Below are 144,179 nucleotides of genomic sequence, written 5' to 3'. Positions count from 1 at the left end.
TTGGAGGGGTTGGAGGGGTTGGAGGGGTTGGAGGGGTTGGAGGGGTTGGAGGGGTTGGAGGGGTTGGAGGGGTTGGAGGGGTTGGAGGGGTTGGAGGGGTTGGAGGGGTTGGAGGGGTTGGAGGGGTTGGAGGGGTTGGAGGGGTTGGAGGGGTTGGAGGGGTTGGAGGGGTTGGAGGGGTTGGAGGGGTTGGAGAGTTGGAGAGTTGGAGAGTTGGAGAGTTGGAGAGTTGGAGAGTTGGAGAGTTGGAGAGTTGGAGAGTTGGAGAGTTGGAGAGTTGGAGAGTTGGAGAGTTGGAGAGTTGGAGAGTTGGAGAGTTGGAGAGTTGGAGAGTTGGAGAGTTGGAGAGTTGGAGAGTTGGAGAGTTGGAGAGTTGGAGAGTTGGAGAGTTGGAGAGTTGGAGAGTTGGAAGAGTTGGAAGAGTTGGAAGAGTTGGAAGAGTTGGAAGAGTTGGAAGAGTTGGAAGAGTTGAAAGAGTTGAAAGAGTTGAAAGAGTTGAAAGAGTTGAAAGAGTTGGAGAGTTGGAGAGTTGGAGAGTTGGAGAGTTGGAGAGTTGGAGAGTTGGAGAGTTGGAGAGTTGGAGAGTTGGAGAGTTGGAGAGTTGGAGAGCTGGAGAGCTGGAGAGCTGGAGAGCTGGAGAGCTGGAGAGCTGGAGAGCTGGAGAGCTGGAGAGCTGGAGAGCTGGAGAGCTGGAGAGCTGGAGAGCTGGAGAGCTGGAGAGCTGGAGAGCTGGAGAGCTGGAGAGCTGGAGAGCTGGAGAGCTGGAGAGCTGGAGAGCTGGAGAGCTGGAGAGCTGGAGAGCTGGAGAGCTGGAGAGCTGGAGAGCTGGAGAGCTGGAGACCTGGAGACCTGGAGACCTGGAGAGTTGAAGACCTGGAGACCTGGAGACCTGGAGACTTGGAGACTTGGAGAGAGTCGGGGGTCGAGAGTCGGGGCTGGCGAGTCGGGGCTGGCGAGTCGAGGGTTGCGAGTCGAGGGTTGCGAGTCGAGGGTTGCGAATCGAGGGTTGCGAATCGAGGGTTGCGAATCGAGGGTTGCGAGTCGAGGGTTGCGAGTCGAGGGTTGCGAGTCGAGGGTTGCGAGTCGAGGGTTGCGAGTCGAGGGTTGCGAGTCGAGGGTTGCGAGTCGAGGGTTGCGAGTCGAGGGTTGCGAGTCGAGGGTTGGAGACTTGGAGACTTGGAGACTTCGGGACTTGGGGACTTGGGGACTTGGGGACTTGGGGACTTGGGGACTTGGGGACTTGGGGACTTGGGGACTTGGGGACTTGGGGACTTGGGGACTTGGGGACTTGGGGACTTGGGGACTTGGGGACTTGGGGACTTGGGGACTTGGAGACTTGGAGACTTGGAGACTTGGAGAGCTGGAGAGCTGGAGAGCTGGAGAGCTGGAGAGCTGGAGAGCTGGAGAGCTGGAGAGCTGGAGAGCTGGAGAGCTGGAGAGCTGGAGAGCTGGAGAGCTGGAGAGCTGGAGAGCTGGAGAGCTGGAGAGCTGGAGAGCTGGAGAGCTGGAGAGCTGGAGAGCTGGAGAGCTGGAGAGCTGGAGAGCTGGAGAGCTGGAGAGCTGGAGAGCTGGAGAGCTGGAGAGCTGGAGAGCTGGAGAGCTGGAGAGCTGGAGAGCTGGAGAGCTGGAGAGCTGGAGAGCTGGAGAGTTGGAGAGTTGGAGAGTTGGAGAGGTTGGAGAGGTTGGAGAGGTTGGAGAGGTTGGAGAGGTTGGAGAGGTTGGAGAGGTTGGAGAGGTTGGAGAGGTTGGAGAGGTTGGAGAGGTTGGAGAGGTTGGAGAGGTTGGAGAGGTTGGAGAGGTTGGAGAGGTTGGAGAGGTTGGAGAGGTTGGAGAGGTTGGAGAGGTTGGAGAGGTTGGAGAGGTTGGAGAGGTTGGAGAGGTTGGAGAGGTTGGAGAGTTGGAGAGTTGGAGAGTTGGAGAGTTGGAGAGTTGGAGAGTTGGAGAGTTGGAGAGTTGGAGAGTTGGAGAGTTGGAGAGTTGGAGAGTTGGAGAGTTGGAGAGTTGGAGAGTTGGAGAGTTGGAGAGTTGGAGAGTTGGAGAGTTGGAGAGTTGGAGAGGTTGGAGAGTTGGAGAGGTTGGAGAGGTTGGAGAGGTTGGAGAGGTTGGAGAGGTTGGAGAGGTTGGAGAGGTTGGAGAGGTTGGAGAGGTTGGAGAGGTTGGAGAGGTTGGAGAGGTTGGAGAGGTTGGAGAGGTTGGAGAGGTTGGAGAGGTTGGAGAGGATGGAGAGGTTGGAGAGTTTGGAGAGTTTGGAGAGTTTGGAGAGGTTGGAGGGGTTGGAGGGGTTGGAGGGGTTGGAGGGGTTGGAGGGTCTGGAGGGGTTGGAGGGGTTGGAGGGGTTGGAGGGGTTGGAGGGGTTGGAGGGGTTGGAGGGGTTGGAGGGGTTGGAGGGGTTGGAGGGGTTGGAGGGGTTGGAGGGGTTGGAGAGGTTGGAGAGGTTGGAGAGGTTGGAGAGGTTGGAGAGGTTGGAGAGGTTGGAGAGGTTGGAGAGGTTGGAGAGGTTGGAGAGGTTGGAGAGTTGGGAGTTGGAGGTCTCTACTTTTGAGAGTTGGGAGTTGGAGGTCTCTACTTTTGAGAGTTGGGAGTTGGAGGTTGAGAGTTGGAGGTTGAGAGTTGGAGGTTGGGAGTTGGAGGTTGGGCGTTGGAGGTTTGGAGTTGGAGGTTTGGAGTTGGAGGTTGGGAGTTGGAGGTTTGGAGTTGGAGGTTGGGAGTTGGAGGTTGGGAGTTGGAGGTTGCGAGTTGGAGGTTGGGAGTTGGAGGTCTCTACTTTTGAGAGTTGGGAGTTGGAGGTCTCTACTTTTGAGAGTTGGGAGTTGGAGGTCTCTACTTTTGAGAGTTGGGAGTTGGAGGTCTCTACTTTTGAGAGTTGGGAGTTGGAGGTCTCTACTTTTGAGAGTTGGGAGTTGGAGGTCTCTACTTTTGAGAGTTGGGAGTTGGAGGTCTCTACTTTTGAGAGTTGGGAGTTGGAGATCTGGGATGTGGCTTGTAGTCAGGCACCCTCTGGGATGTGGCTTGTAGTCAGGCACCCTCTGGGATGGGGCTTGTAGTCAGGCACCCTCTGGGATGGGGCTTGTAGTCAGGCAGTCCTCTGGGATGTAGCTCGTAGCCAGACACCCTCTGGGATGTTGTCAGCAGCAGGTAGCACCACATCCCCAGCAGAACTGCAGACTCCTGAAATATAAACCAATCGAGTCAAATCAACCAGTGAGTTGGAGGTTTGGAGTTGGAGGTTGGGAGTTGGAGGTCTCTACTTTTGAGAGTTGGGAGTTGGAGGTCTCTACTTTTGAGAGTTGGGAGTTGGAGGTCTCTACTTTTGAGAGTTGGGAGTTGGAGGTCTCTACTTTTGAGAGTTGGGAGTTGGAGGTCTCTACTTTTGAGAGTTGGGAGTTGGAGGTCTCTACTTTTGAGAGTTGGGAGTTGGAGATCTGGGATGTGGCTTGTAGTCAGGCACCCTCTGGGATGTGGCTTGTAGTCAGGCACCCTCTGGGATGGGGCTTGTAGTCAGTCACCCTCTGGGATGGGGCTTGTAGTCAGGCAGTCCTCTGGGATGTAGCTCGTAGCCAGACACCCTCTGGGATGTTGTCAGCAGCAGGTAGCACCACATCCCCAGCAGAACTGCAGACTCCTGAAATATAAACCAATCGAGTCAAATCAACCAGTGAGTTGGAGGTTTGGAGTTGGAGGTTGGGAGTTGGAGGTCTCTACTTTTGAGAGTTGGGAGTTGGAGGTCTCTACTTTTGAGAGTTGGGAGTTGGAGGTCTCTACTTTTGAGAGTTGGGAGTTGGAGGTCTCTACTTTTGAGAGTTGGGAGTTGGAGGTCTCTACTTTTGAGAGTTGGGAGTTGGAGGTCTCTACTTTTGAGAGTTGGGAGTTGGAGGTCTCTACTTTTGAGAGTTGGGAGTTGGAGGTCTCTACTTTTGAGAGTTGGGAGTTGGAGGTCTCTACTTTTGAGAGTTGGGAGTTGGAGATCTGGGATGTGGCTTGTAGTCAGGCACCCTCTGGGATGTGGCTTGTAGTCAGGCACCCTCTGGGATGGGGCTTGTAGTCAGGAGAGGTTGGAGAGGTTGGAGAGGTTGGAGAGGTTGGAGAGGTTGGAGAGGTTGGAGAGGTTGGAGAGGTTGGAGAGGTTGGAGAGGTTGGAGAGGTTGGAGAGGTTGGAGAGGTTGGAGAGGTTGGAGAGGTTGGAGAGGTTGGAGAGGTTGGAGAGGTTGGAGAGGTTGGAGAGGTTGGAGAGGTTGGAGAGGTTGGAGAGGTTGGAGAGGTTGGAGAGGTTGGAGAGGTTGGAGAGGTTGGAGAGGTTGGAGAGGTTGGAGAGTTGGAGAGTTGGAGAGTTGGAGAGTTGGAGAGTTGGAGAGTTGGAGAGTTGGAGAGTTGGAGAGTTGGAGAGTTGGAGAGTTGGAGGGTTGGAGGGTTGGAGGGTTGGAGGGTTGGAGGGTTGGAGGGTTGGAGGGTTGGAGGGTTGGAGGGTTGGAGGGTTGGAGGGTTGGAGGGTTGGAGGGGTTGGAGGGGTTGGAGGGGTTGGAGGGGTTGGAGGGGTTGGAGGGGTTGGAGGGGTTGGAGGGGTTGGAGAGTTGGAGAGTTGGAGAGTTGGAGAGTTGGAGAGTTGGAGAGTTGGAGAGTAGGAGAGTTGGAGAGTTGGAGAGTTGGAGAGTTGGAGAGTTGGAGAGTTGGAGAGTTGGAGAGTTGGAGAGTTGGAGAGTTGGAGAGTTGGAGAGTTGGAGAGTTGGAGAGTTGGAGAGTTGGAGAGTTGGAGAGTTGGAGAGTTGGAGAGTTGGAGAGTTGGAGAGTTGGAGAGTTGGAGAGTTGGAGAGTTGGAGAGTTGGAGAGTTGGAGAGTTGGAGAGTTGGAGAGTTGGAGAGTTGGAGAGTTGGAGAGTTGGAGAGTTGGAGAGTTGGAGAGTTGGAGAGTTGGAGAGTTGGAGAGTTGGAAGAGTTGGAAGAGTTGGAAGAGTTGGGAGAGTTGGAGAGTTGGAGAGTTGGAGAGCTGGAGAGCTGGAGAGCTGGAGAGCTGGAGAGCTGGAGAGCTGGAGAGCTGGAGAGCTGGAGAGCTGGAGAGCTGGAGAGCTGGAGAGCTGGAGAGCTGGAGAGCTGGAGAGCTGGAGAGCTGGAGAGCTGGAGAGCTGGAGAGCTGGAGAGCTGGAGAGCTGGAGAGCTGGAGAGCTGGAGAGCTGGAGAGCTGGAGAGCTGGAGAGCTGGAGAGCTGGAGAGCTGGAGAGCTGGAGAGCTGGAGAGCTGGAGAGCTGGAGAGCTGGAGAGCTGGAGACCTGGAGACCTGGAGACCTGGAGAGTTGAAGACCTGGAGACCTGGAGACCTGGAGACTTGGAGACTTGGAGAGAGTCGGGGGTCGAGAGTCGGGGGTCGCGAGTCGGGGCTGGCGAGTCGAGGGTTGCGAGTCGAGGGTTGCGAGTCGAGGGTTGCGAATCGAGGGTTGCGAATCGAGGGTTGCGAATCGAGGGTTGCGAGTCGAGGGTTGCGAGTCGAGGGTTGCGAGTCGAGGGTTGCGAGTCGAGGGTTGCGAGTCGAGGGTTGCGAGTCGAGGGTTGCGAGTCGAGGGTTGCGAGTCGAGGGTTGCGAGTCGAGGGTTGCGAGTCGAGGGTTGGAGACTTGGAGACTTGGGGACTTGGGGACTTGGGGACTTGGGGACTTGGGGACTTGGGGACTTGGGGACTTGGGGACTTGGGGACTTGGGGACTTGGGGACTTGGGGACTTGGGGACTTGGGGACTTGGGGACTTGGGGACTTGGGGACTTGGGGACTTGGGGACTTGGAGACTTGGAGACTTGGAGACTTGGAGAGCTGGAGAGCTGGAGAGCTGGAGAGCTGGAGAGCTGGAGAGCTGGAGAGCTGGAGAGCTGGAGAGCTGGAGAGCTGGAGAGCTGGAGAGCTGGAGAGCTGGAGAGCTGGAGAGCTGGAGAGCTGGAGAGGCTGGAGAGGCTGGAGAGGTTGGAGAGGTTGGAGAGGTTGGAGAGGTTGGAGAGTTGGAGAGTTGGAGAGTTGGAGAGTTGGAGAGTTGGAGAGTTGGAGAGTTGGAGAGTTGGAGAGTTGGAGAGTTGGAGAGTTGGAGAGTTGGAGAGTTGGAGAGTTGGAGAGGTTGGAGAGGTTGGAGAGGTTGGAGGGGTTGGAGGGGTTGGAGGGGTTGGAGGGGTTGGAGGGGTTGGAGGGGTTGGAGGGGTTGGAGGGGTTGGAGGGGTTGGAGGGGTTGGAGGGGTTGGAGGGGTTGGAGGGGTTGGAGGGGTTGGAGGGGTTGGAGGGGTTGGAGGGGTTGGAGGGGTTGGAGGGGTTGGAGGGGTTGGAGGGGTTGGAGGGGTTGGAGGGGTTGGAGGGGTTGGAGGGGTTGGAGGGGTTGGAGGGGTTGGAGGGGTTGGAGGGGTTGGAGGGGTTGGAGGGGTTGGAGGGGTTGGAGAGGTTGGAGAGGTTGGAGAGGTTGGAGAGGTTGGAGAGGTTGGAGAGGTTGGAGAGGTTGGACAGTTGGGAGTTGGAGAGTTGGGAGTTGGAGGTCTCTACTTTTGAGAGTTGGGAGTTGGAGGTTGAGAGTTGGAGGTTGAGAGTTGGAGGTTGGGAGTTGGAGGTTGGGCGTTGGAGGTTTGGAGTTGGAGGTTTGGAGTTGGAGGTTGGGAGTTGGAGGTTTGGAGTTGGAGGTTGGGAGTTGGAGGTTGGGAGTTGGAGGTTGCGAGTTGGAGGTTGGGAGTTGGAGGTCTCTACTTTTGAGAGTTGGGAGTTGGAGGTCTCTACTTTTGAGAGTTGGGAGTTGGAGGTCTCTACTTTTGAGAGTTGGGAGTTGGAGGTCTCTACTTTTGAGAGTTGGGAGTTGGAGGTCTCTACTTTTGAGAGTTGGGAGTTGGAGGTCTCTACTTTTGAGAGTTGGGAGTTGGAGATCTGGGATGTGGCTTGTAGTCAGGCACCCTCTGGGATGTGGCTTGTAGTCAGGCACCCTCTGGGATGGGGCTTGTAGTCAGGCACCCTCTGGGATGGGGCTTGTAGTCAGGCAGTCCTCTGGGATGTAGCTCGTAGCCAGACACCCTCTGGGATGTTGTCAGCAGCAGGTAGCACCACATCCCCAGCAGAACTGCAGACTCCTGAAATATAAACCAATCGAGTCAAATCAACCAGTGAGTTGGAGGTTTGGAGTTGGAGGTTGGGAGTTGGAGGTCTCTACTTTTGAGAGTTGGGAGTTGGAGGTCTCTACTTTTGAGAGTTGGGAGTTGGAGGTCTCTACTTTTGAGAGTTGGGAGTTGGAGGTCTCTACTTTTGAGAGTTGGGAGTTGGAGGTCTCTACTTTTGAGAGTTGGGAGTTGGAGGTCTCTACTTTTGAGAGTTGGGAGTTGGAGATCTGGGATGTGGCTTGTAGTCAGGCACCCTCTGGGATGTGGCTTGTAGTCAGGCACCCTCTGTCAGCAGCAGGTAGCACCACATCCCCAGCAGAACTGCAGACTCCTGAAATATAAACCAATCGAGTCAAATCAACCAGTGTAACACTGCATGTCTCTATGTGGGTCTGTACTTGAGCCCTTTTGATTAACTATGATCAGAATTTGGAAATTTACCTATGTTTGGTGCGCTTCAATCACATGGAATGATGTCCTTTAGGCAGGCACCCTTGTTGCGAGTTGCGAGTTGCGAGTTGCGAGTTGCGAGTTGCGAGTTGCGAGTTGCGAGTTGCGAGTTGCGAGTTGCGAGTTGCGAGTTGCGAGTTGCGAGTTGCGAGTTGCGAGTTGCGAGTTGCGAGTTGCGAGTTGCGAGTTGCGAGTTGCGAGTTGCGAGTTGCGTGTTGCGAGTTGCGAGTTGCGAGTTGCGAGTTGCGAGTTGCGAGTTGCGAGTTGCGAGTTGCGAGTTGCGAGTTGCGAGTTGCGAGTTGCGAGTTGCGAGTTGCGAGTTGCGAGTTGCGAGTTGCGAGTTGCGAGTTGCGAGTTGCGAGTTGCGAGTTGCGAGTTGCGAGTTGCGAGTTGCGAGTTGCGAGTTGCGGGTTAATAGTTAGGGGTTAATAGTTAGGGGTTAATAGTTAGGGGTTAATAGTTAGGGGTTAATAGTTAGGGGTTAATAGTTAGGGGTTAATAGTTAGGGGTTAATAGTAAGGAGATAATAGTTTGGAGTTAGGAGTAAGGAGTTAGGAGTTAACACAATTTTAACACTATAGACCCTTTTGCAATAACTGTTGAATCAGATGCGTGCTGGCTTAGCTAGGGATCAAACACGATCCCTAACCAGGCCAGCATGCACCCCAGCCAATAGGTATAATGTGATAACATACATAGAAATGGTAGTTTCTTGATACATTCTTCCTGACCTGATTCCAATCTTCTTCTTGAGTGCAGATCCGACACAAAAAATGATAATGCTTGATTTCCCATCAAACAAGCAAGCATCTTGGTAGTTCGACCACATCTGCAAAAAAAGTAGGAGAAGTGAGAACTTACATTGAATGGGCCAGATGTGGTTATTTTTACAATTACACCATCATGGAGACATGTTCCCGCAAGTTTACCATTATTTATAGTTTATTCCTATTTTCTGTTATGTGATAATTTCCACATAAAACCAAGAGTTATGAAAATAAAAGCTGGACAAGTCTTTTTTTAAGTACTTATTTAATGTTAAGGTAACATTTGTTTTCATGATTTCTTTTGTTGAAAATCAGATACATTTGCAAGGTTATTCATAGCCCTGGTAGGACGTCAGTCAATGCCACTGCACTGACGTCCTGGGTATAAAGGTTCTTTACAATGTGAACACAAATTAGTTTTCATTATTTTTTAACTGAATCGAGAAGTTGGAATTCCAATCATTTATTCTTAGTGTCCCTTAGTACATTTTTAAGTTGCGCCGTAACAAAATTGCAGCTTGCGCAAATTAAAAAAAGACTGTCACATCTCCAGCCGCCACGAGAGGGCGGTAGTGATCAATGCAAGAAAGTGTTTACAAGCAAGTCCATTCTCGACATGCGTATTGAAAATGTCAAATTTAAATTTTCTTTTCTCAAAAACTTAACACCAAAGAAGAAATTTCAAAAATGTTTAACAATGCGGGCTTGGATTTCCGACTACAAGGAGCATGTGAGTAAAAGATCAGCTTTCTGAGTTAAAGCCATTAGACACTTTCGGTACAGAAAAAAAATAAAAGTTCACAGATTTACAAATAACTTTACAGAAGGTAATGTGAAAGACTTCTCTTGAAATATTATTCCGTGAAATGCTTTACTTTTTGAGAAAACATTGTAACAATATCAATTCTCGATATTGAGAATTACGGATTTATTTTAAAACCCATGTCATGACACGGCAAAACGTGCGGAAACAAGGGTGGGTTTTCCCGTTATCTTCTCCCGACTCCAATGACCAATTGAGCCTAAATTTTCACAGGTTTGTTACTTTATAATATATAAGTTGTGATACACGAAGTGTGGGCCTTGGACAATACTGTTTACCGAAAGTGTCCAATGGCTTTAAGTAAAAATGTTTTTAAAAGATTTTTGAAATTTTTTCGCAATGGTACGGGACCTTTATACCCTGAACTCCGTCGCGTTGCCTGCAACGGAGGAGTCCAACCTGGGCTAGGTTATTCACAATGCTTTCAATTTGTGTCTCCTATTTTAACAAAATGGTGCTGTCTTCCACCAAAATGCAAACTGGTCATAAAAAAGTCAAGTTTTCTATCAAAGGAGACCATGGAGGAAGAACATTTCTAGTCATAGCTCTTTATCAGTTTATGATGCAGTGGGGAGCACTGATAGCCCAAGTAATAACAAAAATTAAAAATTACCCTTTCTTGGTGCATTTTGGAACTGCGTCATCAGTTACCGGCGTCCTTAGACTCCTTACCAGCTCACATGGCGACTGCACTAAATTGGTCGTCGACATAAGTGGTCTCTTTGTAATAAGAAACACACACAGCAGCATATAGACGAACAATAACTCGGTTGTAATCATGATTGTTCCCACAAGTTTACTGTTCATACCTACACTTATAGTTTCTCTCAATATTCTCCACACCATGCAAAGCTTCAAGCACCATTTAATAACTCGGTCATCCATGGTATTCTCAAAACTGTGGCGCGAAGATCGCCACCTAGCCTGTAAATAGAAAACCTTTGACACACACACACCAAGCTCGTATTTTTCTCACATGTTCTGAAAAATGTAGTCTAGGTGCAAGACGATGCGGCTGGGCGGGACGTTTACAAGAGGTGAACAACAATGTGTTGACGTTGAGGGGGCTATTTTAAAATGGCGACGTCCATGGCAGACAGAACCGCTGGTGAGTTTTTACGTTTTGTTTCCGATATTTTCATCGTGATGAAAGTTATTCTTTTGTAGAGGTTGGTGGGATGTAATAAGGAGTTGTTTGTGTTCACAATAGCCGTGTGTAAAATAGAACGGGTTGTTTTATTTTGATATAAATCATTATTTGAAAATTAAAGTTCTCTCACTCGTTGACATCTCCGATCTCGTGGCACCGCATGTATGATGTAGTCGATGTGGACGGCCGGACTCGATCAAGCGAGCGAGTGTGGGGGAGTTGATGGGGGCGGCCGGGCCGCATGCACGCATATAAAAATATATATATATATAAACAAATAAAAAAATAAAAATAGTGTTTGCAAGTTCAGTCAGTTATTTTATCAACACTGAATTAGAGTGTTGATAATGATACTCTAATAGTAAGAATAAGATGCTACCAGGATAGTTTATTATAACATAATTTCCGTTGTAAATTATTATATTTATTAATATTATTGTCATCAAATATATTTAAGTTTAAATATTGTCAGGGAACTATGGCAAGCTATAACTAACAATTTGTAATGATGTTGAAGAATTTATTGTTTCTATTTTTTTCTATTCATGTGTGAAGTAAGCCTTTAAAGATAGTTCCATTTTCTCAAACAGGGAAGAGCAAAGCTTCACAAGACCATCTTCTGGAGATCCCTCAGGGATGGGAAGAGCCAAAGTTTACAGCAGAAGACAATCCAAATGGTGTACTGGAGGAAAGCTCATTCGCTACGCTGTTCCCAAAATACAGGGAGAAATATCTCAGAGAATGCTGGTCGCTGGTTGAAAAAGCCCTGAAAGATTATGTGAGCACAAAATCTATTAGGGAAAATAGTTGCTATCCCAGTCACAGGCCTGTACTATATGCTTCGTTTTAAAAAGGCGAGGGCACCAAGTCATTTTCGCCCTTGGTAAAGGGCACCCTATGAGGAAATTGTAAATTTGTACTACAGCATTTCAAGGGCACAAAGGCAATGACCAGGGGCATGGAGGCAATCGCCTTCGTTGCCACCGTGAAGTATCAGGCCTGCAGTCACCATTATTTCCAAATTCATAGGCCTCCTTTGGCACAAAAAGTAGCTAATCACAATCAAATCAGCAGCAGTGACTATTAGAGATTTCAAAAAATAATTAATGGCCAAACGTTTTGACCCTAGCAAAGTAGTCTTTCTTGAAGGCTTAATGGTGGTATTTCGACCTTTCGACCTTAGCAGGGTCTTTCTCGAAGGCTAAATGGTTGTTGTTTTCTTCAAGAAAGACTTTGCTAGGGTTGAAACACCGGAACAACGTCAAATGTTTGTGTTTATACCATAGGGTCCTTTTGGTTGATAAGCAGGTTTCAACAGCTTCTCAACTGTTTAATTTGTGTCTTTTCCTCGCAGCATCTCAAAGCTTCTTTAGATTTCATCGAGGGAAGCATGTCCGTTACGCCATATGCAAGACATGGGACCCCTTTATACTCATCAAGGCACGGGACATGATCAAACTTCTCGCTCGCAGCGTTCCTTATGAACAGGTAGGTTCATGCTCTCACCATATTTGTCTTGTACCCTGTGTGCAATGGTGACATTAGCCATAAAATCTTGGCATTCTTAAAAGGGACTGGACTAATTTGCTCTTTTAGCCTCGGTTTGGTTACATTGATTTTTGTGAGAGAACGCAAGATGGTCGCACGAGCAAAGTAAAAACCCAAAAGTTTTTGTTGTTGCCACATTTCAAATGTCTGTACGTTCCTGAAGAAGTATCATAGTATATATCTCAAGGAGAAATGGGATGGGAAAGATACTTTGTGAAAACGAAAATAGTTCTTGCATTTTTTCCTCAGGCTGTTCGGGTGTTAGAAGACGGCATTTCAGCCGAGGTCATCAAAATCGGTCGCATGGTACGCAACCAAGAGAGATTCGTCAAACGCCGACAGCGTCTGATTGGCCCAAATGGCTCAACACTCAAAGCCGTTGAGCTACTGACCAAGTGTTACATCATGGTTCAGGGGAACACAGTGTCTGCGGTAGGTCTGTATAAAGGACTCAGAGACGTGTATAAGATCGTCATAGACACTATGAAAAATGTTCATCCAGTTTACAACATCAAGGTAATTAGATTTTCTTTAGGTGTAGATCTTTTCTTCCACGGTGAAAAAAACGCCCCTTGGTGTCTCACCCGGTGTTTAAAACCAGGTGAGCAACCGGATGTTCTGGCCCAACTTCAAGCTGTTCCCTTTTGGGCTGTTACTGTTGAGTCCACAACTGTGGCTTCCCTCCAGGAACCAGGCGGGTTTACCAGTGGAAAGAAGTATCTCTTAATTTTAAAATCTGGAATAACGAATATAGTTTGTTTTTATCCTCAAACCAATGTGTGTCAAGCACTGTATAATACTTTCCTTAATTTTTTGAACCCCACAGATTTACATTAAACTTACAGGGTTTGAAGATAATGATAGTGGAAAGCTTCCCTTCAAATATTACTAGCTAAGGTTGTGTAGTTTTTGAGAAATGAGTAAAACAAGTCACAAAATAGTTTTGGTCTCATGAGACCAAAATTATTTTAACATGTAAAATCCTCTTAACCAGTTATGATATTATACCAAAACCATAGCATAACTGGTTAATACGTTTTTACATGCTATAGCTGAGACAACAACTATTACTTTTACTCATTTCTCAAAAACTACAGCACCTCAGTACGTAAAATTTCAAGGGAAGCTTTCCACTATGATAATTTTCAAACTGTGTAAGTTTAATGTAAATCTGTGGACATTGTGTTTTTTGTTAGGAATAAGTACATATATACCCTTTAAAGGCAGTGAACACTATTAGTCATTACTCACAATAATTGTTATCATAAAAACTGACTTGGTAACAAGAAATGGAGACCTGTTGAAAGTATAAAACATTGTGAGAAACGGCTCCCTCTAAAGTAACCTTGTTTCGACAAAGATGTAATTTTCCACGAATTTGATTTCGAGACCTCAGAATTAGATTTTGAGGTCTTGAAATCAAGCGTCTGAAAGCACACAACTTGGTGTGACAAGGGTGTTTTTCTTTCATTATTATCTCGCAACAACTTGGACGACTAATTGAGCTCAAATTTTCACAGGTTTGTTATTTTATACATATGTTGAGATGCACCAAGTGAGAAGACTGGTCTTTGACAATTACCAATAGTGTCCAGTGTCTTTAAGTTAATAATAATAAATTAGCATATTGTAAGTTGCAGTTTCCTGTAAACATTCAAAGGTGCTGGTCTAGTAGATTTTAAGTTTAAAGTACTGTCAAATTTCGTCCTGGTATGTTATTGTCCATTTAGGTAGCTAATTTGTTTTACTTTCTACCAAAGTCTTGTTATTGTTTGTATTTTATCTGTGATTTATTTGTATATTATGTAAGAAATTATTATTTCCAGTGTGAACACATTGATGGGGATAATCTAAAAGTACTTTTAGTGTTTTATATTTTGTTGTTGTTTTTCTGTGCCCTTATCTGCCAAGTGTCGTCGTTTAGTATTTTATCTTTGATGTGTTTTTATACAATGTTATGATCAGCTGTGTTGATCAGCTGTGTTGGATGGGTTCACCATCATTAAATGTGGTTTAAAAACAGTAATAATAAATACATAGATATTTTGGGACCTCTTTATTAAGATTATTTCTCATTAAAATTTGAAGAAACGAAGAAAATAAAACAGAAACTAAGATTTGAAACTTTGTTTTCTTTGCAGGTGAAACATGCTGAAGCCGAAACAAAACGCAAGGAGAAACGAAACCAGTCGTTTGTCCCACCCAAGGAACCCTCGGTGACAAAACCCAAGACACATCCCAAAGCAGACACCCAGATTGATATGAAGGCACTGAAAGCTAAGATCAAGAAATCACAGGTATATGATCTTTCATTGATTTTCTGATCTACCACGAGTTCTTACAAGAAGTAAACTTCTGTATAAAATATTGATGCTTAACGTATAGGATTATGAATTGCACAAAACAATCGATTGTGATACAGTAACTAGAGGACAATACATGTACATGTACTTATACTTTTCTTCCGTCATTGTGTTCTTATCCATTTGTTGTTTTTTTATATTCCAGAAAACACCATTTCGAAAGCCAGAGGAAGTGCCTAAACCGAAGTCAACGAGGCCGGAAAGAAAAACAAAGAAAGGGGTGAAGAGGAAGCAGAAACCGTAATTTTCGACCTCCCCCCCCCCCCCCTCGCCACCCAAAACATCATCCCCCCAAACATATTGTCAGAGCCCTGTTCCGTCAAACCTCAAAAACAAAACTTGCTCCTCGAATAAATGAAACTTGGTATGAATTCACACAATAATATACTATCAAGTGAATATAAATACTTTAAAAAAGGTAAAACTGTCTGATTCGTTTTATCAGATTGAATTACTTTAGAAAGTTACCTCCGCGGCAGTTTTGCCAAAGACTAGCCTTCACAGTTGGTGTATCTCAACATATGCAGAAAATAAAAACCTGTGAACATTTGAGCTCATCGGTCATCGAACTTGCGAAATAATAATGAAAGAAAAAAAGCACCCTTGTCACACGAAGTTGTGTGTGTTTAGATGGTTGATTTCATGCCCTCAAGTTCTAAATCTGAGGTCTCCAAATTCGTGGAAAACTACTTCTTTCTCAAAAACTATGGCACTTCAGAGGGAGCCGTTTCTCACAATGTTTCATACCAGCCACCTCTCCCCATTACTCGTCACCAAGAAGGGTTTTATGCTAATCATTATTTTGAGTAATTACCAATAGTGTCCACTGCCCTTAATGTCCCCTTGATCCAAGAGAAAGTCACACGGCCGATTTTCTACCCCAGGAAGTTCCTAAAGGCAAGATTCTTTTTCAGAACTATAAAGTCTCCTGAGGTATGAGGAAATACAAAACAAGCAATACACAACATTGTGGCTGATTTAAATATTCTTGTTTCTTTATTTAAATAAAACTCCAACATAAAATATTGGTAAATGGTAAAATTAATATAATATATTTATAAGTTTCAATAAGCCGATGGTATACTACAACATAGTTAGTTAAAACTTTAGTGTTACGTAAAAGAAAGGGATGGATTCTTTAGAACCATCACTCATTGTTTCCTTAATTTAGTTTAGATAACAAAAAGACACACAAGGACAAAAAAGCGCGGGAAACTTTCCAAGTCCAACTTCTTATCCAATTGCCATTTTACCCATTGACGCCAAATGCAAAATCTCGTTTGAGTAAAATAGGATGGGGCCTACTAATTTGTTTTAATAACAAAAAATAAATGTGGAACTTTCACCAAAAGTGCAAACAAATTGTGGAACTTTGTTATAGTTGCTTGGTTTGTTGTGAAGAGTGAATATCAAGATATTATGTGTAAATTTAAGTGATATTGGACCCCTTAAAGAAACTGGACATCTTTGATTATTGTGAAAATTTGAACTGAATTGGTCGTCGAAGTAGCAACATAATTAAAGAAAAATCACTGCTGTTACACGAACTCTTGTGCTTTCAGATGCTTGATTTTGAGATATTAAAATCAAATTGTGAGTCCCGAAATAATTTGTTTGCCCATATTTTAGTGGGACATTACTTCTTTCTTGTTACTTCAGAGGGAGCCATTTCTCACAATGTTTTAAACTATTAACAGCTCTCCGTTAACAAGAAGTTTCTGTGCTAACAGTGATTACCAATAGTGTCCAGTGCCTTTGGGGTCAACCTATTTTTGCAAGTGACTACCTCATCCAAACTCGCTATTGAAAGTACAATCAATTTGTTCCATATAAAGGCTTTGTACTAGATATTTTAGTACTTTATACAATGTAACGAATGGTGGATTGCAGAATGAAACTATGGTTCTATTCTGGTTTTTCATTTAAAGATCACCAAGTGGTACTTTTTATTAAACATAGCATACAACATAAGCTGACATAATAAGATACTAAAAGCTTTAAGCTCAATACTCTACAGATAGTCTGAAACAGCAATAACATTTTATAAACCTCCCCCGGCATGGATAGCATACAAACACCAATTGTAAAACTATAAACAAGTTCAGGAAACAAATAAATGCAAAAAATCAATAAATAAATAAATAAAAACAATAATGCTGAAGAATACCGATACTGATAATGCATTGCAGGCCAATTTCATGTAGCTGCTTAAACAGAAAATTTTGCTTAACATTTCCTTGTCTACTGAGCAAATTTAAGCAGGATACAAGTAAAAGATGGACCATGTGACAGGGTTACTGGCTAGTATAGTCTGGTAAGCAGAAATGTGTCTGTGCTTGTCAAAAATTGCTTTATGAAATTGGGCACTGATGTTAATGCAATTGTACAAGTACATGCATGGTTTGTTAATACAATCACAGACAGTACACATCTTAAAATAAAACGAAACAAAACATTAAAGGCACTGAACATGTTTGGTAGTAAGAATTGTCAAAAAAACAATATTCTTACTCCGTGTATCCCAACATATGCATTAAAGAAACAAGCCTGTGGAAATTTGGACTCAACTGTTCATTGCAGTTGGAAGAAACTGATAAAAGAAAAAAACACCCTTGTTGTATAAAATAGTGTGCTTCTGGCCAGATTTTGTTATATATTATTTTAGTGAGAAATTATCTCTTTCTCAAAAACTACGAAACCTTAGCGGGAGTCGTTTCTAACAATGTTTTATACTATCAACAGCTCTCCGTTGCTCGTTACCAAGTAATGTTTTATGCTAATATATTTTGAGTAATTACCAAATGTGTACAGTGCCTTTATAACAGTAAGATAACTTTATTCCTTGTTATAAGTTTTGCTTTTTATACAAACCCTACTATCCCATATAACATCATATAATTTTTTTAAATTTGTTGTTGTATTCATTCCCTTATATGGAAAGGGTTTGCTTTGTGCATGGCATCCTGTCACCTAATTTGATAAAGGCAATAACAAGTCCACGGTGCTAATTCATTTAGGGGTTAGCACCTATTAATGCACAAAATTAATGTTACACGGAGTAGTGTGCTTTCAGATGCTTGATTTCGAGACCTTAAATTCTAAATCTGAGATCTTGAAACGAAACTCGTGAAAAATTACTTCTTTCTCGGAAACTACGTCACTTCAGAGGGAGCCGTTTCTCACAATGTTTGATACTATCAACCTCTCCCCATTGCACGTTACCAAGTGAGGTTTTATGCTGATAATTATTTTAAGTCACTACCAATAGTGTCCACTGCCTTTAAGCAGGCCTGGAGCCTATGCTGTTTGGCTACTCACACTAATGCTCAAACGTTGACAAAATTGCACCTCCCCCCTTGAAACAGGTGGAGGGCACAAACTCAAATGTTTCCTGTGTCTATGACCATCTTTATCTTGAAACTCAAGTATTGCACTGTATAAAGACCAAACCCTGTGTCCCGTCAATGGCATCAATCATAATGTTTGAGCATTCGTGTGAGAAGCCAACTAGCAAAGGGTCCAGGCCCGTTTATAGGCACGGGAAAATTCTGCATTTTAGATGCTCTGTGGTGCAATCTTTGGTCAATTTTGAGGGGGGACATTTGATATAGTGTCCCCCACCCTTGTAAAAAATTGTGTCATCCTTAGCCCCCAGGATTAATGCCCATGGCGAGACACAGGGTTGGTCTTACACAGTGCAATACTTGGGCTTCATGATTACGGTGGTCAAAAAGATGGGGGGGGGGGACATTTGATATTGTGGCCCCCCTCCCCTTGTCACACCCCCACCCCCACCTATTTGATGCCCACCACCATTAGTAGAATTTGAAACTTTGTATGGTGGAATTATAACTATAAGAACATTTTGCGATAACACCATGTGAGTCTCTTTATGAGTAGTGTTGGTTCGGAAAAGAACTATTGGTTAAAGTCTCATGTTTCTATTAATATACGCTGATCATCTACAGGAGAAAAATCATAAGAAAGACTGTACTTACTGTTTGTCTAGACGTTACTGATCGTCGAAAGTACTTCTGTAGGGTTCTCTACGCAACCTAAAATAAACGACAAATATTAGACAAATCACTAGGCATAGTTAATTTTTTACAGTATTACATTTGAGAACCACCAGTTCCTTAAAAGCTCAGATATGCCTAGTTCATTTTGATGGGTCATAATAAATAATTTGCAGAAAATAATTAACTATTTGTCTTTTTAACGACAAAAAAGGCACTTGTGTTTTAACCCATCAAAGTCTTTTGTGAAAAAAAATTACACACAAATTTCACAAGTACCTACATGTGAGGTGAAACTAAACATGGATTGGAAATCACTAACAAGGCAATTATTTTTTTAGAAACCTCTTTCATCAGTGAAAAGGGTACAAAAGAATTTAGGCATTGCATGGTGAGGTATCAATATATATTTGGTTTGCGGTAACACCATGTGTGTTTCTACTTGCCAGGTAGAGTTTGTTCTTAGAGAACTGTCTTTCTTTATTCTACTACCACAAAGAGTAGATTATCTGATTTTTGGGAAACTTGTTCTGAAAAGAACTGTCCTGCTTTGTAACTATACCCGAGCGGAAGGTAAAGAAAATTGGCTGGGACAACTACTTTAGCTTTATAGGATCATAATTAACTGCACTACCGCGGAGTCAGTCTCTTGACGATGACTAGAGCAAGCTAGTCAAAACGTTGAAACCAATTCAAGAACTGGATAGTGATTTGGTTCCCTATTGGGCAATCCCTATAGGCTTCTGCTTGCTTTTTGTTGAATGTCTCTAATTATTTTACTAATAATGTAAAAATTATACATTTCTACTTATTGTTGCTGTGTGTTTTGAAGTTTAAAGCCTAAGTGAATAAATAAATAAACAAATAAATAAATTACTTGATGGATTGGAATTGGACTAAAATTAAGAAAATGGACAAAGCTTTATGGAAAGATTTCTCCAAACTGTAATTACCTGTGGAGCTCCTGGTTGTCTCTTCGTCTTTTATCCATATGCTTCAAGTCCTCTGCATTCTTCTCACTCAGCCTCTTCCTTGATTTAACCTCTTCCCTGCAAACAGTCAATCAAAACAAACAAAGCTCGGTAAATAACACCAAACTCACACCAAACTCACACCTTAACTCATGTTAATCCGGCATGGGTACGCCCATCGTCTTCTTGATACTCCAAGGGTTTATGAAGACGCACCAAAAATTCAATCCATACTCAGTGATACCGCCTCTTGAAATACATAATTCTAAAAACTCCCCCTTTCTGGAGCTCCGGCCCTGGCCCCACGCGTCGACCTGGTATTCTTTTAAAACGTAAGAGCCCATAATTTAATAACAACAAGTTACTAGTAGTAGTACAGTAATTTCGCTGCATTGGCCAGAAACCCCCCCCCCCCTCCCCCTGGGTTAAACAACAGAGGAACCGCAGTTTAAATGACCAGATAGAGAAAGGACCAATAACACTATAATTAATACCAGTATCAGCCGCCAGACTTGAGATTTGCTGAATTGGGCCCGCCAGACACATCCCCCCCCCCCTCCTGGGTTGAACATCTGAGGAACCACCTAAAACCAAGTTGAAATGACCAATGATGACACTATTCCCAATACCAGTATCAGCCGCCTGACAAAAGTTTTGCTGCATCCATGGGCCCGCCAGACACCCCCCCCCTACTTAAGTAAACATCAGAGGAACCAACTCAAACAAAGTTGAAATGACCAATGACACTATTCCCCAAACCAGTATCAGCTGCCAGACAAGGGTTTTGCTGCATTGGGCCCGCCAGACTCCTCCCCTCCCAACCCTTGGGTTAAACATCGGAGGAACCACATAAACCAAGTTGAAATTACCAATAACACCATTCCCTATACAAATTTGGGGGGGGGGGGAGCAGAGCGTCTGCCAGGCCAAATGCAGCAAAACTTTGTCTGGCGGGTGACACTTTGTTTTTGGAAAAGTGTTTTTGGTCATTTCCACTTGGTTGCAGGTGGTTCCTCCGATATTAAGTCAAAGGGGCGGAGGAGCGGGATGTCTGCAGGCCTAAGCAATTTGTCTAGCGGTTGATACATGTGGATGTAAAGGGTTTTAAACCAGAAAGGGCTTTCAACCTTTTTCAGTTGCTCAGATCTCTTGGTATTATCTCCTTTCATAAATTTTGAACAAAATGTTGCATAAACCTAGAGTTTTCAAAGTAGCAGAGTATAGCTTTTGCTCTTTTCAGATATCCAAAAATTTAATGAAAAATGACAAGGGCCGACAGACAACTCATTTTGCTTTAATGCATCATTGTACAAACTTAACAGCCCAATAAAACTTCTGTCCAGAAATTAATCACAGAAGATGTTCAACTGCCTCACTGGCTGATGACCATTATGCAATACAAGACCTACCATTGGATCTAGTTGTGGTATTGGAAGTCTGTTTTTCAGCTGAAGTGCCGGGCGGAAAATGTCAGTACTGGGCAGGCCCGCCCACCGTGGCTACAACACTGATGATAATAATAAATCACTCTTGTAGAGCGTATTCCGTCAAAGACAGATCCCAATGCGCTGTACAGGCATGATAACAAACATACAAAGAAAACTAATTAAACTACATTAATATATACAACTATAGGCAAAGGAAAGTACACCAATGTGAGATAGCTGGCAGGATATTGAAAAAGTCACTGAGTGAGCAGATGAGTTTTAAGTGATTTCTTGAATAGATCCAGTGGGTGAGCATTTCTAATATGTATTGGAAGCCGGTTCCAGAGTTCGGGAGCTGTGTATGAAAATGATCTCTGGCCATATGTGACAGTGTTGACAGTTCTACGTAGTAAAATGGTTGCAGCGTTTGATCTTAGAGTACGAGAAGGTTCCTTGATGCAAATGAGTTCACGTAGGTAGTTTGGTGCTTGGCTATTGAGGGCTTTGAACGTTAAAAGCATGAGTTTGTAGATGATGCGTTTTTTCACAGTCAGCCAATGCAGGTCTTGTAGAATGGGCGTTATATGATCACTCTTCTTGCTCAAGGTAACTAACCAGGCTGCAGCGTTTTGTTGGCGTTGGAGTTTGTGTATTTGGAAGTCCGAAAGACCATGCAAAAGACTGTTGCATGTGTCAAGCTTTGAAGAAACGAAAGCATGTACCAGCTTCTCAGTACAATTTCTGTCAAGGTATTTGCGGATACGACCGATATTTCTGATGGCGAGTGAAGCTGAACGACAAATATTATTGACATGGGGTATCATGGAGAGGTTTTGGTCAATGATAACACCGAGATCTTTTGCTTGGACAACAGTGTCCACGACAGAATCACCAACAACGATGGATTTAATAGGTGTGGTGTCTGTGTAACGGGATGATAGATGGATTACCTCTGTCTTGCTGTCATTCAAACAGAGCTTGTTCTCTGCAGTCCATTTCTTGATTTCTGTAATGCCAATGAAGGTAAGTATTACGGTTCCAACATCAAGAGTACTGTACTGTAAACAAAAAAAGTGAAAGCAGATGAGAAAATAGATGGCAGCAGACATACCGGGTAAATTTCCATTGTTGACGTAGTTCTGAACATGCGCATAATTCTGAGAACAATGGATTTACCCGGTAAGTCTGCTGCCCTCTATCGTCCCAGAAAGTCTCCCATTGGGAAGAAGTTGTTAATTCTTCACTTACCTTCATCCATTGTTGAAATGAACGAGCTTTACCACTTATGTCTTTACCTCTTCCACAGAATAGAAGAAGCAGGCGTGGGTAAACAAAGCACACATCACATATCCGTACGTAGACAACGAAACACATAGGGCATCTAGGCCTAGCTAGTGTCAATTGTTAATATTATTTTTTTATAGCAATACAGCATGTACACAAAACAATGAGATCAACTGGATTATTATTAGGCCCAAAGAGAAGAAATACAGTACTAGTAACCTTAATAATCAACAACTTTGATGATTAAGTACTCCGGAACTTCTGTTACTACGGTAAAACACTACCATATCGTAACTGGTAAATAACAAACTTTCCCATGCACGCAGCAGACCATCAATGATCGATCATCACTGATCACGAGCCCCATACTTATACCAATATCCCATCTTTAGAGATAACAAAATAAGAAAAGTCCTACTCACTTTTATACTGCACGCACGGGCGAGAATTAGGTGGTTGATGGATGAAGAATAATCTGTGATTTTTAAGGCGATTTCGTGAAATTATTGGAGAACATTGATGAAGAACAATTGGCGATTTATATTTGAATCATAATTAAATTAGCCAGCCAATAGAGGGCGCTATCAAAGTTCAATTTGCATGACTTTTTCCAATATTATTTTTGTGCAGAAATCCAGCATTCTATTTATTTGGTCGCTATTATTATACAGCATTTTTCATAATATGAGCAGTGGAATGTATTGCCTGCCGGGAAATAGACTGGAACGTAGGACTAATTTTATTATGCCTGGAAGCACAAAAACTTGCTAAGCACAGCAAAATAGCTGAAAGGCAGTGGACACTATATTGGTAATTACTCAAAATAATTATTAGCATAAAACCTTACTTGGTAATGAGTAATGGGGAGAGGTTCGTAGTGTAAAACATTGTAAGAAACGGCTCCCTCTGAAGTGGGTAGTTTTCGAGAAAGAAGTGATTTTCCACGAATTTGATTTCGAGACCTCAAGTTTAGAATTTGAGGTCCCGAAATCAAGCATCTGAAAGCACACAACTTTGTGTGACAAGGGTATTTTTTTCTTTCATAGTTATCTCGCAACTCCGACGACCAATCGAGCTCAAATTTCACAGGTTTGTTATTCTATGCATATGTTGAGATACAGCAAGTGGGAAGACAGGTCTTTTGACAATTATCAATAGTGTCCAATGGCTTTAACAGAAACTGGCCACCCCATGACGAAGTCATACAATGGGCTAGTTTCATAAAGCTGTTAAAGGCACTATTTGTAATTACTAAAAAAGATGATTTTTTAGCATATACCCCCCGGAAAGTAGACAATCGGACGTGAAATGAAAGTACAAAAAATAATTACTCACTAATAAGACTCCAGGAGCACCAAAGTGCGCTCACTTTAGGCAGAATTGCCCCCAAATTAACAAATTCTCGAGACTAAAGATTTGCATAAAAACGAATATTAATCAAAAATACGTTTACTTCACGTCCGATTTTTGCAAAATTCTTGTTGTTCGCACCATGACTAGAACTACGTACCCAAAGTACCCCCTTGCCAAAATGTAGTGTCTGGTCAAATATTTAACAACAAAACGTTACTGCGGATGTCAACATACATCCAGCCCCGGGGGTCACGAAGTACACAGTGGCTCTCTAAAAAAGCTAAAGACAGATAATAAACGCTATTCTACACGACTGAAGCAGAAACCCATGACGTTGGTAAATATCTAGTTCAATACAAGCAGTGAGTGCTATCTTAATAACAAAATCGACAAATCTCATACTTATTACAAACAGAAAATAGGTTAATGTCTTTGCCGATTAGGTACATAGACATAATCGTTCCATATTTTCGATGGAATCTCAATAACACTCACACCTTTTGAAAAGCAACGTTCACAACTAATATTTTTATTGTATATTTCTATATTTCAGATTTGCAAATTAGAGAAGGCAAAGTCAATTTTGAACAGATGCTACTCATCTGCTTTTCATTGAGCTGATATAGACAGGGAAATATTTTAGTGCTTTCTTCAACTGCATTGCCCCGGCATACCGTGCGTATCTAAAGCTTATTAGTTGTCATTTTCAAGAATGGTTAATTCAGTCGGCACAAACGCCTGCAATTGTATGTCTGAGCTAAATTACATTTTTCGTGCATATGATGAGTAATTTTGATCTACCATGACCGATCCAACTCGCCCTTTCCCTCGTGGCCCCGGGGCTGGATGTATCTCACCATGAACTTTACGTCCACAGTACTCTATGTGTTGTAAAATATTTATCTGTAAACTGAAACTTGGTAAAGTGGTCATTTGGGTACGTACTTGAAGTCATGGCAAGCAAGTAGAAAGTTTGACGTGAAATAAACGTTTTAAAAATAATTATTCACACTGTGCAGAACTGCCCCCGAATTTGCAATTTCTCGCGTCTAAAGATTTGCATAAACACGAATAATAATTATTCTAAAACGTTTACTTAACGTCCTGCAAAATTCTGTTTCTTCAAACCATGACACCAACTACGTACCCAAAATACCACCTTGCCAAAATTCGCATCTTGACAAATATTTTACAACAAAAACGATACTGCGGATGTTAACATACATCCAACCCCGGGGGCCACTAAGTACAAAGTGGCTCTCTAAAGAAGCTAAAGACAGATGAAAAACGGTTGTATACACGACGAAAGGAATTGGTGGAATCTTGCTACATTTAGTGCTTTGTATTCTCCGCTACTTTTCTTTGTCTCAGTTTCCATAACAATATTTTTTGAAGTTTTATCGAAGTGTCAGTTAAATCAGCGTAGTATACATACGTGCTTCACAATGTAGAAGGTTTAAACACTGTCTTGCGAGAAATTAGTTGATCAATACACACTGCGAAATGTTTGTAAATACTCAACAAGTGTGCACAAAGTCACTGTAATACCAAAAAGGTTAATCAAAGAGCAATAACAGCAAAGTGGACAGTGAACTTGGCTAATGGAACACAGCATCAACGTTAATTAAGGCAATCAAAAAGTAACAGTTTAAAAGGTACATGTTCTTAAAATAAAGTGCACAACAAATAATTAAATGTATGTACTCACCAAGTCCCTGCGCTCCTTGACAAAACACATCACCCATTAGAAGTGATAGAATTGCCCTTTATAATCATGGGGAGCCCAGGGCTACATTCAGCGACCGACTGTACTCTCGCGGTACCGTTGTGCGACTTGCTGAGCCCCGCGGCCATGTTGTTGGAGATTGGTCTATTCACTCTCTATTCACTCTCGTCTCGTTGTTTCCTTCTTCAAAAATCAGAAGATAGTTTTTGAGCTATGAATAAAGTACTTTATTAATATCAATATAAACTGCGCCAATAAAGTATCTAAACACTTACAAATGGTCAGATTTATCGGAACCTGAAATAGTATACAACATTTAAGAGTCAGTTCAGGTAAATAATTGACATAGTTGCTCACGGTCAAAAAATGATTTTTTTTTTTACTTTGTGGGTGAAAGGGCCTTGGGGTGCAAGTAAACAAAATTGCATTTTCAATTCATTTTCAAGCCCGTTGCCATTACGGCTCATTTTGTTTTTTGGCCATTTTAGGCCGATTTTGGGGTCTGAAAAACTGGTTTTTAGCTCATATTTACAACTCCACCCCACCAAAATGCAAAATTATTTCAAAAAACCTTATATATCACTACAAAGTATCATCCTTGGCCTTCCTTGAGAAAAAAATTATTGCTTTAAATATCACCCTTGTGCTATTTTTGCATCATGCGTTACAGTATGTTTTTGGAACTTGCAAAATCGAAATTTTTACCCTATTTTTGGACCCCAAAATGTCAACTTGCCAGGGGTCTCAGAAAATTTTCCTTTCGGCTGTAATTAGGGCCAACATTGGTCTTTCCATATCTGGTGTCAAAAACTTGGGCAATTGTATCCTGTTGTGACAGTACTGCCTCAAAACTAGACTTTTTTCCAAAAAAACGTGAAAAATGCCTTTTTAAGGGTCTTTTCACATAATATCGACATACGTGTCCATGGTAAAAAAAAAGGAATCTTTTTCTTATACTTTGTGGATGGTAGGGACTTGGGGTCCAAATAAACAGCATTTACATTTCAAATCATAATATAACACGTTGCCATGGTAACAGTTCATTTGTGTTTAGGCCACTTTAGGCCGATTTTGGGGTCTGAAAAACTTTTTTTTTTAGTTAATAATTTACAACTCCACCCCACCAAAAAACAAAAATATTTCATAAAACCTTTTACGTCACTACAAAGTATAATCCTTGGCTTTACTTGAGACAAAAAAAATATTGCTATTGGTGAGCACAGGACATGGTGAGCACCGGAAATCAGAGAAACAGAGCGCCCGCTAGCGTTCGTTCATTACAAGCGTGTACAGTTTTTGCCGTGCATAATCGGAACGTTGGTTGTGTGTGACCACGCAACACCAATGGTCTAGGAACCTAGACTAGTATGTGTATGGAATCCGGATCATCTCGTACCCAAGTCAACTCGTACCCAAGTCAACTCGTACCCAAGTCAACTCGTACCCAAGTCAACTCGTACCCAAGTCAACTTGTACCCGAGTCAACTCGTACCTGAGTCAACTCGTACCCAAGTCAACTCGCACCCAAATAAATGTTTTAAATTGTTTTTACTCTACTCGTACTGATAAATATTGTAGTTTAATTTATTTATTTATATTGTTAATCATACATTTAGCTATTCATTGCTGCAATGATTTTTTTTTTCTTGGGTTTTTTTCATGTTGCAGTTTTTTTTTTACTTAGGCCCTACGGTGGGTGGGGAAAATTAATCAGAGAACTTTTTTTAATATAGGCTTGTTAGAATGAATTTTTGGGTTTTTTTTATTCGGAAAAAGATAATAAGAACTTACGCAAAGTGTTTTGGTTGGAAAAAGTGGAACAGTAAATTTGTTAAAATGTACTTGTTATCGGAAAACGATAATCAGAACATAACGCAAATGAATGAATTGAATGAATCCGATCTTACCATGAAATTTTCTTTTCGGAACACTTTAACAGGAAAAACACCAAGGTAAACATGAAGGGTTGCGTTTTACATAGTATATTTTTTCATTGAAAATAATTGGTCTCATATGAACATTGAGGTCGAAATATTTATACCTCCTTGATAACGAAGAACTAGTGTGCATCTGATACGGCGACCCTTCAACATGGGAATTTAAAAGAAACCACAATGGATATCTGAATGAATATCCAAGCGGAAAAAGGCAGAAATGAGATTAACAAACATTATTAAAAACGAAATTCGTGAGATTATTATTAATAAAAGTGAGCTCCATATGATGGTAGAACATCATTTTTATTTCCTATCGCTTACAAAATCACGTCGCACGGAAATTCTCCGTTTCGGCATACAACGTACGTTGTAGGTTCGAGTTGACTTAGGTACGAGTTGACCTGGGTACGAGTTGACCTAGGTACGAGTTGACTTTGGTACGAGTTGACTTGGGTACAATATTTTGGGTGCGAGTTGACTTGGGTACGAGTTGACCTGTTTCGTGTGTATGGTACGGTGTATGCTGGTACTCAGTTATTTTTGCATTGGCTTAACACAGCGACGTGAAGAGTACCAGTTATATAGTGAGTAGAGTAGAGAAGAATCCTACTCGTACATGTACCATAGGAAATCTCTTCGCATATCTTGCACCAACTGATTAAGCGGACTCTAACATTTTAATTATGAGGGAGAATTTAAACTTTTCTTAATAAGTAATACATACAAAATTTGCATATGGATTTTTAATTGATATACTAAGGGAACTTTTAAAGATGAAACAGTGTTAAATACCTACGTAAAAATAAAAAATAAAAAACGGTTAAAAATTAAAACAGTGTAAATAATACATATTTTAAATTCATTTTACCTTGATACAAAATGGTACATTCTTCCCGTCCCAACATGTCAACAAGCTTGTCAAGAGGGGATGCTAAGCAAGCAAAACAACATTATGCCCTCATCAGTGTTCTAAAATACGAATAGTTTATCTGCCATTTTGCAAAAGGAATGCTTGTACTGGCTTCTCTCTTCGTGATGGATCACTTGTTAAGATTAATCTGACATTAAGTGCACTGCTCGTAACACCGTTTCAATTTCTGCCGATCTTATTGTTGTGTACCGACCGACTGTTTTCTCCGGCACGTCGTCACTGGACAAGGTTGGCGCGGTTGTTGAGGTCTCATCATCGGTAGGCAGCTGGGGTTGCGCACCCATCCATCTCGATGATCATGCACACTAGAGTTGATCTTCACGAAGCAGGTAACCAGTGTTACTGTACAGATATTTGGTTAAATTTACTAATTGAGTAATTGCTGGTAGTTGCGATGATCGTTACTGGTAAATACCTCAGACAGTTTTGCTATTCCAGACAGCAGAGCGCATCACGTGGGTGTGTATAAACCTTTGTTTATGACCGGTAAAAAGTGTTAATTCATGGGTGTGACACGCGACCGTGCACCTGTCCTTATATAAGACAGTTTCTTCATTCCTATTGTATTGCTATTGGTCGAGAGCAACGGCTGAAACAGTTGTGCCACATCACGCGATACGCGCACAGCATTCCCTTATAAGGAGTTGTTTACCAGAAGGTGGCAGAGGGCTTTACCATTTCGTAGCTGGAGGGGTGTTGTGTTGTAAGAAATCATTTAACAATTATAATTTGTGCATTTATTTTACTTTTTGACAAAAAAGTGGTGATTTTTTGACCGAAAAGGTACTTATGAATGGGAATCAAAGTGTGTTGAATCGGTTTTTAACTAGTGGTTTAAACCCGCCGAGGCCTGGTTCTTTATAATTTACCTCGACTTAGTCGAACAAGGCCTAGTTGGGATTAAACCACTAGTGGAAAACCTCTTCACCACACATTGATCCCCTTATTTGTAAAATGTTTCTATCATTTGTTTTGTGATGTTCATTGTATGGTCTATGGAATAATCACATCACATTCACAGTGAATGTGATGTGATGGACTATTCCATACATTTCAAGTTCAGTGTTTATCAGTTATTATAGACAAACTGATAGATGCAGACGGAAACCAGTCAATTGGCCCCCACCAAAGTCACCCACTACAAAGTCGCCCACTTGTCCAAAGTCCAATGCCCCCATACAACGACGCCCCCCCTTTACATACCCCCCCCCCCTGCAGACGGAAACCAGTCAATTGGCCCCCACCAAAGTTGCCCACTAGTACAATGTCGCCCCCTTCACAGAGAGCCCCCCCCCCCCCTACAACATCCCCCCCCCCTTTCACAGAGCCCCCCAGAGCACAAGACTAGCTATGTAGATCCAGCTGGACTGGGGCACTGAACTGCTTTTAAAAGAATTTACATTTGTGGTGTTTATACAATGTTGTCAACAGGAGTAAAGGCCCGGTCACACAGGCCCCGATAACGAGAACCAAAATGAGAACGATAAAAATGCACGCTCGCGATTGGTTGAATTGCTCCAAGCAGAATACGCCCACGCTCATTCAACCAATCGAGGGCGTGCATTTTTATCGTTATCGTTTTCGTTCTCGTTATCGGGGCCTGTGTGACCGGGCCTTAACTGCTTGTTTCCTACCTGTGGCCATATGGTCTTTGAAAATCTAATTAAAATTAAATGGGGAGGCTTGAGCAAGTACATTGAGTTACACAAATTAATTAATTGTATTATAATTAAATGTGGGTGTAGACTCGACTCCTCGAACAGAGAGCAACTGAACTATACATTTAGAGTCTGAACTAGGTCTTTCTTACTCTCACAGAACTGTAGCCAAGTATAAATTATGTAAAATTATCTGTTCGTTTCTCTGTTTCGAGCATAGACAATCTGGTTTACATTATGTACATGTTGCAGGTATACAATTATAGTTGAGTCAAATTTGGCTCTGAAATTATCTGCATTATGCCATCAACTATCTACTGTACCAACGTAATTAGTAATCTTATTTTACAGTTAAAAACAGGCCTGATAAAACCATTTCATTTAGCAATTGGTATAAAATTGGTGTTCAACCATTTGTTAATGTGAGAGTAACTGTATACAATACTTTAGCTGGATTTTTATCCAAACAAAAGTGACACATTAAAGGTTTGCAACTAAAGAAATCGAAGAATGCACTCAGACTATTTCACTTATAATTCAAAAGGATGACAAGTCACGCATGAATCCAAATCATATTTGTGCTTGACAGTGGACAATGTACATGTATCGCCGATTTACACATTTATCGCACGACACTGTATTAGCAAACACTTCAACCTTGCTGAAAGAACATTGTCTACAATCGGGAAATCATTTTGCCTAATGGTACTGAAAAATTACTGTGCGGTCTGACTATTCCAAATTAAATTGCAACCCCTCCCCCCCCCCCTCACCTTTTAAAATCTGTGAAGTGAAGCAAAACCATTAGTGACAAATTACATTGACTTGCAAAAATGCAAGCTTCATGTGCTTTTAAGCAGTATGCAAAACAAGTGTTTGTTGAAAGGGAAAATAGTTGATGCTGTTTTCCTTTTTAATATGGCAATCTTTTGTTAATAATCTTTTACGGGTACATGTATGGTCAGTGCTGTCTTCGACTTTTTTAGTCAGACATTTTGACTGCAAAGAGCTTGGAATATAATTTACTTTATTCATGGACTTCAGTCTTTCAATAGATAGATTAGTTTTGTTTTTTTTATTGTGTTTTTGGTTTGGGTTTCTGTTTTGTTTTGTTCTCACAATTTTGGTTGCCCTATTTTATTTAACTACTTGTCCACTCCTTTACCATGTTTACTGACAAAAATATGTTAAAAGAGGGTAAATTAAACAATTGATTTAAAAGTTTGTCTTCGATATTATATTCTGATGGTCATAAAAAGTGTGAATTCCGAGCTCAACAGATCTACCTCAATTTATAATGTGTGTGTTTTTTTTTGTGTTTTTTTATGTATTCACTTGTCATTGCTGTGGTTTCAACCATTTGTACATATCTGTTTTGTCATTTTGTCAAGTAATCTTTTTATTTTTAAATATCTGTATATTGCATATTTCTCTAAATATTTTTTATATGGAGCTGGTCTATTGTTGTAATTGCCTGCAAAGGATGATTAAAGTTTTTTTAATCGTATTGAATTGAATTGGATTGAATTGAATTGAATGCTTTGTGGCAACCTTTCAGCTACAAGGTGGGCATAGAAAGTAATGTGTACCAGTGCATAATCTACCATGTCATAATTCCACTGTGATCAACCTGACTCTGACCCTCACTGAAGCTCTAAATTTAATTCCAGGATTTTATTAATTAGTTTATTGTGTAATAATAATTTAATATTCTATTTGTGTCTTCCCCCATTGATTTTGTCCTAAGTGTATTGAACAATATTTTTACCAGTTTGCTTTGTTAATTCAATGATCTCCTTTGTATAAAAATCCATCTGTCGGTTCATTACTTTGTGTTTTGCATTTCACACAGTTGTCATTGTGTGTAGATCACTGTGCATCATGTCAATGATATTCAGATCACTTATTGTTGTTTGTATTTTTTTGTTTTTAAATGCAAGTTCGCCAACAAAACAAGGCTAAAAGCCACTCTATGTAAAGGGCTACAAGGAAGAAAACAGAGAAAAGTTGTAAATCATGTTTCAGGCCTGAATAGTTTGTTTTTGAAAGGGCAAGGACACCAAGGCATTTACATCTTCCCGGTAAAGGGCACTCTATAAGGGATTTGTAAACTTCCACTGGAGCATTTCAATTCAAGAGCACCGAGGCAGTGACCTGAGGTAATGGAGGGAAATCGCCCTGTGTTGCCTCTGTGAAGTATCAGGTCTGATGATTACTTCGTTTAAAACTGTCAGTCAGAAAATAATGAAAAATGAGAAGTCACAAGTACATCAATTATGGTTTACTGATGTTTTTTTATTAAGGCCTAACTGAGTTGTTTTCCTTGCTAGTCAAAAAACGTCCGGCCATTGCATAAAACCACTGATCGTGATCATCGTGATGTAAAGCAGATTTGCAAAAGCAATTTATGTGAAGTCTTTATTGAAATATTAGGCCCTAAAGCTATCTTTTCAATTTCTTTCACAGCTTTCTCCGGAAACATTGGGGTGCTTTGCATACTTCTAGACAAGGGACAGGTGAGTCAAGTTGCACAAAGGTTCCCTAAAGTAAGAGTACTACATGTAAGTTTATTATGCAACGAACAGGTTCCAAGCTTGACAGGTTCTAATTTCATAGAGCTGCTTTTAAGCATTGAAAGTAGCCAAGCACTTAACAAAATATGATTTAGACTATGATTACCATCCACAAATAACATTTTGCATATTTGTGATATTCATGCAATATTCAACCTTAGCAGCTCTATGAAGAATTTTACTGACAGTATTTTTTTTTTTTTTCAGATTCAAATTTTGGGCAATAGTAAACTGATCTTTTTACATGAGCCTTACACCACATTACGCGATTTTTTTCTCAAAATGTATCAAAGCTGTAGGCCTCTAACCAAAAGTGCATTAACTGCCCTTAGTGTTCAGAGTGATTACCAAACTAATACATCCTTCCCTTTAAAGACAGTGGACACTATTGGTAATTGTCAAAGACCAGTCTTCTCACTTGGTGTATCTCAACATATGCATAAAATAACAAACCTGTGAAAATTTCAGCTCGATTAGTCTTTGGAGTTGCGAGATAACTTTGAAATAAAAAAACACCCTTGTCACACTGTTTTGTGCTTTCAGATGCTTGATTTCGAGACCTCAGATTCTAAATTTTGAGGTCTCGAAATCAAATTCGTGGAAAATTACTTCTTTCTCGAAAACTATGTCACTTTAGAGAGAGCCGTTTCTCACAATGTTTTATACCATCAACCTCTCCCATTACTCGTTACCAGTGAGGTTTTATGCTGAAAATTATTTTGAGTAATTACCAATAGTGTCCACTGCCTTTAAAGCACAGTTTTTGATGAGCAGAAAGAAAGCTAGATTTGTTGATTTAATGCAGTCAAACAAAAGTTAACAGAAAAACAAAATTAAAAATAGAAGAGGAACAAATTCTTGCAATCCCACTTCGGAGATGCACAATAGTATTGCTTGATTGCTTCATCAGCATTCAATCGCACTGTTTGCCCCCCCGTCCACAAATTTAATTTGCGCGAGATTGCTATTTATAAAACCTGTATCAATCAGCTGGCTTGGTGAGGCCTGTATAATCAATCAGATATTTATAAAAACCCAGAGAGGCAGGAATGCAGGATGTATATCACAGGGTGATGTATGAGTGTTAACTTGAATAACAACATCTCAAATTATTTTTTAATTTGTGCCAATTTTAAAGGTCATTGTTTGCATCAATTTGCTGCGATTTGGCAAATGTCTGTATTTGTTTCGTCTGGTAGGCCTAGGCCTCATAAGAATAAAAACAATATTTTACATTTTTAGCTTAAACCTTTTTTTATATTGTTTTAATCTGCTGCCGATTAATACACGTACATTATAAAGTTTGTGAGGCATAATTTTCAGTAGTAATGCACGTGCAAAGTCAATCAATTTTTGTTGTTGTCTAATTGGTATTGCAATTGGGAAATGAAATCTATGTTATTTGCAATGGGAGACTTTCTGGGACAATAGAGGGCAGCAGACTTACCGGGTAAATCCATTGTTCTCAGAATTATGCGCATGTTCAGAACTACGTAAACAATGGAAACTTACCCGGTATGTCTGCTGCCACCTAGCGTTGGAAAGTCTCCTATTGTATTGTAGTCTGTATTATTTTGTGACTTTGTCACCTAGGGCGTGCAATAGGTATTTTGTAATAAACCTGACTTTAAATTGCATGATATTGGTCAGCACTTTGTGATTTATTGTAACACATGCATCAGTTTTGCATTGCTTTGAAGATATATTACATGATTGTCAAAATGGTTGTGAAATTTGAATGTGGACTTCTGATTTAGCCTATACTGGAGTGTTGTACGAGTATACTGTATGTAGTCTTTCTTCTTGACATTGTTTGATACTCAACGTTTTGGGGATTTGTTTCGCTTTGTTGATTTGAACCAACAGTTTATGTACATTGTAAGCTGCTTTTTTTGGATAAAGCTTTTGGGGAACTTTTAAAGGGGCACCAAGGTCACAGACCTGGAACTACACAGAGGTAGCAAAGGCCATGGCCTCCATTTGTGCCCCGTCAATACATGTAGTTTCCCATAGACATTGAGATTTGCCATTTGAAGTGCTCTTTACAAAATGAAAATTGCCCTACTGCAAGATAAAATTCCAGGCCTAAGTACAAGATATTGGGAAACAGAGGCCGCGGCGTGGCATCTATGCTATCCCGAGGAGAGATGCTGTGGGCAGAGACCACAACAGAGTTGTCTGCCTGCATAGGCTAAATGACAGGGAAGATTGGAGTTGCAGCCACCGCTGGGCATCCTGCCTGAATTGCCATCAAATCCTGAACACGTACTTTTCAAGTGCATTTTCTAAACCTGTGTACTTTTTACTTTTGTATAATTCTAAGGATCCTGACTGTAAGGACGAGCATGGGCAGACAGCACTGCACAAAGCAGCCATGAATGGAAACTTGGATTGCATCAAGATTCTGATTGGCAAAGGAGCTGAGACGCATATCCAAGACCAAGCAGGTACTTTATTCAGTTAGTTTCTATGGCAATGGCTGGCTGTAATAAAAACCATCTTGGTGTGTCTTGTTGCAAATGTAGATGAGTTTCGATTTTCGTTTGTTTCTCTACGACCAACCACCGACAGTTTCGGGAAAAAAGACAGACATTTTAAAACATATATGGCGCCTTGGTACAGGTATTCAGATATGAGGTCGCTTTATAGCTTGAGAAATGTCAGATGTTTTTGTTTTCTTTGTTCTGGACTGTAATGAACTGGAATGTAAGTGGGGAGAAATTTTGATCAAGGCCTTAATTGTCAAAGACTTGCAAATTTGGGTGCCCTAGTTTGCAAATTCTGAAACCCTCCCTCTAAATCAACAAATCAATACTTGTTGCAATATTAGTTTCATTTATTTTAAGAATATTTGTTCAGAAACGCTGAATGTGCATAATTTTGTTATACATGTACTGATGTTTTTGCCTTTATTCCGCAAAAGGATGCTATCATGAAATACAGAATGAATTTTCCAACAGAGATAGCCTATTCAAACCGAAACGCCTACACCCATGAGTGTGACTGATTTATACATGCTTATTTTAAAGTATACGGAAGAAGAAGAAAAATATTAACCCTGACATTTTATGCTTGATATTATCATGCAACATGAGCGTGATTGTGTGCAGAGTCTCTCCATTTACCTGATACAAATATAATGTGTTTGTGGCTACTGGTTATACTGCCATCTCTATTTGTTCCAATCCACAATGCATATATTTAAAGGCAGTGGACACTATTGGTAATTACTCAAAATAATTATTAGCATGAAACCTTACTTGGTAACGAGTAATGGAAAGCTGTTGATAGTATAACACATTGCGAGAAACAACTCCCTCTGAAGTAACGTAGTTTTTGAAAAAGAAGTAATTTACCATTTCGAGACCTCAGAATAAGATTTTGACGTCTCGATAATCAAGCATATGAAAGCACCAGTTTACAACTTCGTGTGACAAGGGTGTTTTTTCTCCCATCATTATCTGGCAACTTAGACGACCAATTGAGTTCAAATCTACACATGATTGTTTTATGCATGTTGTGATGAGATACACCAAGTAAGAAGACTGTTCTTTGACAATTACCAATAGTGTCCAGTTTCTTTAAGATTTGCCCTGTTCTCTTTAGCCATGGTTCTTGAAAAGAAACGCTTGAATTGGAAATGACATTACTAGCAAACCAAGAAAAACTCAGTTATGATGCAAATGGGTACAGTTTATTTTTTGAAATCTGTTACATTTAGCTTGATTGGTTGTCGGAGTTGCGAGATAACTATGAAAGAAAAAACACCCTTGTCACACAAAGTTGTGTGCTTTCAGATGCTTGATTTTGAGACCTCAAATTCTAAACTTGAGGTCTCGAAATCAAATTTGTGGAAAAGTACTTCTTTCTCGAAAACAATGTTACTTCAGAGGGAGCCGTTTCTCACAATGTTTTATACCATCAACCTCTCCCCATTACTCAATACCAAGAAAGGTTTTATGCTAATCAATATTTTGACTAATTACCAATAGTGTCCACTGCCTTTAAACCAATATTTTAATCATCCAATATTTATTTATTGGTTAGTTGACTTTTAATAACTGCTACCTGGCAAGTAGTTGTTACTGTAAACCAAATATGCATTGATACCTCACCGTGCTATGCCTCAAATCCCATTTCATTAACTTATTAATTCTCTAATTTGAATTGATTGCATCTTGAAATAGAAAAACCTTGGATACTATAGTTTGTTGAAATATTTGAATACATTAGAAGTAAAAAAAAATATTAAAAAGTAAAAACATCATTGAGACCAAGGATTATGTTTTCACAAATGAATTGCTGATTGAGCAACATAAAACAGGGATGTACAATTTTCCCTTCTGGAAATCCTTGCCCCAGTAGTTGTGCCGTAAGCGTTCAACATCATCTCGGCCGCGATGATAGAATTGGGTCACTCATTGCATTGCCATGGAAACAGACAAAGTCACGATTTCAGTGTGCTGTAAAGATTTGGTGGTTGGATGTTTTAGAAACCTTCAAGTGCTCTCGAGGGACGCGTGGGATGCTTCAATATTGTGCTTTATTCCATAACAAGATCAATTGAATTGTACCGGTAACTGTAAATAGACAACTAGTGTATCAGTTAGGCACATGTACAAAAAAAATTAACATAAGTTATAAGGTCTACAGTCTGCATCTTACTTATCGAAAAATTTGTGCAAGTGATTGGCTTGAGCCATTATTCCTGTCATTATCATTCTTTGCAGACATGTATAAAACTCCTTCAGTATATAAAACTCAAATTTAACATCTCTTATATCGTTGCGGTACCCGCTGCCAAAACATAGGATTCAAAATGCCTCTAGCTACCGGGCAACCTCGGTAGTCTAGTTGGTAAGACACTGCTCCAGAATTGCAAGGGTCGTGGGTTCGAATCCCACCCGAGTAACATGCTTGTGATATGTTTTCACAGGACTCGGGAAAGTACTGAGTATACAGTGCTAACACACATCGGTGTATGGGTAAAAACCAAAATTAATACATACAACTCCTCAGACAAAAAAAATGGGATTTGTTTATCCCTTTCAAATCCTGTCGAATTCCTGTTTTTAAAATAAATTAATGATGTGCAAACAAACTGCAATATAATAAGTTGTATTGCGACACAACACAACACAAACATGGGATACTTTGTAGTACATTTAGTATCAGGTACAATGTATGTCAACGGTGGAATACTTGAAATGTAGTCTTATGTTTTATTAATTAACTACACATCTCAAGGTTGTTGCAACTTTCCTCTTTTTACCTGCTGTAAAGAAAGTAAGACTACATGCACTGTATAATACAAGCAGTCACTAGTACTATGAAATCTCTTAAGACTTGATTGGACACAAATTAATGAAATTTATTTAATTTATGAACAAATGATGGCAGAAGAGATCTCCCAAAGTTTTTTCAAAAATGTCGGGCGCTCTGGACCCAAATTTTGAAGTTTTGCTGAAGTGCTGTGAATTGAAACGAGGCCTTCAGAATGTTTTCTGCTTTGTGTTTATCTTGGTTTTAAAAGTGCAGTTTTCTGCAGCATTCTATATGTTGTTTCTTGTCTTGTAAACAATAATTTTGTTTACAAGACAGGAAAAAACATATAGAATGCTAATTTTTGGGGCATATGGACATATGCAAATCGCGCATGGCGGCCAGACACACTAGTGCACGGGTAGAACCCTGAGCAGTTGTCTGCCCAATAGAACTTTATCATGGTGCGGCCATCTCGATTTTTCTTCCATTCAAATCAATGTAACCAAACCGAGGCTGGAAGGAAAAATAGTCTGGTTTCTTTATGTTCAAGGAATATTAGCATTCATTTCTGTTGTTTGGTACAAGGTACACGACCAAGATTAAGGGAACATGTTCAAAGGCCTATTGTTCTGCATGACATAAAACTCCTGTTCTTTTATCCGATAGGGTGTACTGCCTTGCACCATGCAGCAAAAAATGGACACTTAGTTGTGGTTAAGTGGTTGATACAAGAGGCTGACGTCAAACTTCTGCCATGCAGTAAAAAGGAACGCACGCCCAGGGCGTTTGCAAAGAGGAACGGCCACAGGAAGGTGGTGCTGTACTTAGCAGAAATGGGTAAGTGTAAACTGTAGGGAATGATTTCATGTCAGAATAAGTGTATTTGTACACCCAAATGGAAGGTACGTTTGGTATAATCACTCTTTATGGGTCACTCACAGCATTGCCATGGAAACAGACAAAGTCACGATTTCAGTGTGCTGTAAAGATTTGTTGGTGGGATGTTTTAGAAACCTTCAAGCGCTCTCGAGGGACGCGTGGGAGGCTTCAATATTGTGCTTAATTCCATAATAAGATCGATTGAAACTGTAAATAGACAACTAGTGTATAGGTAGGGCATATTTGATTTGTTTTTTATCAAAATTTGAATCTGAGACCTTTACTATCAGGAACTTGTTCAGCAGGAGCATTTCTTCAGCTTTAAAATGAACACAATCTAATGTTCTGAGAAACATATATTTTGCAGAACTGGCTTTTAGAGCATATTATTGAGTTGGCAACTCTACAAATCCTTTCTAATAAATCGTCAATGCGACTTGTCACTTGTCAAAAGGAAGCCTGGCCTTGCACTGTACTTAGTACATTGTACATTGGAGCATCCTGAAGTGTTGTATTGTGGACACTGTGGAAATGCCAAGCACTGGGTAACCGCCAATTTTCATTAGTCTACAAACTTGGCAATAAGCCATTTTGCCAGTTGGATTTGAATAATGTCTGGTACAATCACTTGTTTAGTCAAAAGTAACTGCTTACATTTGAATTCCTCAGACTATAGAGACAGTTGCTATGTTAAGTGGTCCTAGGCAAGCCTTTGCTTAGCAACCTCCAGAATAAAACGTTTATACTCATTGTGATTTGTTTTCAACTGTTTGCTTAATTGTCATTGTCGACATGAAAAATAAATGTACATTAAATTAAATTAAATTGAATTGAGCAAACCCTGGTACCATTGTGCAATACACAGTCATTCAGAATTGTGATCACCTTCTCTTACATTTATAAATACGCAAAAGCTTGCCCCGAACCATGACTTGCAACAGTCTCGACAGTCTGAGATATTCAAACTTAAGTGGCTACTGATATGATCAAGCACGTCATTGTACCAGACAATATTCAAATCTAACACGCAATATAGCTTTTGAGAAGGTTAATATACACTGTAAAACATCACACACATAAAATGCATTCCGTCTAGATGAGATTGCTGTGATACCATGGTGATACTGTAGGGATTTAAAAATGGCTACAAATGGTAAACTTGCATGCCAAAATGTCTATACAGCTGTCACAGATAATTGCAACATGGTGTAGAGTGATAAAGGATTTTGTTTGTCTTTCTCCTACGCGATTCTTTTATACGTGTACAAACGATTAATAAGAATGAGTTGTGGATCAAGATTGCTTTGGGGTATTCATTGTAGGGGATGATGATGAAAGGGGACAGAGGGGGCAGCTGCTGGTGCTGGCATGGGCTCCAACCAAGGGCCAGTGATTTTAGCTCAAGAACAAAGTGCCATTTTGTTTTGGTTGAGTATTGGCCGCAATTTGTGCTGATCGGTGGAGCTCAGGTTCGAATAATTGGCTGCTTGAACAGTGGACATTCAGTAACATTCACATATTTGTATCTTATCCCAACATATTTACATATTTGTATCTTAGGCCTATCCCAACATATTTTAAACTGAAGAATACTCATTAAGCATTGCACAAAAAATACCTTCATGCAATCGTGTCTAATGCAAAAGCTGAAGATATTTCCGATGGATACACTTCATCTTTGGACCAAAATATGCAAAACTGGCAAAATTGAGAGTTGTTTTCATTTAACGTCAGAATATCCATTTGGATACTAATATACCAGGAATGTGCACCCTCTAAAAACCATTAATCCAGTGCGTGCTTATTGTATGGCACACTGGGCAGATAATTCACTGCCTCCTCCATGTCCCATGGGTTTTTGGGGGTCAAGGTTGGCGTGTTTCGATCGCGTCCTGGGAATAGCTAATCCTACTATACCGCTGTCACGCACGCACGCACATCAAAATCAAGGTGAACACGATTAAAGAAGAAGATCGTTATCTTACACACACTGTACCTTACATCAAGAAATCCACAATTGTCGTGCATGTGATGTCTCATGAAATTTTGCCACTTTTATTACCAAAACAAAGCCCTGTTTGAAGGGTATCATATGGCTGAGTGGTTAAGAGCATTCAATTCATGTTCTGTTGGTTAAGTCATCGGAATGAGGATTCAAATCTGATTGTGGCATTTGTGTCCAATTTGCTTTACCATAATTGCTTCTCTTCACCCAGGAGTACATATAAATGGATACCTGCAAATGTAGCCTGTGTTGATATTACACGATTGTTATTGTATAAAAAAGCAACATACATGTGAAGCCCCATATGGCAGCTCAGGGCTGTATACTCCCAGGAAGTTGAGAAAGTATAAAGGGATGTTTATTTGGCCTAATGACCAGGGAATGTATGTAAAGCGCATTGATACGGTTATTAGAATGCACTATATTAGAACTAGTTATTATTATTAATTTTAGTTTTTTCCTTTTCACAATTCCTCTTCACAGAAAACAAACAAGATGGCTGTGCATGGCTTGGAAACTCCTGAAACCGGTGAGACCAATCCGCATTATTGGGTAGCGCGGTACTACAGGGGCTAGTCCGTCCGTCCAGCTGTTGTCAAGATTTAATTGTTGAGTCTGGTTGCCAGCTAAGTACATCTATCATTGGTTCACATTTTATAGGCCTATTTATTCAAAACCATAGTTTGCAAATATGAACTCACAAATAAATATCATGCCTGGAATTTCATCTTTGAAAGGGCAAGGCCATTTTCATTTTGCAAAGGGCACTTCCATCGGAAAATCTTAAAGTCAATGGGAAACTTTTGAAGGGGCACCAAGGCCAAGACCAGGGGCAACGGAGGCTTGCTTGTAATTCCAGGCCTGATACATATCATGGTTACATTTTGTTTTATCATCTTGTTTCAAAATCTTGGCTGCAGCTATCACGGCTGTAGCAGCCGGCGCATGGCTGTAGCAGCCGGCGTATGGCTGTCGGTTTATTTTTGGTAATGGTGGGATCAATGAGGTGTACTTCTATGGACTAATTAAGTTGAATCAAAATCTGACTGGTTGAAACAGGTCTCACCCAAGTCATTGTTGTACATGTACATGTAGAAATTTCACTGGCACTTCTGTTGTTGATGCGATGCACTGCTGTACTTGACTTGCCCCCAGCCCTGGGAGACTAGTGAAGTTTACAACTCGACTAGTCACGCCTCGACACTAGTCGCGGCAATTTTTTCATTCCCGAGGTGCATTGCAGCATAATATTTTACGCAGGTGCCATATGGCAGGCGCGACAGTAAAATTCAGGCTTAAAGGATTGAATGATTGTGTCACTGATCTCTGATTGTCTGACAGTTGCCAAGGCTGTGTGACTGAAAATGACTGTAAAATATATAGCCATTAGCTTTCATAAAATACTATGATAGCGACACTGCCTAACAGACCGATCCATTAAGCTCCGCCCCATTGCGTATTGACCAATCACAACCCATAGCACACTCAAAGGTCCGACACTATAAATTCCGACATGCGTGCGCGTATGCTTGGCGCGCGCGGCAGAGTTGTTGCAGAATGGCATCAGGAGAGGCTCACGTGTTGCTCACATGTGCCAGGGCGGAGCCTAATGGATCGATGTATTAACTGTTACTGGGAGACAGGTATGTACATGTTATTTACTGTAAATTTTCACTGCACTTAGACTGGCATGAGTACTTGGGGTGGTTACCAGCAAAGAACCTTAGGTGGGCCAGGCCTAGAGTTTTATTTTGAGAGGACAAGGTCATGTTAATTTTGCAAAGATTACGTCCGTATGAAGGGGCACCAAGGCCAAGACCAGCAAAATAATTGATGTTATAAAGCTACATGTACACACAGATGTTTTATGTAAAGTATGTAAGTAATTATTTATATGTTTTAGATTTGTTTAAATGTGTGATATTTATTAGTTTTTTCTTTGTCTTGGTACGACAAAAAACGCGGGTAACATGAGTTTTTGTTAACCAGTGTATATTACCTTGATCGTTCCCGACGTTGGTCAATTTCCAGCGCTACGTACGAAACATTTAAAAATATCTGTTTCATCCTTCAGGCATGTGATTTATTAGGATTTTTCCTGATGTCGCGTTTTTTTTTTTTTTTAACTTATCTTCTCACAGCACCTTGAGATTTTTTTTGAAAGAGACAAACCTGCCCACACAGAGATGTAAAGACTTGGCCTTTCTTATGCCAAACCTTCAAATATCTATTTGCAAGTGTGTAGAGAGTTTGCAAATCTATAGTCTGTATATTCAGGGAGCATCATTTCCACAAGTGGAAATTTCATTCCACTTTTCAGATTGTCATTTTTATTTTCATACCAGTCTTACCCCTTACCCTTATATTTTCACCGACCGTGAAGCTTTGTATGTTTGTATGGTGTAAAGCAATTATCAGTTACCTTGAGTTAATGAATGTGTGGATACGAAATAAGGTATACCTCGATATCTACAATTAGTTTTTGATTTCATTCATAGGTCTTCATAGGTTTTATTTGTTTTGTAAAGGAGCATCTCCTTTACAAAGGAGACCTGACAATAGACCTCCTGATGGAGCCATGCGATAATAATAATAATAATAAAAACACAATGTGCGTCATTTTGATTAGTATGATGAACGCCATGCTTTGGGTTACATGTAACTATGACAATATTAAGTAGGGTTTGAAACTATGCTAATATTAAAAGGATTTTGAAATTATGCCAATGTTAAGAACGATTTGAAATTATGTTAATATGTATGTGTTGTGTGCACAGCATTGCTTCAAAGTGGGCGCGCCATGATTATTGCTGGTCTTCTTGGACACATAGTTCACCCAAAATCTTTTGCGTGCTGAACAAGCGATTGTGCGCATTGAGACTAACACTGGATGGTAGGACATTTCTCCTGTTAAAACTGAGTTTTGGGTACTGATCAGTCCCATGGAAAATATTTTGTTTTCCATTTCCTCTGTTATGTACATTAAATGTTGAAAATGTTAAATATCGTTAATGGTATTTTCTATATTTGTTTTGTAATATTATTCTATATTTATGTATTTTTAAATGTTCTTGTATTGTTATCAATGAATTGATTAAAATCACATTTTGTCTATGATGGCTGAAATGGTGGTTCAATGATTATCGAATACCTTTTGGACAATGCAATTTTTTGTTATAATTTCGGTGTCTGCCCGATAGTCTGAAGGTCCGCTGGTCCGAAGGTTTAACTGTCCGAAGGTTTGATAGTTCGAACGCACAAATTTCCCATAACAGGGGGTTCATTAGTCCAAAATTGAAATAGGGTTCGTTTCTCTGAACATTCGATGCGATAGTCCGAAGGTTCAGTTGATCTGAAGTTTCACTGGTCCGAAAGTTCGGTAGTCTGAATCGACGATAAGGTCCGATAGTCCGAATCAACGATCAAACCTTATTGTCAATTCAGACTATCGGACCTTATTGTCAATTCAGACTATTGAACCTTCGGACTATTGAACCTTCGGACACACGAACCTTCGGACTAACCAACCTTCGGACAATCGAACCTTCGGACTATCGAGCTGTAACCATAATTTCAACCTGTGCCACCACTGTGCTGTCCATTATGTTGCATTATTTGCAAACTCTGGACAACCAGTTTGCTAAGGTGCAGAATCAGTCAGCATTACTGTGGTGCACCTGCAGTAAACATCCACCCAAGGGGGTTTCAAACCCACACTCTGTGAGGAATTGACTCAAATAAGTAATGCAATTACGGTGACTACACTTCCCACCTTTCAGATTATCTTGGAAATTTCCTAACCTCCAAATCAGTTGTAGAGAACCCTCATGTTACCCAGGATGTATTGGTTGCATAGGTAACCATGGAACATTGACTAGTGGTTGACGGACAAATTATGGTCTCTGCTTGAACTTGCCCTAAAGCTTTATAAACGCTGCATTGCCGAAAGTTTGCACTACGCTGTATAACACTTAGGGACATTGACTCCTAAAAGGTGCAACTAAGATTATCATAATTATGAACTCAGGTGGTTTATGTCAATTATATGAACAAAATTTGTACATGAACAACATGTTTATTATTCATATGGATTTGCATCAGTGAAGCACAGTAATTCTCTCTGACTTGTTTTTCCCAAAGATAACCATGATATCTAATATCAATGATAACATACATAAAGTATGATAAATCTGATGATGTCATTGATAACGAAAGGAGGTTTCATGTTCTAAGGTTGTCCCGCAGATTAACGTCATACACTGAATGGACAATAAAGACAGTATCAATAAGCAGTTGGTCAAACATAATAAATTAGAGGATACAAGTTGATATTATAGCATGATAAAGCATGGTACGGTAAGGATTATGTATTATTAGCAATCACCGTCGTCACTACGCAGAGCCTGGAACAGGTTTACTTTGCTAATGTAATGTCAATACAATTTTAATTAGAGTCGTACATGTGTAGCATGAAAAATCAGTTTAATAATGCATGTATGATTTTACTTGGCATTTGTAGACACTTAAAGTTTTAGGTGAAAATGCAGTAAATTTACACACTGCCAAAGCAGGGACAATGTCTTCAAATGGATGTCTTCAGATCATTAATAATTCTTGATGATGCATTGATGGATAGGGATGGAGCAGCTTCAAAATATCTTGATGTTTTTCTTTTTTTTTGCGGGGGGGGGGTGTTCATTCAACAAAATTTATACTTTGATTTGATTTAAACTGTGCCTTGCTCATAAATTATTGTGTGCTTTCAGATGCTTGATTTTGAGACCTCAAAATCTAATTCTGAGGTCTCGAAATCAAATTTGTGGAAAACTACTTCTTTCTCGAAAACTACGTCACTTCAGAGGGAGCTGTTTATCACTATTTTTTTTTTAATACTACCAACCTCTCTCTCCATTACTCGTTACCAAGTAAAGTTTTATGCTAAAAAATAGTGTCAACTGCCTTTAGGGAGGAGTAGGGAGTACAAGTGTAGCAGCATTTTTACTCAACATAGTCTCCAGGTCTATTTTAAAGGCAGTGGACACTATTGGTAATTGTCAAAGACTAGCCTTCACAATCGGTGTATCTTAACAAATGCAGAAAATAACAAACCTGTCAAAATTTGAGCTCAATCGGTCATCAAAGTTGCGAGATAATAATGTAAAGAAGAAAACACCCTTGTCACACGAAGTTGTTTCTTACAATGTTTTTTACCACCAACCTCTCCCCATTACTTGTCACCAAGAAAGGTTTTATGCTAATAGTTATTTTGAGTAACTACCAATAGTGTCCACTGCCTTTAAGAGGAGAATATTTTCAAATTTGTTAAAGATGTACATGTAAACTGAACATGTCGAAAGTGAGGCACCACTTTCTATTTCCTTTTCACCATAGTTCACAATGTAAGCCTATTTGGTTCTTTAATAATAATAATGAACCGTTCTTGTACATGTATAGTGCATAACATCACAAAGAAGTCTCTATGTGGTTTGAGATGAAAAAAAAGAGAACTTAAAGTTGGACAACAGAGACAATTACAAGTATAAGTAAATGTACATGGTGGAAAATGAGTTGACTGAGGCTATTGCAAAAATAAACGTGTTTTTAGCTTTGTCTCAAATTAATTCACTGTTTGCACATGTTTTATGTTGTCCGAAAGACAATTCCATAATTCTTTGGTGTTTAGGATGATGTTTTTGTGTAATTTCCTGTGTCATCCAATGATTTCCACAGCAATATGTCATTGAAAAAAAATATATTGGGCTCTCAAGGGTCTTGTCTTATTGAGGAGACTGATAATGAATTAATGTCCTGTACTATTGAGCAGGGTGATATACTGCAGTGAATGTCTATGAATACCTGCCTGTCTGCACCTTAAAGGAACACGTTTCCTTGGATCGGTCGAGTTGGTCTTTGAAAAGCGTTTGTAACTTCTTTTTTTTTTACATCTAGGTAGAAAGATGTTGTAAAAGTAGAATACAATGATCCACACAAACATGCCTCGAAATTGCACGGTTTTTCTTTTACCTCGTCGACTAACACGGTCGGCCATTAATTTTGACTCCCATAAATGGCCGACCAATAAAAGGAAAACCACGCAATTTTGAGGCAAACTTGTGTGGATCATTGTATTCTACTTTTACAACATCTTTCCAACCATACGCATTTTTTAAAAAAAGGTTACAAACGCTTTTTATAGACCAACTCGATCCAAGGTAACGTGTTCCTTTAAAGACTGCAGTGTGAAGATGATGAGGGCTTTTAAGGAAAGGTAGGCCTATGCGTTTGGTAATCACTCTTCACATTAATGGGGAAAAAGCCTTTTGGAAGCATTTTGAGATTATGTAAAAAGATATCAGTTTGTATGGCCAAAATGTTTCTAAGATTTTGTAGTCCTGCCAGGGATTAATTTTCCTACGTGGACATACTCGCTCCAGATATTGGTGATATCTAGAAACGTGACCAACTTTTAAAATTAAATTTTCAAGTGTTAGTTTTGTTTTATAGATCTTCATTAATATAGGATTAAAACAACTACAGGGTTTTCAAAAATCAAAGGTATACTTTATATTGCTTTTGAAGGAGTAGTATATGCTCAACTTTTGTATGATGTCTGCAGATCTTCCGCAAAACAATGATAAGATGAAGTCTTGGAAAAAGAGAAGACATCTTATTAGGGCGTTCCCTTCAGAAGAGCACTTTTGTTATTCACAAGTTTGAAATTATCAAAACAGACTGGATGTACAACAATGTGTTAATCCTGTTTAATACCTTTAAGAGCCCGAGATCATTACAGAAAGATCTCAGGCTGGGTTCCCAGAATTTTGTATCTTTTAGATAATTAGCGTCCTTTCCACACGCTAGTTTTTTATCTTATACGCTGTGTGATATTCTTTCTGAAAAGGTTAATTGTGGAGAGCTGTACAATACACTGTAATTAGATAAGATTTTGATGTCTAGGCTATTGGATTAAAGGGGGCACGTTGTTGTGTCAAGACACAATACTGACCTTGCTGATAGAATTTATAGCATCCTCTGATTTTAAGTATGAATGGTTGCAAATGCAATATTGATTCCTGGTGAATTTTTATAGTCAACAATAGTATATTATTAACACTGGATTCCTAATCACACATTTACCAATAACATATACTCAATGTGTTTGAACAAAGAGAAACATTGAAGATATTATAAATATTGCTTAACAGAATCTGGTTACCAGCCAAAATTACATAAAGTTTACATTGTTGCAATTACTGATGTGCCACTTGTGATTTGCTAATAGAAAATAAATTTGGTAAGCAGCATTTTGTGCTGAAATGTTTGATTCGGCCCAAAACTATAATGTTTCATACAATTTATAATAATTTTCTTAGAATTCTCAGTTGGAAGATTGAACTTACTGATTTTTATTCTATTTTCTATGTTTAATTTGAGAAAAAAAAGGTGAGAGAGAAGTGCTGTTTTTTAAATCTCTTTTGAAGAGCTTACAAGTGGTACGTAGTGATGTGTGTACGAAGAATAATTGATTATTGATTTAAATCATTTAGTAAAAGAAAGTGCATAAACTTGTTGGCACACGGATGATTGTACAGGTTTTTTATCTCAAGGGATCGAATGGCACAGTACTATTTCCATTAAAACAGTTTTCCATTGAGAACAAATATGACAACCTGCGTGTGCCAGAAAGGCTATACAAAATCTGTTGGACTCGGAAGAGCTTTTTCCTCTGTGTCCAAGGTCAGGCTCTAGTAATATATCATATTTTAATATTAATTGTTCTACAGGGAAATCCAGCTTGTGTATGTGTGTGTGGGGGGGGGTGATAGAATTCCATTAATGTCAGTTTCATTAAAGACAAATGTGGGTTCTTTTTCTGGAGGACTATGCAATTTTGCATTCAGAAAATGTAATTAACTTGGATTTTTTTGAGGTGTAGTGCATACTGCCTGGACAGTGTTTGCCAGAATATTTCACAACAACTTATTAGGGCGGTGTTATGAGGAAAGTAATTAACTGTTTTTGTTGGCAAGTGGTTCTTCCAGTTCAGTTCACATAAATGATTTGTCAATGGTCAAATAACTTATTGCATGCCTGATACTTCATGGAGGCAACCAAGGCGATTGCCTCTATGCCCCCTGGTCATTGCCTTGGTGCCAATGAAATGCTACAGTAAAAATTTACAATCAATTTCCTTATAGGGTGCCCTTTACCAAGGAGAAAATGCCTTGGTGCCCTTGCCCTTTCCCTGGCCATTGCCTTGGTGCTCTTGAAATGCTCCAGTAGAAATTTACAATCAATTTCCTCATAGGGCGCTCTTTACCAAGGAGAAAATGCCTTGGTGTCCTTGCCCTTTCCCTGGTCATTGCCTTGGTGCTCTTGAAATGCTACAGTAGAAATTTACAATCAATTTCCTCATAGGGCGCTCTTTACCAAGGAGAAAATGCCTTGGTGCCCTTGCCCTTTCCCTGGTCATTGCCTTGGTGCTCTTGAAATGCTACAGTGGTAATTTGCAATTTCCTCATAGGGTGCCCTTTCGCTGAAGAAAATGCCTAGGTGCCCTTGCCCTTTCAAAAACAAAGCATACAGGCCTGTTATTGCATAATATCAATCTGAAAAGTAATCTTGGTATACAATTGGTACATGCTTCAATCATCCTTGTTTTTTCTATCTACTGCCACCTTCATTACAATTGCTTGCGAGAGATTGGCTGTTGCCAACTTCCCATTTACATCCCCTTGTATTGTATCTTTCTTGATCTGCCTATCAATCATCATTACGATGACAAACCCCAAACGATGACCCTACCTTTAATGTTGTGTCTGAAGGTAACAGAAGCATTATAGCCTTATATATTTTTCTTCGTTTTCACTAATATGACTCACAGTGGCTTGCAGAGAGCCAATTTGTCACTACAACTCCCGAACAAGAAATCCTTGTGCGATGAATATACAGTGCTTATTATAAATCTAACTTGCCATTATCATATCAGTTGAAGGGAAGGTACATTTATATATTTGGTAATCACTCTTAAAATTAATGGCAATCAAAACTTGGGTTAGAAGTACAGCAGATTTAGATAGTATGGTGCATTTTGAGAATCATTTCACCATGAAGTAATGAACTGTTCCAGTTTTTGGGCAACATCTCAAAAACGCTACCACATTTTTTTTTGTATATCTGTTCACAAAGAACTAAAACAATTGAATATTTCCAAAAAACAAAGGAATATTTGCCTTTAAGTTAAGTACTTTGCTGAAGGATACCTAAAACAAAATCGCTTTGTAACCCCCCCCCCAAAAAAAAAAAAAACCCACCCCAGAAACCCCAACCCCCAACCCAATCCTTTCATCGCTTTTGCTTTGATGCAACAATGAACCGTCTCAAAAAGGCAGCAACAAAAACTTAGAACTTTTCACTATTACACAGAGCTTCTTGCTAGATGTTGAATTTATCATATTTGAAACACTGAATAATAATCGGATGTACAAGATTGTTGTTGTGATTTGTTTTAACTTGAGGTCCTTTTTTCCTTTAGTATGCAATTTGCTTTTACAAAGTAGCATTAATTATGTATGGCAACCTTGCGGAGGAATCATCACATCATAATGGCAATGCAAATGAAATTGAATTACACGACAGGATGGCCTTTTGCTCATTGAAAATAAAGGAGTACGCTTGATGCTTGATGAATAACCACCTAGAAAGCTAACTGCTTGTCCAAGGTGTGACAGACTACATGTATTTCAAAATCAACTGCTTTCCTACTCTCCTAAGGGCTGGTTCATAATAATAATAATAATAATAATAATAATAATAATAATAATAATAATAATAATAATAATAATAATAATAAGACTTGTAATGCGCACGTATCCACCCTGCTGGGTGTTCAAGGCGCATGAGGTTATATCAGTATAAAAGAAAAGGTGGTACGTGTAAATGCCAAGTAAAAGATGGTAAATATGTCCCTGGGAAAGGTAGGGTTGAAAACGTGTCTGACCTCAGTCTCATGATGCTTGACGTTACTTCAATCAGTTGCATATAAATCGTTTTCTTTGAGAAAAAAACTTCCCATCACAATATGCACCTCAAATTCACTGACTATTTTCAAGAAAGCACTTAAAAGACATCTTTTTCCTTAATAGTTTCCTGTGAATTGCTTTTTGTTCATTTGTTGTATTAATTGCAATGCTATTGTCCGTTTGTTAAAGTGCTGGATGGTCTAAATGAAATGGAACTGTATAAAAGCCCACTGTGTGTATTGTATGTATGTATGTAACTGCTTGTCTGAGGCGTCTTCTTTCAAATTGCAGTCTTTTTTCCGGGTGGACTACTAAAAAAACCTGAGTGTGATGTTGATTTTCATGTGATTGTCAAAGTCGTGTGGTGATGTACTTTGAAACAAAAGTATTTATATAAGGATATGCTTCAAAACCTTTGGAAAAACACGTCATTTTCTGTTAGTATATGTGGACCACAGGCCACGGAGAAGGGCTGGAGGGTTCTTTAATAACAAGGATGATAAAAACCTGTTCTGGCAAATCACTTTGTTTAATGCTTTTTCATCAATAGTCCTACACAATGTGCAATGATTAAACTAAATGTTATATCTTTAAAGAAACATTACAAAATCTAGCGACCACCTTGGGTTCACATCCAAGTTTACATTACAACCTTGGAAGTGGAAGCAAAAAGGCCGAGTCACACTGCAGCGATTTCGAAAATGATAACGATCACGGCGCAAAGAGAACGCATTCTATTGGTTGAATTGCTCCACGCAGAAAACGCACCTGTTTGTCAACCAATAGAATGCGTTCTCTTTTCGTTGTGATCATTATCCTTTTCGTTATCCTTGCAGTGTGACTCAGCCTTAATGGACCAATTGGAAGACTCTTAACCAGTTGTGCACAAGAGTCGGAAGTTGCTCTGCTTACCGCCGAATTCTGCGCTTACAATCACAATTCCCTGCTTACGTGCAAGCGCCAAATCTCTGCACTAGCCTTGTTAGCCTAGAATGCCTAGTAACGTGCAGTATCCACGTGCAGAGGCCAAAATTCACTGCTAACCCATGAAATTCGCTTGGTGTAAGCACGGAATTCCCTGCTTCCGTAAGCTCCGTTTCTGTGCTTAGGCTAAGCATATCCATGAAATTGGGCACTGTTAAACTGGGGATATACTTGAGGTCCCGAGACATGTGAATCAAAGAGCAGCATACCATGAATCATCTCCTAACCTGGGCACAATTTCATAGAGCTGTTTAAGCAGAGAATATTGCTTAACAATTGTCTGCTAAGCAGAGAACAGGCAAGATATTGTTTATGTGACATGATTATTGGCTGGTAACTTTATTTTGGTAAGCTTAATGTTTTTCTGCTAAGCTACTTTTTCTGCTTAACAGCTCTAAGAAATTGGGCCCTTGCTAAGGCTACTGACACTACCCTTCAGTGTGCCAACTATAAGACTGCAGGGATAGCATTTGAGCAGCCAGACACGAGAAGAAGTGGTAGCATAGGGATCACCTTTAAAGGGGATATGAATTTTCTTTTACAAATATCAAGTAATACATTTCTGTGTAATTTTTAAATAATTTGGGGTTGAAAGAAGAAAAATTTACTAGAGTGGGAGTTGAACCCGAAACCTCCAGATGCTGGAGTTCTACCAAATAAGAATACTAGCTTTAATGTGGGGCTCTTTGTTCAACCTCAAATTAATTAACTTTTCTTGTGAAAAGAAAGGTTAAGTTGGGGTATCGCTCTTTAATTGAATGGCAGTATACCAACTTTTGGTTAAAAGCCACAGCAGCTTTTGATATAAAGCATTGAGAGTGTTTCACCTTGAAGTAATGTGGTATGTTAAAAAAATATCAAAATTAAATCTGAGAACCATTACTGTCAGTTACGCTTCTCAGATCATGTATTCCCAATTGTAATTACTCCGGATTTTCAATGAATATCAAAAACACAACTGCCTTGTGAAATGAAATTTTCACATGTTGGTTTAATTGTATACATACAGTACACAGGGTTAAAACAATTGAATGGTTCAAAAAACCAAAGGAATACTTTGCCTTTAATATAACTTTTGGCCGAAAGACCCTTCAGAGCGGGCTTGGAGAGGATCAAGAAGTCTCTTCTTCATGATCGAAGGGGGTATAAGGGTAGTCTAGTCAACCTGTCAGCTACTTTGTCCGAGCTCTTTTAATGTGCCGAACACCATTCCAAGTGGACGATGTACTGCTCGAGTCTTCTGATTCACTGCTGCTGCTACTGCTGCTGCTGCTGCTGCTGCTGCTGCTACTGCTCTCATGGCTGCTGCTGGATGATGGGGAATGACGACGACGACGGCTTCTGGTAATGGTAAAAATCACAAAGAAATTAGTTTTTAATCCGGAAGCTTAAAAAGCATCCTTCAGGTAAATGTTTCCCTCTGTAATACTACCATGTGGCACGTCGCGACCAAGCATGCCAAGCAATCAATTTCACTGGACACAAGCTAAGTGTTGCAGCAGACTTTGGGGTTTGAATCCCCGGTTCATGACATTTTGTGGCCTTAAGCAAGGCATTTAGTCATAATTGCTTTGTAAAAAACATATGGTTAGGGTAGTTAGTCCCCAATTACGTGTCCATATTGTTCCCCATATCTCATATATTCCAAGGAAAAGCAAATCAAGGTGGGTGACCAACATTATTATGGTCACACTATAGTCATTTGTCCCATGACAACCCGCACATCATAAAAGGCACAATCTCCATTGATGTGGTTGTAGTACCTTCCCAGGTACACATTTTAAACCAAAACCTAGACCGGGGTTATGGTTGTTGGAACAAAAATAGAAAATGACTGTTTACATGTACAAGTCCACTGTTAAAAATTCTTAATGACAATGGTGGGTTGGCGAAATATAATCACAAGAGGGCACTAAATAAGCTCACCATTCAAAGTGAAAAAACTATCAATTATCATGATGTTATGTTGTGTATCCTCTAAGTTAGTGCATCGCTTTAGGTTTATTTGATGAACTGTAGTATCTGAGATTTAACCATGACAAATTTGTATCATAGGGAATCGCTCAGATGAAAATAAAATAAAAACATTCAAAATCTCAAGAGAAGCAAAACCCACCCAAAATTAGCAATAAAATACTAAAATCTAGCTTGAGGCGAAGTGGAAAGAAAAAATATCCTGATTTTTCATGTTTGTGTTGAAGTTTAACCACACAGAAATGCCCTGGAAGAATCAACTGATTGGAATCTTTACATTCACACCGAACAAGGCATTTATAGCTTATTGTTCACAACCCCCAAAACTAACCTGTGTGTTGGCTCATTGGATTCAGGCACTACACCGTTGAACATCCTGATGACGTCATTTACTTTGGTAAGAACTGATTGAATAGCTTCTTGCTGACTGGTGGCAGGGGGAGCAGCCTCTCTCCGCCCATCACTAGTCCCTGGCTGATCACCGCTACTTTCATTGCCAGATCCTTCCAGGCTGCTGTTGTCTCCATCGCCCTCATCCTCGTCATCTGTCGACCAATGGTCACTCGAGGCATTGCCACTTTGTGGCTGCCATTCCACATCATCAGAATCTGTCTCACCGACAGTCACACCGTAGAGAGACCCCGTAGGTGTGTCGCCCACTGGAGCTGCTGGTGTTCTACCTTGGCTAGTGATGGGAGCACCGGATCGCTGTGAAGCTTGAGGGGACAAGGGGGTGTCTGCCACTGGCTGACTGACAACAGGTGTAGACTGCCTGGTGTTCAGCTGAGGAGTTGGGGATTCGGGTGATACAAGTTCAGGCTGGCTTTGAGATGCGGACGTACTTGGTTCTCTGCGTTCTTGGTTCTGGCTTGTCCTCCTTGTCTGAATCCGGTCACGTGGCTGATTACTTGATGGATTTGAGGTGGTTGCAACGTCATCCGTCTGAACCCCTGAAGACGCTGTTCTTACAGTGCTTGTGACGTGTGTTGGCTGCTGAACTTCGTCATCATCATCATTATCTTCTTCATCTTCATATAATTCTTCAGAGTCTCTCTCGCTTCCATAAAAGGATCTTTCTCTTTCCTCCAAGTCTTCACTCCAGACGTCCGACCTCTCTTCCCCCAGGTCTTGATCAGAGTACGGGTACGAATCATGTAGACTTCCTCTTTCACTGTGATTCAAACTGCTGCTTCTACTTGCGTAGTCCTCGTCATCATGGATGTGGTAGTCCTCTTCTTCATAGACAGGGCTGCGGCTTGGACTTCTGCTATGACTGGGGCCCTCACTATGACTTCTGCTGCGTCTGTAGCCATCGTCCAGCTCACGCTCTATAGATGTGACTCGAAACTCAACTTCACGCCAGTCGCGGTAGAATCTGTTCTCCATTTCTTTCAAACGTTTGTTGAAGCCATCTTCCATTGCTGTTTTAGGGGGAAAAATGAATTGAAATTAAATTAAAGTTAGCTTCAGAAGAAACTGTACAGTAACTTTACCAAATGTAGTCAATACCCAACTTTTGCTTTTACCAGAGATTTATTCTAGTCTTCAGAAAAATGCATGGTGAATGCATCAAAGAAACAAATTTAACAAATTTGTCAGTTTTAGGCAGGCCGGTATGGCACTGCCCACCATGGCTACAACTACTTAACTACAACACTGATTTCAGTGTTAAGCCACAGCATTATGGGCGCCTTTTTTTAAATTTCCAAGAAACTTTGACAGTCCGTTTCAAAATCCAAAGCAACATCTACAAATTAACTCAAACTTCCCTCCCCCCCCCCATCCTCCAAACTCACTCTGCATGTTGTTCTTGAGTTCTTGTATGCAGCTGTGTTCCCTCATGGCGGCAACGATGATCGGCAATCCACAACCTTTCTTGCACTTCACCAGTCGATGCAGGCATTCTTTCTCGTGCTTCATCATGTCCTTCCGTAGAATGTTCCTAGTGCAGCCCGAGTTGAGACAGCCGACGAGTCCGTAGTCACATTCCTTAATGTGGTTTGCGTACAGCTCCAGGCTGATTCTCTTAATACAGCCGTTGGAGATGTTCTCGCACTTAATCAGCAGACGGTTGATCATGTTGCGCACGATGGGCAGCACCGGCTTGAGACCCGAAGTGCTCAGTCGCTGTCTGCAGTTTGGGCAGCTGCGGTGGTTGACGAGCCATGTTTGGATGCATACCTTGCAGAAGACGTGCTGGCAGGTACTCTCTAGGGGTTTATGGAGGACACACCTGCAGATGCAACAGATTAGATCTGGATCTGGTGCGGTGAAGAAGCGGTCTGCATCGTACTTTCCCATAGTGTCCTAGAAGGAGGAGAAACAATATAGTTACTTGTTGACGGGTTGAAAAAAAACTAAATGAGAAAAGGATGTTGGCCCCCTGCAGTCATGGCAGTGTACCCCTTACCCCTAGTCATTTTAGTGTACTTCCAAAATAAAAGCCCCCCCCCCAACCGAAAACCAATTTAACCTCCCTCAATAGAGCAGTGCCCCCCTGTCCACCCCCCCCCCAGTCCACGACAACATAGCGAAACGAGATTCCAAAAAAACATGTTTTTTCATCCTAAAGAACGTCGGGGGGCTCTACATAAGCTTATCTAAGCTGTCTGCCCCAGTAACCAGAACCACCGTCTCCTCCCCAGTTGTGTGATGGCGTCGGTGGATTCAAGTAAGTTCAAGTAAGTTTTAATTTATAATTAATAGTATTACTATTGTATTAGTTGCCCGTACAAAATTAAATAATTCATAAATAATAATCATTAAGACATTACTACAAATAAATCAAATCAAAGGACTCGAGCAACCCATCCTATTTCGTTCTATTTGATGATCTTATTCTTACCATTATTGGAGCTCCTTGCTCTATGATTCATTCAAGTTAGTCTATCCATTTCCCGAGTTACAAAAAATGAGAAACACAATAATGATGTTTTGCCACCAGAAGATACCGCCCCCAAGAGTTTACAACCACGTGTAAGGTTGTGGGCGGGGCAAGTCAGGTAGGGGAACACATGGAGGGCGCTCTATCTGCTGTGCTGCTCGTCGTGCGTGTCACACAGCTAGCTCGGTTCTAGTGCACCATTCTGACACACATTGAATTATTCCATAAAATCGGCCGCCTTTTCTACATCTTTCTTACTCTAGTTGCAGTTGTAGTAGTTCTATGTGACTTATGTGTTTGTCGTGCAACTAAAAAAGCAGCAGTTGTGATGACTCGTTTTCCAAAAGTGTCACCGAATTCCTGGAGGTTAAACGCATAAAAATACTACGGGAAAAAAACTGAATGTACGGCTCCTTGACATTAATTTGACACCAGCACAACCTAGCCACACACAGAGGTAAATATGCATTGGAATTGTTTGTTTGGGAAAAGATTCCGTATGGCGCCACCACTTTTTCACTCAATATGAAATAATATAGTATCTAATTTACCTCAATGAGATATCCCTTTTTGTAAAAATGAGTGAAAAAGTGGTGGCGCCATACGGAAAGTTTTCCCTTAAAAAAATTGTTGAGGACATTTGAGTGACAGTTGTACAACAAGACTTCTTGTGAGTGTTACTGTTTCGTGTGTTTCTCAGATAAACAAGAACAAAAGAAAAAATAAAGTTCAAGTTGAAAACTCTGAATTGCAATGAGCTTTTGAATGGAACTATTGAGCATTATAATATATGTCACGTGGATGAATTGTGTCACTGCCCAATAATTGCCGTCAGAAATGTGTGTGTTATATAAGTGGGGTCTGTAAAATTTAAAATGCTAGGCCTATATGGTACGTGTGTTACATTTTTCTTGTACGTGTGTTACACAGTCTGAAATGGCATTGCTGAATTGTTAATTGATTATAAAAAATAGAATATAGAATGAAAGCTGTTCCTTACATTGTGTGAGCTGCATCTATGTCTCTGCATATTTAGTCACAATACTAGGCTTGCATGTTAAGTTATTTCAGAATGTTTGAGTGCCCATCATCATGACATGACCAATCACATGGGGTCACATGAATCCTTGATAAATCAGTGTGATTTTACTATGGCTTGTAGCTGTGAGCACCAAAGTGAAGTGCAAAGTGATCTTTGGCCAATGTAAAGTTTAAACTTGTTCATCACTGCAGCTCTGAACCATCAAAATGAAAATATCATATCTTCTTGTAACAGATAGTCAGTCTGATGGCAAAGATTCAGTTTGTGTCTATTAGCGCACATCCGTCACTCAGTGACGCTCAGCTGGTGACGCTCAAGTCGCTTAAAACATACAGTTTAATTTATCCTGCATGGTTATGGGACTACAAACAATAACTGTGAAGATGCATAAAACAGTTTCAAATGTTCTGGAAATGTTCTGCCAGAACAGGAAGACAAATCTATCAACAGACAGATTTCATTCGTAAAATGGCCCATGGTACCTATTCCTACAGGGTTCCGTGGTCAGTTCAAATTTGAGCCAAGCTGGTGGTAGATACACTGTATACATCATGTGTACACATGTACCAGAATTGGTGTTTTTACACATATTATAGTTTTCCTGAACTGCAAATTTGGGAGATACATTTTATGTTTGCAACCAAAAGTTCCAACTTCCATACCTAAAATACTGACATGTACAAATTTACAACAATGTCTTATCCTTTGATAAATTTCAGATGTTTCAAATGTGACCTCCAGAAATGAGAAATATCCACATTTTTATTTGATAGACCAGGTTCCCATCAGCTATGTCCACAAAACTAAAAACATTAAAGAATCTGTCCTTGTGTGACCCAACTATTGCTAAACAGGCATTTGTAACACACGTAATATTGTCTGTAACACACATTTCTTGGATGAAAATTGTAAAAGTCTCTTTGAATCATGTAATTTGATTATGTTTGCTATTATAAAAACCCAAGTTAAGGCTGTTTACACAATTTTTATTTTTTAATGTCCAGGACCACTTTCTGTGTCTTTTTTGATGATGTTGATCAGCTGACAAACATGTAGTATGATAGATGGTGAGCAAATCAGTTGGAGATTGCAAATTATTCATGTCAAGTTATTTAAGTTTTTAACTCAAATGACCCGGAAACCGAGTCATTCGAATTAACGCGGGATCCAGGTCATTTGACTTGACCCGGAATCTGGGTCATTTTAAATGACCCGGAATCCGAGTCATTTTAAATGACCTGGAATCCGGGTCATTTGAACTGACCCGGATTCCGGGTCATTTGAATTGACCAGGAATCCGGGTCATTTGAATTGAACCGGAATCCGGGTCATTTTAAATGACCCGGAATCCGGGGCATTTGAATTGACCCGGAATACGGGTCATTTTAAATGACCCGGATTCCGGGTCAAAACATTTTGACCCGGGTCATCCGGGTCATTTGAATTGACCCGGAATCCGGGTCATTTGAATTGACCCGGAATACGGGTCATTTTAAATGACCCGGATTCCGGGTCAAAACATTTTGACCCGGATTCCGGGTCATTTCAAATGACCTGTCATTTTAACATGACCCAGATTTAGGAAACCTCTGGTGCTGTTGGCCTTCTTGCCGATGTTGTTTATGTGAGGCTTCCAATTGAGGTTGCTTTGGATCGTCACACCGAGGTATTTGGCTTGGGCGACGGTGCGAAGAACAGTGTATTGTGAAGACTAGAAGTTTTTCTTCTTGTTGGTGACACGTAAAACTTAATACTTGTCTGGGTTGATGGACATAAGCCATGTTTCTTCCCATTGCTGGAAACGGTGACTTAAGGTGGTTTGCCAGGTCAGCAGCATCATTCTTTGATCGGATCGGTCTGTAAAAAGGGCGTTATCAACAAAGAGGCAAATCTCGGATGTTATTGCGTCTGGTAGGTCGTTGATACACACTAGGAAGAGTATCTCAACATATGCATAGAATAAGAAACCTGTGGAAATTTTAGCTCGATTGGTCATTGGAGTTGCGAGATAACTATCAAAGAAAAAAACATCCTTGTCACACGAAGTTGTGTGCTTTCAAATTCTAAACTTGAGGTCTGGAAATCAAATTCGTGGAAACAGAGGAAGCCGTTTCTCACAATATTTTATACTTTTTTTTTATCAATCTCTCCTCATGACTCATTACCAAGTAAGGTTTTGAGTAATTACCAATAGTGTCCACTGCCTGTAAGTACCAGGGTTCTACCCGAAGGGATTGGTGCCAAGAAACCGTTCCGGCAATAAAGGGTTCTCCAACCACCATCGGCAAAATTTTCTCTGTTTCTGACCACCACACATTTTCAAATTTGTTTGACGTGCAATTTCCATTCAAAGGTTTTCAACAAAATGTAAAACTGCTAAGTAAACAGTATTTTGTACATCTAAAAGCCATACATTTTGAGTACTTCTTTGGTGAGCTGTGTATTTTAAAGGAACACGTTGCCTTGGATCGGACGAGTTGGTCTATAAAAAGCGTTTGTAACCGTTTGTTATAAAATGCATATGATTGGAAAGATGTTTTAAAAGTAGAATACAATGATCCACCGTGTAATTTCGAGGCATAACTCTTTTACAATCTCTTTCTAACCATATGCACTTTATAACAAATGGTTACAAACGCTTTTTATAGACCAACTCGACCGATACAAAGCAACGTGTTCCTTTAATGATCGTGGGGGATCATTTTTCTGCCACTAAAGAGCCTAGGCAGAGCCCCTGGTGTAGTGTATACTGTATTTGTAAAGACGTTCATAATTTTTGTACTTCCTTCATCAAAACCAATTTGACCAATGACCACCGGACATTTATTTAATGCAGCTTAATTTGATAATGGGAATATTCAGGGTTTTGAGCTTGTGTGTACAAACATGATAAACTGCAATTATTCTCAATTAGAAGCAAGTTCCCTTGCAGGCCGCCATACACTGACGTCACAGGCAGCTATACTGTTTACCTATGGTCTGTCATTGTGGGAGTCAAATTGCATTTTAGTAAAGATAAAAATTATGCTGATAATGTGTAGTGTGCATTAGGGCCTACCTAGAAAATGTAGAATGCTCAACTTAAGTACCTGTGTAGCAGAGAATTGAACTTGGCACAATAGTCAAGCTGGAATGTCATCTTTATCAGGGCAAGCCACTTTCTTTTTTTGCAATTGGGCATGTATTTGAAATTATTTACTAGTTATAAGTGATTAAAAGTTAAACAATAAAATGGTTCTAAAAATCAAAGGTATCGTCCTTTTTTCAGCAAGTTTATGAAATTAGGCACTGGAATGTCTTCTTTTGGGAGGGCAGTTCTAAATTTCGTTTGAAAATCTTAAAGCCTATTGGAAACTTTTGAAGGGGCACCAAGGTGAAGACTGGGGGAAACAGAGGCTGTGGCTTCCCTGTATTTCCAGTCATTCATGAAAACCACAATTAACACCTCATGACAATATGTTTTGCATGGACATGTTGTACATGCTGACATCGTCTCTCCCTGATTATTTGCAGAAAACTCTCTGAAAAGACACCAATCTTTCCATGTTCTGATCAACAAAATTTAAAATGTTAAATTGTTAAATGTCTTGAAACATCTCAGTATAGAAAATCTTCCTGAATGATTGCAAGCTGCAAATATTCATGGTTCGTGCTCTGGTCATGCCCTGGTCGTGTAGTGATGACATCGTGTGAAATACAATAATGTAGGTTCTGTGCAGCGAGCGATATCCTTTGAATTGATTCCTCCTTCAAGTCGTGTGAATGACGTACATTTGTACACGTGCAGTAACAACACAGAGATGTTGATGCTCAGCAACAGCCCTAATAATTTATATCACGGATGTGATCACCGCCAAGCTCCCCTGGCCATGTACCTTGGTGCCCTTTAAAATTAGAGTAGAAAATTTGATTTATAAACAGGGCTCAAATTTTTACTTGACCGCAGGCCAGAGAGGCCAGTGATTTTAGCACCTGACTAGAAAAGTCAAATCCAAAAGACTACAGTCCTGGCTTGAGGCTCTCTACTCTGGACCAGCATTTATTTGACCAGAATCAAAATGTGTTGAACAAGCACTTATAGAGAAGATCTTCCTCATTTTTCTTGTAAATTTTTAATACTTTGATACTCAACAGAATTCAAAATAGGCGGCCTATATAAATATCAAATTCCTATTCACAAAGATAATTATACAATGAGGTATTTCGTTCAATTAAAAAAATGCAACACCACCAGGGTTGTCCTGTTGTGAGCTTGATTAACCATAGAGCAATCTGCAGTCCAGGGTTAATTTCGGCCAAGATCATCATCGAGGACAATGTATTAGGTGTCAATTTATCTTGTTAAATTTGTTCTGTAAATGTCACAGGAAAATTACCTCTTGGATCAATATGTTGTTTGACAGTGCACAGTAGTGTAATTATGCACTACACGTACATTGAATCAGTATTGCTAGCGGTCTACTTGTACTGTACATGGTGTCTGTTTCAAAGTATGGAAAAAGAAACCAGGCCAATTATGCCACATGTGTTTGCAATAACTGCCACATCATTAAAGCAATTTTAATCTTGTAAACACACTTATGGAATTGTGATGATGATAAATTAAAAAAATAGATGGTTGGTCAAAAAACTTCTGGGTCGATAGCCCTATAGGCCTACAATGGGAATAGGCTTTGGTGGTGTACAATATTAACCGGTTTATGAGAACTACAAATGAACACTGTTAAAAACCAGACATTTAACAAAAAACAAAAAAACATGACACAAAGATGCCAAAAAAGGGTAGCTTTAAAAAGATTTTGAAAAAAAAAAAAAAAAACGTTTTTAGCAAAGCAAGTTATATCTAATGCATTACAGGTTGATTCAAGGCAAAGTAGTTGAAAAATGGTAGTCGGAAACTCAACTACTTGACTAAGCAATCAATAGACTTGGACTACAGCCGCACTACATAACAAGTCGCCAAGGCTTATACTACACATACTGTACACAATAATGTAGCTTGACTAAAGCAATTTAATTTTTTCATTCATTTGACAAACCACGCTGTCAATATAGAGTTACTACACATATGGGCATAACTTGACAAGCAGGGGTTCTCAACGATGAAAAGGATTGGAAAATGTGTGACACTGACTACCACCATGTACTGTCAGTCAAGATCTCTAAGGGGTGTTGGGGGAGGGATAAGTGAGGTTGTTCATGATTGAATATTGTTTATGTTCATAGAAGCCTCTAAGAAATATAGTATGAGCCACTACATTGCTATGTATTTCAATTTTATTTTTGCAATTTTGCCTTTGTGAAAACAAATTGGCCTTCTAATTTAGGCCTATTTTCTTTCATTTAGGGGAGTCAAATGAAACTTTAAATTTGTGTTGAGTTAATTTACTTTGTATATGAACAACCAATGCAGACTGAATTTACATTACATTATGATGTACAATGAGTTACAGTTCTTGAAAATAATATCATGGTTACTACATATTTACATGCATCTGCATAAAGCAGTAGCTTACAGTATGTGTACATTTACGGTCGCACTGTATGGTTGTCTGTGCATGTGTGTGTATGTCGGTGTTGTGATCATCTACATACAGTACACGTACACACGTTGTTAGGTCAATACATTACAGTGCACTGTACATTGATGGCCTCGACCACACTGTATGTGCACTCCTCCGCAGTCAGGTCTCGATCAATCTGGATTGCAATTGGGACCAGCATTGGGACAGGAGGAGGGTGCAAGAATTCCATCTCGCTGATTAAATTGCTCATCCTTCTTCTCAAGGCCATCATCAGACCTCTTGTGTTCAGTCCTCCACAGACGTCTCGTCACAGCTTTCTTAGTGAGTGGAATATCTCTATAACATTCATGGTGCTCTTGACGAGCGATCCCCAATGAGGCATTGGCATTGGATCTGATAGGCTGTGTGTAACAAGTATAGTTTGGTTGTGTCAAGCAGTTTCAGTGAGGTTCGGATGCAGACCTGATACTTCACAGAGGCAAGTGCCTCCATGCCCCTTGTATTTGCCCTGGTGCTCACTGCCCTTGAGATGTTACGTTAAAAATTACATTTTCCTCATGGACGTGACCTCTTCTCAGGAAATTATGCGTTGCCCTACTAGAGCAAAGTGCCAGGCCTGGTGATGATGCCAAATTGCTCAAATGGGTGCATTATGATCATCATTCGACATTAGACAAGTTTGCGTCCATGGCCGCCTCATCTTAAATAAAAATGGGGTCGCCACCATCACCTGCTCTTTTTTAACAAGACAGTATTCTCAGCTCCACTTTGTCACATTGTCTTAACAACACGTAGCGCAGCTTTTAGGGCAACCTCTACCGCAACTTGTATCTATACATTGCCATAGGTAGACCATTTATTGAGCACATTACTTTTGCTTGTGCTCTAAACACCGTGCCACCTGTAAGACAAAGACAACACATCCCCTTAATCAGCTCAGCCAAGCTTTCATCAGAGATGAAATATTCGAGATGAAATCTGGGCATTTTATGGCCATTCATTTTACATGTGTACATTATCTAACATTGTCTAATGTACATGATGTAAAGTTTTGTGTGCATGCTATACTGTACATCATTGCAGCTAAATGTTTATATTTCGCCAATCCCACAATGACTCGAGACACATTACACCAAGTACCAAGTAATTGTTGAAAGTGTTTCAGAGTAATTTGTTACTTAAATACATGTAGGGTCTAGTTGGTAAGACAACCTGCTCTAAAATGGCAAAGGGTATAGGTTCAAATCCCACCTGAGAAGTATGTGCCTGTGTTTTTTTTTATTGAACTTGGGAGAGTACGGAGTCTGCAGTGCTACCACACAGTATCGGTGAGAAGGGTAAAACTAAATTTATAATACTTAATATTCTTGTCTGTTGACTCGTATTTATTTATTTTTTCAAAGGTGTCCCAGATGTAGTGACTTGTAAGTGACTTTGAGGGCTGTCCACGTGGGAACCATGAACCCTATTTGGCGGGCTACCATGGAAATGAGTAAGGCTCGCTCTGAGAACCAGAAGCAGATTAAGAAGAGACAAGAAATGCAGAGAAACAAGACTAGGAAGGAGAAGGAACGGAGACGAGTGGTAAGTTAAGGCTGAGAAGAATCCATCTCAAGAATCCATCCATCCCAATTTCATGACTCTTCTTACTGCCAAATTCTGCACTTAGGATCACCATTCTCCCGCTTGCATGGCAAGCGCCAAATTTCTGCACTAGCTGTGTAAGTGCAGAATGCCTAGTAATGTGGAGTATGCATATGTGCAAACCAAAATTCCCCGCTGACCCATGAAATAAGTGCTATGTCAAATGGTTTGGGGCAAGCCTATAACATAGCATTAGCAACCTCCAGATATAAGCAAGCCCTGGTACCATTGTGCAACACACGTTCATTCAGAGTTGTGTACATGGCATACATGAATGTATGGGTGTTCACTGTCTCTTAAAGCCATTGGACCCTTTCGGTTCAGAAAAAAAACAAAAAGTTCACAGATTTACAAATAACTTACAGGGTTTACAGAAGGCAGTGGTGAAAGACTTCTCTTGAAATATTATTCCATGAAATGGTTTACTTTTTGAGAAAACAGCAAAACGATTTCAATTCTCGTTAACGAGAATTACGGATTTATTTTAAACACATGTCATGACTTGGCGAAACGCGCGGAAACCAAGGGTGGGTTTTCCCGTTATTTTCTCCCGACTCCGATGAGCGATTGAGCCTAAATTTTCACAGGTTTGTTATTTGAAATAGAAGTTGTGGTACACGAAGTGTGGGCCTTGGACAATACTGTTTACCGAAAGGGTCCAATGGCTTTAAAGGCAGTGTACACTATTGGTAATTGTCAAAGACCAGTCTTCTCACTTGGTGTGTATCAACATATGCCTAAAATAACAAACCTGTGAAAATTTGAGCTCAATCGGTCGTCAAAGTTGCGAGATAATAATGAAAGAAAAAAACACCCTTGTCAGATGAAGTTGTTTGCTTTCATATGCTTGATTTCGAGACATCAAATTCTAAACTTGAGGTCTCGAAATCAAATTCGTGGAAAATTACTTCTTTCTCGAAAACTATGTCACTTCAGAGGGAGCTGTTTCTCACAATGTTTTATGCTATCAACCTATCCCCATTACTCGTTACAAAGTAAAGTTTTATGCCAATAATTATTTTGAGTAATTACCAATAGTGTCCACTGCCTTTAAGTAACCAAGCAAAATCTTGCCCGAATCATGTGACACATACATGTAAGAACTGTCTCGATGATAGTCTGAGGAACTCAAGTTCAAGCTTTAACAAATGGCTTATTCTAAGCCTTTTAAGGATTCTTGCTGTTTCAATGAGCAAGACTTACAGTGCAGAGTGCATACATGTAGTACAATTGTTGGCCTTTCTTACTGGCGTCACTGAGCCTACAAAATGCCAGCCCTGTAGGATTGTATTACATTTAAGTAGTATATGTAGAAGTAGCGTCGTCAAGCAGAAACCAGATGAACCAGCGTAAATTATTAATCCGATCGATGCGTACTTGTGAATTATTGAAAAAGAAATTGATCAAAACTAACTATGACTATATAAATTCGTACACTGTAGGGTAGGAAATTCTGACTTACGGCCACTGCAAAGAATATCAACTGTTTTTGTCAGTCAAAAATTGTTAAAAATATAATGTAGTGCCATTATCGTTTGAGTATACCATGTGTACCTACCATGATAAGAGTGCCAGTGCATGTAACTATACCCGAGGCCCATACAGTTTTCTAATTATACGAGTTTCTGAATCCGTTGTCATGAGAAGAATCAATACATATTGTGTACACATAAAAAATTACATTATGTAGTATATGTTCATTCGCAGCTCAAAACACATTGTAGCGTGTATCCATTACTGGGCAGTGGCATGTTTCATTAATAAACGCGTTTAAACTCAATACACACAGGCTAGTGATTAATGTTTTATTCGCATACACTGTATGTACCTCACACATGATGTTTAGAGGCTAATTTCATTGGGCTGCATAATGGTATTGAGCATTTTTGTCATTCTTAGTTTTAAAAGCAGACAATTGATCTAAGACAATTTACCTTCAAACAAAGATCATTGGTTCTTTCATGAATGGCTAACACATGGCCTCCACTGCCTTCATCTTGGCCTTGGTGCCCCTCCAAAAGTTCCTCTGCAATCTTGCAATGAAATTGCCCCGCCCTCATAAAAAGAGGCCTGAAACCTAAAAATCATTACACTTTAATACTGACAGGCCTCAAATTAAACTATCGGTAAGATTTATGCTTTAAATATCTTTGATCTTTTCTTTTGGCATTTTCAGGAGGCCTTGGAGCGAGACAGACAACGTTTCATCGTTGGTCAAGAGCTGATCCCTGAGGATTTGGAGAAGGAGGAGGAACTGGAAGACGTCCAAGAGGTCAGTCGTTAATCATTTCCGTTTCATCATATTATTTAGGGTATATTTATTTAGTATTTCTGGTGTTATTTATTTATTCAATAATATTATTATCACAATAATTTGAAACAGGTGGCCCAAGAGCCCATGTACAAAGTTAAAAAAGAATTACATTAAAATATTATAAAGTTACAATTACAAACAAACAACAAACACAAGAGCCAACAAGTGGCTTAATCAATTACACAGCAAACTGAAAACAAAATCAACTTGAGACTAGGAAAATACAAACGAGGAGCGAGCAAGATGGTCATTGTTGTAAACAACAACCGTGCCCCTTCTGTGGCATTATTATGCCTTTCAAAAACACCTATGATGTAATCAGAATGAACCATGGGTCGATGTACAATCTATTTGTTCATCTCAGACCCCGCAGAGGATTTGTTTATACAAGGAAATAATGGAAAAACAATAGCAGAATTCCATAAACCTGGGGTCGATTTCACAAAGAGTTAGGACTTGTCGTGTCTCGAGTTATGTAGGACGAGTAACTCGTCTTAACTTGGGATTAATCTTGAGGTCTGCATGCTACATTGCAGGGTTGGGACTCGTTCTAAGTCCTAAGATTAGTCTTAAGTTAGGAAGAGTTTTGTGAAATTGTCAGCCGATCCCTTTGTGTGTGTGTGTGTGTGTGTGTGTGTGGGGAGGGGGGGGGGGGGGGGGCGGGTTCTACAGTGTGAGCAATTTGTTTTAAATTATAGTTGACTAAATTGTTAGGCTATTGATTGTTTATTGATTACAAGTTCACTTGAGCAAATAAGGGCAAAACTTAAGTAACATGTATTTGCAGCTTCCTTTTTTCCAAGATACTCCAAGGGTGGCTTCTTATATAGCGCACATGTCCGTCACTCAGTGACGCTCCTAGCGCTGTAACATACAGTGTTCCCTGCAAGTTGTGGGACTGTATGTTTTTGAATTATGAGACATAATCCTGATAGCATCATGTAATGTTTTTACAAGGTGCTGTGGCGCAATTTGCTGCCGATCGGACCAGTGTACATGTACTCAAGTTTGTACACAGATATTTGTACGTACGTATTTAATACATTTTCATATTACGCAGAGCGCCACTGCGTGAAACGTCTTTGGGACAAGGCCGCTCTTTTTGTAAATAGCTCAATTAGAGCTCATTAGGAAAGTACGTTTGTAGCAAAGTACAATGACCCTGCCCTTGTGCGTCTTTCCATAATTATTTGCTCCATGGATCAATATAGATTATTATGATGATGTTGTTGACTTAAAAGTGCCCTTCTTCTTAGATTAATATCCGGGGCTCTAAATTAACAGCAGGCTGCCAGCCTGAGGCCAGCAAATTTGCTGCTGAGCTACCAGCTAGCACAGGGTGTTTTGATGCTCAATTCAATCCTTGATCTTGGCATGGAAAACAACGGCCAGAGTTGTACATGTTTAGGCGAAGATTTTCAAAACGATAATTTTATAACACAGGCAAAGGCACATTGACGATTACATAGACCAAAAAATAATAAATTTAATTCATTTTTAACTCGTGGTGAGTCGTCTGACTGTTTGAAAAAGAGTTCCATCTGCACGTAATAGATTGCGCAATACTGTGTACTGTTTACATGTATGTCAATTTATCTTTGTGCATGGTCAATTTGTTTATCCTGGGATTTACAGCAACACTCAGATTCACTTCAGATGAGTTGTCAATAAAAAATAATAATAATAGTAGCTTCTTATAACGCTCCTTACCTTCACTTAGTGACGCTCAAGGCGCTTCAACATTCAGTTTTTTCAGTAATTGAGATCTTGTACTTTGTGAGGCTAGGGGTAAAATTCACAAAGAGCTGAAACTGTTCCTAAGCTGTGTTCATGTATCAATCTTAATTGCTGAGCAAAGTGTGATGTCACAATGCAAATCACTATGGCAATACTGACAGCTCAAAATAAATGTTAGTGCTTTGTGAAATCATCTCCAGGGTTTGGTTTCACAAAAGAGTATATTATGATTGATCTTCAGATGTGATCCATCCATCTTAAATGCTGAGCAAAGTGTTATGCCGTAATACAAATCGCTTCGGCAATACTTTTAACTTGTCTTAAGGTGATGAGACTAAACCCGGTTCGCGGGAGTTTTTCGCGCAAACATTTCTTGCACATTTGTGACGTCAAAATTTGCATCAGATTCGCAGGAAGTATGAACCAGGCTTAAGTTAATTTCGATCCCTGTTTCCTTTTGATTTCAACAGTGATGATGAACTTCAGTGTGTGTATAAGTGCATTGGTTCTTACAGTTCCATGGGGGTCAGATTTCCATCTTATAATATCTTACCATAGAGCAATGAACAGAGGAAGGCAGTGTATGTTTGTATTGAGCCACTTCAGATGCAACTTAATGTAGCAAAGTGTATAATGCATGAGCCTCTTGCCTTGATCTATCGTACTGGATAGAGCTACATGTACGTGTTTGACATACATACATACCGGTAAATACATTGTCTGACCATGCCATTTACAACAAGTTTGAGTGCAATTTACATGTAATATATGGTCGTATCCGAATTGCCAGCAAAAGCTACGGCTGTTGTTTGCGCGAAAATCTAGCTGTATTCAGAGTCGATTCAGATGGTTTCCATACATGTAGAAATTTTGAACTTAAAAATTGTGAATTGGTCTCTTCACTTTCGAAATAGAACAGCTACATTTTCCCCATGACCACTAACGCGACTCATGGATAACATCATGTGGGAGTATTAAGTTAACACAAAATTGGGTGTGCCAATCCTGGTGGGCTGTAAACAACATTTCAAAAAGTATTTCCCCTGAAAACAAATAATGCAGACATTTACAAACTTTTCATTTTATCATAAAGTATAATGTAGGCCTATGTTGAATAGATTTTGATATCGCAGAATGTGCTAAGTCCACTGCTTACCTTTTAATGAGCTAGGTGTGGGAGGGCACATCATTTTTGATTAGTTTTTTTTTTTAGTTTTTTTTTTACTTTTGCCCTCCCAGGACGGCCTGTACATGTGCTTGTTTTAATTGTACTGTCCGAAGAATTAAAATAAATAAATAATTAAAATTGTATTAAGATCTGTCTGTAGTGTGTAAACAATGTTAAAGGGAAACACATTGCCGCGGATGAGCGAGTTGGTCTATGAAAAGTGTTTGGAACCATATCTTATGAAGTTGCTCATGTGGTTAAAAAATATTTAAAAGTAGAATACAACGATCCACACAAATATACTTTGAAGATGCACGGTTTTCTTCCTACTCTGCAAACTAACATGGTCAACTATTTTGTGGAGTCAAAAATTTAACTCCACAAAATGGTGTGCCGTGTAGGATCTCAAAGTATCGGGCAATTTCAAGGCATATTTGTGTGGATCGTTACTAACCAATGCATTTCATAACAAACGTGTCCAAACCATTTTTATATGCCAACTCGCCCTATCCAAGGCAACATGTCCCTTTAAACAAATTTAATCCAACGTTTGCTCAAAAGTAGTCAGCAGCCTTTCCACTCCTGAAAGCGCTTTTCATCAGGCATACTGCAAATGAAACCAACGCTCAATTCAAGCGAGGGCCATTCCACAGGGTACGATTACAACATAATGGCACACATGTTTGTATTGTGGCTCTTTAGTCCCATTTCAACTGTCCTTCTGTCAATCGATCACACATTGAGATGATGAGGATGAATGTGGCTTCTATGGTAACGATATCTTCAAGGTATATTGCGGCCGGCCGATAAGAGTCTTATAAGTTGCTACTTTGAAATAAATGTAAACTATGGTGGTGTGCTGTTTTCACTTAAAGGAACGTTACAGAATTGGTAAGAAACACAAATGGCGAAGATCACTGATTTACATAAAACTTACACTGTCTAATGATGATGATAGTTGAAAACATCCCTTGAAATATTTCTGTCTAAAATGTCATATTTGATGAGAAATAAATCGTCTAACTTCGCGTTCGGAGTTTATCGCTCAGTGAGCGTTTTATTCATTTTTATTTTGGCATCGATGCAATGCAAAATTTGTAATCGGTTTTTCACTATTCTCTCTTGACCCATACATGTATGGCCGATCAATCTCAAACTTCTACAGGTTTCTCAGTTTATGTATTTGTGGTGGATTACATCAAGTGCTTACACTGCCAGCAACTGTTTTGTTAGCAAAAACCAATTCTGTAATGTTCCTTTAACTTGGTTCGATGACTACATGAGTGCAACATTTTCTGCAAGTGGCACATGTATGAAAAGTGTACCTTTTTGTTTTGGGAGCCGTTTGGTTGTTTTATACAACAAACTAACCTGTTAAATTTCAAAAGTTGTCCGCAAATCCAGAGCGATTATGTTCATGCAGGAAGAATAATCTGTACTCGTAATATAGTAAACACATGTCATGACACGGCGAAACGTGCGGAAACAAGGGTGGGTTTTCCCGTTATTTTCTCCCCCGACTCTGATGACCGATTGAGCCTAAATTTTCACAGGTTTGTTATTTTTTATATCAATTGTGATACACGAAGTGTGGACCTTTGCACAATACTTTTTACCAAAAGTGTCCAATGGCTTTAACCAGAGAGATTATGTCCATGCACGAAGAATAATCTGTACTTGTAATACACAATCTGAGAAGTGTTGCTGTCAGTAACTCTTCGCAGAGTGAAATTTTGAGGGATAAAAACTTAAATATTTTTCCATAATTCTCAAAGTGCTTTTCAAAGAAGTGATTCTCAAAGAAGCTGCTGTACTCCTAACCAGTTAAGTTTTATTGCCATTAATTTGAAGAGTGATTGCTAAACGTAAAGGCCTATCTTTAAAAAATATTTGATGAGTACACGTACGTAGGTTTACAGTATACAAGTAATGTCTGTTGAAACAGGTGTTTCTGCATTATGCATTTATAATGCATTTATGCATAATGTAGGAACAACTGTTTGCAAATGTCAATGTCAGTAGGCAGCTAGAACTAAAGACAATCTGCCTCATTAGAATTTAAAATATAAATTGCATCTGGAAAATTTAGCAAACGAATATGTATCAGCTTTCACTTGTCCACTGTCTGTATTGAGGGTTTGAGTGAACAATATCATGCCTTAGGAAAAGTTCCATTACAAATTTACATTTTCCTCATCTTACCCTTTACCGGGAGGAGATTGCCATGCATCTTCAAGACACTGTTCAAGGCCTGCAGTGGGTAGTATAAGAACTAGTTTTTGTGGTGTTAATGGTCCCCTTGGTTTATTCTTATACATGCATATTACCTTTTGTTGTGGGTGAGGGTGGATAACCAGCTAAAACTTTCACAGGCGACTTGCATTGCATATTTATTTATAGACCCGTTGCATGCGACGTCACACTCTCAAAAAGGAGGCAGATCATTGGACAATAGCTGTTCTCTGTGCGTAAGAACATGCGCGTGACCTCAGCGTACCTGCAGCGTTTCAAGTTATACAACGGGAGCTATTGAGTTTTTACACAATACAGAACCCGCCTTGGAACAATGTGCATAATTTATGGTGTCAACTGTCTTTTGTGCATGTTTGTATACGATTTTGACCCAGGACATGCAGGATGATACCCATGATGGAAACCCAGGATAGGCACATGTGAGTACGCTGCATGTTTTGCAAGGGGTCTAGAGATCTACCTTAAGGGTTATCTTTTTCATATATACAGCCATACCGAGTGCGTACTCGTCCTTTCCCACCCTGCTTGTGTGCGTACTCGTCCTTTCCCCCCACCCTGCCCGATACCCAATTTCAATTTATCATGAACACTGAAAGGCAGAGATTGTCACCAGGTACTTTACATAGTGTACATGTACCCAAGGGGGACAGAGATGTTGATTGAACACCTTGGGCCATATTGAATCCACTAGACTCAAATAAATATGTATTAGGCCTACAATGTAGCTGACATCATGCTGTATTGAGCATGTTAAAATGTTGTTTTTTATGTAAAATTAATGTAATGTATTGTCTAAATGCTTCACCATTTTAGTGTTTGACAGAGGACAGTGATCTCCTACATGTTTGTCTGTTATTATTACCCACTTCAGACTTTCGATATTAAAATAAGAATATAAGAATAATTTCAAGAGAGGAACAAAAGATATTTTGTTTATATGCTTAAAACATTGACTTTTCTGAATGTAATGGCCCCTATTAGACAGGGATGGGCGAGCCTCAACATGATTCCGACCTCTGTCGACTAGACATGCTAGAGAGAGAGAGAGAGAGAGGGGGAGAGAAAGTCAAATTAAGAGTTTAATTATGATTGAAATATCATGTGCAGGTGTTCTTTGGGTTAAACAAAAATAGCCTAGAGTGGGTTGACTGTCAGGAGTCCCCACTGGCTCCAGCAGGGAGCTCTAATCTAATGTGGTAGTTTCCCAGTCCATAGTCACCATCTTAAATTAAGTTAATGTCGTCGCGTGCCCTTTACCGTTTGGTAATTCTTAAAGACCAGTATTCTCACTTAAAGACAGTGGACACTATTGGTATTTGTCAAAGACTACTCTTCTAACTCAACATACATGTATGCATAAAATAACAAACCGAGGGAGTTGTTTCTCACAATGTTTTATACCATCAACCTCTCCCCATTACTAATTACCAAGTAAGGTTTTATGCTAATAATTATTTTGAGTAATTACCAATAGTGTCCACTGCCTTTAACATCATAATGCATGAAATAAAAAACCTGTGAACACTTGGGCTCAATTGGTCTACGGGTCATCAGATTTGCAAGAGAATAATGAAAGATGAAAGAAAAAACACCCTTGTTGCGTTAATAATAAAAGGCTTCAAGCCTGATGAGGTCTTTTATTGTTTGAGTGAGAATTTACCTCTTTCTCAAAAAAATACACTACTTCAGAAGGGAGCTGTTTCTCACAATGATTTATTCTCTCATCAGCTCTCCATTGCTCGTTACCAAGTAAGTTTTAAAGCTAACGATTATTTTGAGTAATTACCAATAGTGTCCAGTGCCTTTAATGACAAAAGAGCCTCAGGTCATTGTCACCATCTTAATGCCATTATTTTGTGCCCCTAGAGGAACAAAATTGATGCTAAACACTTCCCTGTATGAATTAAAGACATCCAAGGTCTTGGTTATTAGCAGAGATCCTGCCCCAGACTCAGGATCTAATTAAACAGCTGTTGACTCGCCTGTTGTCAAGGCAACAGAAGTCCGGAAAGGATTGATCATGAAATTCTCCGTTGTGTGTGTTTCTTGTGCGCTGTAGAGTGAGCGCTCGTCGTCGTGCACGCAAAGTTTGTTAAACCATGTGCACAATGCAAATATAGTTGCGATGCGTTTATCGAGTGCCTTTGTTTTTAACATGCATTTGGATGGCTTTATCATGGGGGGATGACATTAGCGTCAGGGTACTGGATGCGTACCTAACGACGATTTTAATGATGAAGTGTGTGTGTTTGTCGCTCATGTTCATAGCACTGAATTACTGTAATGCCTCCAACATGTGGAAGGCCAACTATAATGTATGGTCTACAAGATGTAAATGTATATTCATTAATACCTCAGACAGTTTTGCTGTTCCTATTGGTGGAGAGCGTGCAAGTGTGGGTGTTAAAACGGTTGATAATGACAAGCTGGAGCTGTTGTCAACCGGCTGTTTTTGGATATGTTTAGATACACTACGCAAACAAATGCATATCCGAAAACTGTCTCAGTCATAAAAATGCAATACGCGTACAGAGCTCAAGTTTGACAGAGTTTCTTAATTTATTACTCCTTTTTACCAAAAACGCATTTATGAATGGAAATAAAAAAGTAGTGACTCGCTCTCAAACTGCCGTTTAAAACCTAGCAGGCTCGGCCCTGTATCGCACAGCCACAACCCTTCCAGTTTTAAAACTTGCGCTACCCTTTATTACCTAAGTAGTTACCTAAGTTATACTTATTACCACTCAGTAATCCCAACAAATGCAGAAAATAATAAAAACCTGTAAATATTTTGCCTCAATTAGTCATCTGTGATGCAAGACAAAAATTAAAGAAAAAAACCACCCTTCTTGCTCGGCAATGTTTTTTAATGCCATTGCTCTCCATTGGTCATTATAACTTGTGGAGTAATTACCAAAAGTGGCTCAAGATGCTGCATGGCTGAAGATTATGTGTGGCTGAAGATTATGTCTGGTTGCATGGCCTCGACTTGATTGATTGACTAAAGGTACACCCTACCTTGAAAAATAAAATGTAGGATTTGAAACTTACATAAACATTTTGGAAAAACGATATGGAAAGGTTTGCGGTAACTCCATGTAAATGAGTTGGGGTGGCTCTGAACAGAACCGTTGCTTTCAACTCGACATTTCAATCAGTATGCCCTGATCGTCTTCTGGAGAAAATAATAAAATGGTTTTACTTGAAACAGATTCATCTGGATTGCTCATATGTCATAAAAAGTTATAATTAAGAAAGTAGTAGTACATGTACAACAGTTTACTTGTATCTCAGTTTTTATTGGGAACCTTATTCACTCGTTTGTCGATTGTGTAGATAGTCTGGTAAACCTTGGTGGGTTTTTGAATTTTGTGTTACCCTAAACACAGTGTGTTATATTTATAAGCACTGTTAGACTTGTGGGCAAGTCGTTAAATGTTTGATGCGATGGTAGCGTTCTGACTTTCTCCACGATTCTCGCGACGGGCGATGTTCTTTCAATACTGCTGGCCCCTGAGAGACAACTGCTCTTGTGACTAGTTAATGGAGAGCAGGAGGAGCCAGCAGGCTCGCATGAGAGCAGTGATCTCGTGCCTGGGAGCAGTTCTCGATCGCAGTGAGCTACATACAACATTAACGACGTGTCAACAAGTCTAAAGCACTATTATAGGAGTGTCTTTTAGACAGACATGGCGCATTATAAATTGCCACTTTTATTATTACTATTGTTATTATTATTATATGCTCATCAGTGCTTTCCAGATCTCCTGCAAAGAAACAAAAAAAGTATTAAAAACCATTTGGGAATGAATCCAGGACTCCACTATTATACAGCGGATGTCTTAACCACTTGTACATATGTATGGATCAATGTTGTTAGTTGTGGAGTTCAATTGATGTTGATGCACATTTTTAAGGAAAGGTACAAGTTTGCAATAAAAGCTTTTGGTTACAGCTTTTTTATAGATTTAAAGACATGGTAATTGTCAAAGACCAGTCTTCCCACTTGGTGTATGTCAACATATGCATAAAATAACAAAGCTCTGAAAATTTGAGCTTGATTGGTCGTCGGATTTGAGAGTGACTATGAAAGAAAAAAACACCCTTCTCACACGAAGTTGTGTGCTTTCAGGTGCTTGATTTCGAGACCTCAAATTCTAAACTTGAGGTCTTGAAATCAAATTCCTGGAAAATTACTTCTTTCTCGAAAACTACGTCACTTCAGAGGGAGCTGTTTCTCACAATGTTTTATACTATCAACCTCTCCCCATTACTCGTAACCCAGAAAGGTTTTATGATTATAATTATTTTGAGTAATTACCAATAGTGTCCACTGCCTTTAAGGAAACATCTCCCTTCAAAGTAATGTGGTTATGTGAAAAGATCAGTAATTATGCCTCAAACTGAATCTGAGAAAATTCCTATCAGAGATTATTCTGTGGTCTGGACAAATTCATTCCAGAATTTTGGCGATATCTCAAAAACGCAACAACCTTTTGAAATGAAATGTTCAAATGTTAGTTTTATACATTTATATAGGATTCAAACAATCAATATGGTATACTTTGCCTTTAACTTGTTTGCTGAGCATGTCTAACCAGTCAATGAATATTGAAGGGAACATTTACAGGGAGGAATGTTTGATAAACCTTGGGAGATAATTGCTGAGAAGCCACATCAGGTGGAATGAAGCTCAATGTCACTTAACCTAGATATTGCATCAGATCGATACATACATGTACCTGTCTTGTATTCCACTTCACTGGAATATTTTCATTATTGCGCGGGGTCAGACCTATATGTACATATATGCGCGCAATACTGAGCATGTGCGCACACACTCAGATTCGCAAAACAGGATCGTTAGGTCTGCTGCCGCCAGCGTCTCAAAAGTCTCCCTATATTGCAAGATGCAAATGTTAGCATCTCTGCTAGTAACAGAATGGAATTGGAATCATATCAAAATGTTATGGAGCTTCCAAGATCTCTTGTACACTCCATTGTACCCTTAAAGTGAGATTTTACTTTCAAGTACATGTTCATGTATGCTAATACCTTAATATGTAATTATGATTTGGTAAATATCCAAACTTTTTGATGGCCCCAGAATCTCAATATTAACCCCACAATATGTACCTCAGTTCACTGTCTTTATAGTTTTGTTGTATTCTTTTTTGTCCATTTTCTACAGTCAGCAGCTGAGAAGTTTCAGAAGGAGTTATGCTGGTGTATACAGCAGGCTAAGGTTGGCCTTGCCAGTATCAAACCATCTTCAAAGGAAGCCAAACCTCAGAGTAAGTAATGCTGCTGCGCAGTTACTGACTGGTACGGAAATGTCTGAACATATCACTCCCATCCTCTACAAACTCAACTGGCTACCAGTCAATTACAGAATTCATTTTAAATTACTCCTTCTCACTCGTCCGTTAGACCAGGTCTGAGGTCATCAGGCAACGGGCTCTTTGTTCCTTGTACCTGCTTGGCCAGCTACAGGGACAGGGCCTTTTCCTGTACTGCCCCACGGCTCTGGAACAGCTTACCCGTTCACATCAGAAAAGCACACATAACATCTCACTCTTCCTGCACCAACTTAAAACATATCTTTTCCAGCAGGGCTTTTCATGAACTTGGGTTTTTCCTTCCTTTCAGACCGGCCCCTTTGAATGTTTCACAGAAAAAGCGCACCTTATAAGTGATGTGTTATTATTGTGTTATTAAGTAAATTGCCAAATTGACTACTGGGTCACTCGCCTCTTTAGGCACTGACGGGGCCAAATTCTAGTGCGAGAAGTGAGAACCAGACTGGATTTGATAATAGTATCATCAACTAGACAGGTTTTAGGATGCAGCCGGTGCTTTGTGAGGACTGTGTGAAGAGCTGCTGAAGCTTCGGTAACGTGTGCCAAACGTGGGCACGTATTGTGTACCCTGTGCAGCTCTGACGCCTCATCAGGATCCAACATTTACCCAGCCATGTGTATACTCATAACCAAGGCTAATTTTGGTTTCTTCTTGTCCAAGAATGGGAATAAACAAGACAATAAAGTGGGCAGAGATAACGATCGTATTCAGCTGGATAAAGAAATCAATCTCACTCAAAAGTGTCTGAAGCCTCTATAAAAAAATATATATCTTCTTCTGGAGAGCCATGTAATATGACCGGGAAAAACGATCATACCTAGCCAAGCCTTCCCTATTCTTGTGGCTCCAGTCTTTAAGGTGTCAATGTCCCTCAAGTACGCCAGGGCTGTTTGTGTTTTGTCTTTGACTCGTGACATTTGGGAGCCGTGGTTGATTAAAACGAATGGAGCATATGATGGGAAAGAGTCAGCTTACATTCTGCATGCCTAGTTTTTTTCATTTTGACAATTTTTTTGTGTTGTTGATGGTGGTGGATTTTACTATCGACCCAGTGACAGCGCTAGTTTAAAATTGCATCAATAAATCAGTTTACTGACCCATTGCTAAAAGTAGTGACCTCGGACCTCAATACTTAATTAATGTTTCAGTTTCCCAATGCTCTAGTAAGTAAAATGTAGACCTGAACAAATTGACACCTAAACGTGTTGTGTTGTCATGAACATAGTCTGTTTGTGGCGTGGCCATGGAAATTTGAACTCTCACCCAGTTATTACACGCACGAGTGCTGAGTGACCGCCACATCAGAAACAAAAGTTTAAAAGGGCTTTGTCATTATTATCTTGTGCATTTTCTGCAGCTGCAGAATTTGATGTGTTCCCTGGGGTTCATTTCACAAGTATCATGACCCAAACTCGAAGCCACACTCTGCTGATCAGAAACACCAGAGACTGACTTCATTGATCCTATTCACTCAGCCACTACTCCCAAAGATTAAACTGATGACTTGACAGCTGAAATGAAAACAAGCCACATGTACATGATAGCGCTTTCTATAAATGCACATGAACTTGTACTATGTCTCTTTCCTGACGTCAAGATTTTTCATCGATCTCCCTGTGCCTTCAAATTTTGTTATTTTGCAAAATTGCAATCAGTTGAGACTTGACCTTGTTACATGTATGCCAAAACCTTCACATATCTAATTGAAATGGTACAGAGTCTCTCTGTAAACCTCTCAAGTGTTACATCCTGTAATATGAAGGGCTTCATCTTCAGACATCTTAGACCAGGTGGGTGGGAACTGTAATTCAATTCTCATGATTTGTTTTATTATATAAAATCTCATCTCTGCATACACTTTGTATGTATGTACAACATGCCCAGTCAGATGTGATATTGCATTTAGTGCTCAATATGTGGCATGGCTTACCCCCCCCCCCCCAACCCCCTTGGTTTTCATTGAGTTTATGACACTGTATCAATACTACGTTGGCGTGGCGTGGTACTCTGCATTTTGTGCAATTTTTTTGTAACACCTAACACCAAGAATTACAAACTCTTTTTTTTTCATGCCTACATCCGTATGGACTGTTAAATGGGTAACCATGTTTCAGCCCTAGGAGTAGGTGGCAACGGCCTCTGGACAAAAATAATTGTAGCTCACACCTTGAAGTGGCCTTCAGGCCTTGTGTGTCTGATGGCGACTTGCATGAAGAAAAAAAATGAAAGAAAAAAAAGCCTTTTCCAGAGCTGCCAACTCTCCCTGATTCTGCAGAAAGTTCTCTAAAATATAAATCCTCTCATGTTCTGATGAACACATTTGACAATCTCCCTGATTACGGAAACTTCTTCCCTCTTATTTTGAATACAGTTCTAAAAATTTCCCTGATTGTTGTACAAAATCTCCCGATTGCAAGATGCCAAGGTTGGCAGCTCTGCTTTTCTATCTGAGACACAGTTTTTAATCACAGTTTCCTTTTGAATATTTCCTTGACAGCTGAGGAAGCTCAGAAGTTGCTTCGGACTCTGACGTCCATCAAAGCGCCAATGGCCAAGAAGAGACAAGTAATGCGAGCAACGTTTGGGGATTATAGAAACAAGATGCATCAGGAAGAGAGACAACACAAAGCAAGTAAGAAACAGATAAAGTTTTTTTTAATTCAATTCAATTCAATTCAATTCAATTTTTATTGGTCCTGCCATAGAGGAAATTCATTTTGCATACATGCAATACAGGAAAAACTAATAACACACAATCATAAATAAACTACTGGAAATAAATAATATTAATTACCCAGAAAACTACATAATAAACCACAATGGAATCCTACTGAAACCCACTGAACAACATCTAAGCAGAAAGTAAACAAAGTAGTTAAACGCCTGAGGCTGATCATTCATTGAGGAGACAGACAGAGTATGGTATGAAGGAGTTGAGGTACTTGTTTGTTTTGCATCGAAGTGACTGCCATCTCCTACCACTTCTTAGTTTGATGAAGAATTTGTTCAATGGATGGTTGGTGTTACATTTGACTGCCTCTGCTTTAGATCGAACCTTCTCTTTGCAAGTTTCATCAAGATCGATGTCTATCCCAAGGATTTTTTCTTCTTCAAAGTGGCCAAAAAGCAATCAGATTCAACCGCTTTATTTACTCAACCTTCACATGTTAAAGGGTCTGTCTACGTTTGGTAATCACTTTGAATAATATGAACATGTAAATTTGAAGTGGAACTTTTCCTAAGGCATGATATTGTTTACTTTACCCTACCATTCTGACAGTTGTCCCTACATTATGCATTTATGCATACTGAAGGGGCACCTGTTTTCAACAGGCATTACTTGCATACTGTACACATCAAATCCTTTTGATTTAAAGGGTCTGTCAAATGTTTGGTAATGACTAAAAATTAATGGCAATAAAAACTGACTTGGTAAGTAGCCCGGCAGCTTTGGATAGTATAATGGATTTTGAGAATCATTTCACTTTGAAGTTGAGGTTATCAAAAATAGCCATAAGCCTTTTTGAGGTATGGCGGACACAGTATGAGTGCACTGTTTGGTTTGGGTGTATACACACAAATTTACCCAAACCTTGTAGTGTTGTAGCAATGTGTCCGCCATATTTCAAAAAGGCTTATGGCATTCCTGGTCTTCATAAAACTACAGGTTTGATAATATTATGTCAAATAACAATTGAAATGTTACTGATTTATTCAATAATTCAGATATGAGTAAAAAGATGTGTGTGGAGCAAGCCAGCCCTAAGAAGAGAGGATGCGGTACTTTCCTCAGGATGTCCGTAACAGCAAGTGGAGATGCAACCTCGCAGATTATACCAACCAGCAATGACCTCAGTGAAAAAGCAGGGTCATCAGGTCATCTCTCAAGGTCATCAGTGGGTCACGACCCAGAGCCAGCAGGTCATGAACTAGGGACTTCAGATACTAACCAGGGCTCATCAAGGGGGGATCAGGGAATGCCCGGCAATCAAGGCGTGACCTTGGACTGTCCTGCAACAAAAGGTCATGACCTCGGGTCATCTGGCGATGACCGGCTGAAAAATGAAGAGGACGACTCAACAATGCAATACCTTGAAAAAAGTACGGAGAATATGCATATCCTGAACCCGGAGAGCAAGGACTCTCAGAGGAAGAATCTGGATAACAATGATGAAAACAGAAGCCATGAATGGCACCAAATCTCCCACAATCAGAACGCTGCAAACAAAAGAAAAATGTCACAAGAGGATGAGGACTCTACCACTCTGGAATTGTCGGAAGAGGTTGAAAAGCCATCTGACCTTTCTTTGAATCTCAATAAGGGAACAAACTCTTTCTCGTTTAACTTTAGTATCGGTAAGGACGATCTGGACCAGCAAGAAGCCAGACTGTCCAGGAGCCCTAACAATAAGAACATTGAGGAGTCTCAGAGTGAGAGCAGTACCCCTGAGAAGGCACCGGGAAGTGGACGAAGGAAGCCTGGAAGCAGGAAGAGGAATCGAAGCAAGAAGAAACAACAACATAAAGAAGCAACTGTTGCCACCGGCAACCAGAAGATGCAGTTGGAAGCAGACGGGGAGTTCAAGTTTAACTTCCCCGCTCCAACATAGTAGACCTTTGTCAGAGGAAGCCGTCTTACTATTCCCTTTTTTTTGGGGGGGGGTTTGGTTCAAATCAATATAACCAGAAGATGCAGTTGGAAGCAGACGGGGAGTTCAAGTTTAACTTCCCCGCTCCAACATAGTAGACCTTTGTCAGAGCAAAGCCTTGAATTCCCTTTTTGGGGGGGGGGGGGGGGGGTAGAGTTTTGGTTCAAATCAATATAACTGAACTAAAGAAAGGGTGCCTACATAATTTTACGTTCCTTTTCTTTGTTCTTTTTTTGACAAGTTTCCCCAACTGAAAGGTTACAATTTAATTGTTTTTTTGTTGTTTTCCTAGATTTACCTAATGGTTACAGCATTGGTAATTTGCGCAAACAAGGTTTGCCCAAGTACTCAGTGCATGCCTTGCCCATAGTCTTTATACTGAACCAAATGGCAAGCTAAGTCATGATAAATGGCATGTGACTAATGGTATACTGTTAATTTGAGGCACAGTTGTACCACCATCCATTTACATAGTACATGGTCATTGAGTGACTGAGTGATCTGTTATGAACCAACCCTTGACAGATTCAGGTTATTGAGTCTTTGTTCTTGACAAAGGGCTAAGTTATGACTTTGTTCGGTGAGTGATAAGGTTGTATCACCATTTTGTTTATACGCACAATCAAGGATCAATGCACTGTACTCGATACTTCAAGAACAAACTGCATTATTTCAAACACTATCAGCCAGCAATTTGGCACAGGTACTTGTATACATGCAAACAATGGTATTCATTTTATGAGTCATAAAATGCTTTATATACCTCATAATATAGTATCCTCTAATCTGATTGGTTAAAAATGGAGATGGAAAAAGCTGTGCCCCCTTTTACTGTCAATATGACGCCATATTTGACTACGCTCGCCCTGAAAATAACTGTCACAAATAGGTCGTTCGTGTTAAGAAGAATCTTCACTCGGTATATAAAAGAAATATTAACTGCTTAATAATCGGGGCACAGGTAAAATTATAGGCCCTCGGTGATGTCATAACCATGGCTTTGCCCTCAGCTTCGCTTCGGGAATAGTTTTGACATCACCTTGGGCCATTACTTTTAATTATATACCTCATATTTAGAATCCTCTAATCTGATTGGTTAAAAATGGACTCATGGATTAATTAAATAAATACAAATAGTTTCATCAAATTGTATTCTTTTTATAATCATTTAAATAATTGAAGATGAGGCTTTTCACTATTTGTTTCGGTCAATTATTATGCTGAAAAGAATTTCAGTTGCTACATGTGTAAATAACTAACTCTTGCAATTAATATAAATGGTAAGATAAGATGCACAGGGTTTGACATTAATTGTTAATGTACAGTTTTGTAATTTTGAAAGATATCGCTCGGTTGTTAAAGCCATTATACACTTTCGGTACAGAAAAAAAAGTTCACAGATTTACAAATAACTTACAGGGTTTACAGAAGACATTGGTGAAAGACTTCTCTTGAAATATTATTCCATGAAATGCTTTACTTTTTGAGAAAACATTAAAACAATATAAATTCTCGATTTAAAACACATGTCATGGCACGGCGAAACGTGCGGAAACAAGAGTGGGTTTTCCCGTTATTTTCTCCCGACTCCGATGACCGATTGAGCCTAAATTTTCACAGGTTTGTTATTTTATATGTAAGTTTTGATACACGAAGTGTGGGACTTGAATACTGTTTACCGAAAGTGTATAATGGCTTTAATCCAAATGCAAATGTAAAATTTATGGGGGAAAGAAACATAAAATTCAAATGTAAAAAAGTGGTACAAGGAAATATACCTTGAGATTAATTTGTGTATGCTATTTTGATAAAATCTTGTAAATTACCAATTCAATCAAAATGCCAGCAAGTCAAGTAGGCCAATGTCATATTTTCAAAGAATAGACGATAAGTACATTTTAACAGAATGTGTAAATTTTGTCAAACTTTTTTTTCCCCGATTCTGATGTGTGCCCCCTAACGTTTTACTTTTGGCAAACAACAACTAATCGTCCAGAAAAACGGTTGTGTCGTTCCTTTCAATACATATTTTATGTTGTGGCCGAGCGGTTAAGAGCACTGAATTCAAACTCTGGTGTTTCTGATCAGCAGAGTGTGGGTTCGAATTCCCCAGCCATGACACTTGTGTCCTTAAGCAAGACCTTAAGCAACCATTGCTTCGTCCTTCGGATGGGACGTAAAGCCGTTGGTCCCCTGTGTTAGGTAACGCATGTAAAATAACCCAGTGCGCTTATCGAAAAGAGAAGGGGTTCGCCCCGGTGTTCCTGCCTGTGGCTGCTAAGTGCGCCGTAGCACCTTGTAAACCCTTATAAGGTGCTACATACTTGGGTCTCATAATTCATCACTTCAATGACATATCTTTCTGAAAGTTTGTATACACTCAGCGCCTTGAGTACCTTGTTTGGTAGATACGTGCGCTGTATCAGACTTCGATATTATTATTAATAATGTTATTATTATGTTTAGCTGAAGTCGGTATTCTTCGTAATTTGAAGGGAACTACACATCTATAGCCAGCATGAACAATTATACCTACTATAAAAAAAAGAGTAACATAATCTTAGTATTGTTCAAATTATAGCTTGGATGTAGCCGACAGTATAATTACTTATAGGCAACGTGAAACGTCATGAAGATTGTTTTGAAATAGAAACAAAAATCAGGAAGTTGAAAGTAATTTCTGAAAAGGGACTAGTTTTAGCTAGATTAATGGCATTGAAGTACGAACTATTATGCATGTTAATTAATTCTACATCATGGCATTCTGATAATGTTCTTTATAAAGCATCAACAAATGTACACTAAAAATTACTGTATACAAGGAAATTTGCTTTTCAAAACTTTTTCTTTCTTGCGGTAAAACTAAGATGTTATGGATTATGGTATATATTTCCCTTATAAAAGGGAATGTATATATTAAAATCACCCTAAAAGGGTCTATGTACTTTTTGTAGGACAAAAAACACAATGTCCGCAGATTTACATTAAACTTACACAGTTTGAAGATAATGATAGTATGAAGCTGCCCTGAAAATATTACTTGCTGAGGTGCTGTAGTTTTTGAGAAATGAGTAAAACAATGTCATGAAAATAATTTTCGTCTCGGTGATCATGAGACGAAAAATATTTTAGCTTGTAAAAACGTTTTTTTATGACATTGTTTTACTCATTTATCAAAAACTACAGCACCTCAGTAAGTAATAGGTTCAGGTGCGCTTTCTACTATCATTATCTTCAAACGGTGTATAAGTTTAGTGTAAATCTGTGGACATTGTGTTGTGTGTTACAAAAAGTACCCAAATCCTTTAAAGTACAACAGCTTTCGATAGTATAAAGCAATTTGGGAATCATTTCACTTTGAACTAAAGCTGTTATGGAAAAATTTATCAGTTTTTATCCCCGATAATTTGGCTCTGTCAAGCACTACTGACAGTAACGTCTCTCAGATGGTGTATTCCAATTACGGATTATTCTTCATTATAAACATTGCTCCGGATTTTCGGCTATTATCTCATAAAAGTACCCCCTTTTGAAATGGAATTTTAACAGTATAGTTTTATTGTTTGCCGTCAAACATTGTCTCTGTCCCTAAACAAATATTGTGCTGAAAAATATTTAACGCGCTTTGGAAAAAATAGTTCTATTCGAAGTAAGCCTAAGTCACAGTAAAACCCATGGCTTGTAGTTTACTTTCATATTGTTGTGCAACATGATACAAATATTGGTCAGAAATCATAGAAAGCATCCTTATAATAATGATCAATACTTATTATTAAAATGTAATTATGTACAGCAACAAATTAAACATTGTTGACGACAATTGCTTTCTGGAGTCTGAACATGTAATGGAAATGTATTTATTATGTAACCTACCATCTCAAATAAAAAACTCCTTTGTAAGAAACATTTAGTGTAGTGATTTGAATCCATTTGTCATTGAGTATAACCCTTTAGTCCCTGCACCGCCCGAGTTTGCTGAAATCCAATTTCTCAAGATTCTTGTAGTAAATTACTGGAATCATAGTTCAAATTTTAAAAGATAGCCATGGCTTAATGTGTATGCACAATTGTTTACCCTTTCGGTAATATTTGTATAAAAGTACAAGTTCTCATGGGAACAATACATGCCTCGCGTTAAACGGCTACGGTAATTTTTATGGCGAATATTTTTGTGCACGGATAAAATGGACACAATAGCTTTTCAAGGCTTTTGTCTGGCTCAATGCTCATACTGATTAAATGCGAAGGCGTTAATTTTCGACAATATCATCATAAATGATGAACAGTTTGCTGTTTACTAATGAGCGTTTTTATCTTTCGTAAGAGCTAAATTATTTCATCATCATTAGCTTCGACAAGTCAACTGTGAAGGGAGAATTAATAACGATCTATAACAACTAGATATAATTATTAACAAATGCGTAGACCTACTAATGACTATCGAGTTTTCTTTTGATGTCCCTTTTTTTCTACAAACACAAGGTTTCCTCGTACCGCATACAGTGTATCGCTATAGGCGGCTGGGCGGTACATTGGCTAAATGGTTAAATCATCAGGGTTTTCCATAAAAGCAATGACGGAAACTCTTCCTAGTGGTTTAAATTATCAGGTTTGTCTAATGCAGCCCAGCCACCCCAGTGTGAAATGCTATAGGTGTGCACCCGGATAAACTCACAGTGCAAAATGTTGAAAACATTTTACCAACAAATTAATACTTAGAAGTCTCACAACTTTAAGAGTAAAAGGGGAAATTATTTATTTATTGACTCTTGAACTTAAATCCTCTGCTCAATTTCATATGGCGAGTCCCAGTGACCATCGAGTTACACTCTCTGCAAATATGAAAAAAAAATTAGGGCCTAGGAGGCCTATAATTTGTATAACATGTCCAAAATTCAAGTTCCATTTTTTACACTGAAACCGTTTTGGTGGGCTCTCAAAAAATTATGTCTATCTGTACAATAATATTTTGTGGGCCTAGATTAAAGCTCTGTTTTCTCCTTTTTTTGGGGGGGGGGGGTGGTGCACTCTGCAACCACAGAGCCGTATATTGGCGAACTTTGGGTGCCTAGTCTGCTCACTCGGTTGCGCTGCATAACCGAAAATGTCGTCCAGCAACCACGTGGCCGAAGGCGCAACCACGTGGCCGAAGGCGCAACGCTCTTAGTGCACAGCTCTGGTTGCGACAAGCAGACACGCAGCAGACGGGGACAAATGTCATCATCAGCTTGTTGTGCTTTAAATTATAATACATTATTTTCTGAATAATATTTGTCTATTATATCATCTAGCATTTGTTGACATCAGCAACTTGTTAGTGTGGCACACCCGCTCGAAAATAGTTTGGTAAGATTAATGGCGCCCTCAATCGAATATTATTATACTCCACTTCGCGTACATTTATTACACTACAGGATCCTTGAGCATCCTCACTTTACCTTATGAGATGCCGTTTATCCCCCCCCCCCCCCCCAATGGCCTGTTCTTGTCTGCCATTCTGTACAGTCCGCCTGTGGTCTTATATTATGCACATCTCCATGATCCTTTACCTTTTCAGTAATGTCAATAATATTTCATTTATTTTGTATTTTGCTTTGGCTTTACCACTTAAGTGCTAAAATGTACCATTTCTCTATATTATGTGTCTATGTGTTGTTATCAGTTTGTTGTTCAACTTTATTAGTTCAAGTTGCCCTTTGCCTTTTAGTCAACTCAACATCCCAAAAAATTAGAGAGTCACCAAACTGCATTTTATGGTTTGTGTTTTCAATTACAATATAATATGATGATTGTGAAAGCAGGAGAGGTATGAACAAAATCTTGGTTAAAAACATAACTAGTGTTTGTTGTTCCGTGTATACTTCTGTCAGTTTTTCAATCACAAGACCCCCCCCCCCCCGCCCCCAACTCAGTTGATTCAGAGTTGCTTTCAACTACCCCCTCTTGTGAATGTTAGCTTGTCTGGGAAAAGAGGTTTCGTTGTAATGGTACGGGTCATAGCATCGTGGAATAAGAGTAGGCTATTCGTCTAGTGGTTATTGTTACGGGCTTTTCGTCGAATGTATGGGCATAGAGCCGTCATCTTCAACAGATGGAACGGTTAACAATGGATGGAGTGTAAGCTGCGCTGCTAGCACACAATGTGCACGGAAGTTCAAGGCTATGGTGTGTTGTTTGGTGATATTTTAACTGTTGGTGTTTAGAGAACAGTGTCCTAGCTATGGGCAAATACAATGAGCTCTCCAATCACGATTGGTATGTGGACGCCCGTGTCCAAGTGACTGTGCAGTTAACCATGGTACAATGCTGCCAACCATAGGTACCAGTAGGCATCAGTTTCCCGCTGGGCTATCTAAACGGAACAACTACATCTAGGTTTTAAAACATAGTGTGTTCGTTGACAGTTCAAAGCTATTATGCGGGTTTGCATGACTTAGTTTGGAGATACCAGGTGTATGATGTACTAAGCGTCACCAATGCAAGGAAATACTTTGGCCGGCTACATTTTGGACCACACGACACCTACTACGATCACGATCCAGCTACCACCAAAAGTCACTCTGTGGACCACAATGATCATGGAATTTCTATAGCAATTAATTGAGAAGCACCGTGTGTTTCATAAACTACAGTGCTACTATCCAGTTTGTGTTTGCTGAAGTGACACTGTGGAACTGTACAGTGAACTTTACTAGGCCTACCGGCCTGAACTTCGAGGGTCGAGTTTGACCAAAGGACATTGGATTCGGACTCGGACCTGGCATACATGCTTGCCCTCTCCTTTTTGACAGTTTTGTCTTTTTGTGTTTGCTATGCCACAGCGTGCCATCTGTATTCTACATGCCTTCGGCCTGGTGTGTTTTCTAGTTTTAAGTATCCTTACCCGATCGACATTTTGCCAGACAGCGGGCTGGCTAGCCACCGACTACCCTGACCCGCAAGCACAGCCGGGAGCCTGCGGGTTTTCAGCGGACCGGTCGGCCACCGTGACGCCCACAACAGACCTCAACGTAACTTGGGTATGTGACCCGGACAACGTTCTCACCATTGACGAAGGTTTGTAGTTACGGGGCTATATTTGGAAATAATTCTCTTTTCTAGGAAGACGACATTTAATTAAGGTAGACTTATGCTGTCAGTCTTACTACACAAACCTTGAGGGTATACAGTATTGTTCATGAATGACATTTCGTAAAGGTAAAAACGACTATCAGTCATTAACCAAGAAATATTCTTCGATATAATTTTGTAACAAAATGCCCCAAACAACAGAGCAAGTGTAATGATGTGCTCCCTAAAAAATACCCAAATGCCATCCATTTTGTACATGCCTGCCAAATTGTAAATTTTGAGGTCTCATCTCCTCAACACAACAAAACACAATTGTGTTGATGAGTATTGTGTTGTGTTGTAGGCATATAGCAACAACTGAATACTAATCTTCAGTGTAAGATCAATCTACCACTAGTCAAGTTTAAACACAGTTTTTTTGTAATGGCTTGGTTTAACAGAATACGTGCCACAGTCATTTTGTTAAAGATTTTTTTTTCTTCTTCCATGGTTTCATGTTCAAAATATGATTATTTTTTAGTCCTTCTTATTATCTTGTGAAAATATGCTCAAAATAATTATGTGAACGGGGCGCAGCTCAAATTTGCTCAACTGTTTGTTTGATGCTCAGTGTTGTAGAGCTAAAACAAACTACTAAAGTATAATTGACAGTTTTCCCACAAGGGCCCTTTATCTCTAACTGTAAACAGTTAAACATCATCTACAATAACACTGTCATGTCAATTGCCTCCTTTGTCAAACAAACAAGTACTTCGTGATAGTAATAAACGACGTAATCCGCACTAATCTGGTGGTTATTTTATTACCGCTATTTGCAAATGCTACGTCTGTTAACACTTCAACAGTGTGAAACATGGACAGCACTGCAATCATAGCAACACCATCGCGTATTAAACCATTTAATGCTCGCATCTCTTTTTAAATTCACTGACACTAGCGATTTGGTAATATAAATGGAGCCAAGGCGTGGTAAATAATTGTTCATTATACGTGTATGAGATTGTACCTTTGATGATACAAGCATGGAATTTGGAACTACAGTTAGAGTATGTCATGAGAAAGATATTTGGCTATAGGGCCATTCATTGCATAAAATTTGCTTTTACAAAAATGCTCATAATGCAATGGCCCGCTAGCCATATTGTTCGTGACATAGTCTGATGGTGTTCCAAATTCCATGCTTGTAAACATCAAAGGCACATTCCCCCACCAATTTCCCCTGTCTGCCCCACCAGTGGACCTATTGTGTGCCTGAATGTCTGATCCGGCATTGTTCAATTCAAAGCAACGTTAATTATTTTCCAAATATCCCCATCAAAACAGTAGCCTATATATATATATACAGTCAATAATTATAATGAATGTGGAGGCGCGTTCCAAACAGCTGGGCATGTCAATGAACAGCCTACAAAACCAAACAAAACAACATCACTACAAAAGACAAATAAACAACATAAACAACTACAACAAGTACAACACCTGTTATTGAGTAAATTGTGAATGTATTTCTCCCTCAAAATACTACAAATTATTGTGCTGATGGAGTGCCGAACTGGATTTCAAGAAAGGCCAATATCTCATCAAGACGACTCTCTTTATGTCGACCGATAAGACAACTTGCCTAATACAAACTAAAAACGGGGCCTGACCCATTTAATTTCTGGAAGAGAATCCAGGTCAACATCCCTTTTTAAATACCAGTTTCCTGGTCAGCCTGACCAGAAATTGGTCAGTGACCAGGGGTAAATTCCGACCAGGAAGTTTGTAGAGTGAAATGATAAGTTGACCTCTTAGTTTCAGAAATTCGTCTCGGTGTCACAAATTATCTTGCCACTTCTACCCATTCCATTATAGCCTTTTTGAGATAATAAATTAGTGGAAACTATAATATGAGTGCTTGGGTATATACACAGACAAATTTACCCAAACCTGATAGTGATATAGTGTCCACCATACCTCAAAATGGCTTCACAATGAAGTGCCACTGACATGATTATTGTAAAACTTTATTTTTGAAAAGGTATACACAATATTCCAGCAAAAGTTCGTTAGGCTAACATCAAATGAGTCTGTTGTTGCAGATTAACTTTGGCAAATAACCTTTCCTTTTTATTATTTGCATTCTCTCTTTTTTTTCTTTGGTTGATGACAGGGGTTGGTGGGTAGGGTACCGTAATGAAAGAACGGAAAACCAATTATTTTCCTATGCAAAATAATTTATTTGAAATGCGTCGCTGAACACTACGACAGTGTATACTGTTCGCCCTTTGGACTGAGCGAGAGCCATTGAATGTGTACAACGACAAATATTCAGCTCATGAGCCTTGGAATAACAACTCAGAAGAGAAGATCCTAAAAGCTGTTCATACAACAAATCTTGTTCTTGTCAACGCCCACATGTGTATTTTTTTTATCAGTCGCTTAAACGTAAAAATTGATTGGTATACATATTGTTTCGTTTTAATTGTTGAGCTGGCCGTTTTGAAATAAATGTTACCGGTATAAACCCTCTCCGCTCATCCAGTGAATTAGTTACGTTAAAATGCGGTGAAAGTGGAGAAAAATAGCGTTTAAGATATTACTGAAAATCCGGAGAGGTTCTGTCCGTGCATCGGGAAGAATAATATGCAATTGGAATATATAATCGGAGAAGCGCTACTGCCAGTAACGTTTTTCAGATTCAAATTTTGGGGGATAATAAGTGATACCGTTTTTCATATAACCGCAGTTTTTTGACGTGAACAGTTTTCGACATTATATTTACGTACACAAAGCTAAGTAAGTTTTGATTCCCATTAATTTAGGGGCATACCGAACGTATACAGATCGTTTAAATTAAAAGTATATAGACATGTTTTTTCCCAGAAAACTTCCAACTCTAAATAAAGACTTGTCGATTGGGCTAACTGTCTGCATTGCTCTGTGGTTTGACGAGGCAGATCTAAGCTAATTGTCTCGGTCCGTGTCAGCTGCGTGGACGGATCAGAACAACAAACAAACAAATTATCTTTCTAATCGCTATTCAATTACAACTTGACCTATTATTTCACTGTGCGCTGGTTAAGTAGAAGTGTCATATTTGGTTGTGGGTGGAGACAGATGCTACGGGAGCTGCTTCACGTGGGAAAGCCCATCAATGGTCCCAGATTTTTAAAGTTGCCTTAAAGGCATAGGACACTGTTGGTATTTACTCACAAATTATTTTTTAGCATTAAACTTGGTAACCAGCAACTGGATGCTGTTGATATAACAAATTGTGAGAAACTTTCGATAGTATAAATCATTTTGCGAAGCATTCCACTTCGTAAGTAGTGAGGTTGTGTAATGCCCTAACATTTGAAGTTGAGAAGCGTTACTGCAGAACGCTTCTCAATGTGTGTACTCTTATATTAGGAAGTATTCTTCCTGCGTGGATATATTCGCTCCGTATTTTCGGCGATATCTCAAAAACGCTGATCAGCAGAGTGGGGGTTCGAATCCCCAACCGTGACACTTGTGTCCTTAAGAAAGACACTCTTAACCATTGCTTCGTCCTTCGGATGGGACGTTAAGCCGTTGGTCCCATGTGTTGTGTAACGAATGTAAAATAACCCAGTGCGCTTATTGAAAAGAGAAGGGGTTCGCCCCGGTGTTTCCTGGTCGTGGCTGCTGTCTGCGCCGTAGCACCTTGTAAACCCCTACACGGTGCTATATACATTTCTGAAAGTTTGTATATTATACTCAGCGCCTTGAGTACCTTGTTTGGTGGAAACGTGCGCTATATAAGACATTAATAATGTTCACATGTTAGGCATTGTATATATCTACATTTTTATATGAATACAACAATCGAACGATTTAATAAAAGAACGAAGGTATGCTTTGCCTTTAATGACCTATATGCATAGCAATTAATTATCCGTAAACCGTATGTTTGTCTTCACGAGCCGTGTGAGTTTCCGACCATCTGCGACCATGTAGGCCTCCTTCACAATGCTGCATATAACCATTTACCCCCTTGCACCGGCCGCCATCTTTGATGGAACATACACGAAAGTTTAACAATAGCTGAGAGTCAATGGTTGAGAAGATGGCGGTCAATTACGTCATGTTTTCCCTAAACAACCCTGTAGCTAATTTACCGTTGTTTGTTCATGTCTTTCACTTTTCCATTTTGTTACATCAAAGATGCCAGCCAATGACGTCCTGTGAAATCCATCTACTGTTTCGTTCCATTTTTTCCAAAAACAATCCTGTAGTTAATTTACGTTTTGCTTTGTCCATATCTTTCATTTTCCATTGTGTTACATCAAAGATGGCGGCCATTGACGTCATGTGCAACCCATCTATTTGTATTGTTCCATGTTTCCACAAACAATCCTGTAGTTAATTTACGTTTGCTTTGTTCATATCTTTAACTTTTCCAGTGTGTTTCCATTGTTTTTAATGACGTCATGTGAAATCATCTATTCATAGGCATAATAATTTGTATTGTTCCTTGTTTCCCCATGTATCTCCTGTAGTTAACTTACCTTTTGCTTTGTTCATATTTTTCTTCTTTTCTGCAGCCATTCTCTTGGACAACTTCCTCAAAAGTATTTTCTACCAATCGCCCTGTGACTGCAAGGTGGATAGTTGCCCAGGTGGTGACGTCATCCCATCTGGGTATCTGATCGGTGTAGCCGTGGTGGATAGAATGAGCTTTGAAAATTACGAAGGGTAAGAGGTTACGATTAATTTTTGTTAAAATAATTGCTCAAAAAAAACTTAATTGCAAACTTTCTACAATCTACAGACTCGATTTGATACCGGGTACCATGGGTTTTGACCATCGGGGCTAAGGTTCAACAAGATTCTGCATCATTTAAAGGCAGTGGACACTATAATTGTCAAAGTCTAGCCTTCACAGTTGGTGTATCTCAACATATGCATAAAATAACAAACCTGTGAACATTTGAGCTCAATCGGTCATCAAAGTTGCGAGATAATAATGAAAGAAGAAAACGCCCTTGTCACACGAAGTTGTGTGCGTTTAGATGGTTGATTTCGAGACATCAAGTTCTAAACTTGAGGTCTCGAAATCAAATTCGTGGAAAGTTACTTCTTTTTCCAAAACTATGGCACTTCAGAGGGAGCTGTTTCTCACAATGTTTTATACCACCAACCTCTCCCCATTACTTGTCACCAAGAAAGGTTTTATGCTAATAATTATTTTGAGTGATTACCAATAGTGTCCACTGCCTTTAACCAATTTTTTCATGCTTCTCTTGCAACTTCGATGACCAATTGAGTCAAATTTTTTACAGATTTGTTATTTTATGCATCTGTTGAGATACACCAAGTGAGAGTATCGGCCTTAGGTCCAGTGCCTTTAAACACTCATTCGACTCTGATATAATATCCGAAATAAATTAGTCTGGACCTTAGATGAAGGTTTTTTCCCTCAAGTTGTTGAGTTCTCATCAAGTCTTATTATGATCAATGTTTGGCGAAGGAAAAACACACGGACGGTGCCAGCATAGCCGGTGGTTATAAACAGTGTTCGAGTGTGTGTGTGGTCAGTGCAGTGTTTTATCACGAAGTTTGTTAAGCTATGCTTGGAGGATTGTGATCAACATGTGCGCACTTGACTCCTCACTTGACTTCTCGCGCACGCGTTCTGTACATTGTGTTGTTGCCATCTTGGTTTTTCAACCGGGTTCGAGATGGTGGCCGTATTTAAAGGGGGTGCATCCCATACTAAATTAACTCCCATAGCATAGAGTGCAAAATGTTGAATATTCAAAAATACACGTAAAATACTTAGAAGTCTCACAGCTTTTTACAGTAAAGGGGAAATTATATAACTGTCTCTTGAACTGTATCTGTAATCGTCTGCTCAAATCATTATGGGGAGTCGCAGTGTAATTTTGTAATTTTCTAAACGTCTGAGCATCAGTCTTGAAAGATAACCCGAGGCCACACCTCCCACCAAATAGAACCACTTATATTTTAGGGCCTATGTCATCCAAAACACCTCAAGTTAGAAGTCAACAACCCTCAGGCCAAGTCACAATTTGAAAAATATTAACACTGTGTCCCTTTTCTTGGGTTCTCAAATCTGTCTTATTTATAGAATATTTTGAGGGCATACAAACAAAATAATGAGTTTGACGCCGCTGTTTCCTCCACATTTAATGGGGATGCAACCGTAAGACGGTCAAGATGGCGTACGTAGTTACGTCAGTGACACGCTTTTACCTCAGTATTCCTTCTCAGTTAGTTCTCCCACCCTCGTTGCTAAGTTACTTAGGTCCCATCGCCCAACAGAATGGTGCTACTAAGCCGGGGCCGTATCACATGGGACACGCCAAGTTGCTATTTGCGTCCCCGCCTTTAAGGTGTCTGCCGCAACGGGGCATGAGTGCCTCTCACACCACACTCGCTGTCGTAGCAAACAAAAATAATGTAGTTTCCGCACTGCTGTATCTACACGCAAAATGACTACAGATTATCTGCTTGCCTGGTCATTCTTCATTGCGAAGTCGAAGCAGTTTTTCTCATCATGAGCGCGCAGTCGATAAATCCATAAAAAAATCCCGCCCGATCTAAACAGTTTTTACAGGATTATGATTATTCCCAATTCGTTTGAAGAGTACGAGGAAACGTATCCTCATAATCCGCATTGGACTGTTATGCCTCAAGACGTGCATTTATAACAATGAAGCAGAAAAAGTATAGGCCTATGTGCATGAAAATGTGTTTTATTTGCGCAAACATCCAAGTAACATTATGAACATATTGCAATGAAATTTGTTCGCTCTGAACTCCTTGATCTGTGCTCTGAATAATGAACTAAAGACGAGAAGGCCTACAGTGCACAAACTGTGGTGTTAAAATTGACACAATGGGTGATGTCACATATAACAACGCGTGTGTGTGTGAAAATAACACCAATGTTAATTGATTTTTTGTTGTTTGCAGAAAGAAGTGTTTCTGTTAGTTTGGTGTAAGTTTTGATTATCTATATAATGTGACAACACCCATTGTGTCAATTTTAGCACCCAAGTTTTTGAAGTGTTTTTGTACAAACAGTTGTTTTGCCAAAAATGAATTTTGAGGGTTTTTGTCTCCAATGAAAACCCACACACTTTAACTCATACCCACGATCCCCGGACATATGCCTTTTCTTGATTTATCTCAACCTCTTGGGAAAAATTGACGCACGTTCACAAAACCTCGCAGGTAAACTGCTGTGACGGGGATTCAAACCCGCAGAGGATGTCTTAATCCAGCTGTACATGCACAAGACGGACATTCCGAGCTAATCGTGTGTCTTGTTCATAAATAAGACGTGTCGAGTTGACGTAAATTGTAAATATTTCCTGTTGTTATCCAACTTATGGAAAGAAAGGGTCGCAGATGTTTTCGCGATGAGTGGCTGTGTCTTGCCACTACTTTGCTTCCTACCAGACGGCTATTTTGACACGCAACACTCTTCATGAAGGTATAGTGCATTAGACATGGACACGCCTGTCCTCCTTTCACACTATCTTCGCACTCTCCCAGGAATGTTGCTCTTGATTTGTCAAGCGATGACACATAATAATATCATATCAGAGGCAACATACACCATGCAGGTGCATTTGAATTGCACACCTTAATCATAGAGTAGACAGCTTTTCGTGTACACATGTATATACACAGACCTAGCCTGGACATCTGACGTCACACTTTAAGGCTCGTGAATTACGCCAGAGAGAGTGGCCACAAGTCTAGGTCAATTCCCGTCCATAATCACTTTACAACTACATTCATAATACAGGCGACCAAACGTGCAGCCGTCAAACGTCAACTCGGTCCAATCCAAAAACATATCCAATGAAACCATTGTATCAAATGAAATCACTGGTTCTGAAAAACAAGTAGGGCCTACCTGTCTTTATCCTTGCGGATAAATACAGGGGACCAGTCTTACACAGATCAAGTCCAGATTGATGGCTTCTACAGTGAACATGCGACATGGTATACAGCTTAGCTGGTAACCTTATTCTGGTAAGCATAATGTTGTTATGCTCAGCTACTTTCCCATGCTTTCATACAGCTCAGCTGTGTGAAATTGAACTCTGGCACATGACATGTGAACGTCATTAGGCAACTGGGGCCTATAAGGTTCATCAGCTGGCACGTGCCACACGTGTTGGGAGTGGATTTCAATCACCGCGCCGGACAGTTCCAGGGTCAGACCATGACCTGGGGAGCGATACACTGAAGGGAATGGTGCCGAATACGTAAAGAGTCAATTTATACGGAGGGAATGGTGCCGAATAAGTAAAGAGTCCATTTCCACGAAGAGAATGGAGCCGAATAAGTAAGAGTACATTTCCATCATACACTCAAACACCGGAAAAACTCGAGACGTAACCTGTCAATACAGCTATTCAAATGTCCCCTTATATAGAACGTTAGTCGGTTAGTCCTACAACAACTCGCTCATTCATGATCTAATTAATTATCCGGATCTTCCAACCTCATGCCATTTGAAAACCAATGCACCTTCTGTGTCAATTTCGAGGTGTCACCTCAGTAACGAAGTCTCCCTGCCAGCGTGTATATTGTTCACGTATTAAATCCATGTTCGTTTTCAATTACAGCTCCAATATTTCATGGGGCCGTTACAATATCCTTATACATGTCATTTTAACACGGTTCAAGCAACGGTCATTTATTGGTTTAAGACCGTTTTTTGTTTTTTTAACCACTTTGGTCACTGATTACAATGAAGGAAAAGAAGAAGATCAAAAAAACAGAATGGCTACTGTTGACAGTGGACACGTTTAGTAATTGTCAAAGACCAGTATTCTCACTCGGTGTATCCAACATATACATAAATTAATACATCTTTGAAAGTTTGTGCTTCATAGGTATCGAAGTTGCAAAAGAATGGTGACAAAAAAACACCATTGTTGCACAATTAATGTGTGTGTTTTCAGATTCATTTATCAAAGGCTGCAGGCCAAAACTCTTTCTCAGATTCAAATATTTTTATAAAATTACCTCTTTCTCAAAAACTACATTTCTTCAGGAGGAGTCGTTTCTCACAATGTTATTATACTGTACCAACAGCTCTCTGTTGCTCGTTACCACGTTTGTATGCTAATTATTAATAGTGTAGTAATAACAAATAGTTTCCAGGGGGTCGATTTCACAAAGAACTTAGGACTAGTCCTAACTTATATAAGGAATATTCCCATAGCAGACATTGAAAACTTAAGGCTGGTAAAGTTAGGCTCGTCAAGTTAGGCTCGTCCTACCTGGGATGTGAGATAAGACTAGTCTTAAATCTTTGTGAAATCCACCTATGGAAAACTTAAGGCTGGTAAACTTAGGCTCGTCTTACCCGAGATAAGACTAGTCTTAAATCTTTGTGAAATCCACCCCTGTACCTTTAAAGTCTCACATCGAGATCTAGATTGAAACGTGTCTTGCCACCCAATCACCTTGACTGTTTCTCTATATATATTCTCTGCCCAGGGTGAAATTCCCGAGTTTATTAATCAATGATGGGAGGTCCTATTCCTGACTGCGTGTTTACCTTGACACTAAGTAAACTCAACTAATAATATCTAACCAATTGAAGAAGTGCGCAAAACCATTAAACGGCATTTAAAGGCACTGGGCACTATTGGTAGTTACTCAATGTTAGCATAACAACTTACTTGGTAACGAGCAATGGAGAGCTGTTGATATTATAAAACATTGTGAGAAACGGCCCCTTTAAAGTAAACCTAGTCATTGAGGAGAAAGCGGTAATCTCTCACTCAATATTAAAAGAGTTTTATATTTTGTTAGTCTGAAAGCACACAAATTTGTGCAACCATTGGATGATTTTTAGTTCATTATTCTCTAGCAAAATTGTTAATCAATTGAGTTCAAGTTTTCACAGATTTGTTAATTTATGCATGTTGGGATACACCAAATGAGAATACGAGTCTTTGACAATTACCAAAGGTGTCCAGTGCCTTAAACATTTATGATTTCAACCAATTCAATTACGGTACTTGGTTTTGATATCCCTTTTTAATTTGTCCACCAGGAGGGATTTCCAACCTATAAATGTTATAGCTGGAGACTTCGCCAAGGCGACCAGACTGAATTGGTTCTCTAAGCAGGGATGCGATGACTCTGCTGTGGTCTTCTACTCAAGATTCTCAAACGAGGTATGTACGGTGCTCTAGAAGTGCCATTTCAACTTCTTGAGATCCTTAGATAATTTACTGCAAGATCAATAAAAACTCAAAGTGTCGACATCATTAAATGATTAACCTCTGGATGATGACTTTCTAAAGTAAGATATCGTCTTCCAAATATATTTTTCGGGGGTTGTATTGCTTATTTTATTCATTGGATTGGTGGTGTAGGGTTGGGGCAGTGGGCGTTAACCCGCCATTTGGCATGGAGTTGCCATTGAGTTGCTACAACAGTCCATCAATGGTTCTTCACAGTTGATCAATGCCCGTTACGGATGCCCGTTACGGATGCCCGTTTTATACGGATACCCAATTCGTCCAAGAAGTTCGCGTTGTATTCCTTTATGAGTTATACCATACTATATTACTATTGGTAATGCTCGCTACCAATTTCTAATGAGAAATAATTATTTATTCTTGACGAATAAGTAACTCTACGTTACAAACTACTGTACTTCAAAGTTGTACCGTAAATTTGATTCGTTATTACGAATCTATATTTGTTTGTCATTTAAGAAATACTTGGAAAATGATATGTGCTTTGTTCATGAATGAGTTAATCGTTATTACAAATTACTTTTTATTAGTCACGTCATTAGCTTATAATTGGGAACGAATGTGTTGCTCAGGCAGGTGCAGCTAAAGCAATTATAACGCGGACGTGTTTTAAAACAGTGTGGGGTCAATGCTCTAACCTCACAACAGTCACGGTTTGCAGAAAAACAAATGGCTGCATATTGACAAGTATTCCGCATCTAAGTCATTAGTCAAGTGATTCTATACTTTGAGTTTACATATCAAACTGGTGAGTCGGAGACCCGGTGTGGCGGTTTCAACTTTCCGCTGTGTTCAGTTTTTCGAATGACCAAATATGGTAGCATTGCGTCATGCGATGCCTGCGCACAGCAAGCGAAAGCAGTCCATTTTTAGTGCCGTATTGAGTCATCCGTCACCCGCCGGTAGCTGTCATGGCGGCGTCCACGTATCGAGCACAACTAGCGGCAAACGCGTGGATCGTATGAGTTGTTTTTTATGCAAGCAGAGTGTGACCTACCTAAAGTTGTACCCATGTAAATACACGTAAAGATGGGGCAAGAGGTTATGTGACTACACAGAAAAAGAATCGTAATATAAACAATTTGGGGTCACTGCTGAGAGAGCTACAGTACTCGCCAGGGTACTCGCGGCGGTATCTGACAGGTCACCCGGAAAACCGAACACGCCGGAAAGCTAAAACTGTTCGACAGTGCTGATATGTCCGACTACGTCACCCGGAAAATTGAACACGGCGGAAGACTGAAACCGCCACACCGGTGTGTTGGTCCCGACTCCCGTGTGTTGTGTAACGCACGTAAAGGACCCAATGCATTTATCGAAAAAAGAAGGGGTTCGCCCCGCCCTGTGTTCCAGGGTGGATTTCACAAAGATTTAAGACTAGATTAACTCGGGTTATGACAAGTTCACTCGTCCTAAAACTGAGGGCCAGCCTTGCGTTTTTAATACCTCCATAGGTTAGGACTAGTCTTTGTGACCCCAGTTATGATTGGCTGCATATTGCGCCATAGCACCTTGTAAACCATTACGTGGTACTATATCAAAGGAGTAGGTCTCGTAATTCAAACGTAGTCCCACAAACCTTGCAGGAAAATACTGAATGTTGGAGCGTCACTGATGAGTGACTGATGTGAGCTCTACATAAGAAGCCACTATGATTGAACTACAGCCCAAACCAACTAAAAACTGGATATAAAATGCAATCACTACACCTATCGTTCTTGTTGTTGAAATTATTTTTGTCCAATTAGTTAGTGTTCATAAGTGACATAATGTGTTCCCCTATAGTTTTCCCGCAACACGTAAAAACCTCTTGATCTCTGTGGTGCCTCCACTCCCAACAGTCACCCCCGACTGGCACCTTGTAACGTGTATGAAATAAAACATGAGAACGATGTTTTCAACATAACATAAAGCGAACGTGGACGAGGTGGATTCGTGGTTGTATACGAATACAATGTTATCACTTCACAGTCTATCGATTTGTTATAATTTGACGGATTACACTTTGATTAAAAAAATAAATAAATAATGTCGTCGTACAGACGAAGGTGTGGAATGGCATTGTAATGTAGCCAAACAATAATGTTCAGTGTGGATTTATTTGATGTGATATTTTCAGATGCTTCGATGCAGTACATTTTTGCCCGCATAATGGAATGAGTAAACCTTTATTAAGGTGTGCCCTTTGTAAAACCCTTGTAATTGAATGGATTCTGTACGTGAGATTATGAATGACACAACATTCATACAGGCATAATTATACGTTCATTCACAATGTTATGCCGTGGATTTAAAAAAAAACTTACACCATTCGGAGGTGCATCTATAGTTATTATACACGATATTATGATAGGCTAAGTGCAGTTTTAAGAAAAATATTCAATTGCACACCCACAAATGAATTTATGGCATTTTGTTTTCAATTAAACAAACCGCAATAAACAAATGTTATTTCGCATGACTTGCATGCAGCGCAAAACTTTTCATAATTTCGGGCAGGTTAGTCTGTTATGATGCAACAAGCAATATTATTGTCTATAACTTTTGATGTTGGTTCTCCGGACTCAAGTTTTTGAAGCCTTTTTAAAGCAGAAATGTTGCTTAGCCAATTTCTGTGCTAGGCATAAAAGTAACGGGGCAATTGTCAAACAGGTTAAACTATTATGACATTTTGGCTGGTAAGCTGTTTCGGCAAAGCAATATTTGCATGTGCTTACCTGCAACTTTGCAGGTCTCGCTCTTTAAAGGAAATTTCATAGCGCAGGTGTGTCGGTGCAATATGATCGCCTGCATAATGTATCTCACAGTGACTGCTCTAAATTCCGACGCCCCTATATTCCGACGCCCCTATATTCCGACTCCCCAATGTTCAGACAACGTGAATATATGGGGTCAGGGTTAGGATTAGGAAAAATACTCTGGGGTGTTGGGACATAGGTGTGACGGTCGGAACATGTGTGAAACCGCATCACCCTGTACGTTCTTGCCCCATCCGGATTCATTGACATTCATTTCAAGCACAGTTCGGGTGTATTTCCCATGGCCAGATTAGGTATAAATGGATTAAACATTAAGTCATCGGCCGCCATCTTTACTACATTGAAAAGTGCACCGTGCACTGCGCACTACTCTCAGCCAATGATAGTCTTTCACGCGTGCACATTTCATCAAAGATGGCGGCCAATGTACGGGGTCTAAATTCAACATAATTTTTATTTTATAGATACGTGTGATTTTCTTTTTGCTGATGTCAACGTAGCCTTTGATGAGACACAAACAAATAAGTACACAATGACATTCACAAATTGCGAAACGGTATGTTCTGTGAATGATGCTAATTTACTCAATGCAGTAATAATTTTTGACAAAGGGCCGCACCCACTCGGTAGTACGTTATCACCAATTTGGTGTCGATATGAAAGGTATTTTGCAGAACAAACTGAAGCTCAAGATAGAAGTATTTTGATGCGCGTTTAGTTACGCATTTGGAATGTATAGGTCTGAGGTGCTTTATTGATAACCGCAGCGCATTCTGCTGCAACAGTTATAAGCAACAACTCAGCTCGGTGTTGAACAAACATTATTACACGCGAAGAACATCTGGGTCAGGGTTGACCCTAGACTTGATTCAAGTCCCGTTCTCGTGTGGGAGGTCTCTACTATGGCAATGTGCGCTCGCCGTCAAAATGTTCGGAACAGGTTGGGGAATGCAGAGCATCACGAAAACACTAGTTTTCTGGCGATCGCACGGGATAGAGACTTGAGTCAAGTCTAGGTTGACCCGTATTCGGGTCCTATTTCTGGGTCAGAGATGTCTGATCCGGATGACGCACATTGGAATTGAAATTCCATTTGCAATTTTGTTGGGGGTCAGCCTGACCAAAAAGGTCCCTGTGACTCTGACTCCGGGTCAATTTTGACCCAGGAGTATTTAGAGTGTTGATCCTGAACATGTCCGAGATCTCACCACATTTTTTGGTTTGAGCCTCTGTGATTTCCCGTCTAATGTTAGAATTCCATGCACTCAGGGGAGCCTATAGTCCACAGATCAGTATTGACTAAAAACATTCATGACATGAATATTTGAATTATTCTTTTCCCCAGCTGCCACTGTTACCTGTATGGTTCGTCCTCGCTACCCGCATTGGGTTTCCAATCTGTTTCAAGTTGGCGACTTTAGCGATAATGTTACTTTTAGATTCGGAATGATCCAGGCACGTTTCCCACGTTCGATCGCACTGGATCTGAATAATTTATCTCATCAAAATGCAGTTATCTATGGGGAGACAGGGTTTAAAGGGGATTTTAAGTGGAAAGCATTAGGCTTCACTTCAAATTAGTATAGGCGTCACATCGTTTTGAAGCTTGATATTAAGTCAATGGAAGAGGTCATGCTATCATTCGTTGGTTTTCCAAGTATACCTCATAAAACCAACCTTTGAAAAGACGCTTTGTTTTTTCAAGGTGAAGTTTTATAATCGTGAGACTTATATTTGTGTAGGGCCTACGTTCGATTAAATGAACTGGAATGTTTTAGTATACTGGGGACTAGCTCACCTAAGGCTGAAGGCTTGAGGCGCGGCCGGAAGGAGTTGGACGGGCCGTGTACCTGGGGAGAGAACTCGCTTTGCGATGTTCTTCACATAATGGAGTATGTGGATGGTTTTCAATAAAGCTATAAGAGAGTTGGAAATAGTAGAGAAATATCACAGAGTTCACTGATGAGCAGTGTTGTTGACTGGACTCGAGTCAGACTTGAGTTGCCAATTTCACTGACTTGTGACTTGATTTGACTTGAGGGGAAAATTAATTGAAACTTAACTTGATGATTAAACAACACTGCTGATTATATAGGAGATGTTAAATTTGTATCGGGGATAAAGATTTTTTTTCCATACACCGATGCGTGTTTATACTCAGTACTTTCCCGAGTCCTGTAAAAAAATATCACAGGCATGTTACTCGGGTGGGATTCGAACCCACGACCCTTGCAATTCTAGAGCAGTATCTTACCAAGACTATACCGAGGTTGCCCGGCAGCTAGATGTGCATTAAAAAAAAGCAAAGTATCGGTCAACAACGATTTTAGATTCAAGAACAAACTTGAGGCTTTGGGGCTTTGCACGGTGGAGATAAATATCTGTTACTCAAACACGAAAATCTCCTGGTTTTTTTTTAAAAGATGTAGTGGCTGTTTTTGTTCCTCAACATTTGGGCAAGAATAATTTGCTCTAAAGTGTCGTTGGAAGGAGAAAAAGTCCTACCCATCCCTAAACAGCACGATGGAATTGCAGTCTTTTCTCTGAGAAGGTTCAGCACCATGTCTCCGGGGTAAATTATAATCAAGCCTTGTGGACCCTGGAGGATTATTGCCATCATTTCTACTGATCCATCAGAGGGTTTTATCTTTCGTAAGTTGACATTGGATGAAAATTGTCCAGACTTCTGTGTGGTGGAGAGGCTCTGGCGATGAGATGTTGTTTTCAAGGATGGAGATTTATCAACGAGGCAAGAGTACCTTTGCGTAGTTACAGAAGTTTTGAATCGTTGTGAAGTAGCCCCGATCTCTTTTTAATTACATTTTTCAAACAAAATCACCGTTAGGTCTATAGTATTACGTGTATTGCATGGACATGATCTGCTCCTGGCTTTTCGGCAAAATTATTTGAAAACGGGACCACCTTTTTAAAATGAAGTTTTCACATCATACTTATAGTTTGATCGTATAGATGTGACCTGCGACATCACATGTTTACAAAAGAGCCACAGAGCCTGGACTTCCTGCAGGCACAATTTGTACACAGTCTAATGGAAGAAAACATAAAATCTTATATTTTAAGGAGATTGCACTGTCCAATTTTTATCAACTTTTGATACGCGCCATGATCATCTTTAGATGGATACCGGCGCATTATAAATGCCCATTATTATTCTGATGAAAGGGGGCACATCTCAAAACTTGTCCAGCTTTTACTTTCATAACTCTTTGATTCATGTGGAAATTGTGACACAATATGTCAACTTTCCCACAGGACCAGTGTAGTATCTTGCCTGCCAGAATACTCAAAGAATGTACATTGTCACCATGGTCTATACATTTACGTTTCTGCAGTATTTAAAATAGTCGAATGGTTCTAAAACCAAATGTATAGGCCATACCTTGCCTTTAACCACGTCAACAGAGCTTCGCATAATACTTCCATGAAACCTTACCCATTTCTGAACCGTACACAATCAGTAATTGCTCATGGCTTTATCTAAAGCAGCCATCAGGAAATTGACTTGAGAAGGAATTTGAAGTTGTCTTTCATATTTCAAGCATTCCGAAGGAGGTACCACGTGACCTTACTAATCCGATAGGTGCTCTTGAGAAATGATCTGTCAATATTTAGAAGATATGACATTTTTCAACTGAGGGTATAGATCGTCTAGATTGCCTCAGACATGAAAACCCTGAACATTAGTTGGTATTGATAATGGATACAATATTCGCAAATATATAGGCCTATGATACATTTTTGCATGGTGAATGCTCTAATGCACCAATGATATATATTTTCTGTATCAACCAACCTTCCCTGTTTATAAATTGCAAAGGTTCGTTGTTAATTTTCAAATCGATGCCCCTTCATGTGGTGTTGTTTCCGTTTTTGAGACAGACTGAAGACGCCCATTAGTTGAGGGACTTGTTGGTGTAACCCGATACAGCCAATTGCAAGTCAGACTGGAACAAATTGATATGTCTGCAATACCCCTGATTTTCAATCAAAAGCGACCATCATCGTGCCCTTACCACCAAAGGGCCGATTTCCCAACCTTCGTGTCGTCTCGTTTAAATATCCGGAACAACTGAGCGGAATTTTGAATCTGGGGCTCACTGTGACGCAGGGTTGCCATCTTTGAAAAATGTCCTGATTTTTTTTGAAAGGGTTCCCTTTTTTTAATCGATTGAGAAGTAAACAAAGTCCCCATTGAAAAGCACTACGACAGTGGCAATTTTGATGTACACAAACCGCCGGGTTGAGGAATATGCCACGTGCTGCAGCCATACTGAATACTTTCAGTGTAGTCATAGAGCTGTTTTATTATATAGCTCAATGAGTATAGTCTATGGGTATTAATGCAGCCTAACAACTTGCTGCTCTTGGATGTTGGAAATTGCCACATAGGCAAACATGAGTCAAGGCCAATCATCATCAATTCATGAGATATGAGTTATCATCTTAAGTCAAATGACATATGGGGTACGACTTGCTTCAAGTGTGCGACACCTACACTTTTTTTTTCGTTTGCAATTACATGTATTGTCAGGAGATTAGGCCCTACAGATTAAATACTTTATAAAAGTCTAAAATGCATCAAGGAAAGACACATAGCTTGTGAATGTTTAGTTATGTTATGTGCCTTTTTAGGGCGACAAATCGTTTCAACTAATGCCACTGAAAGAAATCATAACCATTGATGTTGGCAGCATGGAAAGTAGCCTGAACATCTGACGTCACACTTCCCGGCTCGTGAATAACGCCAGAGACCGGCATCAACAACTGGCGTATGGTTTAACCTTTGACCTCTTTAATTTCACATAGAGATACGCAGTCAAATTATATTGCGGACCTGGGAGCAAAGTACTGTTTGGGCATTGCCGCTTTTATGCAAGAAGTGACCGTGGGTTCCCTGTAATCCTGTCAAAAAAAACCACCAAAATAGCATTCTCTCAAAGTAAATTTACAAGAGGTATAAACACAATTGGATTGAACGACGGCAAACAGTGAAACTAAATTTAATTTATGTTTTCTTGCCACCAGATGTATATTTCCCTCGGGAAGAAGATGGAGGAGGTCGTATCCGACCTTGAGCTAGCCAGCTTGTACGACTTGGAGCGCCACTACTTTCAAATTGCCACGTCCAGTACCACCTTCGATGGTGCAGGGACCACCACCAGTGTCTCGGTGTATTTGGGCCTTGACGCCATCTTGCGCCAATTGCACGAGGCCATAGACAACGGGCCCAGCATCTCGTCTGACGTTGTGTTTGCCTTCACCATTCCGTTACTCTTGCTAGTCTTGCTCACCGTTATGTGCCTGATTTCTAACATATGCTGTTCACAGGACATGTCCATTGAACCGACCCGGCGCAGCAGAATGTCCAAGGTCAGTAGGTGATAGCGTCCTCATCCGGCGGCAGGCTGAGGTCTTTTTGCGTTCCCCCATCGGCTGGCCGATGCAATAGGTGACAGTGTGGACAGTGTGTGCCAAACGCCAGGCAAGGTTAACCTGAACATCTGACACATCCAGGCTCATAGATTACGCCAGGATATCTGCCTTTTTCACCTTTCACACAATCAGACGACCGAAAGTGCTGCTGCCAAACATCACTTCGCTCCAATAAAAAAACATGAATAAGCTGACGTCACTGCACGTTTATCCAATCAAATCATTGTATACTGAAAGCACCGTTTCTGTAAAACCAATACATGCGGATAAAGATATATGGGGACCAGTCCACTGATCTCTATTATACTCTTATTATAATAGAGATCAGTGTGAGCTTTAAAGTGTGGTATGGGTTCAGTAGATGACAGTGGCACAACGACAGGTCAGGGGTCAGTAGGTGATGACGTTCTCAACGGCTCTTTAAAAATGGATACAAATGTCAAAACACCAAAGCTTCATCAATGTCTTCAGAGCCTGCTTACCCGAACAGTGTGATTATTAACATTCTGGTCAAAACGTTTCAAACCTGAAGGATGGTTTAAGAACCACCCATTATAAACTCGCTTTACTAATTCAATTTAAATTCACAGTGTGTTCATTGCATCAATTTTGAAAAATTATTCTAAAAACTAATGAGAAAATGTCAAAGGCACTTCCCTTAACAGTGGATTGGTGTGCTTCATCCTCTGGGGATGAGAGTGATCAACCTTGCTCATTTAAGAGCAGTTTCGTGACGTCAAGCTTCGGTTTGTGCATAAATTATTCTACTGTTTACACTCTCAATTTTCAACATGACGTGCAGCACATAGCACAGAAACGGCTTCGTTTTGGGTGTGAGATAATTCTTTTGGGTGTGAGATAATTCTGAATGTCCGTACTTGAAATGATTTTGTTTATATAAAACTGCTAGAATGCCATGTACATGAACTCCTGCACGTACGTATGCTATACATTAAACGCATACACAAAATGATATAAAGACCCCCCCCCCCCTCCCTTTGGCCGACATCGTAAATTGTCAAAAAGGATAATGATATCCGGAATAATGAGCTTGCTTTTAATCGCATATAACGTCTGCTATTTCATCTCCTATAGTAATAAAATCAACACATTTTCTGAATGTCATAATATTATACAAAGCCCCAAAGCAATCATATTGTAATTGCCTATTTGAAAGACGTGCGACACACTACGTGTGGAAATTCAAGCTATCCGGATGTATGTAAAAATGGAAAGCGGTGTCGGTATAGTATAATGTACGTACATAAATTCATGTGCATATACTTTATGATCTTGGCGTCATCATCATTGATGTGTTTCCCAGCGTACACCGACTGCTGATTCTAGTTGTGATATATCTTAAAGGTCGCACACTGTTTCTGAATGCAAAGTCTTTTTAATAAAAGATAGTTTCTGGAATTCGGGAAATCAGGGGCAGGTTCTGGTGGATTCACCTCAAAGCACCTAAAAACTAGTTTAGTCTCGGCAAACCAAGGCTTCACGTGGTTTTGAAAAGACCATGGTCAACCAAACAACATTAACTGTTTTTTCTCCTTAATACAATAATCTAAAACTATGCCTCCTTATTATCTTGGATGGTTGCACTATTAGAGGCAGTGTACACTCAGTGTACACTCTTGGAAAATAATTATTAACATAAAACCGTTCTTGATTACGAGTACTGGGGAGAGGTTGATAGTATAAAACAATGTGAGAAGCAGCTCCCTCTGAAGTGACATAGTTTTCGAGAAAGAAGTAATTTTCCACGAATTTGATTTCGAGACGTCAGATTTGGAATTTGAAGTCTCGAAATCAAGCTTCTGAAAGCACACAACTTCGTGTGACCATGGTGCGACAATGGTGTTTTGTTTTCTTTCATTAATATCTCGCAACTTCGACGACCGATTGAACTAAAATTTTCACAGCTTTGTTATTGTATGCATATGTTGAGATAACACCAACTGTAAAGACTAGTCTTGACAATTTACCAGTAGTGTCCAGCCAGTGTCTTTAATGCAAGCTCAACGAATAACTTCCACCTCATAAGGGTATTTCCCAGACAACTCTATGTATGTGTTACCTCTTGAACATAATACTCCGTTCCAACGACCCGTCCTCAATATTTCCAATGAAACTTCGGTTATCAATAACTTATGTTGTTCCTTGTAAATTTGATTCACTTTGCATTTCATGCAGATTTGTAGCGTTTTTGAGAAATCTAAAAGTAAAGACCTACTTTACAACGTTATTAACAAGTGCAGAAGTTACGCTTAAATCCATAATCTGAAGTAATAACCTTTTTTGGATGTTCAATAAGTACTGACATATTCATAGTCAATTTATTTTGACGCCATTGTCTCAACTATAACTTGCCTATAATATCTCTCTTGGTATTTAAACTTATTCCAAAGTGTTACTTGTATATATGCAAATGGAACAAGAAGGTTTATATATGGGCTATTTTTGTACGTTATTTTGTATTGATAGAAAGTTAAAGAACATAGTTATAAACTTTTGATCACTTAGCCGCCATCTTGCTTTGTCGCTTTTCCGTTGTGACCATGGTGGCATGATGTTGGAGGGCACATTGATGGTGTTACCTATCTGGTGAGGGACACAGACAACTCCAACAGTCGTTGTATGTTGGAGATTTCAAAGTAGACACTTAAAAAAAAACAAAGGAGGCAAACCAAGACAGCAACAACAACAACACAACTCCTCCACCTCATGTTCTCCACACGGCTCGAAATCTTAATGAATTTGAGCCTTGAAGTGTGGTGGAAAATGATCCTTTTGTGATTAAAATACGCAGTAATATTCCCATAGCAAAGACGGAGATGGGCAAACAAAGATGGCAACATTGTTTGTTAAAAGTCTATACAATTTTGTTTATTGTATTACTGATATAAGCGTCTGGTTATTTAATAATAACTGTACAACGTCTTTACGCTGTGATGAAATGCATAGTGGTATGTCTTCAATGTTACTCTAACAGCGCTATAAAATTAAGTTATTAATTGCTATGTTTACACTATGATAAAGGAGCTTTTGGTTTTAGGTTTTTTTTGTGTTTGGTGTATAATCATGTCCAACGTGAGTAATGTGTTGTAAGAAAGCAGTTTTTGTTAAATTGGTATAAAGTTGTATTTCTTGTGCACTATAATGGCTTATCGTTTTATAAAGGGAACATAGGTCAGTGCTTCACGTCAATACGACTTTAACATGGGCCTTGGAAACAAACCCATCAACTAATAATAACCTCATGCATAATCAATTGCATAATGACAACTTGTATCTTTTATGCACATTTCTAAAGATTTGACTCCATGATCAAGTGGTTATGGATTTGCTCTACTCATTGGCTATCTTGACATTCAAAATACAGTTTGAATCAATATGTGATAGAGATGAAATTATAAGCAGCGTGTATGAGACCTTTTCGTGGTAAAGCGTTCCATAGCTTAAAGAAAATCTGCTCCTTTCGGGCATAATTTTTTTAGTGAATTGCGTCACGGATTGCCACAGCAACCATAACCATGGCAACAGAAACATGGCCTTCCATCAGCTATACTAATGTCTGTTGTGTGTGGTCGTTACCTATTATAGTATAGTAGGCCATTAGAATTATGACCAACCTTAATTTGCACCGTATGTTTTTCCCGCAACGACGTGTTAGAAAATGAGGTAATAACCAAATCAGATGATCTGCATTATGAGTATCAAATTATAAGGCATGATGGTGTGTTCAAAAAAATAAAAAATAATGTGAGTTGTTTATTGGGTGGCTATCGTAAGGATTGTGTCTGCCAAATATGAGGCACATTAAGGAACAAAATCCATCGAGCCCAATCACACTGAATCAATTTGAATGAATGTTGCTTTGCATTATGCATAGTCTGATAAACCATTTATATAATAAGTTTTGCATCGAGAATAAAGAATATAATTTTTTTTTTTTACCCTTAAACCGATCTGTCTTAAAGGAACACGTTGCCTTGGATCGGACGAGTTGGTCTTTGAAAAGCGTTTGTAACGATTTGTTATGAAATGCATATGTTTTATAGAAAGATATTTTAAGAGTATAAAATAATGATCCACATAATTATCACTCGAAATTTCACGGTTATCCTTTAACGTCACGAACTAACACGGTCGGCCATTTTTTTTAAGTCAAAGTTTTGACTCCACAAAATGGCCACCCGTGTTTCTACCAGAAAGTACTGTGACATACAATGCTTGATAAAATTGTTGTAATGTGTGAAATCATGAACCATCAGTGTGGTGTTATCAAAGATAATTGTAAAACTCAGAATCTCTTTAAATGAGGTCTGTATAGTCTTGGCGAATACTTTACTTGTTTCAATATAACGATGAACTTTGCCCTTTTTCATGTAAACAATGTTGTTTGAATAGTGTTAACTAATGAAAGTCTATCAGTTAAGTAAGGATAGTTTATCACTTGTCTTTTTTTAATATTTTGTATGCAAATTAATTTGTAACCATTGTCAGAATTATTGTGTTTGGTTCACTACGTTCGAGGTTCGATGTGTTGATGGGACTGCGTATTAATAATGAACAATTTGATTTTATATATTATTAAAGGAATATTATTTGCAGTCGGTTATACATTTTTTGTAATGAAACTTCACTATGCGTTTATTGCATATCGATATTATTACGAAGTATATTGAAGGGGAATTAATACAGTGGTATTAATAAAAAGGTAAATAAAATGCGTTTGATTTCATTTTGCTTTCATACGTGTTTTTTTGTGAGTGGAAGTCGGTATTATTCAACTTTCCCATAATATAAGTAATCATCTTTTGTAACAACAGCAGCAGCAGCAACAACAACAACAACAACAACAACAAAACAGAAGATTATTTTTGTTTGTTAATAAATTATAACAAAAATAAACAAATTAATTGGACAAGCTTTAACAAACTAGTGTAGTTGTATTTGTGTAGAATTGTTCACACAAGAAGCATCCACATTTCTATGTAATAATTATAATTTATGCGTTTACCACATCGTCAAAAGCATACGAGCATAAATTATTAACAGCTATGTAAATGTATCATTGGCTGATATGAAATGGAGATAAACAAATAAACTATGATACCTATCACTCGACTGAGAGGTTGAAGAAATAGTCCGTATTGGGAACGAGGATCTCTTCATAATAACACGTATGAAATACACACCACATGGTGAGACAGACGTATCCCCATACTTTTGTTTGGGAACTGGCCTGGGCCCAATTTAAAAAAGCTGCTTAGCACGAAAATTTGCTTAGCATGATATTTTTGCCTTGACAAAAACATGATTGCCAACCAAATTTCCACATGATTTTCAGGAAAAATAAGAAACAACAGCTTAATACCGTAACAAGCAATAATTTTTTTATGCAACAAATGAAAATTTTGGTTGCTATTCCTGTTTTTATCAAGGAAGGAATTTCATGCTAAGCAAATTTTCAGTGCTTAGCAGCTCTATGAAATTGGGCCCTGGTGATCAGTCTTTTTTTCTTTGTCCTTTTCTTCCCTCCTTTGTGCTTTTTAACATGCGTTCTGCGCCTTTGATCATTTTGTATGAAAGGGGCGCAATATAAATTTTAAAATATTATTATGATGAGCTAACCATGGGCTCAGCTGCCAGTCATCACAGCTAAGCAAAATGACAAACCCTTTATTAGCTGGGACGAAGAACCCACAAAAACAACTCGCCTCATCCCTGTGGCATTGTTTGCAGTGGGGTAGATATCTCAGAATAATGATGAACAAGTTATGAGCAATGTATAAACGGCAATGGGGCACTGCAGCGATTTTAATTAGCATGCACGTTGTTCTCATTGAATTAGCAACCGATTTTATTTATGATTTTATGCTGACACAATTTGTTTTCCCTCCCTCCAAAAATAAATAGTGTGTTTTAACTTGTTACTTGTTTTTTCGTAGCCATCATTTAACCTTGTAGCTTTGATTTATTCTACAATAAAACATACATCAACAACAAGATATTGGTCTTATGGAGGTGCAAGGCGACACGAATGAAGGCATAAAACTGGAATAAAAAATAAATCAATAAAACGAAGCATTATAACAAGGCCTATGGCTCTCCCAGGGCCGCCACAGAAATGAAGGAGGAAATGGACAGTCGAAGCCCGTTGAGGGAGTCTTCCCACAAAAGTGTTTGTAATTTTTAACAAAATCTCTGAATTTCCATAGATTTCAGCAGTGGGGGAGCTAGGGGCATCTTTTTTTGTTTAATTTTGTGTAACATACTGCAAGTCTGAAAGATATATTCCACCAGTCTTCCAGCGTTTATTTGTTGAGCCTGTGGGCACTTGAATCGGAGTCTATGCCTAACCACCGAGGGGAAAAATGTTGGAACATCAATAATGTGCCCCCCCCCCCTTCAAACTACCACCACTGGTGACACCACACACATATTTGTGTTATTTACATGTATTTAAATGTAACAATATAAACAAAATGTGCGTTGGTTTAAAATGGAAGATGCCTACAAAATATTAATGACGAAGGAATTAAACAAGTTATTTAAAATAACTCTGGCTGGTTGTCGTCTGCTCGCATTACTGCAAATCATTAATAGCGCCCTCTTGTGTCAATTTTCTTACTTAGACAGTACACCAAACTACAACTTCCAACATACTCGTTATTCAACGGCTAGGGCTGGATTTCAGACGCTTTTGCAGGATTGATAGATGTGCCGGCTGGCAATTTCAGGCCCAATACTGTGCTAGCTTCTGTTCGGTATTTGCCTGAGAAATTCGAGAATTTTGTGTTGACTATTTTTCGAAATTTCTGTAATTGATAAAGCATGCAGACGCAAGGTTTTACCGACACTAATAGAAGTGAATGTTCGTGATATAATGTGATGATTGGTGAGTTTTGTAACTAATACCGACACTTTTAACAATATTTTCAATTGCCGTTGACTTGATCTTGGTGGTGCTTGTGAGTTGTTGATGAAACAAACGACGGGCCGTGGTGCCCTATTTTTGTATTTCACACTAGAATTAGAAATACTACACGAAGGCTTCTACGTGTAATTTCTAGAAGTAGTGGTGCCCCTGCACAAATTGTAGGACGATACCTTCGTCGTCTTCGTGCCATTTTTAAATAGAACTTTAACATTAACATTCATTTTCATATGCTATCTCGTAGAAGATAGATAGATAGATAAGATAGTAGAAAATTAAGAAGGGTTCTCGTTTTCACGCGTTTGTTCGTTGGGTTCTTTTTTTAAATTGAATAATGAACTTCCTAAGCTTCATTAAGTTCATTTCCCCCCACATCACATGATAATGATTCATCATACTCCTAGACCTATGCGGTTTTGTTTTGCTATCGTCTCCTGTAACCTCATGAGTCAAAGACGTACATCTCTCACAAAAAAAGGCAGACTCGTTATTGTCATTTTTTTCTAAACATTTTCTCAATGGTGCCAGGAAAGGATTCATTAGACATTGAGGATAAGTTTGTGTTCCTACAATTTGTGTCATGATTTTCGAAAGTGGTAAAAATGAAGCAAATCTGTTGACCAGCTGTCAAAGTTGTACGTGTTGGACCCGATTGCCGTTTGCAGTTCGAGCTTGAGTCGTAACCCTCCGGCTTCGCTGTCGGCAGGAGGGTTACGTTATCGCTACTTCTAGAAACTATAAGGCTCCCCTGTGAGCCTTATAGTTTCTAGAAGTAAGTTATCGCAATAGAATTGTTATATATACCTTGGTACAAATCGTGAGTTTCATAGGTTGAGGAACCAATCATGCAATGTGATACAAAAACGCATCTTCCATGGCTGCCAGAGCGGAGGGTAACATGAGTGATGTTTACCAGTGTACATCACCGTGATCATTCCCACCGGAGGTTGATTTCCAGCGCTGTGTATGAAACACCCACGAGTTCGAGGGAACAGTGAAGAATTGTTTCGTATTTGGACAAACTGTTCATCTGCCTAAATGCATACTTCGTTGTAATAATGTTTGAAGATGACAGCAAAACTTTGAGAAGAGGAATTATAATATAATAGATGATGAATTTGCATCAGGGATAAAGATTATTAATTTAATTTACCCATACACCGATGTGTGTTGGCACTGTATACTGTACTCTGTACTTTCCCGAGTCCTGTGAAAAAATATCACAGGCATATTTACTCGGGTGGGATTCGAACCCATGCCCCTTGCAATTCTAGAGCAGTGTCTTACCAACTAGACTACCCAGATTGCCCGGTAGCTAGAGGCAGTTCGAATCATATGTTTTGGCAGCAGGTACCGCAATGCTATAATACATGTACCGGGTACATAGATGTTAAATTTGCATCGGGATAGAGAATATTAATTTTTGGTTTTATGACAGATTCTCCTCCCACACCGGCAGTTAAAAAATGAAATAAAAATCTTTCTTTTCTTCATTTGGAGGATTGAGTTGAGGTGTGTAGGCCAAACGAATTTTGTTTGAATGAGTTATTGTAAAGAATTTTTCAAATGTTTGTTGAACTTGAAGTACCTATTTGGAAGTAAATAATTAAAATTAACTAAACATTGGAGGCGGGAACTTCATTAACATGAAACTAATTTACCCAAAGCTAGTGTTTAGTGCAGTAAATCAGGCCCTTTTAATATTGTTGTTGGAGAAGACCTTAAAACAGAACAATTATAACAAGAGGTGTTTATATATACATCTTTGTAACTAAAAACTCTATCTATATTTCTACCCAGGTTATACAAGCATCCAGTGAAAGAGTGAATAATGGCTTCCATATCAATATCCTCATCTTCCATGTTACCAATCATCATGTGTGTACCTATCATCCTGTGCCTTACAATACTCCCAGTCAGTGCCTTCTCTCAAATATGGGAACCAGTCAGTACAGAGGACCCTGGAATCAAAGGGGTGTTACACGGCTACCCAAACCCCTGGATGGATCCTGAACAGTGCGGGCGTACTTACGGAGAGGAAGCCTGGATATGTGATGTGGATGGTGTACTGTCTAAAGAAGATGGTAAGGATGTAGACCCTGTGGCAACCAAACACTATTAGTTAACCATAGGACTTTGATCGAACTTGCTCATCAAGGCTTGAAACAGACCGATCCATTAGGCCCTGCCGGCCCACCTTGATGTGTGAGCAAGGACACATGAGCCTCTCCAATGCCATTCTGCACAACTCTGCCGCGCGTGCCAAGCATACGCGCACGCATGTCAGACTTTATTAATCGGACTTGCGCAATGAGTTGTGATTGGTCAATACGCAATGCGTATAAAAGAGTTTAATGAATCGGTCTATTGATTCACATGGGACCACAGGCCCGGGGCTAGTGACTTAAGCACCAGGCCAGTAAACTCACAACCAGACATGTCCACCAGCTGACTTGTGTTTTAGTTCAATTGTTCCCTGTCAGTCTGATAAATCTCCTCTAACCCTCCAGGGGTCGATTTCACAAAGAGTTAGTACTAGTCTTATCTCTGGTTGGGACGAGTTACTCTTCCTAACTTAGGACTACCCTTAGGTTTTTAATATCTCCTAGGACTGTTCTTAAGTTAGGACTAGTCCGAACTCTTTGTGAAGTCGACCCTTGAGTTATAGAAGAAATTCTTGCCAATAATACAAATAAGGTAAATCTGCTCATTAGTGCTTGTCCGAATTGAAACAATTCAACTATTATTATAAACTGTGGAGCATTTCTTTCTCATTTAAACTCTGGTCTTGTAAACATATTCTAGTCTAATCGGACGCCCTTGGATAGAGGGCAAAAGAAGTTTATTCGTTGGCCCACTGCACTGTGACACGCAGACAAACATGAGCATTTCCTTTGTTTCACAATTTCACCTATTTTTTGGGTGTCATGGCCGAGCAGTTTAGAGCATTGAATTCAAGTTCTGGTGGTTTAGTCAAAGTTTGGGTGCGTATTACTATAATTGCTTCATTCCTAGAGGTGTATAAATTTTTACATGCAAGGGTAGTAGAGGTTGATACTGACAGTATTTGAAAAAGCCTTTGGAGCGCCATGGCAGCATTAGCCTGTTTAGTCCCAAGGGAGCTGAGAAAGACTATAGGAATGTTTTTGGCTCAATGACCAGGGCCCAATTTCATAGGGCTGCTAAGCACGAAAACTTGCTTAGCATGAAATTTCTAACTTGATAAAAACAGGATTACCAACCAAATTTTGATTTGTTGCAATAGCTTGTTACTGGTATTCAGCTGTTGTTTGCTTATCCTGAAAATCATGTGGAAATTTGGTTGGTAATCCTGTTTTTATAAAGGCAAAAATTGCATGCTAAGCAAACTTTTGTGCTTAACTTGGTCCCTGGGCACTATTTAAAAAAAAAGTGGTCCAGTAGTCTTCTCATTTCTGTTCTTTTGAATTTCATGAAGCAATTTCTTATTTTTTCATCCAGCTGATGAAATAAACAATCTGTTGACTGTGGTCAACACGAATGCTTCATGTGTTTGTAACTGCAGCAAGAATGCAACAATGGAGTCAGGATACGTCCTTGCAGTCGCTGTAGTCAAGACACTTGAGATTGACAATGCAAGGTAAGAAGAGGGATTACTCTGCCCTCAATGCCGTACCTAATTGCAGAGGTATTCATGTAGTTGAAAACTTTCCATGAGTATGACTATCACTTGAAAATAGTGAAATGACATTGAAAAGGAGGCCAGCCTTGATACACTGTGTGATGTAATGTCTGAATAATCTTATGCAGATAAATTGTTACATATATATAACTTGTGCCTTGTACCTTGTCACTTGCACCTTATAGGTTGTACCTTGTACCTTGTACCCTGTAACTTGTACCTTGTTGTCCCTTGTAGGTTGTACCTTGTAACTTGTACCTTGTACCCTGTAACTTGTACCTTGTCCCTTGTAGGTCGTACCTTGTCCCTTGTAGGTCGTATCTTGTCCCTTGTAGGTTGTACCTTGTAACTTGTACCTTGTCCCTTGTAGGTTGTAACTTGTAACCTTTACCTTGTACCTTGTCCCTTGTAGGTTGTACCTTGTACCCTGTAACTTGTACCTTGTACTTTGTCCCTTTTAGGTTGTACCTTGTACTTTGTACCTTGTACCTTGTAACTTGTACCTTGTCCCTTGTAGGTTGTAACTTGTAACTTTTACCTTGTACTTTGTCCCTTGTAGGTTGTTCTGTACTTTGTACCATGTAACTTGTGGGCCTACTTTGTAACTTTTGCATTGTACCTTGTAACTTGTACCTTGTCCCTTGTAGGTCGTACCTTGTAACTTGTACCTTATACCATGTCCCTTGTAGGTTGTACCTTGTACCTTGTACCCTGTAACTTGTACCTTGTACTTTGTTCCTTGTAGGTTGTACCTTGTAACTTGTACCTTGTACCCTGTAACTTGTACCTTGTCCCTTGTAGGTTGTACCTTGTTCCTTGTACCTTGTACCCTGTAACTTGTACCTTGTCCCTTGTAGGTCGTACCTTGTCCCTTGTAGGTTGTACCTTGTCCCTTGTAGGTTGTACCTTGTACCTTGTACCCCGTAACTTGTACCTTGTACTTTGTCCCTTGTAGGTTGTACCTTGTACCCTGTAACTTGTACCTTGTACTTTGTTCCTTGTAGGTTGTACCTTGTACCCTGTAACTTGTACCTTGTACTTTGTCCCTTGTAGGTTGTACCTTGTACCCTGTAACTTGTACCTTGTACTTTGTCCCTTGTAGGTTGTACCTTGTAACTTGTACCTTGTACCCTGTAACTTGTACCTTGTCCCTTGTAGGTTGTAACTTGTAACTTTTACCTTGTACTTTGTCCCTTGTAGGTTGTTCTGTACTTTGTACCATGTAACTTGTGGGCCTACTTTGTAACTTTTGCATTGTACCTTGTAGGTTGTACCTTGTTCCTTGTTCCTTGTACCTTGTACCTAGGCATTGCCATCCACTGCAGGATATAGCCCCATGTCAGACTTTTTCATGTAGCCCTTTCTTGGCTGTCTGGTGTAGTTCTTCCCTGTAATCTTTACTATTTAATCCTTACATCATTTCTTTGGTCTACCTCTGGATCTTTTCCCTACTCTGTGTTGCGGTGCTTTGGTTCTTATTGTCCATCTATTATACTGGCACTCTTGTGCCCCTTGAGCACCTTAACTTGGTGGATTGGGCGCAATACAAATACTCTGTACTATTATTCTTATAATTGTTTTTAAAATTGCAATAACAGAAATACTTTGAGGCGTCTATAGAGAAAGTACTGTATGAAATGTTTGTTTTGCGAGGGGTGTTAATTGTTTCACACTATAATATGAGTACTAAAAATTGTATGTCGAGAAATAGCTGATAGGCCCTAGTAGGGTGTTATTTGAAAAATGTTATTACGTGTTGTCATTTGAAAGCTCTTATTGTCATGTATGTGATTTGTAAATAAACCCAGTTTTGAGTTTGGTAGGAAGAGCTCCGTCTGAGCATGGAGTGCCTCAAAAAATATGAAACTAACCCCTTCTTTCTCTCTCTCCGTTCTAATGAATCCAACAGGCTGGATATTGAGGAGTACAGTGACAGGTTAAAACAGCAATGGTTCATTGATAAAACCTGTGATGATAGTGGCCTTATACTGGCACTCTTTAATGATTCAGACTCAGAGGTAAGAAATGCAACTTTTCTGAGAGGGTTAATACCAGAAGTTTCCCCCAAATTGAATCCTAAAGGAATTTTTTGATTGGGTTTCACAGCCAAAAATGCCTCCTTAGCGATAAAAAAAGCCTATTGGTGTTCTATCAAGTAACATTTTTTGTGTGTTTTGTTGTTGTTTTTGTTTTCTTTTAAAACTTTGGTTTTTAAAAAGTATTCCAGTATTCAAATTTGAGCCCTAAGCCTAAAGCACAGTTTGGTGTTAGGCTACTGCCGGGGTATGGAAGCACACAGCACTTTGGACTCTAAAGGGCTGAGGGGGTAGCACACCAGGAAAACAAATACATGATCTTTGCAACCTCTATACAAATTGATGTTAATGAATAATACATGTATGTATATAAGTAGCTGTGGTATTGTCAGCATTGTTATATATGTAGGTCCGGTTCCTGTTGTGTACTAATATTATGCAGTTCTTTTTTAGCACGTTATTACAACTGATGAGGCCTTTTCAATGCTCAGTATTTTGTGTACAAGGTGTACGGGGGCATGTTTAAAAAAAAAAAGGTTTACAGAAACAGTTTCTAAGGTGCTGTGGTGCAATCTGCTACCAAGCAGACCAGAAATCTCCTTGGCAAACCCCTACTCCGAACAATAAGTGTACTTATTATAGATGTTAAATTTGCATCGTGAATAAAGAATATTATTTTAGTTTTTACCCATACACCTATGTGGTAGCGCTGTGGGTATACTCAGTACTTTCCCTAGTCCTGTGAAACAATAAAACACAGGAGTCGAACTGCCTTTAGCTACCGGGCAACCTCGGTAGTCTAGTTGGTAAGACACTGCTCTAGAATTGCAAGGGTCGTGGGTTCGAATCCCACCCAAGTAATATGCCTGTGATATTTTTTTCACAGGACTTGGGGAAATTACGAGTATACCCCCAGCGCTAACACATCGGTGTATGGGTAAAAACTAAAATTAACATTAAGTGTACTGGTCAACAACAGACAGAACCTGTAGCTTTACGTCCCTTTTAAACATCAAAGCAATAAAGCCTTTATTATAAGAATTATCATATCAATATTTTTTACAGATCTTCATTTCGTTGGGTGAGGCCTTAGACGATCTTCTCTCGGACCAGGCATTGCCGCTAATCTACAAAGCCATCCAGCCAAGCCTGAGTGACAGAGAACTAACCCTAGCCCTGAACACAACGATACAACAGTTAAGCTCCTTAATAGATGAAGCCATAACTGCAAACACTGAGCCAAATAATTTAGTAGCGGGAATCCTCGGTGTGATTACAATATTATCTATTTTGTTATTTCATTACTGGATAAAGTATTAAAGGTTTTTTGTTTTTTTTACCTCCATGATCAAACATGTAGCTTGTTGCACCTACAAGTAGTGACCAAGCACATGTGAGCCATTTGCGTGTTAGATTTGAATATTGTCTGGTACAATGACGTGCTTGATCACAAGTTACCACTTAAATTTGATTTCACCAGATTATAGAGGCAGTTGCTATGTCACTTGATTCGGGGCAAGCTTTTCTATAGCAACCTCCAGATGAGCAAACCCTAGTACCATTGTGCTATACACCTTCGTTCAAAAAATTGTATGGGTGCTCACCGTCTCTTATGTAACTATGCAAAAGCTTGTCCCGAATCATGTGACATGGCAACTGTCTCTATCATGTCTATAGTCTTGTGAATTCAAATTTAAGTGGAAACTTGTGATCAAGCACTTCATTGTACCAGACAATATTCAAATGTAACACGCAAATGGCTTATTCATCAGGGCCCAATTTCATGGCTCTACTTCTCATCATAAGCAAAGAGTCGATGCTTATACTGGCCTTTGAGCGGTTAAGACCTCTGAGCCTTATTTCATGGCTCTGCTTACCATGGATGTCTGCAGGTACAGCCTATATAGTTATCAATAATAATAATAATGGAGTCTTATATAGCGCCGGTATCTGCCACAAAAAGGCACTCATGGCACTCGCTCATGATACAAATAAACATTTTTACAGGGCACCGTAAGAACAGAGTTTCATGGTAAGAACAGCCATAAAATTGAATAGACGTTCATTTTTGTTTGGGAATATAATAATACAATTTGGCTTTTAACCCTTATGCCGATGTGTTCTAAGCACTGTATACTCGGTATGTAAGGGTTAAATAAAAACAAATCATATTCTTTATTTCAAAAATTTCAATATTCAAAATTTAACATATGTTAAAATGTGGAGGTACCCGCTGATAAGGATTCAAAATGTGTCAAGCCATCTGGGATGGACAGCTTGGTGGTCTAGTGGTAAGACATCTGCTCAAGCAATCCGAAGCTCATGGGTTCGAATCCCACCTGAGTGATTTGCCTGTGGATTTGTTTTCACAGAACTCTGGAGTTTTCGTCCCATAATTACTTTTAAAAGCACCGAGTATACATTGCTTACCACACACCAGTGTAGAGTTAAGCCAGAGTTATATTCTTTTTTCTCAACTATTTCACCAATTAAATTTCAAAAATTTTGTTGAAGATTAAAGGAACATGTTGCCTTAGATCGGTCGAGTTGGTCTTCGAAAAGCGTTTGAAACCGTTTCATGCAAATGGTTAGGTAGATACTTTAAAAGAAAAATATAATGATCCACACAAACATGCCTCGAAATTGTATGGTTTTCCTTTTACGTCGTAAAGAACCATGGTTGGCCATTTTGTGGAGTCAAAATTTTGACTTCTTAAAATAGCCGAGTGTGTTAGTTCGCGACGTAAAAGGAAAACCGTACAATTTCGAGGCATGTTTGTGTGGATAATATTCTTCTTATAAAGTATCTACCTAACTATTTGCATGAAACGGTTTCAAACGCTTTTCAAAGACCAACTCGACCGATCCAAGGCAAAATGTTCCTTTAATCTTCAACAAAATAATTTTGAGTGTTACTTGTGTCCATTATTTTATTCTACTTTTAAAATATCTTTCAAACTATATGCATTTAATAAAGCTTTTCAAAGACCAACTCGTCCAATCCAAGGCAACGTGTCCCTTTGAGAATGTTACACATTCCAATTTGTGTCATGTAAAACAGGACCAAAATGCAGCTATTTTGAAATCCAAAATGGCAGCCACATGGGTGGCAATTTCCGGTGGCCCTTGGACTAAAAATTTTTGTATTTTGTTACTTAAACCATGTGCCAAGTTTGATGCTCTTAAGGGAAAGTGCATGATGTATTTATCAGCGTAGCCACCCCACTATTATTCTTTGACCAGGGCCAAATTTCATAAAACCCAACCAAATTTCCACGTGATTTTCAGGATTTAGCATGCTAACAACAGCTGAGTACCAGTAACAAGCAATATGCAACAAATGAAAATTTGGTTGGTAATCCTGTTGTTACCAAGGAAGAAAATTCATGCTAAGCACATTTTTGTGCTTGCATGCTTAATGAAATTGGGCCCATTTGAGTCTTGAGCCTTGAGGTGCCTGCAACCAGTCTTCCAGTTTTTGTGTTGGTATTGAGAATTCAATAGAGTATAAAAATTATCCATGAATGTATTTGTATATCTCCGTGAAACATTCCTGTAATATTTTTTCAAATAGAGTTTATGCAATATATACAAAAACAAATAAGGTATGAATGTGCTTCATTTGATATTTATGAATCTTTATAATAATAATAGTAGCTTAAATGACACCATTGTAACATAGTAAGGTATAAAGGTAATTATTTATAGTAACCTTGACGTGTACCTGTTGTCTTTTTATAAAGGAATGTTTGTATTCCTGATTTAAAACAACCCAGATTCAAACCAAATTTGCTGCCACCTTCTAATATAAATAGTAGTACCAACTTTACAGATACAGGATATGTCATCCACAATAAGGGTTTCGTAGATACCAATAATGTGTATGTTATAGTATAGGCGAATGCTGTTGCAATAAATTATATGTTGCAGATGGACTGTCTCTCTTTCTCACCAACCTGCTTCTTTTATTATGGGATATTTGCTGGCCTTGAAGGCACTGGACACTATTTGTAATTACTAAAAAATAATTGTTAGCACAAAAAATTACTTGATATCAAGCAATGGAGAGCTGTTGATGGTATAAAACCTTTCGAAACGGCTCTCTTTGAAGTAACGTAGTTTTCCACTAAAATACTTGAATTTGATTTTGAGACCTCAGAAATAGATTTTGAGGTCACGAAATCAAGCATCTGAAAGCACACAACTTTGTGTGACGAGGATGTTTTACCCGTTATTATCTCGCAACTTCGACGACAAATTGAGTTCAAATTTGCACAAGTTTGTTATTTCGTGCATAGTTGAGATACACCAAGTGAGGCTTGGTCTTTGACAATTATCAATAGTGTTCAGTGTCTTTAAAATCCCAACTATAGTCGAACTGACCAGAAAATTAAGATTTTGATTTTATATCACGAAAACAAATATATGTGCTAATAGTTATTTGTAGCTAATACACAATTTTTATCAGGATCCTGACATTAAATAACGTCAAAGTCGCATGAGCAATAGTTGTCTACGTTTTTTTCTTTTTTTTCTTCAACATCTCAGAGAGTAAAACAACTAATTATAAACCATATAATTTGACATTTTTAAGGCCAAAAATAAAGCGATTTTTGTAAATGCGATCAAAAACCTCATTTCCAAGTGATCAGTATCATCTTACTGGGTGAAATACAATAAAAAATGTATGCCGTTTGTTGTCCAATGAGGAGGACTTGTTGTTATTATGCAAATTAGTTTCTGAGCCCGGGCCGGGCCGCGGTTGGGGGGGGGGGGGGGGGTTGTGTGATCACGTGCTTCGAACTTATTACGGTGCCGCGCTGGGCAGTTTTCGAACAACAATGTGCATTATTTAAAAACAATTTTTTGTTGTATGTTTATTTATTGATTTGCCTTTGGGTAGTGAAACTTCTGATGAAATACATGTAGTAACAAAAAAGAAACTGTTCTGACCAATTGATGAAGACTGACCAATTAAAACGACTGTACCAAGGCCGTCGGATGACCACGTGACTCCACAAAATCACACATATTCCTCTAAGACAAAATGGACGGCCTCAACACGTGAACGCGTCTCTATTTACAAACAAATTGACCGGAGTGTACGGGATTTCCAATGGCACGACTACCACAAAAAGCGTGATGGTAAGTTACTTTATATGATTGTGATATGACTATTTTGATATAATGCATTTATCATTAAGAATTTGACTTGAATGTGGGGCCCGTGTTCGACATAATTGAGTTGAAATGTCTCATTAGAGCGCCACCTATCGGCAGGAGTAAAGGCATGTACACTTTTTGATGGGTGCAATCATCACCACATAATTGTTAGTTTACAATTAATTAATAAAGCATTAAAGTGCCTCAGTTTGGACAAGTTTACTGTGCTAAAACTTATGTGCAGCACCGCGGAGAGCACATAATGGCCAGCCCTTTTATTTTTACTTGAAATTGAACAAAATTGTACTACTTCCAAAGACCAAATGTCATGCTACTCCTAGAACTGTTTGTGTTTCGTCAGGCCATGACGATAGCCTAGCCTAGTTTCCGTATGGCGCCACCACTTTTTCATTCGACAGAAATAATAAAGTATCTAATTTACCTCAATGAGATATCCTTTTTTGTAAAAATTTGTGAAAAAGTGGTGGCGCCATATGGAATGTTATCCCAGAACCGAAATATAGTTCTAGGAGTAATGTCATGCATGCTACATTTAGCCTTAGTAAATAACATGTGAAATCCAGATAGTTGGCTGAGCAAAATTCCTGGATGAAATCAGTTCCCGATACAAATTGTTATTAAAATATTACTTTCTCATTACTTTTTGTCATCCTCTACAGATCAAGTAGTTCAGACAGAGAGTGTCAGATCTTTGTTCATATTGGCTGACCATCAAACAGTCAACGGAAGCACATCTGTGAAGGATGAAGCATTTAGACAACTTTACCAACTTCAAAAGAGTAAAATACCAAAGTTAATATTCTTTATCCCTGATGCAAATTTAAACATCTATTATAACGTTGTGGTACCTGCTGCCAAAACATAGGATTCGAACTACCCATAGATACCCGGCAGTCTCAGTAGTCTAGTTGGTAAGACACTGCTCTAGAATTGCAAAGGTCGTGGTTTCGAATCCCAACTGAGTAATATATGCCTGTGATGTTTGCACAGGACTCGGGAAAGTACTGAATATACAGTGCTTAACACACATCATTATTTGGATAAAAAAACAAAATTAATAAGTTGAAATGATGTAGGAGAAGAAACACCTTCATTTTCATAGAAGTTTCATACAAACAGTATTTTCTATCTTTTAAACACGTGTTTGGTGTGCACTTTGGTTTTGTTTCCATCACAAATTATATAGCATTTTATGTTGAAACAGTTCCCAAAAATGCTTTGATGTTTGAGATTTGCATTGATGGTCTGTTGATATTTAAACAAGTTGTTCAAACTTTTTTCTTCATTTATTCTTTTATCTACACAGTTCCTCATTTGATTCCTCATTCGATGTTGGCAACAATCTACCGTGGCTAGTCAATCAACTTTGAAGGTAGGATACATTTTTCTGTATAAAAAAGGCTTAAAGGCACTGGCCTAATGTCCAGTGCCTAGTATTCAGTGCCTTTAAGCCTTTTTTAGTTATCACTGTTATCATCAAAACTTACTTCGATCAATTGTTTTTGAGGAAGATGTAATTTTCAACTAAAATATTTGAATAGATTTTGAGGTCTTGAAATCAAGCATCGGAAAGCATACAACTTCCTGTGACAAGGGTGACAAGGATGTTTTTTTCTTCCATGATTATCTTGCAATTTGACAAGTTCAAATGTTCACACATTTTGTGCATATGTTGAGATACACAAAGTGAGAAGACTGGTCTTTGACACTTACCAAAGGTGTCCAATGTCTTTAATCTCATACACAATTCCAGGAATGTGTCAGGCATGCAGATCTTTAGTTGATCAGCTGATTTCCTTCTTTTTGGTTTCTCAGATGTGCCATTACAAGTTGCAAACCAAAACTCATTTTCTCCCAGCTAAAATGCAGTTGCTTGCCTTTATGTACACGTTGAGTTGCTTACAAAAACTCTGAAGGCATAACTTTAAATATGAAACTAACTTTGGGTAGACATGCCACCTGAAATATGTTTGAGCATTAGTTATTTGTTAAAGGGACACATTGCCTCGGATTGGGCAAGTTGGTCTATGAAAAGCATTTGAAAGTGTTTGTTATGAAATGCATATTATTTAAAAGGTGGAAATTGTAGAATATAAGAATCCACACATATATGCCTTGAAATTGCACAGTTTTTCACTATCATCGTGAACCGGCACGCCAATTTGTGGAGTCAAATTTTTGACAATACAAAATGGCCGACCGTGTTAGTTCACAAAGTAAGAAAAAAACACGCGATTTTGAGGCATAAATGAATCATTACATTCTACTTTTTTTCTGATAACAGTTTATGTGAAATTGGGCCTAGATGTATCGCTAAAACACACTGTCAAAGTGTTAATTTTTAAATAATTTTGTTGTGTTCATAATAGTATGAAGATAAATCATTTGCACACCTCAGATTGCAGTCTTTCAAACCAAAGATAAATTAATGTAAGTGGGCTTAGCGCTCACAAGCTTTCACGCTTTGTGCCCATATTTTTTGTTTTCAACAGTCTATCACATCCCTGAAATGTAGCAGCTCATTACCTGTTGAAAGTTTGACATGCTACTTCGGGAAATTCTTTATTCAAAACTATTGGAACAGAATTCATATGCTTATCTAAATTCCAATGATGTACTTAATACTCAGATGTTTGTTGTATTGACCGGGTTAAAGGTTTTCCTAACTGTTTAATATTATTTCGAAATTTCCTCTCTTTCATCCTCTACAGATCAACTTATCAAGACAGAGAGTGGCGGATCTCCATTCAAGTTCAAGTTCATCACCAGTGGAGATGCCTTTTTCTCAGCAGTAGTTTAGTGTTTGTAGCTTTGAATTTATAACTACTTGTATCTGGGATGGATCTGAAGGTTTAATATAATATCACCAAGATAATGAAGGCTTTTCTTAAAAGCATCATTGTCTGCAAGATTGAAATGTGCACATCCTGAGTGGTGAATCATTCATACTTTCTTTGTGGGGTGATCTACCTATATTTACCCATGGTGAATCATCCATACTTTCCTTGTGTGGTGATCTACCTATATTTACCCATGTTGAATCATTCATACTTTCCTTGTGTGGTGATCTACCTATATTTACCCCTGGTGAATCATTCATACTTTCCTTGTGTGGTGATCTACCTATATGGTGAATCATTCATACTTTCCTTGTGTGGTGATCTACCTATATTTACCCCTGGTGAATCATTCATACTTTCCTTGTGTGGTGATCTACCTATATTTACCCCTGGTGAATCATCCATACTTTCCTTGTGTGGTGATCTACCTATATGGTGAATCATTCATACTTTCCTTGTGTGGTGATCTACCTATATTTACCCCTGGTGAATCATTCATACTTTCCTTGTGTGGTGATCTACCTATATGGTGAATCATCCATACTTTCCTTGTGTGGTGATATACCCATATTTTCCCCGTATGGTGAATCATTCATACTTTCCTTGTGTGGTGATCTACCTATATTTACCCCTGGTGAATCATCCATACTTTCCTTGTGTGGTGATATACCCATATTTTCCCCGTATGGTGAATCATTCATACTTTCCTTGTGTGGTGATCTACCTATATTTACCCCTGGTGAATCATTCATACTTTCCTTGTGAGGTGAATCATTCAAATCAAAATTCCGATTTGTCAAAGGCCTAGTTGTACGTAGTTATAGTTCTGTCACTATTCATTTAGGCCATTCAATTTAGGTGTGCTGATGTTTGGAGTTGACAAACTTGGTTGCCATATAGTGGAGCCGGCATGGGAATTTTCCCCCCCTTTTTTTCCCAATATGGGTTTTTAGGGGGGTTTTCGCCCATCTCATACATCAGCAATTAGCAGCCATGCAACTTTTCAGCTGGTCAGCTTTTTTTATGGTTTGGTAATCTTAGCCATTGGAAATTAAAAAACACAGTACAAAATCTTGCTGTACCTGTTTCTGGAAACGTCAAATCTTTTGCAAAAATTCTGAGTTGCATGTCTGAAATAGGTGACACTTAAGTGTCTCCAAAAAGAAAAAACACAGTACAAAATCTTGCTGTGTCTGTTTCTGTAAATTCCCTTTTTTTTTCGAGTCTAATGTCTGAAATAGATGACACTTTAGTGTCTAAGTAGGTTCATTAGGTGTCAAAGAAAATTTGACCCAACATTTAGGCCTAAGGTGTATTTAATTAAAACTGTTGTATATGAGTAAACATTTCATTACTATTTTACATGTGGTGAATTATCCATACTTCCCCTGGTGTTGCGTATTCTCTACACTTTCAACTGTGAATTACCCGTAATTCCCCTAGTGTTGGGTATGCTCTACACTCTCACCTGTATTTTGAATTGCTCAAACTTCCCTTGGTGTTGGGTATTCGCTACACTTTCACCTGTGTTTTGAATTGCTCAAACTTCCCTTGGTGTTGGGTATTCGCTACACTTTCACCTGTGTTTTGAATTGCTCAAACTTCCCTTGGTGTTGGGTGTTCGCTACACTTTCACCTGTGTTTTGAATTACCCATACTTCCCCTGGTGTTGCGTATTCTCTGCACTTTCACCTATGTTTTGAATTACCCATCCTTCCCCTGGTGTTGCGTATTCTCTACACTTTAAACTGTGTTGTGAATTACCCATAATTCTCCTAGTGTTGCGAACTCTCTGAACTTCCAACTGTGTTTTGAATTACCAATACTTCCCGTGGTGTTGCGTATTCCTTACACTTTCAACGGTTTGGTGAATTACCCATAATTCCCCTAGTGTTGCCTATTCTCTTCATTTTCACATATGTTGTGAATTACCCATAATTCCCCTGGTGTTGCGTATTCTCTACACTTTCAACTGTGTGGCGAATTACCCATACTTCCCCTAGTGTTGCGTGTTCTCTACACTTTCAACTGTGTTGTGAATTGCCAATTCTTCCCCTGGCCGGCGTGGCGTATTCTCTTCATTTCACATGTGTTTTGAGTTACCCATATTTCCTCTGGTGTGGCGTATTCTCTTCCCTTCACTTATGTTGTGATTTACGCATACTGCCCTTGTGTGGTGATCTACTCATACTTCCCTTGTGTGCTGATCTACCTATACTGAAATATTTACCCATGATTTTTAAGGGGCATAAATTGCGAGTCCAAGTAAATGTGACTTAATATTTGATAGGTATTTAATTAGTTAGTTTTGTACATTAGTCTATGTCCCCGGGGGTGTGCCAATAATCTTGTCTGGTGATCTACCCATACTTTACTTTGTGATTAGTTACCCTTTCACTTGATTGGTGAATTGCTTACACTTTTCCTTGTGAGGTGATCAACCTATTTCTTACACTGTCTGTGGTAAATGACACTTCTCCTTGTGTTGTGAACTACTCCCTTTTGTGGTGAAATATCCATACTACCCTTAGTATGGTTAAATAACACTTTGACTTCGTTTAGATTTATCCACTCTTCTCCCTGGGTGGTGAATCACTAAAACTCCCCGTTTGGCCCAAGATCCATCCCTTATCTGCATTAAAGATGTATGATTCAGATTTCAATTAATTCGAAATACATGAAAAACTAACAAAAATTCCTCACAAAACCAAAGGAACATCTTCCCTTGCAGACGATCAGGGCACTTTGATTGTCTTCTTGGAAAACAGTTTTACCAGTCGGAGAACACTCTGATTGAAACTGTTTAGAGAAATTTCAAACAAGCTTTTCTTTTGATTTTTGGATGAATATAATTTTATACCGTCCCTTGCGGATAATCAGGGCCATCTGATTGTCTTCTCGGGACAGTTTTACTAGTCAGAAAGCACACTGGTTTAAATTGTTCTAAGAATCGTCAACACATTTTTGGTGGGACTTTTTAATAAATATAATTGATACCTTCCCTTGCAGATAATCAGGGCACTCTGATTGTCTTCTTGGGAAACAGTTTTACCATTCAGAGAACACTCTGATTGAAACTATTCAGAGAAATTTCCAACAAATTTTGTAGAAATTGTAGATGCTAAGAATTGAAGAGAAAACCCTAACCGCTATATCTGAATCACATGTCTTTGTGTTAATATATTAATTTAATTAGTTGAAATGTAAGAGTTGCTCCTATCAAAGAATGAGACAATGAAAAAGAATTGTTTTAATTAAAATAATGAGTTTTCTCGCAAGCAAACATAAAAACGAAATTATGGAAATCTCAGTATCTTGCAGAGATGCGGACTTTTCTATCAAAAAAAGGGCCGGTTTCTTTTTTGTTTTGTTAAATCTCAGTAAGTATTCTCAACAAGTATCAATTTTTATTATGAGTGATGTTCGTTTGGCAGAAATTGAGCAAAATTATGGAAATCTCAGTATCTTGTACAGAGATATGGAAATTTCTATCAAATACATTGATATAATTCCCTTACTTATACGTTTTTTCTCTAGGGTTTTGGCTCTGAAAGATATTGAGAATATTTTTCAGAGCTCAAGGTAAAACCACGAAAATATCTATTGGACTCATTGTGTAGGAGCAGCTCATTCTGATGTATGTTAGGGCCTCATCCAAACCCTCTGAAAAACTCGCAGAGTTGTGCAAACACCTGTGCCTGTTGGTGGACCCCCTCGGCTGCCTGGAACAAGTGTTGGTCCTGCTGGTCTGGGTGCAATGGAAGGTATGTTCTCTGTTCAGTGAAGTTTAATTAGATGCACCACTAGTGTTTTGTTTCACTGGTGTATTGCCTTACAAATTTGATGAGCTAGAGCGAAGCAATTTTTGGATGCATACATACTAGCGCATTCCGAGCTGGAAAGTAGTGGTTGGTCCCTAAAACGTTTGGTTCGGCAAGATCTCTCAAGACGTCGGGATGAGGGCCCCTTATCATTTAGCCTTTTGTTGGTCACGTCACTCTTTTGTTCTTTAGTAAACAGGTTTGAACTGGGGATCTTTCAAGATCATCAAAGGTGCCTTGAGATGTCTTTGCTTGAGCCAATGGAGTCTGGACTTGGTGGATGATGAGGACTTCTATCCAGTTGATGAAATGAGGGCTGGAGAAACATGTTCTGCTTGGTCATGCCACCTAAAATAATAAATATCTAGTAAGAACACCCTTTTTATTGCTTTTTGATACCAAAGATGACATTGGATTTGTATCATTCGAATTGGTTGGTTTTTAGAAGAGGTCAAGGGTTGTATATTCTATACACTTTCATTGTGATTTGAATTACCATACTTACCCTGGTGTTGCGTATTCTCTACACTTTCACATGTGTTTGAATTACTCATACTCCCACTGGTGTCGCGTATTCTCTACACTTTCAACTGTGTGGTGAATTACCCATACTTCCCCTGGTGTTGCGTATTTTCTACACTTTTGACTGTGTGGTGAATTACCCATACTTCCCCTGGTGTTGCGTATTCTCTACACTTTCAACTGTGTGGTGAATTACCAATACTTCCCCTGGTGTTGAATATTCTGTACACTTTCACATGTGTTTTGAATGACCAATACTCCCCTTGTGTTGCGTATTCTCTTCACTTTCAACTGTGTGGTGAATTACCCATACTTCCCCTGGTGTTGAATATTCTGTACACTTTCACATGTGTTTTGAATGACCAATACTCCCCTTGTGTTGCGTATTCTCTTCACTCTTAACTGTGTGGTAAATTACCCATACTCCCACTGGTGTTGCGTATTCTCTACACTTTCAACTGTGTGGTGAATTACCCATACTTCCACTGGTGTTGCCTATTCTCTACATTTTTACATATGTTTTGAAGTACTCAACTCCCACTGGTCATTGGTATTCTCAACAGAACACTTACAAATGTGTTTTGAGTGGCCCATACTGCCCCTGGTGTTGCATATTGTCTACAATTTTACTTGTGTTTTGAATTACCCATACTTCCCCTGGTCTTGCGTATTCTCTATACTTTCACATGTGCTCTGAATTACCAATACTCCCCTTGTGTTACGTATTCTCTTCACTTTCAACTGTGTGGTGAATTACCCATACTCCCACTGGTGTTGCGTATTCTCTACACTTTCAACTGTGTGGTGAATTACCCATACTTCCCCTGGCGTTGCGTATTCTCTACACTTAAGACTGTGTGGTGAATTACCCATACTCCCACTGGTGTTGCCTAATCTCTAAATTTTTACATGTGTTTTGAAGCACTCGTACTCCCACTGCTCATTGGTATTCTCAACACTTACAAATGTGTTTTGAGTGGCCACTACTGCCCCTGGTGGTGCATATTGTCTACAATTTCAACTGTGTGGTGAATTACCCATACTTCCCCTGGTCTTGCGCATTCTCTACACTTGTCAAAAGTGTTTTGAATTACTCATACTTCCCCTGATGTTGTGTATTCTCTACACTTTCACATGTGTTTTGAATTGCCCATACTTCCCCTGGTCTTGCTTATTCTCTATACTTTCAAATGTGTTTTGAATTACCCATACTTCCCCTGGTCTTTCATATTCTATACACTTTCACTTGTGTTTTGAATTACCCATACTTCCCCTGGTGTTGCGTATTCTCTACACATTCACTTGTGTTTTGAATTACCCATACTTCCCCTGGTGTTGCGTATTCTCTACACATTCACTTGTGTTTTGAATTACCCATACTTCCCCTGGTGTTGCGTATTCTCTTCACTTTTACCTGTGTATTGAATTACCCATACTTCCCCTGGTCTTGCGTATTCTTTACACTTTTACCTGTGTATTGAATTACCCATACTGCCCCTGATGTTGCGTATTCTTTACACTTTTACCTGTGTATTGAATTACCCATACTTCCCCTGTTGTTGCTTATTCTCTGCACTTTTGCTTGTGTTTTGAATTACCCATACTTCCCCTTGTGTTGCGTATTCTCTACACTTTCGCCTGTGTTTTGAATTACCCATACTTCCCCTGATGTTACGTATTCTCTACACTCTCACATGTGTTTTGAATTGCCCATACTTCCCCAGTTGTTGCTTATTCTCTGCACTTTCGCTTGTGTTTTGAATTACCCATACTTCCCCTGGTGTTGCGTATTTTCTACACTTTCGCTTGTGTTTTGAATTACCCATACTGCCCCTGATGTTACATAATTATTCTCTGCACTTTCGCTTGTGTTTTGAATTACCCATACTTCCCCTGGTGTTACGTATTCTCTACACTCTCACATGTGTTTTGAATTACCCATACTTCTCCTTGTGTTGCGTATTCTCTACACTTTCGCCTGTGTTTTGAATTACCCATACTTCCCCTGATGTTACGTATTCTCTGCACTTTCGCTTGTGTTTTGAATTACCCATACTTCCCCTGATGTTACGTATTCTCTGCACTTTCGCTTGTGTTTTGAATTACCCATACTTCCCCTGATGTTACGTATTCTCTACACTCTCACATGTGTTTTGAATTGCCCATACTTCCCCAGTTGTTGCTTATTCTCTGCACTTTCGCTTGTGTTTTGAATTACCCATACTTCCCCTGATGTTACGTATTCTCTGCACTTTCGCTTGTGTTTTGAATTACCCATACTTCCCCTGATGTTACGTGTTCTCTGCACTTTCGCTTGTGTTTTGAATTACCCATACTTCCCCTGGTGTTGCGTATTCTCTACACTCACGTGTGTGTTGAATTACCCTTACTTCCCCTGGTGTTGCGTATTCTCTACACTTCCACATGTGTTTTGAATTACCCATTCTTCCCAAGTTGTTGCATATTCTCTGCACTTTCACATGTGTTTTGAAATAACTATGCCCTAATGTTGGTGTTCTCTACAACAAGACATGTTATGACGACCCAAACTGTCTTTGGGTGGTGAATATATCACAATCAATTATAGACCTGTTGGAATATTTGGTCAATTTCCGTTTTTGTTAAGGATGGTAGACTTAATATCGATCCAATGTCATCTCCAGTATCAGTTATTAGCAAACATGCAGTGAGAAAACATTTGTACGCAAAGAATTTTGACGAATTGCGTTACACACAATTGGTATACAAAATTACTGCCCATTACAGAACTTGTTTCTCCGACCAGCACATCATCATCTGGATAGAAGTTGTCATCATCTGTTGAGTTAAGATTCCATTGGAACAAGTGCGACAACTCTTGGTACCACCAGTGCGGCTTGGTTGCGAAACCACAATCGGTGAAATCCTAAGCACTCTTGAGGGCACCATTTCATTTAAGCAAGCAACAACTACCTTCTGCTTAGCACTTCTGCGTCTAAAACCAAGCGCTAAATTGCGTCTAGCTCGTTCGATTTGTAAGACAGTACATCGTTGTTACAAACCACTAGTAGTGCATCTAATTGAACTTCACTGAACAGAGAACATATCAACCATTGCACTTTGGACCTCAAGATCATCACAAGTTCCAGGTGGCCGAGGGGGTCCACCGACAGGCACAGGTGTTTGCACGACTCTGCTTTTTTTTTGGCCAAAATTTTCAATAAAAAAATGAACAGAACTCTCCTTGTAACTTGTGTTTTATTTGCATCATTCCCCCCCCCCCCTCTAATTCAAATACGGAAGGTCCATCTTATCTCGATGGAACCCACCCCCACACTATAAGGACCAATGTAAGCCCCCTACAGTGTGGGGGTGGGTTCCATCGGGTTAAGATGGACCCTCAGGCCACCATGTTTAAATACAATGCAATTGGGTATGTATTAAGTCGCTTTTAGCCAAGTTTTTTTGCGCATATGAAATTAGGTCTAAAAATAATACACACCCATTGCTGCACTGTGTTCAAATATGACGGTCAAGTAGACGACTCAAGTAATAATGAGATATTAGTCTTCGACTTTAGGGCAATCAAAACTTGAATTGATTCACCCTTAAAAATTAGCCTTTATTTTCGTACACACAAAACCAATATGGTAAACATTTTCAAACAAAATTTGATAAAACCATAAGACTATAGTCTTGCACACATTTTAAAGCACAATTTTATGAAACCATAAGGCTATAGCCTTGCAAACATCAAGCAAATTCATTATCAAGCTATTATAGCCTTGTACACATTTTCATGCCAAATTTGATAAAGCCCCATTTTTAGGCAAAATTTGATAACGACCACAAGGGAAATTGCCTTGCAAACATTTTCAAGCAAAATTTGATAAAACCACATTTTTAAGCAGAATTTGATAAACCATAAGGGAATAGTCTTGCAAACATTTTCAAGCAAAATTTGATGAAGCCACATTTTTAGGCATAAGTTGTTAAAACCACATTTTTAGGCAAAATTTTATAAACCCATAAGGGAATAAATAGTCTTGCATACATTTTCATGCAGAATTTGATAAAGTTACATTTTTAGGCATAATTTGATAAAACCATAAGGGAAATTGCCTTACGCACATTTTCAAGCAAAATTTGATGAAGCCACATTTTTAGGCATAAGTTGTTAAAACCACATTTTTAGGCAAAATTTTATAAACCCATGAGGGAATAGTCTTGCGCACATTTTCATGCAAAATTTGATGAAGCCACATTCTTATGCAAAATTTGATTAAACCATGGCATAAACCCATAATTTGATAAAACCACATTTTCATGCAAAATTTGAAAAAGCTACATTTTTAGGCATAGTTTGATAAAACCTTGCAAACATTTTCAAGCAAAATTTGATGAAGCCCCATTTTTTTGCAAAATTTGATAAAGCCACATTTTGAGGCAAAATTTGCTAAAACCATGTCTTGCACACATTTTCATGCAAAACTTGATCAAGCGTCATTTTCGGGCAAAATTTGATAAATCCTCAAAATTTGATAAAACCATAATGCTATGGCCTTGCACACATTTTCAGGCAGAATTTGTTAAAACCATAAGGCTATTGCACACATTTTCAAGCAAAGTTGATAAAAACCAACTGTGCACACATTTTCAAACAAAATTTTATAAAACCGCATTATTGTACAAATAATTTGTTAAAACTATAAGGCCTTGCACACAATTTCAGGCCTAATTTGATAAAGCCACATTTTTAGGCAAAATTTGATAAAACCACATTTATTGTAAAAAAATGTGATAAAACCATTTAAGGCCGTGCACACAATTTCAGGCCTAACTTGATAAAGCCACATTTTTATGCAAAATTTGATAAAACCATAAGGCTATTGCACACATTTTCAAGCAAAATATTGATAAAGCCACATTTCTAGGCAAAATTTGATACAGCCACATTTTGGGAAAAAATTCCAGATCGAGGTTTTTTATATATACAACTGATAAAGTAAAACATAACAGTTAAGCAAAACATTAACATTTTTCCACTAGAATCTGAGGTGATTAATCAATAGTAATATCTAAACCGACACATAATCTTGTAATTAAGTGCACCATCGCAAGCAACAAATTTTAGTTTCAAATTTGACCTATTCATCCTGGTAAGGTTTGTTCAATTAGCAGGGCTACCAATCGTGCAGGTCCCAGGATACCGGCCCCACGCGCTTTTCCAGATCATCGGGGCCTTTGCACCGCCCTCCCGAGCGGGTCCGGTCCGCCGCCCCAGGGTTACCCAGGGCAGTCCCCTACCTTACTAAGGCGGTCCGCTAGCCGAAAAGACTAGGGACTACTTCCGTTGGTCAACCATTTGTGATAACACTGGCCCTCCTAAGGAAAGGAGCCCGAATGCACCTTTAAGATCAACCACCCAGTGGCCCGAGCCGGAAGTAGGACCCCACCTGCCACGTGCAAGTGTCCAGGTCCCTTTAATTTTTGAAGTTGTCGCACCACCAAGTTAGCGCAAACAAACGCGTATGTGCTTGTTATTTGCAATGGTGCTCTTAGTTACAAGATTATGGGTCTATTTAGTTATTACTATTGATGAATCACCTCAGATTCAAATGAAAAATTCAATGTTTTTCATGACTGTGGTGTTCTACTTGTTCAGGCGTATAAAAAGTAACCCCTATCTAGTAATGTCGGCCCAAAATAGGTATACAATGTGTCTATTCTACGTCTTAACTTCACAGTATTGCATAACAGCCCACTTAACACCAATTAGAAAAACTAAGATAATGCCTACAATAAATTTCTTACTATTGATGACAACAAATTGCTGGGTTGATACACAGATGAAATGCTAGGATGTGTTGATGGTACTGATTTGTTGTATACGTGTTGCTTTCCTTTGTACCCTGCAGCCTTTCAAGATGTCAGTAGGGTTGATATCCTCCGTCCATAATTGATTGTAGGAACTACTAGCAAGGAAAGATTAAGTGAAAAGTTTATATGCAATTGCAGAAAAACTATTATGTGTCAAATCTCTTGCAGAGGTCTCTATGACCTCCTCCCCAGTGATATCAGGGTTTTGTTTTAGTGTGATAAGTGATCAACATTTACCTGATTAACCATTACTCTTTTTTTTCTGTTAAAAGTAGATGTTGTTCTCTGTGAGGAAATTTGTACTTCTCCTTTCAACCATCTATTCAGGGATATTTTCGCTTGTATTAAATTCTTAATCATCACTCTAAAAATGTATTACATTGATTGATGCAACTTGACAAAAAAAGTTTGACATAAAAAGACAACCGAGCCTGTCAATTCAAACAAGACATAAACTGATGTTGACTTCTGTACAAACAAGAGCCACATGACTTCTGTCATCTATTCCAGATCTCAATGGACCGGGGTTAATATTAAAAGTCTGTTTCTGGGTATTTACCTTTTACTTGAGAGTGAAGCTCCTGTATCAGAGGCTGTTCTTGGACATCTACTTGATGACGGGTAGTTGCAATGGAGATCCTGAAGCCTGACTGCAACACAAAAATGTTTCACAATTTACAACATTTAGATTTGTTACACACATTATCCATCAGTAAAACAGCTAGATACCCTTTTTAGGCATAATTGAATAATGCCATATTTTTAGGCAAAATTTGATCAAACCATGATGCTATAACCTTGCACACATTTTTAGGCAAAATTTAATAAAGCCACATTTTTAAGCAAAATTTGACAAAACCATAAGACCTTGCACACATTTTCAGGCAAAATTTGATAAAGCCACATTTTAAGGCAAAATTTGATAAAACCAGGAGGATTATAGCCTTGCATATATTTTCATGCAAAATTTGATTAAGCCATATTTTGTAGGCAAAATTTGATAAAACCGTAAGGCTATAGTCTTGCACACATTTTCTAACAAAATTTGATAAAGCCACATTTTGAAGAAAAATTTGATAAAACCACATTTTTAGGCAAAATTTGATAAAACCCTAAGGCACACATTTGATAAAACCCCAAGGCACACATTTTCATGCAAAATTTGATAAAGCCACATTTTTTAGGCAAAATTTTCACTGGCATTTTCAAGTAAAATTTGATAAAGCCACATTTGTAGGCAATTTTTTTTTTACCAGCATAATCCTTGCAAACATTTTCCAGCAAAATTTGATAAAACCACACTTTTAGGCAAAATTTGATAAAACCAGCAAACATTTTCAAGCAAAATTTGATAAAGCCACATTTTCAAGCAAAATTTGATAAAACCATGCACATTTTTAGGCAAAACATGACAAAGCCACATTTTTAGGCAAAATTTGATAAAACCATGAAGCCCCATCTTTAGGCAAAATGTTATCATTTTCAAGCAAACTTTGATAAAACCGTAGTGTCCTTGCACACGTTTTCATGCAAAATTTGATAAAGCCACATTTTTCGGCAAAATTTCATAAAACCATAAGCCTACAGTCTTGCACACTTTCAAGCAAAATTTGATAAAACCATACATTTTCATGCAAAATTTGATAAAGCCATATTTTTAGGCAAAATTTGACAAAGTCATAAGGCTTGCATACATTTTTATGCAAATTTGATAAAGCCATAAGGCTATGACCTTTCACACATTTCAAACAAAAAATATGTGATAAAACATTAAGGCTTGCACACATTTTCAGGCAAAATTCGATAAAGCCACATTTTAAGGCAAAACTTGGTAAAACCATAAGGCGTTGCACACATTTAAAAGCATTGCACAATTTTTTTTTCAAAATTTGATAAATCCATAAACCCATAAGGCCTTGCACACACTTTCAGGAAAAATTAAATAAAGCAACTTTTTTAGGCAAAATTTGATAAAACCATAAGGCTATAAATAGATAGCGTTGCACACATTTTCAGGCAAAATTTGATAAAGCCACATTTTTAGGCAAAATTTGATAAAACCTTAAGGCCATGACCTTGCACGCATTTTGCAGGCAAAATTTAATAAAACCAAATCTTAGGCAAAGTCACACATTTTAAAGCAAAATTTGATAAAGCCACATTTTCAGGCAAAAATTAATAAAACCATGAAGCACAAATTTTCAGACAAAATTTGATAAAGCCACATTTTCAGGCAAAATTTGATAAAGCCACATTTTCAGGCAACATTTGATAAAACCATAGCCTTGCACACATAGGTGTATATTACACTAATATTAATGTTCTTTATCCCGGCGCCACATAACAACTATTGAACAATCCCGTTTATCCACTCAAGTGACTTTATTCAGGAGATTGTCTTACCTGTAATGACTGTATATCAAAAGGATATCTCAGTCAAACAACAGATTCGAAGGCACTCATTGTGAATGTCTGGACTCCATGAAGTAGTCCAGATCCCTGTCTAATGACGCTTGTGGTCATTTCCATCCCAGTAGGACATCTCAACAGTATGGATGGTTCGTCTACTTCACCTTGCCAGACATGTGGATATCCGTGGCAGCCATCTGAAAAATAAAAACTCTGTGTTTTCAAGTAGACATTTTTATTGAAAGAGTACACTCATTCTGCACCTCCTAAATAACAACGCATACAAACAAACTGCCAAATTATCATTAACTTTGTCAGCTCTAAATCAACTAAGGATAGTTTATATTATTTTCTCAGTTTTTGTGTTCGTATACAAAAATGTAGTAGGCCTACAGCAGTGAATTTCGAAGTCTTCAAATGCTAGTTTCTCAATTTTGATAAGAAAATCTCTGGAGGAATTAATCAGTGAGCTTCTAGAATGACATAAATAAACGTTGCTTCTTGGTGATTAGCAATCCTGGTATGGTCATTAAAGGTATAGAAAGTACCTTGGGATCAAAGTGAGATTGGTAGGATGGTATTCTCACAGCCATTTGATGGTGTCATCGTCCAGGTCTGTACAGCATTGGTGTTTACAGGAAGAGCTGAATACAGGGCAGGAGTTGATCAGGTGTTTACTTGGCATCACACTCGCATACTTCTGCAGGACAGAACATTTTCTCCACCAGCAAGGACAATCCTGTATTGTAATTTTAAAAGGATGGTAAATTGACAGTTATTTAAAACAATATGCATAAATTTAAGCATGCAAGTTTGACCATGAGTTTTGATAATGAGGGTTAAGACCTAAATCACATCCAGCAACTGATCGCACTGGTTTGCCTGATTTAGAATCTTCGAGACTATAATGATGGTTTTTAGGTTCAGTTTGAACTGAATTGTTTAGCCAACCCCGTGCTGTTGTTGATGTTTTTTTTCCGGCAAGGTGCATACTAGAAAAACGAAGTATTTTTGTTTAACCCTGCAAGGACATTTTTTCTGGGTAAATTTAAAATTTAAATTTTGGGTCGAACAAGGAGAAAAAAATTGTGGGAAAAAAATTAACCACTCACTGAACAGTCTAACACTATGATTGAGTTTAATTTAATGTTACACTCATTTACAAATTGATCAACAGAAAAAACAACAACAAAAAGAAAGCAATGTCTGAGTTATACTCATGTACAATGAAACAAAAATCGGAAACTTCAAGGGAAGGTACACTATTGGTAGTTGTCAAAGACCAGTGCTCTCACTTGGTGTATCTCAACAAATGCATAAAATAACAAACCTGGGAAAATTTTAGCTCAATATTGGTCATCGGAGTTGGGAGAAAATGATGATCGAAAAACACCTAGTGAACGAATTTGTGTGCTTTCAGATAGGGATAAAAGACTTCTAGCTAGAGTCTTTTATTATTTTAGTGAGAGATTAGTTTTTAAGTTCATATTTGTTTTTAGTAATTACCAAACGTGTACCTTCACTTTAACAGCGACAGATTTTATCAAACATTACCTTTCAAGACATGTTTTTCCTTTCAAGACATGTTTTTCTTTACCAAACACAAAATCACAAATATTTAATTAAAGCAGAATAAACCAATAATGTTTTCTTGTAATTTGAACATGGAGTAATTCAACGGGGGGGGGGGGGGGGGGGGGGGTCGGCGCCCCTATGTTCTGACAATCTGCACCGACATTTTGGTGTTGGCCTTTAAAAGCAAAAACGGTGCAAGTTAATAAAATACACCTCCCAGCAATTTAATCCATAAACGCACTGATAAACCTATCTTTATGTCGTCCCTCAGAAGACTTGAATTTATATAAAAAGTTTTATTCTTCTATAGAACTCAAATAGTTCAACAACAAAAAAAGGGCTGACGGCTGATTAATTGTTAACTTTGTTATTTTTGTTTGAGGGGCAAATAATTTGAAAGAAATGACATATCGGCGCATTAGCGACTCGCAGGGGAAAGTTTGAATTTTTAGAAACTGAAGGCTCATGAAATGTAATCAACACGGACATGCATCCAATCAAAGAACAATTGCCAAGTATAATTATTGCCAGCTTACTCGGGGAGCAATAACCATGATTACTCGTGTTTATAATCACACAAAAAATGAAATACATGCCTAATTAAACAAGCAACAATTTCAATGATTGAACGATATTAATTTGACTCCCTCTTATTAAAAAGTAGAAATTCACTTTACGAATGTTCAAACTTTATATTTCTTGACGATATTCGTCGGGAAACCGGTAAAACCAATACAGGTTATGTTTTTATTATTGCTAATAAAAATCAGAGTAGGCCCTAATGTGCAAAAATAACTTGTCGGAACATAGGCTTAGGGGTGTCGGAACTTACAAATGAATGTTTTCAGTTTCTAAAAAAATATATAAAATTATCCCCACCATGCGCACAGTAAAGTGAGCATTTCATTCCAGTTCCACTAGGTCGTCCAAACAAGGAGGTGGAACTACATGTAGCTACCTCCATGGTTACGGTCCAAACATGCGATTTAAATTTTGCGCCGTCGTGAAAATCACAAACCAGACTAAGTTCCCAAACGCAGGTTTTCAACAGAATAATTAAATTGTCCACACAGATACCACCATGGTACCAACTCACCCTGTTAATTTGTGAAAACTCAAGCCATGAAGTCGTCCGTAAATACAGGAAAAACGGGGAAAGAAATTGTCCAACGGGAAAAACAAGGTCTTTAGTTCACGTGGTAATTGTTTTTTGCAATATGGCGGCGGCAACCTGGTACCCGGCATGCGTTGTAGTACACAGTTTGCATTGCACTGGTAGCCTGTTGGTATTTTTGCCGCTGGTTATACAGGATGCGTTCGTTTAGCTTCCCCGGGTCGACCCCGGTGCGTGGCATTTTCTTTTTTTCAGGACGAACGTGTGCAGATAATTACCCACGTTCGTCCTGGGAAAAAAAAACACCACACGCCGGGGTTGACCCAGGGAAGCTAAACGAACGCACCCACAAGAAAATCTAGAACTATGTCCAAAATAAAATAATTAAGAACACGCTGTTTCATTATTTTTTTGGTAACTTTTCAAGGTGTGAGGAGGGGTTAGCGAGCTTTTTGTCTTCAAATTAATGTTGATAAGATTTTCCATGTTGTGTCCCGATGTGGAATTGCCATTTTTGAACGTGGAATTGGTGCAGCCATTTCGGAATGTGTAGTTGGTGCAGCCATTTTTAAACGTCTAGTTGGTGCACCCATAATTATTAACCATGTACAGTTGGGGAGCCTTTTCACATCTTTAGTCAAGATACAATTATGGAAAATCTTATAAACATAGTGCCACTACCGTCTTGAGGGCTGTGGTGGGATTCAGGGATTTATGCAAATGAGATTATACTTAATGAACTTGCATACACATACACAAAAACACAAGCATGAGATTATGTGTCAAACATGAACATATGTATGTCGGCTTCATCTTATGAATTTTGTCAAATAATTCACTCGGAAAAATTTGATTAACCTTTTCAGCCTAGAGGTGGTAA

The 144,179-nt window shown here is 39.2% G+C and overlaps 5 protein-coding genes, 2 long non-coding RNA genes and 1 pseudogene across 10 annotated transcripts; 6 read left to right on the top strand and 2 right to left on the bottom strand.

Annotated features, from left to right (window-relative positions):
* The first annotated feature begins 10,165 nt into the window (after positions 1-10,165).
* LOC117292596 lies at positions 10,166-14,755 on the top strand (annotated as a pseudogene).
* Positions 14,756-17,975: 3,220 nt separating this feature from the next.
* On the bottom strand, positions 17,976-22,435 carry LOC117292712. The gene is made up of 5 exons (XR_004519314.1): positions 22,322-22,435; positions 21,566-21,673; positions 20,598-20,756; positions 19,171-19,266; positions 17,976-18,256 (listed from the first exon to the last, which is right to left on the bottom strand). It is a non-coding gene; the product is annotated as an uncharacterized LOC117292712 (long non-coding RNA).
* A 5,356-nt stretch (positions 22,436-27,791) lies between these two features.
* LOC117292766 (ankyrin repeat, PH and SEC7 domain containing protein secG-like) lies at positions 27,792-41,005 on the top strand. The gene is made up of 5 exons (XM_033774915.1): positions 27,792-28,175; positions 31,971-32,020; positions 34,401-34,524; positions 38,009-38,179; positions 40,710-41,005. Exons 1-5 carry the CDS (start codon positions 28,139-28,141, stop codon positions 40,748-40,750), a joined length of 423 nt encoding a protein of 140 aa, XP_033630806.1. The 5' UTR covers positions 27,792-28,138; the 3' UTR covers positions 40,751-41,005.
* A 9,753-nt stretch (positions 41,006-50,758) lies between these two features.
* LOC117292892 (serine-rich adhesin for platelets-like) lies at positions 50,759-56,168 on the bottom strand. The gene is made up of 4 exons (XM_033775065.1): positions 56,052-56,168; positions 55,003-55,513; positions 53,538-54,627; positions 50,759-52,573 (listed from the first exon to the last, which is right to left on the bottom strand). Exons 1-4 carry the CDS (start codon positions 56,052-56,054, stop codon positions 52,405-52,407), a joined length of 1,773 nt encoding a protein of 590 aa, XP_033630956.1. The 5' UTR covers positions 56,055-56,168; the 3' UTR covers positions 50,759-52,404.
* Positions 56,169-56,259: 91 nt separating this feature from the next.
* On the top strand, positions 56,260-83,176 carry LOC117292887. 4 transcript variants are annotated; one of them, XM_033775057.1, is made up of 7 exons: positions 56,260-56,547; positions 64,061-64,241; positions 66,478-66,573; positions 76,965-77,067; positions 79,632-79,766; positions 80,861-81,684; positions 81,819-83,176. In XM_033775057.1, the coding sequence occupies exons 2-7, from the start codon at positions 64,116-64,118 to the stop codon at positions 81,876-81,878; spliced, it is 1,344 nt and encodes a 447-aa protein (XP_033630948.1). In that variant the 5' UTR covers positions 56,260-56,547; positions 64,061-64,115; the 3' UTR covers positions 81,879-83,176. The 4 variants fall into 4 exon arrangements, with proteins under 4 accessions (XP_033630948.1, XP_033630949.1, XP_033630947.1 ...); XM_033775058.1 differs by having other exon boundaries at positions 80,861-81,690; positions 81,825-83,176; XM_033775056.1 differs by having other exon boundaries at positions 80,861-83,176.
* A 4,623-nt stretch (positions 83,177-87,799) lies between these two features.
* LOC117293003 lies at positions 87,800-108,329 on the top strand. The gene is made up of 4 exons (XM_033775205.1): positions 87,800-88,839; positions 93,402-93,552; positions 98,909-99,032; positions 106,925-108,329. Exons 1-4 carry the CDS (start codon positions 88,596-88,598, stop codon positions 107,279-107,281), a joined length of 876 nt encoding a protein of 291 aa, XP_033631096.1. The 5' UTR covers positions 87,800-88,595; the 3' UTR covers positions 107,282-108,329.
* Positions 108,330-114,084: 5,755 nt separating this feature from the next.
* Positions 114,085-122,539, top strand: LOC117292114. Its single transcript, XM_033774038.1, has 5 exons — positions 114,085-114,239; positions 116,079-116,362; positions 117,759-117,897; positions 119,849-119,957; positions 121,041-122,539. The coding sequence occupies exons 2-5, from the start codon at positions 116,110-116,112 to the stop codon at positions 121,293-121,295; spliced, it is 756 nt and encodes a 251-aa protein (XP_033629929.1). The 5' UTR covers positions 114,085-114,239; positions 116,079-116,109; the 3' UTR covers positions 121,296-122,539.
* A 2,485-nt stretch (positions 122,540-125,024) lies between these two features.
* LOC117293151 lies at positions 125,025-127,917 on the top strand. Its single transcript, XR_004519363.1, has 4 exons — positions 125,025-125,120; positions 125,819-125,938; positions 126,466-126,531; positions 127,871-127,917. It is a non-coding gene; the product is annotated as an uncharacterized LOC117293151 (long non-coding RNA).
* The last annotated feature ends 16,262 nt before the right edge of the window (positions 127,918-144,179 follow it).

Source organism: Asterias rubens, chromosome 7 (assembly GCF_902459465.1).
Source record: "Asterias rubens chromosome 7, eAstRub1.3, whole genome shotgun sequence".
Classification (NCBI taxonomy): Eukaryota; Metazoa; Echinodermata; class Asteroidea; order Forcipulatida; family Asteriidae; genus Asterias; species Asterias rubens.
Note: the sequence above shows the minus strand (reverse complement) of the source record. Positions and strands in the feature narration are given on the sequence as shown.

Excerpts from the sequence above, each read along its gene's own strand:
- LOC117292114 (XM_033774038.1), top strand. The coding sequence starts at position 116,110 with ATGGCTTCCATATCAATATCCTCATCTTCCATGTTACCAATCATCATG. Across the intron at positions 116,363-117,758 it reads TGTACTGTCTAAAGAAGATG|CTGATGAAATAAACAATCTG; the intron begins GTAAGGATGTAG and ends TTTTTCATCCAG. Across the intron at positions 117,898-119,848 it reads CTTGAGATTGACAATGCAAG|GCTGGATATTGAGGAGTACA; the intron begins GTAAGAAGAGGG and ends TGAATCCAACAG.
- LOC117292887 (XM_033775057.1), top strand. The coding sequence starts at position 64,116 with ATGAACCCTATTTGGCGGGCTACCATGGAAATGAGTAAGGCTCGCTCT. Across the intron at positions 64,242-66,477 it reads AGAAGGAACGGAGACGAGTG|GAGGCCTTGGAGCGAGACAG; the intron begins GTAAGTTAAGGC and ends TGGCATTTTCAG. Across the intron at positions 81,685-81,818 it reads CAACTGTTGCCACCGGCAAC|CAGAAGATGCAGTTGGAAGC; the intron begins CAGAAGATGCAG and ends AATCAATATAAC.
- LOC117292892 (XM_033775065.1), bottom strand. Across the intron at positions 54,628-55,002 it reads ACTCAAGAACAACATGCAGA|CAATGGAAGATGGCTTCAAC; the intron begins GTGAGTTTGGAG and ends CCCCTAAAACAG. Across the intron at positions 52,574-53,537 it reads TCCAATGAGCCAACACACAG|AAGCCGTCGTCGTCGTCATT; the intron begins GTTAGTTTTGGG and ends TACCATTACCAG.
- LOC117292766 (XM_033774915.1), top strand. The coding sequence starts at position 28,139 with ATGATCATGCACACTAGAGTTGATCTTCACGAAGCAG. Across the intron at positions 32,021-34,400 it reads TACTTCTAGACAAGGGACAG|GATCCTGACTGTAAGGACGA; the intron begins GTGAGTCAAGTT and ends TATAATTCTAAG. Across the intron at positions 38,180-40,709 it reads GCTGTACTTAGCAGAAATGG|AAAACAAACAAGATGGCTGT; the intron begins GTAAGTGTAAAC and ends TCCTCTTCACAG.
- LOC117293003 (XM_033775205.1), top strand. The coding sequence starts at position 88,596 with ATGCCACAGCGTGCCATCTGTATTCTACATGCCTTCGGCCTGGTGTGT. Across the intron at positions 93,553-98,908 it reads AGCTTTGAAAATTACGAAGG|GAGGGATTTCCAACCTATAA; the intron begins GTAAGAGGTTAC and ends TTTGTCCACCAG. Across the intron at positions 99,033-106,924 it reads ACTCAAGATTCTCAAACGAG|ATGTATATTTCCCTCGGGAA; the intron begins GTATGTACGGTG and ends TCTTGCCACCAG.